At 40.7% G+C, this 144,179-nt stretch overlaps 1 protein-coding gene across 1 annotated transcript; it reads right to left on the reverse strand.

Annotated features, from left to right (window-relative positions):
- Positions 1 to 2,782: 2,782 nt before the first annotated feature.
- LOC138751786 (myosin-IIIa-like) lies at positions 2,783 to 104,732 on the reverse strand. Its single transcript, XM_069914573.1, has 6 exons — positions 104,565 to 104,732; positions 89,317 to 89,451; positions 47,869 to 47,973; positions 47,558 to 47,657; positions 8,573 to 8,649; positions 2,783 to 2,932 (listed from the first exon to the last, which is right to left on the reverse strand). Exons 1-6 carry the CDS (start codon positions 104,730 to 104,732, stop codon positions 2,783 to 2,785), a joined length of 735 nt encoding a protein of 244 aa, XP_069770674.1.
- Between the last annotated feature and the right edge of the window lie 39,447 nt (positions 104,733 to 144,179).

Raw genomic sequence — 144,179 nt, forward strand, 5'->3', positions numbered from 1 at the left:
TTCATTTATATTTATATAGAATGTATAGAACTATTAATTGAACTCACTTAGCAATAAAATCATTAAACCCTTCTGTCCAAAGCTCTGGCTGGTGTAGTTTTGGAGGTGGATTTCTGAAGAAAGAAGCATAAAAATATCTTTAGAGCTTGTGAATTTCAGGCACTGACAGTCACCATGACAATGTTAAAAGAAGTAACAAACGAACACGAATTAAATTGAAAGCCACGTTCCGCACCACCCTGATAGACACTTGTCAATAGTGGGAAACCTGGTTGATTGGAAGACTGGAATTTTAATTTACAATTGCGGACTGCATCCCACCACCCCTTTCCCCCCCCCCACCACCCTGCTGAATGAGTTCTCAAATGACAGTTTGTGCCATCCCCCTTCCCCCACACCCTAATGCTCCCCAATTAGATTACTTCTGATGCTGATTCAAAGGTCATGAGAGAGAAAGCAAAGGACATTTTAAACTTGTAAAATGCAAGTAAAGGCTGTGACTGCAACCTGAAACCAAAACAAGTATGCTGGAAATGTTCAGCAGATCAAGAGGCGTCTGAGGAAAGAGAAAAATAGAATATATATCGCAAGTGGATAACCTTATAGAAGATCTGATACAAACAAGAAAAGTGAGCTATCTGTGAATGGCATTCCATATTGAATCCAAATGATAAATGAGGTCCTGTCCCTCAAGCCAGCCTTGGGTTACATTGGAACAACCTAGAAAGCCATAAACCAGAGTAGGAATGGGATGGAGAATTAAAATACTGGGTAATGGGAACCAATCTTGTGTTTAGTTTCTCAGTGTAGAGGACACACATTGTGAACACTGAATGCTGTACACCACGTTGGAAGAAGTGCAAGTGAATCACTGTCTCACTTGGAAGGACCGTTTTGGTCATTGCCTGATGGGAAGATGAGAGGTAAAACACCTTTTGCGCTTCCAGGATTTACAAATTTTCAATATCTGTGGTGTCTGATGATTTTTAATTACTAAGAAGGAAGCTTTGAGACAAAGAAGAAAATCATTCAGATTAATAAGGGAGGTTGTACATTCCACTGTGTTTATCCATCTCAAAAAAGTTTATATCTTCAAATGCAGCATCTAATTGTTTCTCAAATGAGTCCAAACCTCTCAGCATCTGGTCTACCAGTCATCCTTTATCTGAAAGAGATCCACCCTAAATCTGTAACTGATTGCTTTAAACCATTGGCCTACTCAGATTTATTTTTCTATGCTCTATCCTTAAAATTGATCATCTTTCAAATTTTCTCTGCTTGTCTCATAATTCAGTCCTTTAATCTTGAAGGTCTGCTATTTCTACATAGGTGCCTTTACCCATTGAAACAGAACGACATTAGCACAGAATTGAACTCTCCCAGCCTGTTCCATTATTCAATTAGATCATGGCTGATCAGTACTTTCACCAGTACTACCAGCCTTAGGCCACAGCTCTTAATGCCTTTATTTAACAAAAATCTATCCTTGTTTGAATTTTTTAATTCTGTTACCTGGAAATAAAGAGTTTCACATTTCTATATTCTTTCTGACATTGTTTCAAAATGGACTAACATGGAACTGTCCAATTCAATCAGGAGTTCTTATATTTTTTTCTGTTACTTTGAGCATGTAACGTAATTTTCATTTAGCTTCCTTGATCAATGTTCCAGTGAATATATTGAGAATGAGATCTATTAAAGAATGTTAAGTCGATAACATTATTGAGGATCCTATTTACATTTACATTCTACGTAAAGGGTTTATTTCACAATTTTCCATTGAATCCTCTTCGTGATCAACCTTTCAACAGATCATTTTGTCATCCTGTGGTTGAAAGCGGTAACTAAATTTTATATTTGGATGGAGCTTTACACCAAAAGTGAGCAATATATTGCTTCAGAAACTTGTAAAATCATATGGCGATAATGTTAATATTTAATGATTCACTCTTCTAGCGCAACACAATTGTTAACAGTAGTAGAAGTAAAATGTTTTAAAAGATATTTATGGAACAATATTCATTGAGACTGCTGTTATCATGAATCATAAAAGCCAATTTTGAGCCATTGATTATATCTGAAAATAAGTTTTGCCAATGTAATTAATGACATTCAGACACATAACTTTTTATCTATTTCACTCCTTAAAATAATTTATTCAAATCTTTCCATGCATTTTCATTAAAAAAATTCTATAACAAGATTTGTCATTCTCAAAGCTTAATCTCCACTGTTATGCCACTACTTCTGTCAAGTATGGTCAGCTGCACAAATGGCATTTCCAGATTTGTCATGGTGCTGGAGATACCCGAGGAAATGGAACATGGTGGAATGTAAATTAATTCAGGCAGGGAGAGCAAAGGTCATCACATACAATGATGTTAAAATGAACAAGATAGCTGCAGCCTCACCGGAGAAAAAGACCCAAATTTCAGCTACACTTTGGACACTTGAGGACAGGAGTTTGCATCTGCTATGATTTCAATTCTACCAGGAGCTTCATTTATTACACAAGCAAAGCACAAGGACACAGGTTGTACTCCCTTTCTCAAGAATTGCACATTTCAAGCCAAATTGCATGCCATGTTAAACACCACTGATTTTAAGATTTCCATTTAAATAAAATGTCAAAGGTTTGCTCTGAAAATGAAGCAATGTTAGCAGGGAAAAACAATTCTTCCATATATTCAGAATCATGGTCAACATTTCTGAGCTTAGTCCCCACAAAATAGAACACTAATTTATTGAAGGTTTGGTTAGCACCAACACACACTAGACAAGATTACCTTGGAATTTTGAACAGAGCTCTCATTGGATGTAGATCAGTTAGTGGTGGGTTACCATCCCCAAGCTCAATTGCGGTGATACCCAGGGACCAGACATCACATCGTACATCGTAACTGGAATCCAACTGCTGTTCGCAAGCTATTACCTGATTAATAATAAATAAAATGCATATCTGTGCAACTAGTAAATATTGTTAGTACCAGTCATATTTTATATTTAGATAGGAAACTAAGACATTTATAATGTTTATAGGATCACAATTCATATTCAGAAAATACCAGCTTTATAACATGAACAATGTGCATGGTCAAAACCAGTAAGTGCAGATTGGTCAATGGTGTAGAAATTATTCTATACTTCTTTTAGTGTTAAAACAATATGGGACATATCGGGGCAGTTTTGGAAGCTGTATTATAAGTAGGAATTGAGATACACAGAAGAGCTTTGCCAGATTTTCAAGTGTAAGATGTGGTTGAACTGACATTGTCATTTTCAGCCCAATGTCCTCCAGGGATATGTCACGTGTTTTGTATTTCTAACAATGCTTCACAGCAGGTGCAAGCACTGCAGGCGGCTCTTAAAGAGATTTCATATGATACCAGCAACATTCTTCCTGTTACAGAGGGGTGTTGTCAATGAAGAAATAGATGGGGAACTGGGATAGGCAAATGAAATAGGCAAATGCCTTTGGAAGCATGCTCTTTGTGTCAAGGGGTCACATAATCCCTTTTTGGTGACAGTCAGATGTTATGGCAAGAAGCTGTCAGGAATATCAATAAAGAAATGAGTGCAATCTCTGAAGGTCTGTGCTTTGGGAGTGCCAGCATATATATGTATATGACAGCATTGGTGATTCCTGTGGTCTGTGACAGAATATTTGGGAATGTTTTTGGGAGATAAATTGGTAAAATTAGAGTAGGTTACATACACACACTTTAAAACAGATCTTATTTGAAATACTGAAGAAATGATATTCAGTGACTTTACAGAAACTATGGAGAATGCTATTCACATTTCGCAAGTAGGTGCTAATTGAAATGATGTCATGAAATGAATAGACCATTGTCTTGGACTGGAATCAGGTCATCTGTGTTGGACATTTCTGTCCTCTCTGCAACGTGCTCACTCAAAGGTCAATGAAAGGTTTGTTTACCTCAAACAACAGATGGGAGCAAAAGACATACTCCTATTGTTTGCTGGAGAAGGAGGAGATTTTGCAAGTGAGAGAGAGAGAGAGAGAGAGAGAGAGCGAGAAGGACATGTGGCTGGAGTTGAAATCTGAGATCGAGAGAGAGAGACAGAGAGCTGAAACAGTGTCAGCCAGGAGAAGCTTTTTGGAACTGAAACAGAAACTCCAGAGTGGCGGATGGCTGGAAGTGCTATCTGTCTGATATTTCTCTTGGAATAAGTAGAACAGAAAGGAATTCTGTGATAGCCTGAAAGAAAGAGGTTATCATCTGGAGAACCCTGATGGGGCAAGTTTCATCAGCAAGACATTGAGGTGACTAATGGTGGTACCTCAGCTGTGGAAATCCTGGAACAACACATATCTCTCTCGCCAAACCTACGAGAACCTTCTTGAGCGGTAAACATTTACCTTTCGAGCACCAAAGCCTGGTGAAGTTTATACATGTTAAATTCTGTGCATAGTACAAGAATTGCCTGCAACCAGTGAACTTGGAAGAATGAGAAGTGAGATTGGACTGTGAACCAAAGAACTTTTCTTAAATGTACACATACATTACATACACGTAGAAGGGGGTTAAGTTGGGTTAGTTAAGTTAATAGTGATAAGTTTAATTCTGTTTTCATGTTTAAAGATGATTGAAAATGACTTTTGTTTAAGTAACCATTTGTTGTGGTGAATATTTATTGCTGCTTGGTTTTGGGGTCCTTTGGGATCATAACAGGTCTGAAATTGAATTGAATGCTTGCCCAGTGCCATGGTACCAGAACACTAAAATTTAGTTGAGATCAGCAGCAATCCAGAACTTTCTTGAAGCTATGGAGTTTTCTCCCAGCCGTGTCTATTCCTTCCCTGTTTCCTTTCTCCCAGATATGATAAATTTTCACCTCTCCCTTTATCATATCCAATTAATGCCTTTTGTTGGTTTGGATTCCTCTCCAGAATTCATTGTCTGAATTCTGAGATTTCCTGCTTTTGGCTCATTCTTCATATTCCTTGATGAAGGGCACAGGCCCAAAATGGTGGCGATATATCTTTGTCTTTTATGGATGTTGAAAGACTGGCTGAGTTAGTCTAGCATTTTAGTGTGTTTTTGCTATGAAGCTGAGAATGATCATGGTCCTGACCTACGAGGTAAAACCTGAGCTTGCAGGAAATCCTAGATTTCATTGAGGACATTCTGACTTTTGGCCTTTAAATGGCATAATTTCAGGGGAAACTGGGTAAATAAGAAATTTTATTTTTCTGATTAGTATCCAGATTTTCACTGGGGGCAAATTTTGAATGTTGCACTATTGTAGATATCACTTCAAGGAAGTTTACACTGAAAGCTGGGTGAAAGAGAGAACAGAATCTCCATCAAACTCTATGGAGATGCATTTTCTAACAGATACCTAGATGTGTATGAAAAAGTTCTCAGAGATAACCAATTTTTTTATTTACATTGAACTATTGCTTTGGAGTTGTATGATACAAGTCAATGGTTTTAGTTTTGAGTTAATTGCAAGTCGTCAATGCTGCTTCAAATAAATTTCACTAAGAATTAATGCAGGAAGTGTCTGATTCCCTTATTTTCATCTTTCATTCAGCCTTGGGTTTACGAATGCAATTGGCAAATCTCTCTTGAGATAAGTTGCAGTTTAACATTTATAGCTGCTTTATAAACATGAGTTACATCCTAGATTTAGATTTGAATCTAAATAGACTATAAGACACAGGAGTAAATTTAGGCTATTTGGCCCATCTAATCCACCCTGCCATTCCACCATGGGTGATTTACTATCCCATTTTAAAATATTGGTTACTTTAAAACTGTTGTTGTAAAGTAACAACATTTAGCTGGAAGGTATTGTTTCTACATGTCATTTTGCATAGTTCCATAGTCCATTGATGAATCCCATAGGTAATATTACTGGAAATGTAAGAGATATTGATAGAGGAGTTCAGCAGGCTTAATGCAAATTCTGTTTGTTATTTAGGAATCCAGATTGGATCAGAAAAGAGAGATTTGAAAATGTTTGGGTAAACCTTGATTCTAAATGGAAATATGTTCCTGTTTTGTTAAATTAGCCAAGTGGAGTTGGTTGAAGAGAAAATAGGAGCTTCTGGAATGAGTAAAAATTAATAATATGGTGTGCTGTTGATACAAGAAAACAAATGAGTTTTTACCTCCATTGCATCAATTTTTTTTGTTGTAAACAGTTTTACTGCGAGGGCGATGAACATTCAAAGCTAGACCTGCACCTGAATCAAAAGTACTATTTCCCATCTCCAGTTTAACCCTGTGGGTTAAACTAAAGGACACAACCATGGAAAATACATTAAATTCTACATTATCATTTCAAGATAGAGCAATGTGGTGCTTAACATATCATCAAAGTTCATTGAATTTTCTAGCCAGTCTGCTTTATGAATGTTCTGATGTGCCCTCTTGATAGGCCTGAAGTCAAGGTTGAGAAACTGCATGCAAAAGGGAGGCAAGCTCAAGTGGTAGCAACCACTTTAATGTGGCTCCGTTGAGAAGGGTTAGTTTGGGGTCAAAGTGCAGAGCTTTTGATGTGAAAGGCTTTGAAAAGAGAGGCTGAACAGTGACGTCAAGTGAAGGAGTTTCCCCACAGCACAGAAACAGGGCTTTTAGCCCAACTCGTTCATGTTGACCAAAATGTCTTCCTGAATAACTCTTATTTGACTCTAAAATTTTCTATGCATGTGCTTGTCCAAATGTCTTTTTAATGATTCAATTCTACACATCTCTACAATTTCTTGGTTTAAGCTAACAGTAACTCGAGGCGTAGAAATGGCATTTATGGATGAGCGGGGTAGGGTGGAGGGGGGTAGTGTGCTACTCTAGTCAAAAGTGATAAAGAACAAAGCACTAATACTGTATATTCATTTTAATGAACAGGATATAATGGGGAAAGCAGATGACTTTAGAGCCTGGATTAGTTCATGGACTATGATTCTCTAGCTATTACTGAAATGGTTGAAAGAAGAGCAGGACTGGCAGCTTAATGTTTGAGGATAGATATGGATGTTTCAAATGACAAAGATAATATCTGAGGAAAGTATGTCCACTCAAGAACAAAGGACAGAATTTATGCATGGTGACAGAGGAAGTGGTCAAGATGGTAAATGAGAACTTCTCATTGTCATTGCAAAAGGACAAGAATGTGAATGATGGTGTGATCAGGAGAAGGATGTTGACATTTTAGAGCCTGTCAATATTAAGAAAGAAGAGATCCCCAGCGCATGATGGAATCCATCCCAGAATACTGACAGCAGCAAGGGAGAAGATGCTGTGGCCTTGACAGAGGACTTTTTATATATTTGCTAGGAAATAAGTGTAAGGTGTTGCATTTTGGCATGACCCCCAACAATATTGATGTACAGACAGATCTGGAGATTCTGGTACATAGATCCCTAAAAGTGCCATCCAAGTAAAGGGTGGTAAGGAAGGTATGTGGCATGCATGCCTTCAAAGTTTGGGTATTAGTGTAAGGCAGGAACCCGCTGTTGAAAGGATGTGGAAGATTTGGAAAGGGTACAGAGAGGAAAATTGAATTTTTTTCTCTGGGTTATCGAACGCTGAAGTGTGACCTGATAGAAGTTTATAATATTGTGAGAGGCATAGATAGGGAGACAGTCAGAATTTTTATCTCAGGGTAAAATGTCAAATAATAGAAGGTATGCATTTAAGGTGAGAAGGGGAAAATTTAAAGTGATGTGTGGGACATATTTTTTTACAGAAGGGGAACACAGAAGAAGAATGGTGGGTGCCTGGAAAGGGTTGCCAGTTATAGTGGTGGAAACAGGTGTAATTGTAGCATTTAGGAGGCTTCCAGATAAATGCATGAATATGCAGAGAATGGAGGGATATGGATCATGTGCAGGCAGAAGTGATATAGCATAATTTGGCATTGTGTCTGTGCAAACATTATGGGTTGAAGGGCCCTAACTGTGCTGTACTGTTCTATGTTATGCTTGGAGGGGTGTCAGGAAGTTGAAGTGAAAGAGATGCAGGCAATTAGAAAGCTTTTCAGAAGTCCATGGTTTAAAAACAAAATACAATGCACTTACATTTCTCCCCTCTGGCATGATGTTACAAGCCATAATTACAGGGCGAAGTCCCACAGAAATGAGAAATGTTTACTCACCCTCCTCCCTCAGCAAAGAGCGTGGGATGTGCTGAGAGAAACCTGACAAAAGATACTATTGGATTCCAACTTGCATTACAGTTACAAATAATCTAATATGTTAAGCCACTTTTGCTTGTCACAATTCTTCGAAATTATGAAAGGAGAATAGGTTCTGTCAAGTCTAAAGTTTGACTGTGTCATTCAAACTTGCTCTTGCCCCAAAGGACCAATTGGACTTTATTCACTTTATTGAGTGATGTAAATAAGGGAATTAATTATTCTCCCCATTTTGCATTGCTGATACAGTTTTATCATCACATAAGTGCATAAGACTTGTAATTACTATATTTATGAAACAAACATAACAATGGAGCATTGAAGAGAGCTATAATTGCAGAGATGCCAGTATTCAAGGATTAGGTAACATTGCTGATGGGGCTGCACTTTGAGTTTTCTTACCTACCTCTGGGGCCATCCAGAAAGGGGTTCCAACAGATGTGTTGCGCCGTAGGCGAATGCTAGTTAACTGAGCTGAAACACCTAATGTAGGAATTAGACCAATAACGTCATGAAATGAAGTTGACACATTGCCCAACAGCATTACAAACACTCCTCTGACTACCTGTGCTTCAATGTAAAAATATGAAATGCTGTAAGTACTGAGTAAGTATGTTTATCCCCTTGCAGATGCTGTCTGATTTGCTGAGTGTTTCTCGCATTATCTAACTTTATTTTGGACGTCCAGCTTTTGCAGTATTTTAGCTAATGTTTACTCTGGGTTCACTGTGTTTTAAAAAAAAACTATTAAGCAAGTATTGGAAAGAAAATTAATCGATTTAAAGAAAGAGAGGATGAATGTTGACATCTATTTTGCTTTCCACTTGGCCCTGAGAACATTACCAATGTTGGATTTCCCAGCCTCAATACCAGCAAAGACCTTCTCTGCTCTCTATTTTGGTAAGTCAGCAGAATAAAATGGTTACCGGTGAGGTAATATCTCCAGTGCCGTACTGCTTCAGTGATAGCCTGGGCCTCTTTCTTTATGGAGGACTGCCAAAACTCAGGTCCTTTTACGGTGCATGAAAAGAACGCCACAGGCCTGCTTGCCTGGTTAAGTGTGGTGGCCAGGGCAAAGTCTGAGGCGTCACTCTCCACCTGGAATGGAACAGACTCGTCCACTGTGTGTATCGTGGCCTTTGCAACGACCATACCCGCAGTATGGGGATAATGGATCATCACAAAAAAGAGATAAAGGTCTATTTTCTGCATCTTTTTTAGCCAGTAAATGGTTTGTACAAAATACATTAATGTACTTTCGCCTGTGTTGAGGATGCTTTCTTGACATCAGTTTAAAAAAAAAGGAAGTGTAAACTTGTGTCACTACTTCCTAAGGCCCAAGTTCTACAAACAGGTGCTTGAAAATACCAGATATATTGTGGTGAAACCATTATTGTATGTAAATCAAATGACCTTTTTTGTTTGACCCTGCTCTCACTGGCCAGCTCGTGAATCCTCCCCTTTCTCCACCATTAAGGCTGTCATGCCACAAGCCTGCTGCCAGTTTGAGTCTGAGTCAGTGTGAGCCAGCAACACAAGGGATGCTGTCCATCTCTTGCTAATAAAAGCTTTCAGTTTCCAATAACTTCAATCTTTGTGTAATTGATTGTGCATCAATTTTATTAGCAAGATTTTGTTTCCCTCAGAACATGGACAAATACTTGAAGCTGAATTGCTTAGAAATCGATCTAAGAGAACATGAAGCAGCCGAAAAATTCGGGCTCTGGTGCCACTGTTTCGAAAGGTTCCTCACAGCCTCTGCAGCTGTGATCCAGGATGACAAAGACAAGCTCCATCTGCTGTTTTCATACAATGGGCACCAAGTCTACCAGATGGTCAGGGACTGCCAGACATACGAAGACATCATGAACGTCCTGAAAGACCAGTACAAGGTACAGGTGAATGAAGTCTATGCATGGCACGTACTCCACTCATGCAAGCAGCAAACCTGGGGAAATTTTCAATGAATTTGCCAGGGCCCTGCAGAAGCTTGCAAGGGCCTGCAACTGCCAGGCTGTGAGTGCAGAACAGCACACACAGCTGCTGATCAGAGATGCCTGTGTAACTGGCATCTGGTCTAATTGCATTAGGCAAAGGCTACTCGAACAGTAACAACTGTGCTTACCTCTGACCATCAAACTGGAAGTGGCCATTCATAATGCTGAATCGTTCTCCAGAGAGCACACGGCTGCCTCATGGGGAACACAGGCACCGCCCCCTGAGGAGATGGGATCGCAAGCCCCCCCCATCATGAGCCTCCGCTGCCATTAGTGACCTCCCGACATGCTACTTTTATGGGCAAGGCAAGCATCCAAGGAAATGTTGCCCTGCCAAGGACACCGTCTGCTCCAACTGCAGGAAGAAGGAACATTTCACAAAAGTCTGAAAGTCTAAGCAAAGCCCCAGGCCTAGCAGCTCTGCGTGCAAGTAGGGGCCATCATCTTCAATGCAGTCACTTCCACCGTCACTTCTAGGGACCTGAGACACCTACGCACCCCAGAGATCACCAACTGTGATGACATCACTTCTGTCTTCTCTCTCTTCTCTTCCAGCCATCTCGACCACCATCTTACTGGACAGCTGGCAGCAAATGGAACTCCTCGGATGGCAAGCTGACGATGGCATCGGTAACCCTGAATCAATGCAGACCGCATCAACTCTCCAGGGCCATGATAGACATCCAGTAAATGGCTGCCCCACAGCTTGCCTATTTGACAGTGAAAGCTTCATTCACCCAAACACTCTACAGCACTATTTCCTTGGGGTGAAGCCCACAAAACATAGTGTCTCCTGAGCGTCCCATTGGCACTCTGCAAAAGTTTGTGCCAGTTGTACTGTGACACTGACTGTCCAAGGCACGATCTACCGTAACTTTAGGCTCCTAGTACTGCCACAGTTCTGTGCACCTATCCTACCAGGATTAGATTTTCAGTGCAACTTAAAGAGCATCACCATGGAGTATGATGGAGCAGATTTTAAACTGCCCACCCCACATCACCATGTGGCTGACCAGCAGCCCCAAACCCATAGGGCCAACCATCAGCCTCAAGCCCAATCACCCTTTCCATGCTCTGGATTTCCCCCCCCCTCCTCTGTTCGCTAATCTCACCCCTGACCACTAAAAGTTGGCGGTGTAGTGCTGGGGACAGGAGGGGTGATAGATCAGAGTACGAGCCCCTGGAGAGCCCAGGTAGTGTTAGTAAAAATGTGAAAAAAAAACACCAGATGATCATAGATTACTCCCAAACCATCAACAGGTTCACCCGGCTAGATGCAAACACTCTGGCCCACATAGCCGACATGGTAAACCAGATCACAGAGTACAGGGTGTTCTCAAGCATAGACCTTATGTCCGCTTATCACCTGCTCACCATCCACCCTGAAGACCACCACTACACCGCCTTCGAGGCAGATGGCCGACTGTACCATTTCCTCAGTCTCTTTTGGGGTCACATATGAGGAGTCTGTCTTTCAAAGGGAGATGGATTGGATGTTGGAAAAACATGGGTTGCAGGCCACTTTCCAATACCTCGACAACATCACCATCTGCAGCCATGATCAGCAGGACCATGATAGGAACCTCCAAAAATTCCTCCACACCACGAAATGCCTCAACCTCACGTATAACATAGGGAATTGTGCTTCTGCACACGTCGCCTGGCTATACTCGGCTGCGTTGTGGAGAATGGAGTCATCAGCCCTGACTCCAACCGCATGTGCCCACTGATAGAACTCCCTCTCCCTTACTGCATCAAAGCCCTGCAAAATGTGTCTGGGGTTTTTCTCTTATTATGCTCAGTGGGTTCCCAGCTACGCGGAGAAGGCGTGACTCCTCATTAGGGCCACCGTATTCTCCCTGTTGGCAGAATCCCACGAGGCATTCGACCGAATCAAAACCGACATTGCAAAGGCCACGATACACACAGTGGACGAGTCCGTTCCATTCCAGGTGGAGAGTGACGCCTCAGACTTTGCCCTGGCCACCACACTTAACCAGGCAGGCAGGCCTGTGGTGTTCTTTTCATGCACCGTAAAAGGACCTGAGTTTTGGCAGTCCTCCATAAAGAAAGAGGCCCAGGCTATCACTGAAGCAGTACGGCACTGGAGATATTACCTCACCGGTAACCATTTTATCCTGCTGACTTACCAACGGGTCGCCTTTATGTTCAACAACCAGCAGCGGGGTAAAACAAAAACAAATAAATCTTAAGGTGGAGAATTGAGTTCTCCACCTAAAATTACTACATACTATATTGGCCTAGAAAGCACAATGAGCCCTCGGATGCCTTGTCTCTGGGGGCTTGTGGCAGGGGGCAGATGGACCAATTGCAAGCACTGCAAGGGATCACTTCATTTACTTCATCAAGGCTCGTAATTTCTCCTACTCCATTGAGGACATCAAGACGCTGACCAAAAATTGCCGGGTGCTTCTACCAGCCTGACAAGACACATCTGATCAATCCACTCACCCCTTTGAATATCCAAATATGGCCTTCAAAGGACCCCTACCCTCCATGAACCGCAACGTGTACTTCATCAACATCATTGATGAGTACTCGTGGTTCCCCTTTGCCATTCCCTGCCCAGACATGACCGCCGCTACTGTCATAAAGGCTCTGAACAACCTGTTCAGCATTTTTGGATACCCCTGCTACGTCCACAGCGATAGGGGTTCATCCTTCATGAGCAACGAGCTGCATCAGTATTTGCTGTCCAAGGGCATTGTCTCTACCCAGACCACCAGCTATAACCCCAAAGGGAATGGCCAGGTGGAGTGGGAGAATAGCATGGTCTGGAAGACAGAACTACTGGCCTTAAAGTCAATGACCTCCATATTCCTCCACTGGCAAAAGGTCCTTCCAGAAAGCCTTCACATTATGCAGTCCTTCCTGTGTATGGCCACCAACGAAAAACCTCATGAAAGACTCTTTACCTTCCCTAGGAGATTGGCATTGGGAGCCACTCTACTGACCTGGCTGACTTTCCCCAGGCTGGTCCTACTTCGCAGGCCCGTGAGGACCCATGATCGACCCTCTGGTTGAGAGGGTCCAGCTGCTCCACACAAACTCAAAGTAATCCTATGTGGCACTCCCAGATGGGCGCGAAGACACAGTATCTATCTGATACTTGTCATGTGCAGGAGCATCTGCCTCACTCCCCCCACCCCCCCCAGCTCTTCAGGGCCTCAGTTCCCCACCCCCACCATCCTGGCCAACCTGGAAACTGACATACATGCCTGCATCCTCCCAACTCAACCAAGTACCCCAGTTGGGCCAATCAAGATAGATCAGCCAGAGCCAACGGAAACTGCCATGGATCCCCGGACAAAGGAGGCTGCTGGACAGACTGAACTTCTGAGAATGGCTGACGGCAACACATCCCCCTCTTCTCCTCCCATGACTTTCTTTTAAAAGAGAGGGTGAATGTGTTGAAACCACTATTGTTTATGTAATTAACATAACCTTTTATGTTTGACTCTGCTCTCACTGGCCGGCTCATGACTCCTTTCCTTTATCCGCCATAAGGGCTGTCATGCCACAATCCTGCCCCCAGTTTGAGTCTGGGTCAGTGTGAGCCAGCAACTCAAGGGATGCTGTCCATCCCTTCCTAATAAAAACCTTCAGTTCCATTAACTTCAGGCTTTGTGTAATTGATCATGCATCACATATTCTGACAAATTATCATAACCATGGCTTTGAAGATGGAGGTGAAAGGTTAAATAAGATGCTTCCATCTTGACATGTATCAGAGCAAATGTGTGTTCCACAAAAAGAATATATTTTTACTGAGTAGAAATCTGGAAAGCTGGAATCTGTGAATCCTAACTGTTCTTCACACAGCAAGTAGTTCAAGTAACAGTGGAACTCGATTTTAAATGCAATCCGTTCAAAAGGATGCGCCCTGGTTTGAAAAGATCAATGGTAAAACACAGTTCACATCCACAGTGTATGTGTGCAAACAGAAAACTGAAGATTTTGGATGGATTGTACTGGCTTTGCAGAGAGATATGTTGAGCACAGGCAGTTATTTTTGGTGGGATGTAAAAGTTAAATGTGACATTACAATGGGCTTATATGGCGAGTTCTCCACTGGCCACCATGACAGAGGTGCACCAAAGAAGAGGTACAAGGACTGCCTAAAGAAATCTCTTGGTGCCTGCCACATTGACCACCACCAGTGGGCTGATATCGCCTCAAACCGTGCATCTTGGCGCCTCACAGTTCGGTGGGCAGCAACCTCCTTTGAAGAAGACCGCAGAGCCCACCTCACTGACAAAAGACAAAGGAGGAAAAACCCAGCACTCAACCCAACCAACCAATTTTCCCCTGCAACCACTGCAACCGTGTCTGCCTGTCCCGCATCGGACTTGTCAGCCACAAACGAGCCTGCAGCTGACGTGGACATTTACCCCTCCATAAATCTTCGTCCGCGAAGCCAAGCCAAAGAAAAAGAAGAAGAGCACTGGCACAATTGAGAGAATATGTTAAAGGATAATGTCTCACACAGCAAACGGATAACTTCAAATTTCAAATTCAAGTTTCAAAGTATAAATTTATTTAAACAGAATTATTTTATTAGTTCATTGTAAAATCTGCACTGGTTCACAAAGTCCTTTGAAGAAGGCAACCAATCATCAGTACTCAGGATGATTACAGCATCAAGATTGAAGATTCCTTTCTTGTTGTGTAATAATAGCACAGAGCATCTCATATTACACAAAACTGTTTTCTGCTTACCACAAGGCAGACAAAGAGTTGACATTAGCATTGCCCGACGCCCCTTACATTAAGAAAGAAAAGCAAAGAGAGTTCCTTCAGAGTCACGGAGAGTCCGTGATTCATCTCCAGCACTCCCACAGTCACGCAGACTCTGATTCAGACCACTGACACAAACAGGAAGCCATCAACACCCAAGGCCCCTCAATAGACCTTCTCGCCTTCAGGAGCCTCTCCAAGCCCAGCTCTGTTACCAGTCCCCAGCAGTGGGTCCAAGTTGCCAACAGCCCCTCAGCCTTTGTGCGCCCCCCCCCGACCGCAAGTCACCCCCAGTCTGTGTGGGTCCCTCAGCCGTGGTCAACGAGCTTTTCAGTTAATTCATGGCAGACAATGATGGCAGACTCGTCAATGATGAGCTCATCCCAAACCTGATAAGAAAGAAAATAATTACTTCTCTCTCTAAAATTAGGAGTTTGTGCTTGTTTGCAACCATCCTGCTAGGTTATTATTGTGTGCTGAGTCAAGGATCCATTTTAAAAAAAAATTGAGCATCAAATTTCTTTTAGCTTTAATTAAAGCAGAAGAACAGCATTCCTCATCTACCCTTCTCCTCACAGCAATTGTATTGCTGGCTAAGAATTGGAGAGAAAGGGAGGAATGGGATAGGGAGGCCTTAATTACTAGTTGTGCCTTCTTCGTAAATGGGATTCAAGGTCAAGGTTTAAGTTTACTTCATTGTCGTATGCACTAAACCCATAAAATTTGCTTTCCTTTGTTTGTTCCACAGAGGCACCCACAGTAGTGCCTCCAGCCCAGCGCCACTATCAAAATAAGAAAGGGAAGCAAAAGTAAGTCCCCTCAGCCACAAAGAGTGTCTGTGAACCTCACCAACCCCCTCTTATCCTGCTGCCTCCTCCACCTCCATGACCCCCATAAATGTACAACCTCTTAACTGTTCCAATGGCAGACCTGAGCTGAAGGCACTCAAGTCACCCTCCTCGGTAACCAGTTTCAAATGCGATTAAGAAGCTAATAAGCTTCTTGAAGTTTAATTCACAAACATGACCTTAAATTCACATTTGTTCACAATGGAATTGAAGAGGCATCAGGGATTGAACTTCTATTTATGTCTTTTATTCAATTTTTTCACGAAAGTTGCCTCCACCAAAAGAAACATTCAACATTAGGTGAATAGGTTTTCCAAATGTACAATCAGGTAAATCCTGCCAAAAGTGAACATTGCATCTAATACGAAATATTAATAGATGGTGAAAATCAGGATGAATAAATAAGGATTTTCATGCCCCTCCCATTCTTCCATTCTCCAGAAAAATTTCCACACCGAGGGATTCGAGAGTAGAACAGTTTAAGCCTCCACTGCAACTGTGATGAAACACTGTTGGGCATCAATATCCTTTTCCTCATCTTGGATTTTATACATTTGCTTTAACATAAATAGTCTGTAACCTTGTTTTAAAATGGAGTTCTCTGCAATTATGAAACAAGGAAGAAGAGATCCATTATTTTCTTCCTACAGGGAAAGCTTTCTATTTGGATCATTCCATCCTACCTGCAAATAGTTCTTCAGTGGCCATCCATATCATGCTGTTGATTTCAGTAACGGAATAAACCATTGTTTGGTTTCAAGAGATTCCATTTTCTTCAGCGTCATCCAGAGCTGAGTAATGCAAAATGGTTTCCAATTCAGACTGGATGTGTCTCCCGGTGTACTGAGCATGTGTGTTGGTTGCCAAATAGTGTCTTGAAGAAGTAATGTGCTAGATTATGCCACAGTATGTTTCATATACCAGATAATCAGCTGACTGCTGTTAAGGTGCAGCTATGCTGATTTTCCAAAACAGGGAACAGGAAGTAGTTGAGCGTTCCCACTGGGGAAGCAGGTGGAGGGCATATTCCCAGCAGAGTTGGCTTTAGTACATGATGTGTGAAAACTGACTAAAATTAAAGTCAATCTCTGTAAAACCCATGTCCCATTGCAACAGTCAAAATATTCACAAAAAAAAAGATTTTGTAGCAACAAACTCAAAAACAATACTCAGCAGTCTCAAAAATTTTTCACAAATCATAATAACTGGATTTTTAAAAATATGCAGAAACGATGAATAAATAAAGCTAATCATGAAAATGTCCTACTCATCTTTGGAATTATCAATTATGTTGGTGGCTCAACCAGCAATATTACTACTTCAGCCATGTCCAGTTCAATTTCTTTATAATGGCAGGCCTTGAAGGCAGCAGAGTTCCTCAGGCCCTAGTAGTATCCTGGACCCTCTTGCCTTCAAACGATACATCAATCACCTTCTATCATAAATCAAAAGAGGGAATGTCCTGCTAATGATTGATCTTCAACAACTGAAACAGCGGAGTCACGTGATGGAGTAGTGGCCAATAGGAAAATACCAGCCCTCTCCAGAAAATAAGAAATAAAGAGAAAAAAATACAAAGTTCAAGAAACACAACAAATAGAAGATAAAGTTGTGGAGAAAAGAAAGAAAATGGCACCAAAGGAGGAAAAAGTAAAAACAACAGGAAAAAAAAATAAGAAAAGATGCCAGAAGAGAAAGGAGAAGGCCTTATCTGCATGAAGAAACAGGGAGCCATCATGGAGAAAAGAGCCCGCTCCCCAAGGTTGGTGATGACCCTGCAGAGTCGTGACCTCCTGACCGCTGAACTGCAAAAATGGCTCTCTGAGCCAAACAGAAGCGCACATGCACAATGCGCACACAAGGAAAAAGAAAACACCAATGGGAGGGGGACCCAACTGAGGAGCGAACTCACACAATGTGTCCAGCTAAGGGATGCCTGACATCAGGGCTCTCAGCTGGAAGAAGAGGAAAGCAACAAGAAAAGGAGTGATAGGAAAGAAGAACAGCAACAGGAGGCCCAACAGATGAGTAGCCCAGAAGAAGAGGACCAACAGCAAGAAGCCATGCCAGCAAAGTGAGGCAAGCAGCTCAATAAGAAAGTCAGAAGAGACACAGATACAAGGAAGAGAAGTAGAAGACACAAACACAGGTGCAGACACAGAAGAAGACCAAGGTCTGCACAGAGGAATAGAAGGTAAAATAGATGGACAGTATTTAGACTTTTTTAAAAAATTCAAGAACAAATGAGAGCATTAAAAGAATGGTTGACATTAGAATTTAGTGAAATGAAAAGAAAAATTAAAAGTACAGAAGAAAAAGTGAGTAGAATAGAGCTGGTCATTACATAAATAGGGAAAAGATTAGAAAATGTGGAAGAACGAGAAATGGCTGTAGAAATGGAAGTGAATGATGTAAGAAGAAAATTGGAAGAAAGTGACAAAACTATTAAAGAGTCACAAGAGTTGTTAGCTCAGAAGATGGATATGATGGAAAATTATAGTAGGCGAAACATCATAACAATAGTGGACCTAAAGGAAGATGAAGAAGGCACAAATATGAAAGAATTTATAAAAGAATGGATCCCAAAGGTCCTCGGAATGCCAGAAATACAGGAAGAAATGGAAATAGAAAGGGCACACAGAACACTAGCCCTGAAACCACAGACACAACAAAAACCAAGATCCATATAACATACTTGAGAGGGCAAGGAATAAAATTAGAGAAGACAAAAAAAACCATTGGAATACAAGGGTCAAAAAATATTTTTTTACCCAGACATAAGTTTTGAACTCCTAAAGAAAAATAAGGAATTTAATACAGCAAAATCGATCCCATGGAAAAAAGGCTATAAATTTATGATAAGATATCCAGATGTGCTTAAAATATTTATCACGGGGGAGCAAAACAGACTGTTCTCGGATCCGGAAAAAGCACGAGAATTTGCAGAACACTTGCAGGACAGAAGGAGAGATGAAGAGATGTAACAAGAACGAAGAACTCGAAGGGGTTGGGTGGGAGAGAATAACAGTCACTGTGAAATTTGTTGACACTTGCGAGCGGGTTCGGAATCCAAATGGAGAGGGGAGATATGGTTGCCCGGCAAGGGATAAGGGGCAACTCAGAGAGGGGGGGGGGACATTTGGGTTTAAGGGAAAGAGGAGATTTTAACCTTAATTTGGAACCAATGTTGGATAAAGCTGGACAAAAGATTAGCAAAAAGAATAAAGTGGCCAAATTTATGATTAAGTCAATGCAGGAAATGAAACTTATGGATATATGGAGGAGGCAACACCCAAGGGAGAAGGAATACTCATATTATTCGAATAGGCATAAAACATACTCAAGGAGTGATATGTTTTTGTTGTCGGTCCATATTCAAGGGAGAGTTAGGAAAACTGAATATAAAGCTAGATTGCTATCACACCTGTTATTAGCAATTGAACTGGAGGACATCCCACCAAGAACATAGATGGAGATTAAACTCCATGCTTCTTAAAAGACAGGAATTTAGAGAATTTATTGAACACCAAATTAAAATGTACTTTGAAATAAATACGGAATCAGTGAAAGACAAATTTATATTATGGGATGTAATGAAATCCTTCATTAAAGGGCAGTTAATAAGTTATGTAACTAAGATGAAAAAGGACTACAATCGGGAAATAGAACAGTTGGAAAGGGAAATAGTAAGTACAAAAAAAGAACTAGCAACAAGGGAAGATATAACAAAAAGAGAATTGGTGAACAAAAAAATAAAATACGAAACATTACAAACGTATAAGGTGGAGAAGAACATAATGACAATAAAGCAAAAGTATTATGAGCTAGGAGAAAAAACACACAAAATATTAACCTGGCAACTTAAAACAGAACAAGCTAAAAGAACTGTATTGGCATCAAGGAAAAAAGGACAAACATATTACATATAATCCAATGGAGATTAATGAGAACTTTAAGGAATTTTATTAACAATTATACCAAACTGAGAATGAGGGGAAAGAAGACAAAATAGAAGAGTTTTTAGCTAAAATTGAACTGCCGAAATTACAAGAGGTAATGCAAAACAAGCTGATAAAACCATTTGAAATAGAGAAAATACAGGATATATTAAAAAAAAGTTGCCAAACAATAAAACACCTGGAGAGGATGGATTCCCAATAGAATTCTATAAAACATTTAAAGAGTTATTAATTTCTCCTCTCCTGGAAGTAATGAACCAGATAGAAGAAACACAAAACTTGCCAGATTCATGTAAGACAGCAATAATTACAGTAATACCAAAGATGGGGAAGGATCCACTAACACCAGCATCATATAGACCAATATCTCTACTTAATTCAGATTATAAGATAATAGAAAAATTATTAGCAAACAGATTGGCCGACTGTGTACCAAAAATAGTAAAACAAGATCAAACTGGATTTATTAAAAGATGAACAGTGGATAATGTCTGTAAATTTATTAATTTAATTCATGCATTTCAAGGAAATAAGATGCCAACAGTGGCTGTTGCTTTAGATGCAGAAAAAGCCTTTGACAGGGTAGAATGGAATTATTTATTCAAAGTATTACCAGAAAAATATATTAATTGGATTAAAGCATTATATAATGAACCATTGGTGAAGGTGACAGTAAATGGATATGTATCAAAACAATTTAAATTAAGTAGGTCAACTAGGCAGGGATGTCCACTATCTCCTTCATTGTTCACTTTAGCAATAGAATCATCGGCAGAACTGATAAGAAGAGAAAATAAAATAAAATGGATAAAAATAAAGGAGAAGGAGTATAAAATCAGTTTATTTGCAGATGACATCATAATATACTTAACAAAACCAGAAATATCAATAAAAGATCTACATAAGAAATTGAAGGAATATGGAGAAATATCGGGGTACAAGATCAACACAAATAAAAGTGAAGTGATGCCAATGAGTAATGTGGATTAATACAGAATTTAAAAAATAATCACCATTTAAATGGCAAACACAAGCAATCCGATACCTAGATATTAGATTAGATAATAATTTAAGCCAACTGTACAAATTAAATTATCAGCCATTAATGAAGAAATTACAGGAAGATTTAGAACATTGGAAAGAATTACCACTAACATTGATAGGGAGGGTAAATTGCATTAAAATGAATGTATTCCCAAGGATACAATACTTATTTCAATCGTTAACAATTCCCTTAACAGATAAATTCTTCAATGAACTAAAGAGAATAATAAGGAAATTCTTATGGAAAGGGGGTAAACCGAGGATAGCGTTAGATAAATTAACAGAGTGGTGCAAACAAGGTGGTATGCAGTTACCAAACTTTAAGAATTATTATAGAGCAGCACAATTAAGGTATTTATCAGATTTTTATCAGACAAGGGAAAAACCGGATTGGACTAAGATAGATCTAGATAAAATAGGGGAGAAGGTACTGGAACATATATTTATAAGTGGGATGAAAAGCTGGTGCAATATAAAAGTTCACCAGTACTGCATCATTTGCTCAATATATGGAAGAAGATTCACTTAGAAAGGAAAAAAATAAATTACCAACTACCAAATTTATTTTATTGATGTAAAATCAATTAATCCCTTTTACAATAGATAACCTTTCCTTTAAAGAATGGGAGAGAAAAGGAATTAAAAGAATAGAAAATTGTTTTTTGGGAAATAATTTATTCTTCTTTCCTTTCTTTGGCTTGGCTTCGTGGACAAAGATTTATTGAGGGGTATGTCCACATCTGCTGCAGGTTCGTTGGTGACTGACAAGTCCGGTGCGGGACAGGCAGGCATGGTTGCAGCGGTTGCAAGGGAAAATTGGTTGGTTGGGGTTGGGTGTTGGGGTTTTCCTCATTTGTCTTTTGTCAGTGAGGTGGGCTCTGCGGTCTTCTTCAAAGGAGGTTGGTGGCCGTCGAACTGCGAGGCGCCAAGATGCACGGTTGAGAGGTGATATCAGCCCACTGGTGGTGGTCAATGTGGCAGGCACGAAGAGATTTCTTTAAGCAGTCCTTGTACCTCTTCTTTGGTGCACCTCTGTCTCGGTGGCCAGTGGAGAGCTCACCATAAAACACAATCTTGGGAAGGCGATGGTCCTCCATTCTGGAGACGTGACCCACCCAGCGCAGTTGGGTCTTCAGCAGTGTGGATTCGATGCTTGCGGACTCTGCCAGCTCGAGTACTTCGATGTTGGTGATGAAGTAATTCCAATGAATGTTGAGGATGGAGCGGAGAGAGCGCTGATGGAACCGTTCTAGGAGCCATAGGTGATGCAGGTAGAGGACCCATGATTCAGAGCCGAACAGGAGCGTGGGTATGACAACGGCTCTGTACACACTGATCTTTGTGTGTTTCTTCAGGTGGTTGTTTTCCAGACACTTTTGTGTAGTCTTTCAAAGGCGCTATTTGCCTTGGCGAGTCTGTTGTCTATCTCGTTGTTGATCCTTGCATCAGATGAGATGGTGCAGCTGAGGTAGCAAACTGGTTGACTGTTTTGAGTTCTGTGTGCCCGATGGAGATGTGGGGGGGCTGGTAGTCATGGTGGGGAGCTGGTTGATGGAGGACCTCAGTTTTCTTCAGGCTGACTTCCAGGCCAAACATTTTGGCAGTTTCCGCAAAACAGGACATCATGCGCTGGAGAGCTGGCTCTGAATTTGAACAAATGAAGTACAAATATGGAATAACTCATGGTACAATGTTTGCATACCATCAACTGAAAGCCTACTTAAAGGATAAATTGGGAAGCAGACTGAGATTACCAGAAGGAAGCAGCTTTGAATATGTGATTACAGAAACAATGATAATAAAAAGATTATGTACATCAAGCTGCAAGAGAAGGAAAATGATGAAATAAGCTATAAACCCAAACAAAAGTGGGAAAAAGATTTAAACAATGATAAAAAATGAAACATGGGAAAAGTTATGCTCTGGAGCTATGAAGAATATAATAAACACGAGTTTACGCATGATACAATATAATATTGTATTAATATATATCACGGCCCAAAATTTAAAAAAATGGGATCGAACATTATCAGATAGATGTTTTCGCTATAAGAAGGAAATGGGAACAACAGTACATGCAATTTGGGCATGTGAGAAAGTGAAAATGTTTTGGGAAGATCTAAATCAGGTATTAAATAAAATCACAAAAAGCAACATACCAAAAAATCCAGAGATCTTTCTTCTAAGTAATATAAGAAGTAAAGAATTAGGCCTCAAACTGGATGAAGCACAAAAAAAAAGATTTATTATGATAGCCTTAGCTGTAGCAAAAAAATGTATAATGTCAACTTGGAAATCAGAAGAGAGCCTGAGAGTACAGCAATGGTACATGGAAATGAATAAATGTATTCCATTGGAAAAAATAACATATCATTAAAAAAATAAAGTCACATTATTTGAACAAATTTGGGAACCGTACATGGAACACAACAGAGAGGGCCTACCACGGACCTCCACCCCCTAAAATTATAGAATGAGAAGAAGACAAAATGAACTGACCCAGTGTGTAAAAGTAGATGACACAATTTTCTTGTTTATTTTCATTGTGTGATGACATTGTTTAATGGTTTTATTGTATTGTATATGTTGAACGTTTAATGGGTTTGGAGGGGGTGGGAAGGGGGAAGGGGGGAGGGAAGGTAGGGGGAAAAAAAGGGAGAAAATGCCACCGTGTATATTTAAGAGGGAAATGTTTGTGTGTATTTTGATTGATCTGGTTCACAGTGTGAAAATTAAAAAAATTTAAAAAAAACAACTGAAACAGCTGATGCTTGCATGGAACAAGATCGAGTCAACATTCAGGTGGTGGTGAATGGGATGGTCATTAAGGTCTCACCATTAATCTTTCACATCCAATTAACACTGTGTGTCTCCCCTTTCCTCTTCCCAGCCTTTAATTAACATGCCTGCCTGCCTTTTGCTTATACAATGAAACCTTGTTAGAACGCAATTCATTAATCCGCGGAATCGCTTATAGCGCGGGTGTCTGTGGACACCAAACTGCTAAGGAGTGGCCTGATGACAACCCAACTCCCCACACCTGGCAGCCCCTGTCCCTGCTGCCCCTGCCCCCTGGTGCGAGCCAGCCGACCCTGCCCCGACGTCCCACACCGGCCTCCCCTGCCCCGATGTCCACGCCAGCCGCCCCTGCTCTGATGTCCTAAGCTGCTAGCCCCATCCTGATGTCCCGTGGAAGCTGCCCCTGTCTTGACATCCCATGCTGGTAGCTCCAGCCCTGACGTCCCACGCTGGTCGCCCCTGCATTTGTTCCGCGACTTGGCTGTAATGCGATATGAAATCTTGAATCCCAACTATACCGTTCTAACGAGGTTTTACTGTAACTGGAAGAAGGACTCAGGACTGAAACGTAGGTAATATATCTTTACCTGCGATGGACGCTGCAAGACTGGTTGAGTTCCTCCCGCATTTCTGTGTGTTTATACTTGAAGCTGTTCATTCCTTGGCACCATTAATGTCAGTTGGGGAGTGAACTCCATTCATCTTCCAGAACTCTACAAACAAATCTTTAGTCTTGCTGTTATCAAGATAGAATTTGTTCTCCTGACTCCAAGCCATAAATCCCTCTATCTTTCTTCTATATTCCACCTTGAAATTGAGAATTTATAGATGGAGTCAGAGTAGCATATGTCCATGAGTGAAGGGAGTCAGGGCTGGATTAAAGCCAACTGATGCCCTAAGCACATCCCAAAAATGGTTTCCCCCTTGACCCTTCCATTGTCTAACCGATGAGACATTAAGACTCAATAAGTGCTGAATGTGAAATAATAGATTAAAAATTCAGTTTTCTTCCAGGCCAGACCCCACAACTATATTCTTCTTTCTTTGGCTTGGCTTCGCGGATGAAGATTTATGGAGGGGTATGTCCACGTCTGCTGCAGGCTCGTTGGTGACTGACAAGTCCGATGTGGGACAGGCAGGCTCGGTTGCACCGGTTGCAAGGGGAAATTGGTTGGCTGGGGTTGGGTGTTGGGTTTTTCCTCCTTTGTCTTTTGTCAGTGAGGTGGGCTCTGCGGTCTTCTTCAAAGGAGGTTGCTGCCCGCTGAACTGTGAGGCTCCAAGATGCACAGTTGGAGGTGATATCAGCCCACTGGCGGTGGTCAATGTGGCAGGCACCAAGAGATTTTTTTAAGCAGTCGTTGTACCTCTTCTTTGGTGTACCTCTGTCTCGGTGGCCAGTGGAGAGCTCGCCATATAACACGATCTTGGGAAGGCGATGGTCCTCCATTCTGGAGACGTGACCCACCCAGCGCAGCTGTGTCTTCAGCAGCATGGATTCAATGCTTGTGGACTCTAATATATCTTGAATATATATATTTTTTTTTATTTATTGTGGGGGTCCCCTTTTTGTGGAGCCCTGGTTCAGCTGCCATGGTAAAACCAGCATTGGAAAAAACTCTATGGTGTCCCCTTCTCTTTGTGCCTTAAGCATGACCTTATTTTATTTAATGATTAATCCAGGCCTGAAAGGTGTATATTAGGAGTATACACATTTTGATTTCAGATTTCTTTATTGTCACCTACATAATACACAAAACATATTAACTTTTTCTTGCTGTGAAAGCACTCAAATGGGAGCTTCCCATCTTAAGCACAACCAACAAGAGAACGATCAGCAAAAGAGAATCCCTTCAGAGACACTGAACGTCTGCAGATTTTCCTCCTGTGCTCCTGCAACCTCTGTAGCCACAAGGCTTCCTGTTAGTTTCAGTGGTGAACCCAAGCTCATCGTTCCAAACCACTGCTTTGATAAGGATGCTCAGCCCTTCAGGAACCTTGCTCGCTCTTGGCACCCTCAGGATCCCGATCCCGATACTTTGTTTTCATGAACCTGACTCCAGCAACTTGTGTGCATTCTTCAGCCACCGAGCCCCTCAGTGGTCTGCTGCCATTAAGGTAATCTCCCAGGCTACTCTCACAGGGTGAGGTGCATTCTTCTTCTCTGTCAGCCACAGCATCTCATCTGTTAATCTTTCTGAAGACCAGGTTCAGGAACAGTTTTGTTTCCAACAGCTATCAGGCTCTTGAGCATCCCCTTGTTACATTATCAGAGAGACTGCTCCGACACCAGAAAAGGACTGTCTGCGCTATTGCTGTCACTTTATTTTTTTACAAACATAATTGCGAATATCTAAATTTAAATTTAATTTTTAATATTTAGACAATCATCATGGTAACGGGCCATTTTAAAGTAAGTATTGTTCAGCTGCTGCATGTAAGAATGTTGGTGTGTATGTACATTGTACAATGTATATGACAATAATCTCATTGTCATGCTATCATTATCATTCTAAGAACATTTTAAGGATCAATGACAGCTCCTCTTTGAACACCCATTCTGTGAGATTGTGCCAGCCTATTCAATCTCTTTGCATAAGACAAATCCTCACTTCAGGAATCAATTTAATGAATTAACAATCCCCCATTCCCAAAAGTACAATATAAAGATTCCTTTCTTGTAATAAAAACAGAGCAATATTCCACAAAATCGCCTGAAAGGCAGACAGATTAGGCATCAGCAGAAGGAGAAACAAAAGAGAGATCCCCCCCCCACGAGTCACAGAGTGTCCATAGATACATCTCCACCACTACCGCAGCCACAGACACTCTAGTTCAAACCATCAGCAACCGAAGATCCAGATCCCAACCTCCTACACGATTAGGAACACTTCAGAGGTCTTGGAACTGTCTTGCATCCCGATTCCAATACCTGGTACCCCATCAGCCAGTCCCAAGCAGTCCGTAGCCTGGCGTGAATCCTTTGACTGCATTTGCCAGCACCTCCTATCCTGCATGGGTTCCTCACCTCGAGCCACCTGTGCGATGCTCAGCCAAAGAGCCCCTCGCTGGCCCGCTGCCGTGGTCACTGTTTGCCGCGGGGTGAATCCTCTTCTTCTTTTCCAACAGAGGTGGCGGGTGGGGGTCAGTGTTCTCCCCAGTTACTGATGCTCTGCGCCAGTCCTCTGCTTCCCCGGAGTCTGCAACCCCTTGTAGCTGCTGCCAATCATAGCTGCTGCCATCTTGTGTCCAATCCCCACAGTCACAGGAATTGAAATAAAACCACTGCCGGTTCCTCGAACAGACTGCTTAAAGCCTGTACAGTGGTGACGGCAATCTGACTGGGCGGTTGGACCCTGTGGACACTCTGCTCTCCGCAGGTCCACAGCAGCACTGGAAGCATTGCCATTTTGTTCTTAAATATGGAGACCAAAACTACCCAATACTCCTAAGTCGGGTTTCACCAAACTCCAGAGCATGGCACCATGGCATCCTTTCTCTTGTGTTCCAATTGACATCAATAACATCTAACACATGATTTGGTTGCTCTGTAAATGCAGATTACTGATTGATGTTTTGTGAAGCAGCACATGAAAAACCTTCCATTTGTCCATTTTTAATATTGTAATCACCATTTAATCAGATCTTTCCCTTTCCAACTAAAACAAATATTATTGTTTCTCCTTTCAACTACCACCTTCTATCTCATACGATGAACTTATTTATACCCTTTTGTATATAAAGTGCATTTCATTCTGCTTCCAGTTCACTTTCTTACTTTTCTAGTTTAATATTATAAAATAAGATAATGTTTTACATGTCTACATCACAATGCCATAGGATCCTTTTCATGACAAAGTGGTGAAAAATCCACCAAACTTGACATTTGATAACTAGGTTTCTGAAATAGTTTGAGCAATTTTGAATTCATGTAATACGATGACATATTTGACGAAGTATAATTGTATATTTTAGAAATGTAATGCTAATGGACAACTACTCATGTCTTCTGTGCGTCATCAGGGGCCAAGTAGCTGAGATAAGCTCACATGACAAAGCAGGGAAAGTCAAAAGCAACGAAACCCAAAGACAGTTCTTATTCCAATAAAAGGAAAATCACATAAGATGTGATTGTTCCCATTTCATGGTTTTAAAAACAAATATAAATCAAGCATTTGCCTTCTTAGCTGAAATAGAGTGGCATTTAACGAACTCTGTGGAATCGTGCAGGAGTCTAAATGTGAGCAACTGTTTAAATAGTCTGTGATTACATATTATAAATTCTACAACATTAACTGGCATTTCCGTGGGCTTTGACTGAATTCCTGTCGTTCAGCAAAATGATGTCACTGAACATACGATGCGGAAACAGGGCCTTCAGGCATGTAATGCATTTGATCAGTCAGGCACGAACAAGCTTTTATCAAGTTCAGAGATTTTTTAACGTTGATTATCTTTTGTTGATTAGCATTTCATGTCTCGTTCTAACGTGTTTCCCCTTGGTAATGTACAGAAAAAGAAATTGTTGCAGTATTCTGAAACTAAAGTCAACCAACTGGGTGCATCTTATCCCTGGATGACAGTATTTGGAATATTGAAGCAATTTTTATAAAATTTAGATTTCAAGAATAGCTGCATGTTTTTGGTAGGATTCTAGTCTCTGTATTTTTTCTGTGCAATCTCAGGCAAGGATTAATTGTGACAATAAATCTCTCCACACACCAAAGAGATGGTCCTGCCAGATGGATTCTGAGTATATGATACATAACAGTTAAAAGGGAAAACTGTGGTTTTAATCCCAGCCTTAGCACAGGGCAATTATAGAGTTGTTAAGGCCTGATGAATCGGCTTGGATTAATTTATGAGCAAAACCGACATTTACATACCACCTTTCGTGATCTCCCAGTATCTCAGAAAGCCTTACAAACAATGAAGTGCATGTGATCCTAAAGAAATGAGCACCATCCAATTTTCAAACGTTTGCAGTAATGTGTTGCCGACCACATTGAGTACAGCATGGATAAGTCACATGGCTTGCAGAATCACTTCAGTTGGCCACAGATTTGAAATATCTGAGTCTTTACAACATTTTCCCTGTTTCTATTACCCTGTACATCCTGATTTACAGATATAAAGCAATCTTACACTGGCATAAGACTCCAAATGGCTGAAGCTTAGAATTTACTATCGGTAATATCAATGGACCAAGAAATAAAAAGGCATAGCCTTCTTGGCAAACATATGATTTTTAACATGGGCTCTTAAAAAGGCAATCACACAGAATTGCAGCTTTAATCCTGCAATTCCAGTGTATTTGAACACCTGTCTTAAGACAAGTTGAAAAGTAAACACTCAAATCATTTTGTGGTGATGAAAATAATGGACCTTTTAAGATAAAGGTTAACATTTGGATAAACTGGTCTGCTTCACCTTACTCCCCCTCCTGCCGATAAAACCCTGATGCTCATTTGTTGCAATGTTTTCCTCGGGGCATGTTCAATAAACCTTAACACACATTACAGTTTTAATTAAATGGAATATTGTCCCAGAAATTGGCAGCGTGTGATAGAAATGTGTTTTTAGTGATGAGTCAATGCAGGGGCTTTGTTATCTCTCTTGTACAGTGTTGGGAAATCGCTACATGTTGATGTCTTCGTGATTCAGATGATCGTGCACAGAAAGGCTGTCATTTAGTGCTTTCATCAACAGGGATGACGTGCTATTTTTAATCCATTGCTCCTAAGCACCAGCCGACAGCATCTTACAAAGTTTGCTTAAAACGCTGCACAGAATTACATTTCTAGGGGTAAGAAATAACACGTTTGATGGAAGTGAAAACGCAGACACTACGGAAAGTAAAAGAGCAGATTATTTCTGTTGGTGCTTTACTCTTCAATATCTAAAAAGGTCCTATTTGACTGAGTAGTGAATAAATAATCAGGTTCCAATGAACAAATTCAAGATTTTTTTTAAAACTAATATGGTAAGCAACATGTTACTTTGCTTCATTGAACTGGAAACAAATAAATGGACTTGAAATACAGGTTGCCATGGACAGGTGGAAATTCACATTACCTGATCATGGAGTTCTGACCACCACTATACATTGCAGAGAAATACCACCCTCTGTATGTTCAGCAGCTTCCAAACCACTTTGTGCAGTGGTGGAAATGAATGATAGAAATCAGGTAATGAATTTTAAAAAAAGCTGGAAACCTAAAAAAAAATAGAGAATGCTGGAAACACATGGCCGTGCAAGGCAGCATCTGCGGATGAAGAAATAGTTAATGTCTCAAGTCTAGGACATAAATGCACATGGCGGGCTGCTGGGAACTCAAGACGAGGAGATTCATGCCATGCTGTGGACTGCTGGAGACTGGCTCGAAACTGGCTGGAGGAGGTACCAGGGACCAGTACCAGAACCAAGGTGTGAGGATATGCCGAGGGCACCTGACTGTGTTGGAGATTCAGATCTGGAGCTCAGATTGCCAATGTTTGGACTGGACTCTGTGCGGCTGTGGGGGCTACAGAAGCACTGGAGGCGAATCTATGGACTCTCAGTAATTTTGGGGGGGAGGGGGGAACACTCTCTCTTGCTTCGCTCTCTCTGACAAAAAGTCTGACTGTAAGACTGAAAAAGGTGCTTGCTTGGGAAATTCCTGCCAGTGGTGAATCTGTCTGTCTTGCAGCAGGCAAAAAGAAATTTCATGTAATGTGACACCTTTATTACTATGATAAAAAAAATTGAATCTTGATCTTGATAAGGGTCTGAGAGCAAAAACGTTCACTGTTTCTCCTTCCACAGTTGCTGCCTGTCCTATTGAGTGTTAGCAGCATTTTTTTTTGGGGGGGAGTCGTAATATTTAAACAATTGTCATTGATGAAAATAACATTTTAAGAGAGAGGTTAATGAGATGCTGTCACCTACATTACAAAACCAAATTTGTATTTTACTCATAACAACATTGAACATAGAGGTGAGTCTTGCAGCAACACAGTTTACATTCAGTGATTTATTCTTCAAGTGTAGCACTGTGGCACAGAGAGAAACACACACCCAGTATGTGCCTGGTTAGTTCCCTGAAACAGCACTGAGACAATGGGTTAAACGATGGTCTTCATTGTACCATTTCACAGGGGTAAAACTGCCAAAAGGGAAATATTTTAGAAGTGGACCATTTCATTTAAATATAAAAATAAATCCTCATACAGATGTTGGAATTCTGAAATAAAAACAGAAACTGTTGAAACGTTGAGACACCACCCTATGGATGGAGAAAGAGAGTTAATATTTCAGTTCAAATTAACCATTAACTGCTCATAGTGTCACAGGTCTCCAGTCTGAGAAGAAGTTGTCCACTATCACTCTGTCTTCCCCATTCAGCCAATTTTGAATCCGGTTTACAACCTCTCCATGGATATCTAGTGTCTTAACCTTTGGAACTAACTTCCCATGTGGGACTTTGTCAAAGGTCCATAACCTTTCCTTCTTCTACTTTTTGGTAACTTCCTCAAAAAACTCTACAAGATTCATTAAACATAACCTACCACTCACAAAGCTATGTTGACTGTCCTTAATCAGCCCATGACTATCCAAATACTTAAACATCCTCTCTCTCAGAACAAATTCCAATAATTTACCTACTACTGATGTCAAGCTCACTGGCCTATAATTACCTGGTTTATTTTTGGAGCCTTTTTTAACATCAGGACAACATGAGCTACCCTCCAATCCTCTGGCACCTCACCCATGGCTAAGGACATTTTAAATACATCGGCAAGGGGCCCTGAAATTTCTACACTACTCTCCCTCAAGGTCCGAGCAAACATTATATCTGGCCCAGGGTATTTATCTACTTTTAATTGCTGTAAGGCAGCAAGCCCTGTGTCAACTTACTGTCTTAAAAATATTACCTAATAATTTCCACTCTAATTTGCTGTATGATGTTGGGAGACATGAATAGCATTCTAGCCATGAGGAAAATATCCTGCTATTTAAATGTACTAGTAAATGAAAATATGCTCATCTGCAGTTCCTTATCTGAAAGTCCTCACCACCACCAGTCCAGTGCTACCTCAAATCTGCATACAATCAGCTGTCAGAATTACATGAGAAGCCCCAAACTTGTGCCTCAGCAACATGAATGCCTCAAATAAGCTGCAATATACTTGATGGCAAAGTCAGCTGAAGTCAATAGTTCAGTCACTGGCTGATCATTTGCATCTCCGGGAGGACGACGGCACCGCAGCTGAACAGCTTTTGGATGCCCAAGTACACAGCTGATGGCTTACCCCAGCCAACAAGGACACAGAAGTCAGAAGGAGCCTCTGGCTTATTTGCCAAGAGAGATATGCTGCATTTTGTGTTACAGGATCTCTTTTTGAGGTTGTTGTCCAGTTGCACTCCTGGAGAACCTTTTCCCTTTCTGCTATCATATGGTAGCTGTGATGGCTAATCTATTTCCTCTACATTGTTGCCTTGCACGGTAGTCAAAGTAGCAGTCAGAAATTTGTTTTGCTATTCTGAATAGGTGTCAGGTGCATAGTAATTGATAAAATTGGAGCTTGTGTTTAAACCATTTATCACGATGAAACGCACTGCATCTATTGCTAATATTCTCTGTTTAATGTCTGCATGAGAGATGCAAAACTGGAAACATATGTGGAGAAAATTAAATTTGTCTATATGCAAATAAAAAGTGACAAACCTTATTTTTTCCCTTTTGACTGAATGTTGTAATAAAGAGTAAGTGCCACTACTGAGGTAACATTTCATACTCTGTGATCCTTCACGATATATTAGAACTGACTTGGTGACATTTAAATGCTTCAGAAGACTGGTTTGAGTGACAACCAGTCCTTGATGGTTTCCTTCCTATGTTTGAGATGTGAATTTACATCCTGCATGATGTAAATTTGCAACATCAATAGTAAAGGAAAAATTATTTCAATGGTAAAAGAACTTTAAATAGAGGCTGTTATGTGATTTATCTTTATAAAATACAGAGGCGACCATCATTACTCCACTTGATAAGCTGTTATGCTCAAAGATGAGCAGATTATCTGGCAAGTGGGAAAATTTTAACAGAGAAATTGGAGTTTGGGAACAGTGTGTTCTTGTTAGATTGAAGGAATCAGGGACCAGAGATAAGTAGACTGTGGTCAAGAAAAAGAAGGAAAATTGTGTCATAGAGTTATAAAATGTTCCACAACAAAGAAATAGGCCCTTTAGTCCAACTTATCCATGCTGATCAAGCTAGTGCCATTTGAGTTCAGTCCATATCACTCTAAATGTTGTCTAGTCAAAGTTTCCAATCAATCTCCATTATAGATAGTTTAGATCAAATGAATGATTGGAGGCATATACAGAATATATTCAGCTGAGAACATACTGGAGATTTGATGTGTTATTGAGTCAAATGTCTGCAGGTGTTCTGTAGAAAGTACACTGACTGCAACACAGCCTATTTTGGTAATTATAGTGGCAGGAATGCAGAAGGCTGTAGAACGTATCAAACAGAGACAAGTCCATCACAGGTTCCAATCGCTCGCCCATTGAAGACCTCCATGTGAGGTGCTACCTCAAGAACGCAGCCTACATCATAAAGGACCCCATCACACAAGTCTCAATCTTTTAGCACTGCTACCTCCAGGAAGGAGACAGAAATCCAGCACCAAGAACCATTTTAACTGACATTTACTGCCCAAACCATAAATTATTCCCACACCACAGAAGATCCTGTCTGTGCAATTGAAACACCACTTTTTTTCTTGCATTAACTGTAACTGTGAACATTTATTTATTATTTATATTTATTATCTACTTCCATGCTGGGTAATTTAATACATACTATTGTTGTTGGAGTATCTTACAAATCTATTTCGCTGTAGCAAGTAAGAATTCTGGTGAATATATGCATTGTACTTATGTGTATGACAATAAACTCATTCTACAGTGCATATGTCAAAGGTTTCTTCAGAGAGCTAATGGATGGAGGTTCTTTTAAAATTTCAATGTGGGAAGGAAGAACATCTATGTCTGGGATACCATGTGACATGAAGGAGATGCCGAAGCGCGTGCAGAGCTGCTATTGTCCTTTTAGGTGACATCAGTCATGTGGTAGTGAGATGCCTTGATAAATTAGGAAGTTATGTATTCCCCAGACAAATGGAAAGTATTCCATCATGTTCCTGATGTGTACTTTGCAGATGACAAAAAGATTTTGTGAAATAAGAAAGTCAGTTTTGAAGGGCCTAATGTTACTCCTATTTTCTTGCCTTTGGTCTTGTATATGAGTCACATTGGAGGATAATCAGCCTCTAACCTTTACTTGTACCACACAATTTATGTGATTGGTCCAGTAAAGAAGGGGGAAAACAGAATTCTGTGGACCCGGTGGATGAAGTAAAAACACAATGCTGGAGTGACTCAGCAGGGCAAAGAGTGTCCTTTATGTAGCAAAGGCAGAGATGCAGTTAAGCATCTGATTAATAATGACTAATAGGTTGTTGATGTTCTTTTATACTTATTCATTTTGGGGCTAATTTATGGACTGTGTGGCTGATCATGAAAATCACCTTATATTTTTCCTATCTCCTACAGTTTTTAAGATGTAACCTATTTTTGTGATTTCCTGTCATATTTTAAGTCTACTTCAAGTCTACAAAACCACGAAGTGCAACTTGTCATTGTCATTTTCTGCATCGCACTTGGACGTCTTCCCTGCTGATCTTGGTGCACTCAGTAACGAATATGGTGAAAGATTTCACCAGGTCATTGTGACCAAAGTGGTATCAGGGCCACTGGAACCCATTAGTGCTGGCCGACTATTGTTGAAGCACTGACATGAGAGGCATCAGATGCTATGTGCAAATGAATGTCAGCGGCAAAACATTTTTAGGTCAGTTGAACTAAAGCGATGTGTCAGCATCATTATCTGATTAAACATGCTCAATTCAATAAAAGTTCATTTAACATTTCTCCAACTTCCTACTTGATACAGCAAATCTGAAATTATCTTTGTGTTCAGCTTGAAGTTGTCTATCATAATCCCAATTTTTTTTCCTCAGGAAGCAAATCTTTTGAAAAAAAATAGTCCAGTGTTATTTTGTTGATGATTGAGAGAGGACTGATTGGTGATAATTGACTGGAGTGGATCGTTCCTCTTTTTTACATGCAGTTGGGTAGATGCCAGCTTTCTAAGTGAGAGCCAGTTAATTCTGGAGCATAGATCTTCAGTGCTGTCTGCTCCCATGGTCTTTGCTGTATTCTGTGTTTTAGCTGCTTCTTGAATTCACATGGAACAATTCAAATTATTTGGACACTGATTTCTATGATGGTGAAGATCTCAGGAAGAATTGGAGATGGATCAATGAGAGGTTATTTGGCACTTCTGGCCAAATGTGATTGTGGGTGCTTTGACCTTGCTGACAGCATTCACATATTGTAGGACCAGAAAGGTAATACTAAGTGGCAACTGGAGTTTGTTAAATTGGTGGATGTGGTCAATGCCTGGCACTTGTGTAACATGCATATTGTTTCATCCCTTTTCATCCATGTCTGAATTACATCCAATCTTAGCTTCATGTGTACATGAGGCGTCTTTTTCCAGTGTAGTTGCTGGAGGGGGAGAACATGGGGAACAATTTCAATTTTGACCAATTCACAAAAGATAAATCATCAATAATAGTGGTCGAAAAGTGGGTCCCCATGATTGGTGGGTGGAACATGAAGGCATTTTCAACCTTCTTTTCTATAAGAAGTTCTGTAACAGACACTAGTATTGTGTAATTTGTAGATTTTGTAAAACTTTGGGAATCGAGAGTGATAACGGTGTAGTGGGAGAATGATTTTTAAATGTAAGAAATATTCCACCTCTCCAATACAGGACAGTGAAGCACTCCAAAAATGCACACACAGAATGTGTAATCTTGTGAGTTCCAGTTAATAACATGCTTCCCAGTTTTAAAGAAAATCCATTTTCTGTAAATATGATGGGATAGGCAAGGGCCTAGGGAACTGTAACCTTCGAGCAAACCATTATTAATCAAATGTCTATTTCTTCATTGATTTACTTTTATTTTATCTATTAGCATTTTATTTTAATCAGGCAATGCTGGGGCCAAATGCCAAATTAATCTATTGAAAAATATACCCTCAGCTATTGGATTTTTCTCTAGCTTACTCTTTTCCTCTTTACATACTCAGAGTTTATTCTCATACCAATTGTGCGAATGAAGCAAAATTCTTACTTGCTTGCTGCAGCCAAACAGTAAATTTGTAAAGAGAAATGAGAGTATTAAACTAAGTGAATTAATTGTGGACATCCATACATTCAGCATGGTAACAGGCCCTTTCAGGCCATGAGCCCGTGCCACTTACAACACCTGTTGTGTTTGAATGGTGGGTGGAAACTGAAGCACCTGAAGGAAGCCCATGCAGACATGTCTAGAAGGTACAAACTCCCTACAAATAACATAGGATTTGAACCTCAGTCCTGATCGCTGCCGCTGTAACAGTGTTGGGCTAACCATGCCTCCCCATTAAATGAGACAATAAATGCATCGATAGATAGAACCATAGAATACTATAGCATGGAAAACAGGCCATTCACCCCTTCTAGTCTTCTATTCTACTGGTCCCATTGACCTGCTCCCATTCCATAACCCTCCTGTCCTCTCCCATTCATGTTCTGCTCCCATTCCATAACCCTCCAGTCCTCTCTCATTCATGTATCTATCCAATTTATTCTTAAAACTTATCGAGCCTGCATTCACCACATCAGATGGCAGCTCATTCCACACTCCCACCACTCTTCCCCCTATTCGTCTTTGCCTCAAGGAATAAAGTCCTAACCTGTTTAATCTTTCCCTGTAACTCAACTCCTGAAGACCTGGCAACATCCTAGTGAACCTTTTCTGCACTCTTTCATTCTTAGCGATATCCTTCCTGTAGCTATGTGATCAGAACTGCTCACAATATTCTAAATTTGACCTCACCAATGTCTTAAACTACTTCAACATAGCATCCCAACTCCTATACTCAATACTTTGATTTATAAAGGCTAAGATGCCAAAAGCTTTCTTTACAACCTTGTCCACCTGCAATGCCACCTTCACAGAATAATCCATCTGTATTCCCAGTTCTCTTTGCTTCTCCACACTCCTCAGTGCCCTACTATTTGCTGCGTATGTCCTACTTTGGTTTATCCTTCCAAAATGCATCACCTCACTCTTGTCTGCATTAGTTTCCATCTGCCATTTTTTTTGGCCCATTCTCCCAGTTAGTCCAGATCCCTCTGCAAGCTTTGAAAATCTTCCTCCCTGTCCACAATGCCTCCTATCTTTGTGTCATCAGCAAACTTGCTCATCCAACTTACCACATTATTATCCAGATCATTGATATGTACAACAAACAACAACACAGATCCATGAGGCACACCATTAGTCCCAGGCCTCCATTCTGAGAAGAAACCACCCACTACCCCTCTCTGTCTTCCCCCATTCAGCCAATTTCAAATCCAGTTTACAACCTTCCCATGGATACCTAGTGTCTGAACTTTCTGAATTAACCTCCCACGTGGGATCTTGTCAAAGGCTTTACTAAAGTCCATGTGGACAACATCCACAGCCTTTCCTTCATCTACCTTCTTGGTAACTTCCTCAAAAAACTCTACAAGGTTTGCTAAACATGACTTACCACGTACAAAGCCATGCTGACCGTCCTTAATCAGCTCATGACTGTCCAAATACCTAAATATCCTATCTCCTAGAACTCCTTCCAATAATTTACCTACTACTGATGTCAGGCTCACTGGCCAATAATTTCCTAATAAATATTCACAGAAATCCTAGTGGAAAAATGTAACTTGCAATAGCACAGGTCATCCTTTTACATTAGATTAGATTCAACTTTATTGTCATTGTTTTGGCAAAATACAAAGCCAATGAAATACAATTAGCATCCAGGCAGAAGTTAAAAAATAGTGCTATATACAAATAACTACGTGCAAATAAAAACAAGCGCATTCAGCAAGCAAACAATTATAAAAGTACTGACAGTACAATGCGAGTGGAGTACCATTCAGCACTGTGATTTAAGGTTCAGCAGGAACCTTGGGAAATAAAAATTCTTCTTGAGCTTGCTGGTTTGAGAGCGAACGCTCCTGCAGTATCAACTGGATGGGAGAAGAGTAAAATGTCCATAGTTTGTGTGTGATGCCTCCTTGATGATGCTCTTCGCCCTGCCCAGACAGGGTTCCTGATAGATGTTCTCAATGGTGGGCAATTGAATGCCGATAATCTGTTGGGCAGTTTTCATTACCTGCTGAAGTACTTTACGGTCTGATACGAGACTATTGCCATACCACACTGAGATGTCATAGGTAAGTATGCTCTCAATGGTACATTGGCAACAATCCAACAATCCTGGGACAGAGGTGTACTCTCTTCATGCTCTTCAGAAAATAAAAGAGCTGTGGCACCTTTTTGATCAGAATGGAAGAATCCAGGGTCCAGGTGAGATCATCGGAAATGTGGACACCAAGGAATTTGAAGCTTTATACACGTTCCACCACAACTCCACTGATGTAAATAGGGTAATGAGTGTGGCTTCCAGCACGCCTGAAGTCCACAACGTTCTCTTGGTCTTCTGAGTGTTAAGTGCCAAGTTGTTGATGGCACATCATGCAGCCAAATGGTGGACCTCATCCCTATAGGCTATCTCGTCATCCCTGCTGATCAGGCCAACCACCGTGGTGTCATCTGCAAACTTGATTATGGAATTAGAACCATATACAGGAATGCAGTCAGAGTTGAAAAGAGAATAAAAGGTGAGAATGGAAGAGAAGAGATTGCCTAACTTAATAGATTGGGGTCTGTTAGTCAGAAAGTCCAAGGTCTAATTGCAGAAGGATGACATGATGCCAAGATGACAAAGTTTGGTGATTAGTTTGGAGGGAATCATAGTGTTGAATGCCGAACTAAAATCAATGAACAGCATTCTAATATAAGAGTTAGAGGTGTCCAAGTGGGTCAAGGCAGAATGATATGCTATGGAGATGGCATCCTCAGTCAACCTGTTGATACAATAGGCAAATTGATGAGAGTCCCGGGTGACGATCAAACAGGATTTCAAATGTGTTAAAACCAGTCTCTCAAAGCACTTTGCAATGATGGGTGTGAGTGCAACTGGACGGAAGTCATTCAAACTCGTGGTGGTGGAATGCTTTGGCACCGGCACAATGGTGGCAACCTTGGAACTCATGGGAACAATTGCCTGGACCATGGACAGACTGAAAATATCCGTAAAGACCCCAGCCAAATGTTCTGCATAGACTCTAAGCACACAGCCATGTATACTGCCCAGACCAGCTGCCTTTCGTACATTCACCCTACTCAGGGTGGCCCAAACATCAGAGATAGAAAGTGAGAGAGGCAGTTCATCAGGTGACCTCCCTGTCCTCTTGTTCATAGTGAGCAAAGAAATAATGAAGCTCCTCAGAGAGGGAAGACCGGCTGGAAGGGGACACAGTGCTAGGTGGTTTATAGTCTGTAATGATCTGTATGCCATGCCACATGTGCCAGGGATCTGAGGAATTGAAATACTCTTTGATCTTTTGTTTGTATGTATGTTTAGCCTGAGAGATTACCCTCCTTAGGTTGGCCCTGGCTGAGCCATAAGTCTCCCAGTCTCCAGATCTGAAGGCTAAATCTCTGTCTTTGAACAAACAGCAAACCTCACTGTTCATTCATGGTTTTTGATTAGCAAATATTTTTATTTGGTTTTGTAATGTCACTCCATCCACACACTTGCCGATGTACTCGAGGACAGAGTTGGCATATAAATCAATAACCTGAGAATCTGTGGCAGCATGGGCAGCTAACACACTCCAATCTGTATGTTGAAAATGTAGTCGAAGAACAAAGTCACCACCCTCAAGCCAGATCTTAATCAATCATATCAACAGGTCATTTAATGACTGGGCTACACTTGGGAAACAGAAACAGTGAAAGATGGTCAGACTGTCCCAGGTGATGGAGGGTAGTGGTTTTGAAAGCATCAGCCACATTTGTATAAACCTGATCAAAATATTTATTTCCCGTTGTGGTACGTGATACATGTTGATGAAATCTTGGAAGCACAGTGATTTTGTGTCTCTGATTAGTGTACCAAGGGGAAGTTCAAGAGATTTAGATTGGGAAATAGTTCATTGAAATTATAGCCAAAGAAAAGAGTAGCACAGGGGCTACTTAGCATATCAGATCTACTCAGGATGAAAATTTTAAAATTAATCCCACTTTACAGCTCGCCATCTGCAGCCCTGTCGATTTTTACCCTTCAAGTCCTCTTTAAGTGTAGATAGATTTTTTTTGCCTCCACTGCCCTCTCTAGAATCCTGCCTGAGAATGTTTAGTAAAATTATTTATTTTTAGCTTGCCATTAATTAACTTAAATCTCAGCACCTTTGTTATTGAACTCTAACTGGGAAAAATAGGTCATTGCTTTTCACCCTGTCAGGCTCTTTCATTATACCTCTCTCCACAAATTCTCACTTGTCAATCTTATTTTGGATTACTGGTGTTTGCATGTTCTTTTTGTGTCACATTAGAAATGTTAGTATCGATAGGCAGATCCAAAGTTCAAGGGTTTTGTATACACAAGCATGTCGTTGACATTTAATCAATAATCAATTGGCCTCTGTTTGTGATTCTATCTGCAATGTGATCCTCAGAATCCTTGATTACAGTAATGAGATCATGGACATCGAATGCACAGCAAAAGGCTAGGCAGTCTTTATTTTACTCCCTCTGTGTCCTAGCTCCAGTTCATAGGTTTCTGGATATGATATTTCAAATGTTGATCCAGGCAATCTTTAAATATGTTTTGAGTTTCCGCCTCTACAACTCTTTTAGAGATATACCCCTCCAGATTCCAACCCAGCCAATATATTTTTTTTAACTGATCAAGTTTTATTTACAACACATAGAAGCTGATTCCAGCCATTTAAACCTGTGTGCCCAATTACACCCAAATTGACCTACAACCCAATATGTTTTGTATGGTGGGGGGAAACTGGAGCACTCAGAGGAAACCCAAACAGATACAGGCAGAACGTTCAAGCGCCTTTCAGACAGCGTCAGATTCAAGCCTGAGTTGCTAGTGCTGTAATAGCTTTGTGCTGACTGCTCCGCTAACTGTACCACCTTTTTAGGTGTTCATAAAACAAAAGCGGACTGCTAATCATGGTACTTGGAACAACAAACAGCACTGGAAGAACTGAATGGGTCAGGCAGCAGCTATTGAGGCAAGCAGTGAAAGTCGATGTTTCAGGTTGAGATTCTGCATCAGGACTAGTTATTTAAGGTTCTTCAGACATCAGATTGACATTAGACTTGCTTCAGAGTTTCAGGTTGCATCTGTGCCATTTTGGGGTCATTGAGAACCCAAAGGGATCTTTGTGAACAGAAAATTCAGAAGTGCATTGTGACCATCCTTTGAAAAAAAACCTCATTAAAGGCCTGCATCTGTTGGCCATTGCACTGCATCTTGTTTGCAGTGTCACACTTTATGAAATATGCAAATTCTTTAAAGAGGATAGAGATTTACTACTGTGATTCTGGGAATGCGTAGCTTTAGTCAAAGAGGCAGATTGGAGAATCTGGGATTGTTCTCTTTGGAACATAGCAAAGGGACCTGACTGTGGTAATTTAAATTTTGAAGTTACAGACAGAGTAGATAAAGCAAAACTATTTCCAATGGTCCAGAACTAGGGGACACAAAATAAGAGGGATTTCCAAAGTAATCAAACCTCAAAGAGAGATTTGTTTAGGTCTGTAAAGCACAATCAGCGTTAATATTGAGAACAGTGTTCAGAAGGGAATTAGATATGTATCTGAATTGGAAAGAATTGGCAAGGACTTGGAGGGAGGGAGCATTAGATATTGCTCTTGCAAACAACCAGCTCAGAATGGGCCAAATGTCCTCACTAGATACACCAGAGTGTTCTCCTTTTGTTAAGACCCTGTTCCCCCAGACTGAAGATAATCACTTGCAAGTACTGGTGATTTCCCTTGTGCCCCAGTTGTTTGCAAGAGCGACATCTCTTTTTTCCCACACCTCTTTCCGAGAACACCAAAGAGACACTGTCGTCTGCTCAGAATTCTGAATCAAAGTGACACATTTCTGCCTTTCCCTTTTCAGCTTTTAATATGCTGCTCTGCCACTTTTAATTCCTTTACCCTAAGCTGCTTGATACTTAAAAAAAATGTTACTTTTATTATTCCAGGAAAATAACCCATGCACAAATCTATTAAAAATAGTGCTTTCCCAAGAGATGAATCTACACATTAACAGATGGATATGTTGGATCAAATTTTCCCTCTTCACAAATTATTCTCAATTTTTCAGATGTGAGCAAAACATTTATTTTAATAATGTCACACTTCATTTCAATTATATTCATAGAGGAACATTAATGAACTTCTCACATACATAATAGAGTAGTTTTTAAACATCTCATTAATTAGCCCTGGGAAGAAGTACCTGAGCAACTTTATGTTCAGGATAAAGATCATTAGGAGACAAATGAATAAAGGTCTTTGAATGTGTCAAAGAAAATGATTATGAGAGCAATGAGGAATTTCTAAAATGCTCATTGCAAATATGAAAAAAATAAAATGTTAAGGATCAGTAAGAATAAATGTTTGCATTTATCTTTCTAGAAACGGTATGCCTTATACTTATTATGTTGATTTAGGATCCAAGACAGCTTGTAACAACTAAATTAAGCAACAAGTCAGAAAGTAACAGTAGAGAAGTTCTTCTTCTTCAAGGGGATTAATAGCAGTGACAGCATAGCTTCTCTGGCTTGCCATGGCTTCACAAGCATTGACAGCTCTCCTGGAACTACATATTTTCCTCACTTCCTTTTCTGAAAGGACCCATTTCTAAAACAAAGGCTGGCTGAAGGCTCACCTCACTGGAAGTCAAAGATACCATTAAACAAAGAAGTTAGTGATTAAATTTGGAGTGAAGCACAAAAGTCTGCCGACGCTGTAATTGTAAAAACACAAAAATGCTGGAGGAACTCAGCAGGTCACGCAACATCCATAGGAGGTAAACCACTGTTTCAGGCCTGAGCCCTTCTTCCCTTCTTCAAGGAATGAGCAAAAATAGATGTTCTCAATGGTGGGCAATTGAATGCTGATAATCTGCTAGGCAGTTTTCACTACCTGCTGAAGTACTTTACGGTCTGATACGAGACTATTGCCGTACCACACTGAGATGTCATAGGTAAGTATGCTCTCAATGGTACATTGGCAACAATCCATCAATATCCTGGGACAGAGGTGTACTCTCTTCATTCTCTGCAGGAAATATAGGAGCTGTGGCACCTTTTTAATCAGAATGGAAGAGTCCAGGGACCAGGTGAGATCATCTCCTCCCCTCCCCTCCACCCCCCCCCCCCCACATGTGTAGAATGGCAACATGATGGTGGAGCTTTGAGGTTCAAGTGACCCAGGTTCAGATCAGATCTTCAGTGCTGCCTCTTTGGAATTTACATGTTTTTCTCTGTGACTGCATGGGTTCTTCCAGGTTCTTTAGTTCCCTAGTACTTTCCTAAATGGGCTGATGACCATGGGAAATGCCCAAAGTGTGCAGGGAAATAGAAACTCAGGAGGGGGATGGGTGGAGGAGGGAATAGGAATTCCTGGGAATGTGGGGGTGAATAAAATGTGTTAGCTGTGAGATTAATATAAATGATGTTCGATGTTACATATTTGCACATTGGTCTATGTGGCATGATTGGATGGCACTGACAAAATGCTGGGTCAGGCAAGATCAGTGAGACAAGTTGTCAATGTGATGTGAAAGTGACATCAAGAAACTGCAGGGGCCACTGGCTACAAGTGGGTCCAGACATCATGGTAAAAATATAGAACTATCTGAAATTGAAGAGAGCCATTAATCCCTTTGAGCCTACACCACCATCCCATACAATCATAGTTACTCCTGCTTTCTCTCCATGGCCCTAGATCCAACTTCCTTTTAAATATATCTATTGAAAATGTTGTTTAAACATGATGCTGTTACTGATAATCTGTAATCCAGAACTTACTGTGTCTACTTTGAACCTGTTCTCATACACTTATGACAGTAACATCTGCCCACCAATATTAAGATTGCCTGGTTTGAACTGTCCTCGAAGAGCCAGACAAACTTAATCGAATTAATTATTGCCCAATCAATCGATTCTCAGTCATGAGTATTATAATGGAACTGGACAATTTTGTCAGCTGCCGGTGATTCTTCATTAACCATCGTACTGATGCCAGTTGGCATTTTAGAGGACTATGCAGTTCCAGACTTCATCAAAATCTTGTTCCAAATATGAACCAATTAGATGAACTCCAGAAATAAGATGCGAGTGGAAGACATTAGGCCTTTTCACAATGCAAAATCTAGGCCACCCTCGAATTCCCCAGCAAGGCAGCACCTTCTGGGTCTTTCACAGTGTGACCTTGCTTACCTGGAAATTTGGCCACTAGGTATTTTAAGGAAGTCCTGTCCCCAGCAATGACATCTCAAGTGATGGGTTATACACTGATAGGAAGTACCACCGGAGAGGGCAGAGGTAAATATTCTGATTGTCGTTGAATTTCTATCTGTCCGAGCCTCTGCCTTACTGCCTGCAGTTTGATCAACAATACCGAAAAAAGCTATTTAAGAGACTGTTCCCTGTGTCATCTTCTATTTCCCCAGCTCAGATCCCCACTAGCATTATTCAACCTAATTTGCTTTAAAAGTACTTCCTATCATTAGTCCTGTACTAATTAAGAATATCAGTGCTTTTCAGTAAGGGACAGTTCTTTTCTCGGTTGTTAGAAGTCCAATTCACAGCCATCAGTGCTGCTGGAGCTCATTGTAGCAGTGCTCTAGCACCTTGAGATGCTGCTCCAGCATCTTGAGATGGCGGCTTAATATGGGATAAACGGCCAACTTTGTCACCCATAATCCCCCATACAGCTACATTTCCCTGGCGCTAGCACTGGAAGAGCAGTTGCCGTTGCATGGGGGATTATGGGTAACGAGGACGGCCATTGATCCTGCACTGAGCCACTGCTGAAGGGTACCGGAGTAGCGCCGAAGCGGCCCGATGAAATGCCGGATCAGTGGTCTGGTGAGCTGAGGACATTGGTGTATAAATGGCTCTGATGATTATAGACACGCTGCTGTCAGGATGTAAAACTGGATGATAGAACCAAAGATACGGAGACGGACAAGATGACAGATGGGAGCAGTAGGGTGGGAAAGGCAGCACTATTTATCTTGGTTCCCTATATCTAGTTTAGACAGACACTTGTTCCAAGAGCATGGTAGGATAGTAACTATGTCACCATCCTTACCCCATCTCTTGGTGTATTTGCGTGTTGTGGTCTCTCACAGTGACATGTTGGTTAATGTTCTCAAATTCTCGTCAGCTGTTTTACTTGAAGTTCGAACTTTATCTAAACAAAAGGAGGCTGAACTGCCTTCCCATGTGTGAAAAGGCCATTTGAACTTGTTTTCGCTATATCAGACACTGTTGGCACATTGCATGCATATCTGTGGTATAATTCTTTATTTTAATCGCCTACGTGATGCAGATGCTGACGTTATGAAGCCTTTCCGGTAATTCATTTGTTGATTCATACTGCCATAAGGTGACTGGCAGGTGAACTCAGCCAGGTTCCAAGAATACCCAGTCCTGCCCAGTCCAACTTTTTCACATCATGGATTCCCAGGGAGGTATTGTGTTAAATTTCCAAGTTCACCCACTTGATCACTGCAGTGTGTAAAGGCCTTTAGATATCAAGGCAGTATTTGACGGATTGCAGCATTAAGGTCTCCAGATATATCTGAAGTCAATGGGCATTGAAACACTCCAGTAATTGGAGTCATTCTCACAACAAGGTGGTGTTTTTTTTTTGGAGTCCAAATATTCCACGCTACAACATCAATGGCTCACTCAATATCCTCAGCACAAATGCCTTCAACTGCTTCGACAATCACCTTCTTCCCATCACAAGGTCAGAAAAGGGCACATGACTGAAGAATTCAGAATGTTCTATATCATTCACAATCCAGCACAATAAGGAAACCTGGGCATGCAGATAGTAAGATCAGACATAGACTGATAAATGCCATATTGAGCCATTGCCCTTGGGGAATGGACCAAAAAGATTTAAAGTAATTGGTGAATTAAAAAGATTAAGAAAAGTATTTTCACCCAGAAGGTGGTAGGTGTTGGAAAACATTACCAGCAAATATGATAGAAGCAGAAACCTGCATTATATTTTAAAGTTATTTGAATCTGCAGTTAAAGAGGCTTGATATGCAGGACTAATGTGCTAGATTATAGGATTAGATTGTGTAACACTTTCTTCACTGACAGATGCAATACCTAGCATCTTTCAGTTGCTCCCATTGGGAAAGAGATACAGGAGTACTAGAGCCAGCACCACCAGGCTGAGAATCAGCTTCTTTCCACAGGTAGTGAAAATGCTGAATCACCAAAGGAGCTGCTCATGCTAACCATCCAAGACTCTCATGTTCATGAAAATTATATTTATATATTTATTTATTTGTATTGATGAATACTTTTCCTACGTACGTATTATTTGCTTGCATATTATGTCTAGCTGCGTGTCTGCATGTTTTACACCAAGGACTGGAGAACGCTGTTTCATCAGGTTGTACTTGTACAATCAGATGACTATAAATTTGACTTGACTTGACAATAGTGGCCATATGTGTCAGGAAACTTCAGTTACAGACATCATTCTATGACAAATCCATTTTAATTTATTTCTGGCCCCATCTCTTCTCATTGGTGAGAAAGAAATAACCCTTCTTTCACAAGAGAAAACAACAATTGCAGAAGGAAACAAAATGTGAAAGCCTGAAGAAATCAGAAAACTGAAAAAAAAATGGAAAGTGCTAGAAATACTTAGCAGACCAGGCAGCATTTTAACAGCGTTGAACAGAATTAATGCTTCCGGCTGATGTTCTTTCATTAGAAACGTTCGACAGAAAGAGATCTATTTTATCCATTTCAACTAAAAAATAGCTCTTTAGTCTACACCTGTTCCAGGTTATATTTTCAGGTTAGGCCACACAAAGTCCTCATTCGGACATTTTTGAAAGACAAGGTGCTTTTCTGCTTCTATCCTTTCAGTTTATGAGTTCTGGACTTGGACTATTCTTTCCATGAGAAATTATTTTCTTGTCTCCCAACTATTTTATCAATGTACATCTTCAAATTATTAGATACTCATCCAAGGTAATGCTTCCCATTCACTCCATTTTGGCCCATCACGTTTTATCTGTTCCTGATTAAAATTTGCTCCAGATGTTTCTGTTCCAGTGCAAACAATCCCTGTCTAATTTACTCTTTCCTTGTGAGGAGATTTCTTCAATCTGAAAATCCTGATAACTCTCCTCAGTATCATATCTTTGGATAGCTCGTCTTTCCTGAAACATGGGTCCTCTGATTACTTGCTGAATGTCCTTAACTGCTTGGACGTTAAAACAATCGCTTGGGGATCTATGCAGCAAAGTACTGATGATGGTTACAGCTGGTTGTCCAGTGTTCATATGACCCCATTTATCTCAATGATGAATACTCCTTCTCTTCCCATTTAAATGATGCTACAACCCCAAACTCCTAATGTCCATCTCTTCATCCTCTGTGCAGACGCCTGCAAATCAACTGTGTGATAGTAACATGGTACCATGGAGTGATAACCATGAAAACGAGACCTTTAGCCTGACTCATTCTACCAACCAGGTTGCTGATTTGTGCTAGTTCCCCTTGCTAGTATATGGCCAATATCCTTCTCTAACCCTTTCCAATCCACATTCCTGTCCAAATGTCTTTCAAGTGATGAAATATAAACATAACGGAAAATGACTGCATCCTTTGGCTGCATATGCATCTCTACTTACCAAAGTCCACAAGTTTGATGCCTCCCTCTGTTGTTAATAGGATGTTATTGCCCTTGATGTCACGATGAATTGTCCTGTTGTTGTGCAAGTGTTTCAGGCCCTGTAGAAAAATTAATGGTGACAGCTATAATGTGCTTGCAGCAAATAAATTCTTCCTGCCTAATGGGGATGATGAGCGAGCCATTTTAATTTTTAGCAGCTCACCTTTATGGCATTTACATTTATTCTGCAAAGAGGGTCATACAATATGTGGAATGCTTCATTCTGAGGTCAGCAAAACTTGTCTGTTAAAATACTGCCATAAATCTTACCATAAGAGCTTCATGCAGAATATAGGCAATGATCGGTTCACTCATTCTCTCTCCTCGCTTCAATAAGCCTTTGGCAAGATCAGTCACAGAACCTCCACTGCACAGCTGAAATAACAGAAAATGATTGGTGACAACAAAAATCTAATCAACTTACATTTATACACAGTGCCTCGAACAGAGGCGAACTTTCTGAAGTCCTAAACGAGCACTTGTTAACATGATCGGTCTAATCAAAGAGATGTGTACAAATAACAAAATTTTCACTTAATACAGTAGAAGATACAATACTCCAAGGTACAGCAAGGGAGTAATTATCAAAGAACATGTTACATCACTCCGTAAAATATTCTAGTAGTCGTTGCAGTAGATGAGCAAAGCTTGCCCAAAGAGATTCTTCAAAGAGGGATTGAAGGGGGAAGAAATGAACAAGGGTTTGGGATGCCAACTCCTCTATTGCAGCAGCTGTTGGCATAGATGCCAATGACTGAGCAATAGAAATGTGAAATGTTGGACAAGAGGACAGGTTTAGAAGAGGACAAAGATGCTGGAGAGTTTGATGAAGGGTTCAGACCTGAAACATCAACTTACTGATGCTGCTCAAGACCCTGCAGCAAGTTGATTTTTGCTGCAGCTTCCAGCAACTGCAGTCCTTCACGTGCCTCCTGGATGGTTTATGTGTTGAAGCGATTTCAAGACAAGGAGGGTTGAGGTCTTGAATGAATTCGAAAGGAGCACATTAAAGATGATGAAGGAGGCACAGTTGCCAAGACAAATCAGAGAGATGCTGTGTTGAATTGAATTGTTGTCACATCAAAGACCATAGATGCTGGAATCAGGAAAAAACAACCTGAGCTTATAGGTTGAGCACCATCTGTGAGAGAAAAGAAATTGTCAACATTTCAGACTTAAAACCTTCATCGGGACTGAGAGAGCAGAGATAGCTAGTACAGGTCGAGTCTCATCCGATAATCTGAAATGCTTCAGAAATCCCAAACTTTTTAAGCACTGACATGATGCCACAAGTGCAAAATTCCACACCTGACCTTAGTTGCCCATGTGGGGCTCTGACGCTCTGTGGCACCAGTTTGTAACCAACCATCGTCACCGCCAGAACTACATGCGTTACTTACTGTGAAGACTCTGTAGGAGATGTTTAAAAAAGCCAACCAGCAGAATTTCTAGTATTTGGTGCTGTGTTTATCTTCCTTTATAAGCAGAGATCAAGTTTTTTTGGTAAGTACAAAACATTATTTTTATGTGAAATCTGAAATTTATCTCCACCTAAACTGCCATGTTTGAGTGTAACATGACCAGCAACATTATTCTAATGAAAAAAATAGAATGCAGTGTAACATTTTGATCAAAGCACACGGCATTGTACGTGGAGACGGAAAGCCTGCCGCTGTTTGTTGCTGTTGTTTAACAGCCAATGCAGACATTCTGCTGATGCTACTGGGCTACTTAATTACCCTAAATATAGACTTCTGCTTCTATGCATTTTGGACAATGGGCACTCAACCTGTAATAATGTGAACGAGGGCTTGAACAGGGGACAGTGTGAGATTGGTGGAGAAGGGAGGTTTGAAGGATGGCGGATAGAGGCAGTATTTGACAGGTACCAGACAAAGGGAGAGTAAGGCAAGAGGAAATAAAAGAGAAAGAAGATGTGACTTACAGGTTGGAGTTGTGCGATATATGGTAATGGAGGCTAGCAAATCCTGGAATCTGGTAAGAGAAGGTGATGACAGCAGTATAATGAGAACTATTAGGAAAGAGAAGTTCGAGAAGAAGGACTGATGGGAACAGATGGACTCAAAATAGGGAGCAGGGTGCTAGAGGGGGAAGAACCCTTGGAAACTGTAGGTGGAAGAGAATACAACCAAAGAGAAAAAGGGATGAGAGTCATTGTGGAGCGAGGGAATTGGGTGAGGGTAGATGGGGGAAAGAACAAAAATGGCCAGGAAAAAATGGAAAGAATAGAATTAGCTGGGAAGAAATTGGAAAATTCAATGTTCACATCATTGGGCTGCAGATTGGCTAGCGAGAGTATCAGGTGTTCCTCCTCTAACTTACAGCAGGCTTCAATCTGACAGTGGCCAAGGATGGACAGGTTGGTGGTGGAATGGGCAGGAATGCTGAAATGACCAAGAGCTCAGGATGGCCAACTGCAGACAGAGCACAGATGCAGTGCACTTGGTCTCACTGATGTAGAGGAAGCTAAACCAGATGTACCAAATGCAGTAGATAAAATAGTTCATAGCCACATGTATCAAGATGCCCATGCTACATTTTTCTGCTATCCAGGTAATTCAACTCATACAGCATGTAGTGCAATAACAAATAAATAGATACATAAACAACATTGTAGGGAGTAGTGTGATAAGAAGTCAGATAATGCAGGGCATAGAGTAATTATAGAGAGTGAAAGAAGATCATCTTTTTTCCATTCAGACTTCCATGTAAAAATCTGATGTGGGAAAGAAATTGTCCATGAACCTGAAGGTTCATGTTTTCAAGCTCAGATATTATTTAGCTGGTGGAAGAGAGGAGAAGAGAGATGGACTAGAATAGCATGTGTCCTTTGATATGTTAGCAGCTTATCAGAGAAAGCAGGGGGTATAGATGGATTCAAGGGAGCTTGTCTGATGGATTGAGCTGCATTCACAACTCGCTGCAGTTTCTGATGGTTCTGCAGAGCAGAGCCAGTCGAAAGCTGTGGTGCATCTGGACTGGATACTTTCTGTGACGCATCTGTAAAAATTAGTCAGAGACATTGGGGCCAAATTCCTGAAGGCTTCTGGTGGTAACATCAACCAGGACAGGTTGATGGTTATATTTATTCCAAGGAACTTGAAGTATCATTGATACATAGAGGGATGTGAGCTCCTCCATTTCATGGGGTCAATAACCAGCTGACTTTGACCATGAAGCCACAAGATCATTAGATATAGGATCATAAATAGGCCATTGAAAGCCCATCAGGTTATTGAGGGAGAGGTGGCTATCCTGACAACATGCCACCAGATCCTTTATTGCCTTCCTATACTGCATCTCATTATTGATTATGATGTGCAAGGAAACAGGAGTGCCAAGAGGAAATCCTTCTGGTCACAATGAGAATAAGAAAACTCCACAGAGATTGCACCACAGGTCAGGATTAAACCAACTGGAGCTCTTCTTGCTGTTCCACTGTGTCATCAGTATTAAATATTAATAAGACCATGTCTTCGACACAGAATTAGGCCATTCAATCCATCAAGTCTGCTCTGCCATTCACATCATGGGTAATTTGTATTTCCTTTCAACTCTATTCTCTTGCCTGCTTCCCATAATCTTTGATACCCTTGCCAATCAAGAACCCATCAATCTCTGCTTTAAATATACCCAATCACTTGGCCTCTACGACCATCTTGGCAATGGTTGGGGCAACACCTTTACAGCACCATCAATCAGGACCAGACCTGGGTTCAAATCCGTAAGGAGTTTGTATGTTCTCCCCATGTCTATGTGGGTTTTCTCTGGGGGAACTGGTTTCCTCCCACCTTCAAAAACATACTGGGGTGTAGGTTAATGGGGTGTAAATTGGGCGGCACAGACACGTAGGGCTGAATTGGCCTGTTACCGTGCTGTATGCCTAAATTTAAAATTCCACAGATTCACCAACCTCTAGTTGAAGAAACTTTTCTATTCTGTTCAAAAGAGTGTCCTTTTATTTGGAGGCTGTGCACTCTGGTTCTAGACTCTCTCACCAACGGAAATATCCTTTTCATGTCAACTCTATTTTGGCCTTACAATAGTTAGTACATTATGAGAAGATCCTTGACTCATCTTTCTAAACTCCATCAAGTACACCCCCAGTGTCACTAAATACTCCTCAAACATGCATCTTTTCATTCCTGGGATCAGTCTAATGAACCTCCTCTGGATCCTCTCCAAAGCCAGCACATCATTAGATATGGAGTCCAAAACTGTTCATAATGTGGGCCGATTAGCACTTCATAAAGCCTCAACATCACATCTAAGCCAATGGTTCACAGCCTTTTTTCTTTCCACTCACATACCATTTTTAGTATTCTCTATATCATAGATGCTCTGCGATTAGTAAGGGTGGAAAGAAAAAGGTTGAGAACCACAGATCTAATCTTTATATTCAAGTGTTTGGCAATGATTGCCAACATTGCATTTGACTTTATTATGACTGACTCAGCCTGCAAACTCACCTTCAGTGAAACCTGCACTAGGATTCCAAAGTCCATTTGAACCTCTGCTTTCAGAAATCTCTTCCCATTTAGAAAATAGTCTACTTCTTTATTCCTTCTACCAGTGTGTATTGGCATACATCAATTCTGTCTTCTAAATCAATTACATACAGCATGAAAAGGAACAGACTTGCAGAACACCAATATATAGATGTACCAACTATTGAGAGTGCAATACTGGATCTGTACACCTGTACAGGTGACAGAAGTATGTGTAGGGGAACATTTTGGGCCCAGTGATCATAATGCCATTAGTTTCAAGTTCATTATGGAGAAGGGATAGGTCTGGGCCTTGGGTTGAGATTCTAAATTGGAGAAAGGCTCATTTTGAGGAATTGAGAAAGGATCTATAGTGCGTGGATTCGGGGACGTATAAGGTAAATGGAGGATGTTTAAAGGTGACATTTTGAGAGTACAAAGTTTGTATATTTCTGTCAGGAATAAAGGTAACCTTAGGGAACCTTAATTTTCAAGGGAAATTGGGGATCTCGTTCAGAAGAAGAGAGAGGTGTATAGAAGGTATAGGTCACATGGAGCAAATGAGGTACCTGAGGAGTTTAAAAAATGCAAGAGAAACTTCAAGAAAGAAATCAGAAGGCTAAAATAAGATACAAGGTTACTTTGGCAGACAATGTGAAGGAAAATCCTAAGGGTTTATACAACTATATTAAGAGGAAAAGAATAATAAGGGACAAAATGGCTCCCCTTCAAGATCAGAGTTATTGGCTTTGTATGGAGCCAAAAAGAGATTGGGAGATCTTGAATGATTTTTTTTCCATCAGTATTCACTCAGGAAATGGGCACAGTCATGGGAAGGGAAACAAGCAGTGAGGTCATGGATCCTATAAGATTTAAAGAGGAGGAAATGTTTGCTGTCTTAAAACAAATAAGGGTGGATAAATCCCCAGGACCTGACAAGATATTCCCTCAAATTTTGGGGAAGGCTGGTGTAGAAATTGCAGGGGGTCTGGTAAAAATATTTAAAATATCCTGAGCCACTTGTGTGGAGCCGGAGGATAGCTTGCATTGTTCTGTTGTTTAAAAAAGGCTCTAAAATTAACCCTGGAAATTATGGGCCAGAGAGCCTGAGGTAGGTAATCTATTGGAAGGTATTCCAAGAGATTGGATATACAATTATCCAAATAGCCAGAAACTGCTAAGTGATAGTCAACATGGCTTTGTGCCTGATAGGTTATGTTTAACCAATCTTAGAGAGGGGGGAACATTTTCACTCAGGGAGTGGTGGAAGTGTGGAACAAGCTACCAGCTGAAGTGGTGAATGCATGCTCACTTTTAACATACAATAATTTGGACAGGTACATGGATGGGAGAGGCATAGAGGGCTATAGACTGAATACAGGTCAGTGGGACTATGCAAAAATAAAAGTTTAGCACAGACTAGAAGGGCCTATTTCTGTGTTATAATGTTCTATGATATCTATACTTTCCAACACCACTAATCACCAGCAGTTAACCAGAAAAACTCCCTTTTATTCCCACTCTCAGCTTTCTGCCAGACATGCAATCATGTATCCATGCTAGTATCTTTCCTTTACCAGCCTTCTTGTGAAGCCCCTTTTCAAGGGTCTTCTGAAAATCTAGGAAAACAACATTTCGCCTACTCTCCTTTGTCCGTCCTGATAATTTCTTCCAAAACTTATCCTTTTAAGAGATTATTACAAAACTGAGAAAAATAGAGGGTTATGCAATAAGGAAATTCTGAGCAGTTGTTAAATTAGGTCATCGTGTTATATGGCGAGCTCTCCACTGGCCACCGTGACAGAGGTGCACCAAAGAAGAGGTACAAGGACTGCCTAAAGAAATCTCTTGGTGCCTGCCACATTGACCACCGCCAGTGGGCTGATATCGCCTCACACCGTGCATCTCGGCGCCTCACAGTTCGGTGGGCAGCAACCTCTTTGAAGAAGACCGCAGAGCCCACCTCACTGACAAAAGACAAAGGAGGAAAAACCCAACCCCAACCAACCAATTTTCCCCTGCAACCGCTGCAACCATGTCTGCCTGTCCCGCATCGGACTTGTCAGCCACAAACGAGCCTGCAGCTGACGTGGACATTTACCCCTCCATAAATCTTCATCTGCGAAGCCAAGCCAAAGAGAAAGAGATCTGTACAATCTAAGGGCCAAACCATATATACTGCCTTGTATATTTTAAAGTTAGCAATGCACTTTAGATTCCTAAACTTAGGCTAACCAGCCTACAATTTTTTTTTTGCCTCTTTTCCTTTTGAAAATGGAGAGCAATTTACAATTTTCCAGTGCCTCTGGAATCATTCCCACCTCTAGCAGTTCCTGAATGCATTCATAATCTCTTTAACTGCAGTTTTTGGGGCACAATTAATCTTTCTAGGTATTTATCCACCTTCAGCATCCCAATTTCCTTCTCTTTCATGACAGCAACATTACTAATTTCTGTCCCTATCAAATTATCTACCACAGTGAAAATTGATGCAAACTACCTGCTCAGTTTATCCCCATTTCTTTATTACCACGACTCCAACATTATTTTCAAACAATTCAATCTTGCATCTTTCACTCATTATATATGTAATACAAGTATCACCTTCCCCTTTTTCCCTACCCCAATCAAAATAAAACCTGTCCTAAAAGTAAGCCTCCTTCTGATAGGTTATCTTCTGACCTGAAATCATGTGACTCAATACCTCAGACCAAGCCACCTTCTGATTGGTCATCCTCTTCACCTGAAGTCACAAGACTCAAACTGGGGCCAGCCATTAAACCCCAGGAGTATAAAATGCAACACAAGTGTGTTTTTCTTTTAATTTGTCACCCTAAGCCCACTTATGACTGTAATCTCTGGGTATTGCCAGTACACAAGTTTGTCAGGTGTGTGCACTAAGAGGTGGAACTAAATTGTGGTATTCATGTGGGGTACTAATGTGGTTCATCTGGTTTAGCTTGTGTGTTTGAATCTGCAATTAAATAGCTTTATTTTGTGTGCATTGTCTTTCTATTGTTTGGGGGGTTGGGGTGTGGTGGTGTGCGGGGGTGTGCCTTCAGTGAACTTGCATATTACTGAAGAATGTTTGCAAGTGGGCATGGTGTCCTTGGTTTCTGGTCACTCTCGGTTTTTAAGTAAAATTCCTATTTTGTTGCTAATGCATATCCAGAGTTGTAACTCCTGAACCTTTTGAATTTGTTATCCCAACTCACCACAATGTATATTTGATAAAACTTTAGGTGTCCTCTTTGGCTGACTGTCATTTTTTTTCTCACCTTTTTGCTTTTTTTTTATGTTTCAAAAGCTTCTCAATCCTCTACCTTCTAATTTTTGAAGACCGGTATGCCCTCTCCTTTGCATTCATGCTGTCTCTGACTTCCCTTGTCAGCCGTGGTTGCCTCACCTGCCCCTTAAAATGATCCTGCATCTTTTGAATTACTCCCAGAAATTCCTGCCACTGATCCTCTACCATTGTTCACCATGGCCTCAGCACAGTTCAGGTGGAGCCCATCCCATCCGCATAGCTTCCACTTTTGCCAATACTGCTGGCATTGTCCCTCTTCTCCCACACCAATCTTTCAGCTACATATTTAACTCCTTAATCTAATGTGTGTGTAGCTCAGATAGCAATCCAGAGATTGAGGTTTTTTTTGGTTCTGATTTTTATTTTAGTCCCCAGTGGTTTAAGTTGCTTCAGCAGAACCTCTTTCCTAGATCTACCTACATTGCTGGTGCCTTCAAGGACCACAACTAGATCTTTCCCCTCCAACTCCAAATTCCTTTGCTGGTCCAAATAAGCATCCTAAACCCAAGCCCAGGGGAGGTAGCTCTGCCTTTGGGATTCTCGATCCTCCTTGTAGAGAATAGTGTCTATACCCCTGACTATCCCCAATTACCACTACTCCATACCCCTCCCCCGCCACCTCTTGAATCACTCCCTGAACCACCGTGTCATGGTCAGGTCACGGATCCCTCCTACAGCCCCCACCCTTGGCCGCACAGGGAGTAAGTATCTTTGGCTTATTGGACAAGCTCAAGGCATGAGGCTCCTCCAGCATGACTTCAGAGATCCTTCTCTATCTCTCACAAGTGGTCCCTGACCACTGACCAAATTTGATGCAGTTGATCAAATTGGTATGACATCCCTCTGAAACACCATGTTCAGGTAACTCTTCCCCCTCCTTGATGTGCTGCAATGTTTGAAGTTCAGTTTCTAGGTTACGACCTTGAGATTCTTGAAAACAAAATGCAGTCAACATGAACCACCTCCCAAGTGGGACAGCTATAGCACATCACCTGCCCCTGCATCTTATTTTATTTAATTAGTTTATTCTGTAAGTATTTATTTACCTTTTGAACACTATTGTAATGTATTACAATAAATCCCATTCATATACAGAGGAATTAACTTTGTGAAGTTTAAATAATTGAATCACTTAAAGAGAAGGAAATATATATATATTGACAGAAGCAATTATGTATATAAAGGTGCCATATGGCAAAGTTATAACAATGATGAGGTATTTTCGGATTCCTAAGATTAAAAATGAAAATGTCAGAAATACAAACCCAGTTGTCAATATCTACATGGGAATTACATTGATGTTATGGATGGATCTATCATTAAGGGTCATGGAAACAGACCCTTAGGCGCAATTCACCCATGCTACGCTAGCTGCCTATCTAAGCTAGGCCTATTTAACTGTCTTGGGGAGAACACCAGTTTGAAGTCGAGAGTATAAAAATTCTAACCACTCCAAAGATGTTGGTGTTAACATGTACAATAAGACAGAACTTAGATTGTGGAAAAACAATCCAAAATAATCACCACTACCTTCTCAAGATCTTCCAAATCAGGCACATAAATAGGGAGCTGTGGAATTAGCACTGTACTTGTGTGGAAAATGAGTTATGGTTCAGCAACTGCTAGAGGTTTAACAAAGTCAAGTTTATTGTCATCTGATTGCACAAGTACAACCTGACGAAACTGTTCTGCAGTCCTCGGTGCAAAACATGCAGACACACAACCAGACATAACAAAACATACAGACAAAAAGTATATATGCAGGACAAGTATTTAATCTATACGAATAAATAAATAGTTTTGTACAGATCGTCGTATGATTAGTGTGAACAGTTCCTTTGTTCATTCAGCAATCTCACTCCCTGTGAGAAGACGCTGTTCCTCAGCCTAGTGGTGCTGGCTCTTATACTCCTGTATACTTCTGGAAGGTGGGTTCATCTTGTACGCAAGAAATGGTTTAGAATGTTCCCTGATGCTATTACAGGAAAAAAAAATTGTATTCTAATTATGTCTTAAATAAATATTTGACTACTTGAATTTGAGAGTTCACAGCTGGCACCACGAGGAGGTATCCACGGGCATTGCACCCTAAATGTGTTATTGCACCCCAAATTTGTTATTGCGCCCTCTACCCTCAGCACTAGGGTCACTAGCATCTAGCATCACCGGTCTCGACACGATACAAGCAGTGTTACATCATGGGGAGGGAGAAGTGTGACGGCAGCGCAGGGAGGAGGTTCGTGGCAGGTAGGCACCATCACCACCACCCCCAGCTGACTGAGTTTTCGAATGGCAGATCGTGCCCCCCCCACCCCCCCAACAGTTACCCTAATGCCACCTGGATGATATTTTTTCTGACACTGACTCTGTGAGAGGAGTAGCCATTACAGAAAATATATAGTGATGAAGGGATATTCACTATGATTTCCTCTCTTTGAACGCTAATATTCACTTCAAATATATTTTTAAATTTAATTCTGTACTAGTTTATGTTCACTTTGATATTTGGACAAATACCGCTGACATGGTTTACTTACCAATAAACCCTTTTAGTTCTCCCACATTTCTCTGTTCATGGCCTGAAGCTGATATGCTTCTGCAGGGATCAATGCACATCGATGCACTCTAGAAGGTAACCTGTCCAGATGCATCACAGTTTGGTACACGGACTGCTCTGCCCATGGTTCAGCTCATGCAGTCATGAAAACCAACTTCCCTTTGATTCATAGGAACATAGGAAGTAGGAACAGGAGTAGGCCAAAAATGGCCCATCGAGCCTGCTCCGCCATTCAATACGATCATGGCTGATCTAATTTATGACCTAACTCCACCTACCTGCCTTCTCCCCATATTCCCTAATTCCTCTATCATGTAAAAATTTATCTAACCGCATTTTAAAAATGTTTAATGAGGCAGCCTCAACCACTTCCCTGGTTAGAGAATTTCAAACATTCACTACTCTCTGGGAAAAACTATTTTTCCTCATCTCTGTCCTAAATCTACTCCCCCGAATCTTGAGACTGTGTCCTCTCATTTTAGTTTCCCTGGCCAGCTCAAAAAACCTTCCTACATCTATCCTATCCATACCCTTCATAATCCTATATGTTTCTATAAGATCTCTCATTCTTCTGAACTCGAGCGAATACAATCCTATTGTATCTTATTAATCTTTCATCATAAGTCAACCCCTTCATCCCAGGGATCAACCTAGTAAACCTCCTCTGGACCGTCTCCAAAGACAGTATATCCTTCCTCAAATATGGAGACCAGAACTGGACACAGTACTCCAGGTGCGGTCTCACCAGTACCTTATACAGTTGCAACATTACCTCCCTACTCCTGAATTCAATTCCTCTAGCGATGAAGGCGAACATTCAATTTTCCTTCTTAATAACCTGCTGCACCTGCAACCTAACTTTATGCGATTCAAGCACAAGCACTCCCAAGTCCCTCTGCACAACAGCATGCTGTAGTTTTTCACCCTTTAAATAATATTCAGCTCTTTTATTTTTCTTGCCAAAGTGGATAACCTCACACTTACTAACATTGTACTCCATCTACCAGACCTCTGCCCACTCATCCAGCTTAACTATATCCCTCTGCAGACTCTCCACATCCTCATTACAATTTACTTTTCCACTCAATTTGGTGTCATCCGCAAACTTGGCTACACCACATTTTGTCCCCTCCTCCAAGTCATCAATGTAAATGATGAACAGTGGGCCTAACAGTGACCCCTGCGGCACCCCACTTACCACTCACTGCCAACCTGAAAAACTCCCATTTATCCCGACTCTCTGCCTCCTGTCAGACAACCAATTTTCAATCCAGGCCAATATACTTCCCCAGACTCCACTTTCCTGTAACTTACTGAAAAGTCTCTTGTGCGGCACCTTATCAAACACTTTTTGGAAATCCATTTCCTCTTCCTGCTACCAGTGTCTACCCCCATCTCCTTGAGGGGAGAAGACATATGCATTTGAAAATGTGTCCTTTGAGATGCAAAGACAGCTTCTAAACTTCCTGTTTGTATGAGATGATGCCCTGCACTGATTAACTATTTATTTTCTCTTTAACACTACAACGTGCCGTTTTGTCCAAATAACTTTTGATTTATTTTATCTCCAAGTTTTTTCTTTACTCTTGAACCAGCTGCTGTACCACGTAGAAGTTGACTTGCCTCTACAGCATGCAATACGGTTTTTCACTGTATCTCAGAACACAGGACAGTAAGCAATTCAAATTCAATTTGTTTCAAAGTATGTCAAGGGTTACATGTTCCTGATATGCCTGAGAAATCAAGCTGTTAGGTAATTATCTCTTGTAACTCCAAAATAGTGTCTCTCCATCATCTGCATCAGGTAAACACATCGGGTGAAGGGAATTGTGCATAGGACTATTTTATCCCCATGTTCTATGAAAATGTTGTTGAATCCTGTCTCTGAATAAATTTTCTATTTTCCTGTTTATCTCAGCTGTCATCATCCTTCATTTCAAATGTATTCATCCATTGTTTTCCATTACTAATCAGGGATTGCCAACACAGTCACAGCAATTTAAAACGCCGCAGCATATTCAAGTGTATATTCGTCTGTCGTGCTGAGGGATGCTGAAATTGAGCCATCTCGAGGTAAAAGGCCACTGTCTGCAGATTGAGAATGCAGCCAGTGTCTTTATAGAAAAGATGAAGTAAAGTTGACCCTTTGACACCTGGTATATGAAGGAAGTGTGTAGTGATTCCAGCATGACTTTCAACAAAACCTCATCTTACTCATGGAGGCTAAATACCAGATGTTAAACCTGATGATTAAAGCTTTCCATGTGGATAGGAAATAGAGATATAGATATCTTTATCTCTCTCACTCTCCACCTCTATCTCCCTCTGTTTGTCTGTCTCTCTTTGTTGCTCTGTCTGTCACTCTGTCGCTCACTCTGTCTGACTGCATGCATCTGTTGCTGGAGCTACCTCTCCCACATACCCTCAAAGCACTGAAGAGATGCCTCGGTTTCTTCCCATATTGCACTCAATGGATTCCCAACTAGATGGACAAGATTCGCCCATTGGTCAAAGCCACATTTCCCCTGCAGCAGAGGGACAAGCTGCATTTGACCGTATCAAAGATGACATCACCAAGGGAACCATATATGCCATGCCCTTCCAATTGGAGATTGATGCATCTGACTTTGCCCTTCAATTAATTGGGCAGACATGTTGCCATCTTCTCATGCACCCTCAAAGTCCCTGAAATTTGCCATTCCTCTGTCGAGAAGGATGCCCAGGACATCATGGAGGCAGAACGCCACTGGAGGCACTACCTCACGGATCAGGGAGCAGTCGCATTTATGTTTAACAATAAGCGATAAGATTCTCAGGTGGAGAATTGAACAGTCCACTTACAATTATGACATCCTCTACCAGCCTGGCAAACTTAATAAGCCCCTGGATGCTCTATCCTGTGGGCCTGTGTCAGTGTTTAAATGGAAAGACTGCAGACTCTCCATAATAACCTTTGTCACTCTGTGATAAATTCTGGTTTTCTCTGGTATCCAAGACTGAGAGGAAATCTTATAGAAATGTAAAGTAAGAGCCATTCATAGAGAAGATGATCAAAAATTTTCCCCAGGGTAAAAAAAAAAATCACACACTAAGAGGACATCCATTTAAGGTGAAGGGAAAAAAAATATAGAATGTGGAATAGTACAGCATGGTCCAGCCCTTTTGGCCTATGATGTTATGCCAACTAAGATAAATCTAATCCACATTTAAAGGAGATATGTGGGGCAAATATTTTTAATAGAGTATGGAAAGGAGATGCCAGGAGTTGTGGTGGAAGCAGATAGGCTCACCAATATGCAGGGAATATAGGGAAATGTACCATAAAGGCAGAGTATCACTTTAACTTTGGCATCATTATTGCTGATATGTGGCTGAAGGGCCTATTCCTGCTTTGTACTGGTCTATGTTCTATGCACCTCTAGGCCCAACAAGGCTTCCTGTTAATCTTCCACCCCTTCCCATGATCTCACCCACGATTCCAGTCTGCTCCCTTGTCCATCATCAGGTTTCTCTTGCGCAACCTCAGCCCCTGAGCTTGAAAGTATTATTCCTATCTGTCAGTCACTTTAGTTAAGAAAGCTTGGCATTAAAATTTGCAAGCCTTGGAAATATAGATTTTCCAATTTTCTAATAGCCCACCAACCTATGAAACCCAACTTCAGGCTAACACTCTGCTCTGGTACAGTCTGATTCCATGCATTTACTTGATTTTCAGTTGTTACTTTGGATTACCATCATTTGTCCTGTGAGGTTCCAAATCAAAAATATCAAGTTGGGTCCTTGAACATAACCAATTTATTCCAATATCAAATCCAAACGTTGCCAACAATTTATTTGCCATTGATTTTCTATCCTTATAAAATTGATCAGCTGAAATGAAAAAAATAATAAATAGAAACTAATGTATGGGTGGCCTGGGTTTGTCATTACAGTGGATTTAATGGGTTCAAATTAATCTGTAATTCAATGTCACTCAAATACATCAGTCTCTATACTTGGCTGCTAAATTTTAGACACCTCCAATCTATACTCCTATTCTGTTATTTTTATGATCTAGAATCAATTGGGCATTGTCATTTGATACCTGGAATATAATGGGGATGGGGAGGGGGTGAGGGAGAAGGGGTGGACGGAGGGAAGGGAAAACTCTAAAATGTCACAATTAAGTATGTCTGTTATTTTTATGATCTAGAATCAATTGGGCATTGTCATTTGATACCTGGAATACAATGGGGAAGGGGAGGGGGTGAGGGAGAAGGGGTGGACGGAGGGAGGGGAAAACTCTAAAATGTCACAATTAAGTATGTCTGTTATTTTTATGATCTAGAATCAATTGGGCATTGTCATTTGATACCTGGAATATAATGGGGAAGGGGAGGGGGTGAGGGAGAAGGGGTGGACGGAGGGAGGGGAAATCTCTAAAATGTCACAATTAAGTATGTCTGTTATTTTTATGATCTAGAATCAATTGGGCATTGTCATTTGATACCTGGAATATAATGGGGAAGGGGAGGGGGTGAGGGAGAAGGGGTGGACGGAGGGAGGGGAAAACTCTAAAATGTCACAATTAAGTATGTCTGTTATTTTTATGATCTAGAATCAATTGGGCATTGTCATTTGATACCTGGAATATAATGGGGAAGGGGAGGGGGTGAGGGAGAAGGGGTGGACGGAGGGAGGGGAAATCTCTAAAATGTCACAATTAAGTATGTCTGTTATTTTTATGATCTAGAATCAATTGGGCATTGTCATTTGATACCTGGAATATAATGGGGAAGGGGAGGGGGTGAGGGAGAAGGGGTGGACGGAGGGAGGGGAAAACTCTAAAATGTCACAATTAAGTATGTCTGTTATTTTTATGATCTAGAATCAATTGGGCATTGTAATTTGATACCTGGAATATAATGGGGAAGGGGAGGGGGTAGGGGTGAGGGACATGAGGTGGACGGTGGGAGGGGAATGTCACAATTTAACCTTTAGCCTCTGCAGATGATGTTTTCTGCTTTATGATGCCCTGTTGATTTAATCACAGAGACAGAATGTCACTAACATAGCAACAGGTGGAATGGAGACTTCTGAGACATTACACAATGACGTACTGAAATCCCATGAGAGCTATGAACACTGTTAGGAGAAAACAGGTATTTCCAGGAGCAGGCCAGTTTGGGGGTTTTGGTCCAGGGAAGGCCTTGCAAAAATATTGAAGCAGGGAAATAATAACCAACTAACCCTAAATTACAAATCATCTACCCAAGTCATTTGGGTTCTCGCAAAATATGTGACAAATCTCAAGCTCTAAAATACCAATCAAACAATAATGAGAGTCAGAAAAACAAATGTCTGAAACCCAAAGTATAAGGGAATGCTTGCAATGAAAGAGCAGGGCCTCGGCCTCCACCTTTCTATAATGTGAATGCAGCCTAGTAATTAAAAAAAGGGATATAATTTAATTTTTACGTGAGGTTACTGAGCCAGGAGGGACATGTCTCCTGGAGGTCCCTTTCAGAGACAGAAGGATACAGGGAAGTGCAGGGAAAATAACCTAATAAAACTGCAGATAAATGTTTTTTTAAAAATACTCAACAGGTCAGGCAGCATCCGTGGAAAGAGAAATTGTGTTTCGGTTCCAATAATCTTCATCAGAACTGGGAAAGAGTGTAGGCCAGTTGACCATCTGGCCTGAATGTCCTGTTTCAGACTTTGAGTTTCATGCAGTTTAAAATTGTAAATAAATTCTTATCGAATTTATCGAATCAGTGACCTTCAAGACTTAAAATAGCCTTGAAGTGGTGTAATCTTTACAGCAGAGAAACAAGTTATTTAGTGCATCAATTCAGTGCTTGTTTTCCTGTCTGTGTTCTATCTGACCCACCTTCCCCCCCCCCCACCCCCCAAATGTGCCCAAGCTCCTCCTTACTATAGTTTGGCTGTGAGCTCCTCAATATCAGTAGAAAACGTCACAACATTATTATTTCAAATTGCAGTCCAGAAGTATAAATTTCAGAATGTTGCCCGTTAAAGGTGCCATTCTTAAAATTGAAGTCTCTTATATGGTCAAAAATGTTTCTATGACCCCACAAGGATCTCTGGTATTCTGCACAATCCTAATATTCATCTTCTAACCAACCAACAAAAAGCATATTGTAGGGTGGTTATCTCACTACTGTTTCTGGGACTTTACTAGGTGCAAGTTGACTACAGTAAAAGTCCTAAAATCGAGACTTCTCGGGGATTGGGTTGATCCGGATTTTCCAGATTTTTGGGCAGTATATCAGTGGCACTTATGCAATGCACATACGTATACAATGCATGCACACAAAAGCTGAGAGGTTTTGAAAAGTCTAGATTCTCGGGTGATCTGGATTTCTGGCATCTGGGTTTTCAGAGTTTTACTGTTCTGTATTCAGGAATATTGCGATTGTGTGAATATTTTGCATGTACTCCATAAAAAAAAACATGGGAGGGGATTTGACTGATATGAGGTGAGGACTGTTAGATGGTGATTGGAGGATCAGACAATGTTTAATTGTTGGGTATGGAGATGATCATGAACTTGATTTTGTATCCCAAGATTTTACCATAATCCTCCAGTGCAGACTGTAACCTGGTCAATGACCCTACTGGATCTGTCAAATATATTAACACATCAGCAAATAAGTTGATTTTGTGCTCTTCCTGGCCCACTCTAAATCCCCTTAATGCCTGATCCTGGCAAATGGCCTCCGCTAATATTTCAATACCTAATTTGAATAGAGCCGCTCATTGGAAGATATTTGCCCATTGGAAACAATCTTGGCATTAGGTTTATGGTATAATGCCTTAACCCAATTTATGAATGATTGTCCAAACCTGAATTTTTCCAACACTTAAATCAAGAAATTCCATTCCAGTCTATCAAAAGCTTTTTCTTCATCTAGTGTCATAGTTATACTTGGGTCTGCCCTTGACTGTGCCAGATGTTTTATATTAAGTAGCCTACTGTCTTTTCTGCATGAACTACACCTGATCTGGATTTATTAACTTTGGCAAACACCGAGCTGATTTGTTTGCTAGAGCCTTGGCTATTATTTCAAAATTCATGTTCAGAAGTGAGATTGGTCTATAGGAAGACAGCTTTAGTGGGTCCTTATCCTTTTTGGGAATTACTGTAATTATTGGCATTGAAAAGGTTTCCAGAAGAGTATGGCTCTTGGCTGCCTGTTCCATGATGTCCTTAAATTCTGGGGGGAACCTATGCTTTACTGGAGACTGTAGCAAGCTCAATACTTTTTTACTATTTCTTCCATGGAGAAGGGAGTACCTAATCCTTCCTGCTTCTTGGGCTCTAAATTTAATCATTCCAAATGAGACAGAAATTCCTCCATTTTATCGAAATCACCTGTTGATCAGATTTATATAATTGCATATAGCACTGCCTAAATGCTTCATTTATTTCTTTCAATTTATAAGAGATTCTGTCTGCCTCTTTTTGAATTGCATTAATTGTCCTCATGGTTTCCTCCACCCTGAACTGCCAAGACAGTACCTTATGGGCTCTTTCCCCCAGCTCGCAGTACCTTCGATTGGATCTTTTTCCATCATCTATGTTTGTATAGTGTTATACTTGAGGTTTTTACTTATTCATGTTCTGTATTCTTCCTCTGTGTCTGATTTTTGTTAATCCTTTTCCAATTGAGTTATCTCTTGTTCCAGTACATTGACCTCCCTCATATACTCTTTTTTAATGCCTTTAGTGAATCCAATTATTTGTCCTCTCAGACAAGCTTTTAATGTATTCTATAACAGATATTTGTTGACAGTAGAGGTACAATTTGTTTCGCAACATATTTGTATTTGAGCTCTAATAAAACTACAAAATTCCATATCAATAGACTAAGGTGCCACATGTACACCATGGCTTGTTTGTCTGGCACATCAATGGTTAAAGTCAAAGGTTAGTGATCTGATTATAGCCTTGCTGTGTACTCTGTTTCTATAATTCTGCCCTCAAGTTGGGATAAGGCTAGAAACAAGTCAATCCTGGTGTAAGCATCACATTGTTTTGAGTAGAAGGAGTAATCCCTCTCCCTTGGATGCCATTATCTCTAAGCGTCCACAGATTTAACTCTTTCATGAGAGCTAGAATTGTTTTTGCTGCCCTGGCTCTTGTTGCTTTTTTCACAGATTTATCCAATGCCAGATCCAGGCAAAAATTAAAATTCTTTCCAATTAAGATATTTTCACGCCCTTCTGCCAAGTGTTAAAAGACATTTTGGATAAATTTTTCATCATCAAATTTGGGGGCATATATTTTCATTAGTGTTCAGGGATCCGAATATATTTGACAGTGTACCATTATGAATCTTCCTGCTGGGTCTATGACCATATCTTCCACCTTTATTGGAACATTTTTTCCTATTAAAATGGCTACTCCCCTAGCCTTAGAGTTAAAGGAGGACACTATCACATGTCCCACCAAACCGCTTTTTAATTTTTGCTGCTCGTTACTTGTAAGATGGGTCTCTTGTAAAAAGGCCACATCCACCTGCATTTTTTTAAAACATGTGCCAAGACACTCTTCCTCCTCCTCCCATTTAAGCCATTGACATTGAAGCTCTTGCCAGTGTCCTGGCAATCTTTCTCCATGTTCCCTCCCTTTTTCTCTCTCTCAAAACATTTGCCCATCACCCAGTCCATGATGTTCGTCCTTTTAGCACTGTCGATCAAATTAAAAATAAATTCTGCAGAAGGTAAAAAAAAGCAAACAAATAATATTATCTTTACATCTTTTCCCCAACAATTCATAAAAAGGCAAAAAATACCCCCAAATAGCCCTCCCGGTACTAACTCACAAAACCTTGGCACTATCTCCCTCTGAATCCTGGAACATGCTACCCATTTCACAGCCTCCCTAACTGCTCTCAACATTCTTATCTAGTTTTTATATTAATGACCAGCAAAGTACAATAATCATGTTTTTTGTTATATCTACAGTATTTACAACCAGATCCTGGCTTCCTTCAGGGATTGTCTTGGAGGCTGCCTCTCCTGGTCATTGCCTCGCTGACCTCTTTTAAAAAAAATTACATCCCTCCCCCCACCCCCCCCCCCCCCCTCCCCAACCCTACTCCCAGGCAACATCACTTTCAGGGACACCAGATGGAGCAATGTAAAATTAATTCTCTTTTGCTTTAGGAGTTACTTGACCAAGTCAAATTCTTTGTGCCTTTGAGGTAGCATTGTTCTGATTTTCATGTAAAAAATAATTTTATCGCCTTCAAACTCCACCAGACCTCGTCTTTCCCTTGCACCCACAGCTGCCGCTTAAAGAATCCACACCCTATCTTTATACCTCAGGAGTCTAATCAGGACAGAGTGAGGTCTCTAACCCGGACCTGGTTGTGGAAAGAGGGATCAGTGGGCCCTTCTATTTGGAGGCCCCCCACTTTTTCTTTCCCTGAAGAAAGCCACTAGATCCTTTCCCTCAACTTCCTCTTTAACCCCTACCATCTTTACATTATTACTGCAACTAATATTTTCCAGCCTGTCCAACATTTCCCACATCTCTTTTCTTTCTTTTACCCAGGCACCTCTATCATTTTCTATTCTCCCTACCTTATTTTCTACCTCCTTGACCCTCTCCTCCACTTCAGCTACCCTCCCAGACAAATCCCCAATAACCCTCCCTATCACTGCCATCCCCATTGACAGTTCTTTTAATATTTTTTTAAATTCTGTTTTCTGAGTCCTCCATCCAGTCTCTTATGGAAGGCTCTGCGCCCTTGCTCTTCCCACATCTTCTTTCTCCTGCCTGCCTGAAAAGTCAGGCCTCTGTGCCTTTCCACTTCCTGCTCGCCATCTGTGCCATTCCCCGACCTCTGACATGAAGTCTGACTCACCCCGCGCTACCCTGCTCCCACCACCCATAGGCTCAACCTGCTCTGCTGGTGGCGTTTCTCCCATGCCTCTGTCTGCACTGCTCCTTGAAGCCTTCAACAAGCAACCGGGCTCACCTTTCCTGCTGACGTGCCGTCCCTGCTGCTTGAAGGTCTCCCGCAATGCAGGCAGCATTGCTCTCATGGCGCTGCCTGTACTTTTCACCCAGCCCTCCAATGCGGGACTGGAATTGCCTACACCCTTGCCAGTGCTTTGCTCTCACTGCTCACAGGCCTCCTCCATTGCAGGCAGTGTCACTCTTCCGGTACTGCCTGTATTTTATCCCCAGCCCTCCGATGTGGGGCAGAGATTGCTAGTGCCTCTGCTGGCACTCTGCTTCTGCCACTCGTGGGGCTCTCCTCGCAATGCAGGCAGTGTCTGCCTGTATACTTCTCTGGACCTACCAATGGGCAGGCCCCACCACCAGCAATATTTCCATCCCTCACTGATCTTGGTGAGACACCTTTCCTGGAGGCTGCCTCTCCTGGTCATTGCGGGACATCGGGGCCACCAAGGTAGATTTTCATTCTTTCCTCCCCATTTCTTTCTCACCTATTGCCCTTTCTGTTTGTTTTTGTCAGTTTCTTAGCTTTCCTGACTGTATTTATCTGCTTTTACTGCTACTTTTTCTGGAGCTCTGGTTTTTATGTCTACTCTCTCCTCTGCATCACGTGACTCCTTCGCAAGTACTTTTCAACTCCCCCGGATTCTACCACTTGCATACACTTTGGGGATAATATAGTGGCCAATTCACCTACTGACTATGCTATAATGGTATTTACCTTGCAGAATCGTGGATAGAATTAGCAGGTCTTAGGAATTTAGGCAGAACCCACATTTCATTGTGATAACATGAAAACTCTACACAGCCAACACTGGAAGTCAGGACTGAACACAAGTCACTGGAATTGTCTGGCAGTAGTTCTACCAGCTGCACTGCTCTGCTACCCTCACCCCTCCTCACTTGGTTTCCGCTGCTGGTTTTCATGAGACCTCCAGCCAACTGTGGTTTTAAAAAAAACTACGAAATCAAGGCAAGCCTCATTATAACATGAGAAGACCAAATTGCGTCATGACTGGCTGCTTGAATGTTATTCCAACTCTGACAAAGTTCGGTTGGTTTACATGGAGCACCTTATAACATTGTTACATTTTAATCGCTCCTATCAACTAAATGATCCCCTTTGAAAATAAGATATGGCCCATTGTATTGGTAAATGCACAGAATATTTCTAACAGCTTCCAAATTGTCATAACATTCATTTATGCAAAATTGAGTGATTACATGTAAAGACATTTCCTGATGGATCCATTAGGGAGTGTTTGTGATAATTATTTTAATTATCATGAAGTGTTGAAAATATTCTTCATTATGAAACTGCAGTGTGCAGCACCAACCATCGCAGCAAAACACTCTAAAAATAGATATTTACAGAACAGTTCCATTGCGTTGTTTTCTGCAATTTTTCCAGTTGAAGGCCAGGGCTAATGCATGTAGCTAAAACAAATTTTACTCTTGTCTAAGGACTTGTTTTAAATGTCCTAAAACCAAACATTGTCATGAAAGAAAAACATTTTCTTTGTGTACACGATCAACTGCTCTGTTCTCCAGCCCAAAGGCCAAGTGGTGTATTCTTTAGAGACGATACCATGGGCTATTGCCTCTCCCTTTGGCAAATGTCTGCTTCATATGAAATTCCATTTCTCAGAATCAAGCCTTTTAAAACACAGTATCTTACGATGCCGATAGAATTGTTGACCCTTAGCTGCTTGTTAATAGTTCAATTAGATCAATTATAATATATCCCATTCAATAGTGTTTTGAACAAATGTTTGGGGTAGACTGCTTGCTTACAGCAACACCAAATTGGGAAGTTTACTGATTAACTTAACTGGGAAAGAAAGGAGATTGTGACAGGTTATCTTGGGAGAGAGAGACACACACACAGAGTAAATAAATGTCAGTTTCCTCAGAATGGCCAACACACAAATACTGCTGAAAATCAGGAACAATGAAAGATGTGCTGGTGAAAGAGTGCCAAGTGTATTCCATTAAAAACAGCTAAACTAGTCTTCTGCCTCCAACAACATTATTGAGGAATGTTGAAACATGGTCCAGTGCACCTTACGAATTATTTATTTTGAGCAAGTCAAGTTTGCCTATGCCCTTCACAGGGTGTTTTTTTTCTCATTATTTTGATAAACCTTGTTATCCTTAGCAAAGTGGTGAGAGAATGAACTTAGTTTTCTTTTGGGTCCATAGCAATTAGCTCCAAAGTAAATGATGCAGATGTTCTGCACATCAACATGCTTCTCCTTCAGTACTATTCTTTAATTTCCCATGTAAGCCAAATAGACAGTTTGGCAGAGATGTAAGCAGGCTTTGTCTGGTAATGTCATAACCAGCAAGTATTACCTATATACTTCATCAAGGAAGAAATACATTCCTTCAGTAATAGCATAACATGCATTGATTGCATATCTCAGAATTACATCTTTAAGTGTATGGGGGGGAGGGGGGGATTTTCAACTTGATATAATCTTTTATTCTTCCTAATTCTTTTTGCAAGAACATGGAATGATATTCTCAAATTTCTTTTTTGATCCATAAAACCATGAAATTGTTTGCTAAATGGACACTGTGTATCAATTTGCATTGGCCACGGTGGAATTATGCGTACTGAGACGATTTCTCTGCGATCACTGCACACTGCTTTACATAGAGTTACCTGATTTCCAATGAGGTGAGTGACGATTATTTGTTTTCAGCACATGTTCGGGGAAGAAAGCAATCAAAAATATTGAAAAATGGTTAATCTTCATGGCTTGGTAGCAGAGACAGTAATGAGGCCATACCTCAAGAGAAACACGTCGACACACAACCTATCTTTTGAAGCATTTGATGTGGAAATAGAAGTACAAGGATGATTAAGGAGAGAAGCTTTCATAATGAGGGTGTGACAGTATCAGGAACACAGGCCTTTTATGTCAGTGAGGATATCTGTGTAAGATGTAGTGTTTTCAAGTTCATTGTCACATGTATCAAGATGCAGTGACAGGTTGTTTTGTGAGCATAACACTAGACGTCACATACATAAGACACAATATTAAAAAAATTGTCCTTGAATCTGGTAGTGTGTGATCTCCTGCATCTATTTTGTAAAGTAAATCAAATGAATTATTTTCTGCAGTCAATGGGTTGATATCTGGTCCAAAAGAAGTATTACCAAAAGTACAAGGAAGATCAATGGCATTTCAATTAACTGTAAATGGCCATCAAATGGATCATTAGGATATGGAAACTTTACTAGAGATAATGGTAGAAATGCAGTTCAAAAGAATATTTGAAAAGAAGTGGATACACATTTGAAAAAGCCACGCAGGAGCTCAATAAAGTCATCTTAGTATAGGAAATCTAATAGTGAAATTGCATCTTATCTAATTACAGCTGATGGTGAAGAGTGAAGAAGGCAATGAGTCTAGATTAATGATAACTAGGCGGCTGCCTTGCAGATCACTTGTTCTCTGTCATCGTTCACCAGATGGAGCTCCTGGTTGTCAGCCATTCCCCCAATGACTGTTGGTCCTCAACCCCCTCCATTGCCAGGGGGAGGTCAAATCTGAATTTATAGAACTGCATCTCATATTCTTCCTGGGTAGTTTACAACCTAGCACATAAACATTGGATTATCCAGTTTCAGTTAACTCATTCCCCTCAGTCCTTTTTTCTCCTTCTCATCCACCTAGTTTCTCTATGTTCCTCTCATCTTTCTGACCCCATCTAGTGCCCTGCCACCCAGTTCCTTTCCCCTTCCCCACCTATTCACCATTCAAACTCTCATCCTACCAAATTCCTTCTTCCACTGTCACATGCCTACCATCTCTTTGTTATCTGTTCTTACCAATCTCCTTCCTTCGGCAGCTGTCTCCATTGTCCCCATTCCTGGCTCCATCTGTCCCACCTCTTCCATTTTCCTTTGCCTGCTTCCAACTATCAATGTCTCCCAAGCCCATTCCAGCTGGCACCATCAGATGTCCATTGTCTATCACTCCTATTTGGTCTACCAATCACTGATCAGAATTTATTGTCAAGAACAAGTCATGAAATTCAGCGTTTCGCAGCAAACGTACATATTTTAACCAGCTTACAACATTACTATTTAAAAAAAAACTGCAGGAAATGCAAGGCTGTATCTTTGGTTCATTGATTATTCAGGAATCTGATGGTGGCGGGGAAGAAACTGTATTTGTGCTTTTGTGTGCTCATCTTTAGGCTCCTCTACCTTTTCCCCAATGGTAACAGAGTGAAGAGGGTATGGCCTGAGTGCTGGGGTCTTTGAGGATAGAAGCTGATTTTTTAAGGCACCGCCTCAATGTCCTCGATGGAGTGAAGTCTGGTGCCTGTGATGTCACTGGTTGCGTTAACAACCCTCTGCAGTTTATTCTTGTCCTGAGAGTTGCTGCCTCCATGCCAGGCAGTGATGGAACCAGTCTGAATGCTCTCCATGGTACACCTGTAGTTTATGAGAATCTTCAGTGACATACCAAACCTCCTCAGACACCTCATAAAGTATAGCTGTTGGTGACCCTTCCTTGTGATTGCATCAATGTGGAGGCTCCAGGACAGATCCATGGAGATGTTGACACCCAGGAATTTGGAGTTATTGATCCTTTCCACTACTGAGCCCTTGATAAGGACTGGGTCGTGTTCCCCTGACTTCCTCCTGAAATCCACAATCATCTCCTTGGTTTTTCTGACATTGAGTGAAAGGTTGTTATCATTACATCATTCAATGAGCTGATCTATCTCCCTCCGGTTCGCTTCCTCATTGCCATTTTTGATTCTTCTGACAACTGTGGGGTCATCGGCAAACTTGTAGATAGCATTGGAATTGTGCCTGGCCAAGGGTGTATAATGAATGGAGCATGGGCTAAACACGCATCCTTGGAGGTGTTGATCATCAGTGAGGAGGAGATGTTTCCAAATCATACTGACTATGGCCTTCTGATGAGATAGTCAAGGATCCAAGTTGTTGAGGTGGGTCAAGTCCTGATTGACTTGACCCTCTTTTGAATAATGTATGTTTACCCTCCCATTTCTCAGATCTGAGCTAGGGCTTCATCATAGAATGTTGACTGCCATTTCTCTCCAAGGATATCGACTGGTCCACTGAGTTCCTCCAGCAGTTTTATGCTCCATATTTCATAATGATAAACTACAATTAAAACAGAATGTGCTGAGAATATTCAGTAGCAGACAGTACAGAGAGAGAGAGCAACAACCATGAATTGAATAGCAGAGTAGACTCAATGGGTTCAATCACCTAATTCTTCTCCTATATATTATACCCTTAACAGAAGAAACATTTAAAATGGCAGAGAAACTCAGCTGGTCAAACAGTGTTCTTTGTATAGCAAAGGTAAAAATACATAACCGACATTTCAGGCTTGAGCCCTTCATCAAGTTATGGAAGAATGTCAGCAGGTGTCCCTTTCTCTCAATTTCTCTGTCTCTGCCGCATCTGTCCCAAGATGAGGTCTTGCAGTCCAGATCTTCTGAAATGTCTGCCTTTTTCCACAAACATGGCTTTCCTTCCACCACCATCAACTTGGCCCTCACCCGCATCACCTCCATTTCCTGCTCATCTGCCCTGGCATCCTCTTCCCCCAGATGCAACAAACATAGAATGCCCCTCATCCTCACCTACTGCCCCACCAGCCTCTGCATCTATCACATTATCCACTGGAATTTCTGGCATTTACTGCAGGATTCTGCAACCAGACACATTTTCTCTTCTCTTCCCCTCTCTGTTTCTGTAGAGACAGCTCCCTCCAATATTCCTTTGTGGACTCCTCCCTTCCTACCTATCACCTCCCTACCTATCATCCCTCCCTACCTATCACCTGTGGCTGGAGGTGAAACACTTACCCCCACACCTCCTCGCTCACCATAGTCCGGGGCTCCAAACAGACTTTTCAAGTGAAGGCAACACTTCACTTGTACATTCACAGGAGTGATTTACTGCATTCGGTGCTCCCTTTGTGGCCTTCTCTACATCGGCAAGACCAGTCGCAAAATGGGAGTTGAGCACCTCCATTCCCTCTGCTACAATAGAGACCTCCCAGCAGCCAACCATTTCAATTCTGAGTCACATTCCCATACTCTCATGTCTACCCATGGCTATATGTACTATTCCACTCTGGCCACCATCTGATTGGAGAAACCTTGTTTTCTGTCTGGGCACTCTCCAGCCAGATGCCATTTACACCGATCTCTTTGCTTCCTGCTAACCTCCTCATCCTTTTACCCCTCCCCTTTCCTATTTTTCCAGTTCTCCCCCCTCCACCTACCCAGCCATCCTTCCTCCCCCTGATCGCTGCTGTCACCTCCCTCCCTCTTCCACCTATCATCTCCTGCCTTTGCCCCCCACTTTCTACCCACCATCGTTTTGTTCGGATGTCAGCCAACATTCTTCGATACCTCGATGAAGGGTTCAAGCCCAAAACGTCAGCTATGTAATTTTACCTTTGCTACATAAAGGAACTGTTTGACCAGCTGATTTTCTCCAGCAGTTTATGCTCAAACATTTCAAATTAATGTCAGAATTGATGAAAGGTCATTGACTAAAACTTTAATTATGTTTCTCTCTCCACCTGTCAAATATTTCCAGCATTAAAACAGAAAAGTTTGCAGACACCTTGGTTGAAGAAAAATACAATACTGGATAAACTCAGCAGGTCAAAGATAGCAAAGATAAAGAGACATAACAAACGAATATCAGCCTGCCTATATTTTGCTCCTACTTGATGGAAGGCTTAAGCCTGAAACATTGGTTACGTCTCTTTGTCTTTGCTATATAAAGTACACTGTTTGACCAATAGTTTTACCAGCATTTTGGGTTTTTTTTCGGAAATATTTCCAGCACATTTTTTTAAATTTCAAATTTCCAACACCTGTACTTTTAGATGAGTGCTCAATTTAGTTTCTTAAGTGTGGATTTTGGAGAAATATTGTACAAAGTTACAGAAGAATTGCCACTCTCTCTTGAACAGAGGTGGAGAGGCTGAGGGAGAGAATCTGAACCTGCCAAGTGAAAGGACCTGCAAGGCCTGTGCCAATGCACCCACAAGCTGAATTGCAGAGATAAACACCTTCAAAAAAAAAACACCTGAATTGTTTGTTGTTGTGTGTATTTTGATTGTAGTAAAAGGCATATTTTTTCATACACTTTGGGTTGAAGCTCTTCATCAAGACCCTTCATCATGTAATAGGTAAGTTAGGTTTAACTTAACCACTTGAAATTTTTATTGATCTCACTAATGTAATTGGTAAGCTCATGCACATGTACTTTTGATGTAGAATTTCAGAATATATATGGCAAAATTTCATACGATAGTGTTTCCAAAAGAGCAGGTACCTAGAATTGGAATGGATAAGCAATGTATGAAGTTAAATGGTAGGATTGGTGTCAAGTTAATGTTCCATATTGATTGGGATCTGCTCCAAATACATCTACAGTACGTACAAAATCAAGCATTACATGTTAAGTAGCATAACTCACAAGAAATGTATTTTTGATTCACCTGGAAAACAAAAATAAATTGTATTTATAACAATGAATACAATGGAGCCATCTGGCTCCATTCAAGATCTGATATTGCAACTTTTTGTTCAAACAACTTTGCTCTTGACTTCGAGATGTGGAAGGTTTTGTTAATGTGTGTCACTTATGCATTTCAAAGATAGTAAATGTTAAAGGGTATAAGGATTTCAAGCACTGAAATGGGGCCATTTGAATAGATTGATTGAACATTAATGTTAAATCCTCAGGGATTAATTGGCAATACATAGTCTCTGCAAGCACAAGAGGACTTCTATTTGGAATACATAATTACATCATAATAATTCACCCTGCAATAAATGGGGTAGGAGAGATCTCAGAGGATAATTTCTTCCATTTAGATTTCTATAGTGGGTGAGAGCATTTTCAATGAAGGTAACCACTGCATTACTTAATTTGAATATGTTAAATGTTCAGATTGTTACTGTGAAACGCCATTCTCAGCATCAGGATAAGAATGAAATTGCTGATTTGGTCTTCCTTGCTCTTCTCAAATTAAATATTTTACCCAGGTTGTATCTATAGAGAAGAAACTGAGGAAAATATCAATTTACCCTCTAAATTCCCTTATTTATTAACAAACTCATTTAATTTTATACTTCATTAATATCCACATACTGAACGAGTGTAAAGTTAGTATTGGGAATATTCTCCACAGTTATCTGCTATCTGAATGAATATTAACCAAATTTCTAAAGTTTTCTGTTGATAAATCTAATCTCAACTACTGAACAGTAAAAATACTGTGAACCGGCCATGAGCCTGTTGCTTCATGATAATAAGCACAGCTGAACAACTTGAAGCAACAATTTTAAGCACGGCAAAGCAGCTCAGGGTGTTCAAGGACTTTCTGAGGCATTCAAGGGCAGCATAAGCACACATGGTTCTAATGACAGGCTCATTGATGGCTTTCACTTGTAGTGACGTAGTTCCACCCCAACTGTGAGGCATGTTGCACAGAACATCAGCCGTAGGTCATTAACGACGTGAAATTTTCCACGGCCAGTCTCTTGCCTCAGTGAGCACCATCCTAGTTTATATTCTGGTAATGCTAAAGCTCACTGAATCCAAAGAGCTGACACTCTATGCTGACAAACTAAAGTTCAGCCCAGGCACAGAATAAAGGGAGGCTGACTGCTTGTCGACATAAACCTGACAGGCAATCTGGGATGATATGGTTCACCACAAAAATTAAATGTTATTTTCAGATGGGGGCAGATAACATGATCCTTCCTTCCAGTTGGAAGTGGAGGGGGCTGGGTGTGATAACTCCCAAACAACATTGTAAATTTAAATTGCACTAACAGAGCAGCAGGCCTGTAATAAACATCAGGGTTAATATGATCAGGGTATAATTGAAATCTATGACAGTCAAGCAACAGACAATGGCCTTTCCCACTTCCCAGCTCTTGGCCATAACCCTGTAGGCCATATAGGCATCTTTCAGATATGCTGAGGATTTTTGCTGTCACCATCCACCCAGGCAATGTGATATGTGGAGTGAAATAATGTGTTCCCAACTCCCCCCAAATTCTTTTGCCAATTAACTCCAATCTATGCCTCTAATTTACTGGCCTCTCTATGAAGGACAATAGATTTTTCCTGCTTACCCTGTCCAAGCCTCTCATAATTTTGTACACCTCAATTGCCCAGTGTCCTTTGATTTAAATAAAATAACTCAGCTGACAAAGTCTCTCCTCACCACTAATTCCTCAGGCCTAGCACCTTCTTCATAAACCATCTTTGCAGGGCTTTGGTGTGAATAATGCCATTGGGCCTTCCAAAGTATTTCAGTGTCTCCCAGTGAGTATTGTTGGGGAAGAAGAAGAAAATCGACCAGGTAAATCACAAACTATCCTCACTGTGGCCTGGAGCTGCGTGGGTACATCTCATGATCCAGCCTTAGGCTCTCTATTTGTAGGATTACCCAGCCTTTCTCATACCCAATATATCCCAAATTCCCTACTGGTCATGCCTCAGTGTGGAGGAGGCTTCCAAATTTTACAGTCACGACTTGTTGTTTGGCCAATTATAGCAAATGGGCAATAGGCTGGTGTGTGATAAGCGAGACACGAATAGTTGAAAACACCAACTTGTCACTTCAGCATGTCTGTGGGAGAAATGATAAAAAGCTTAAACAATTTCAGTGGTTACAATTAGCTACAATACCTAGTGCCTTTAAAAAAGAGTGGAGTGTGGGACTCGAGACACAGACATCTTGGGACTTTTACAAGTGGTGTGGGACTCTAGAGAGTTGGGGCTGTTGGAAGCCAGCTGGAGGTGTCTTTAAAAAACAAATTAAGTGTTAAGTAGAACACTGATTGGTGGGAGGAGTAATTAAGATAAAGGGTTGGAAGGTAAAAAAGAGGGTTAGCTCAAGAGAAGTGGCCAGTGAGTGAGTGGCTCAGGATAGGAGTGGAACAGAGGATATGGCTCACAAGGCTCAGGGAAGGAGTGGGTCAGAGGATTTGGGTCATGAGGCTTCAGCGAATGGAGACTGAGGACGAGCTTGATTCCAATAAGATCTTTGAATTTAATTAGGAATAATTAATTGAATTAGCAGCTCCATTTGAAGGCAGTCAAATGCTTGGATTGCAGGATGTGGGATCTGGGACAGCACAATTGCAAGAGGTGCATCCAGCTGCAGCTCCTGTGAGAGTAAATTGGAAACAAATGTTCAAGGGTGAAAGCACAGATGTAATGTGGAGGAAGTTTAGGGACCATGTGTTTGGTTCAGGATAGCTTTGTCCCACTGGGACAAGGAAAATATGCTGGGAGAATTTTGGGAATTATAGACTGATGAGTCTTCCATCAGTGGTGTTCACACTATTGGAGAGGATTCTATGAGCATTTGGAAAAGTACAGTCTTCTCAAAGATAGTCAGCATATCTTTGTGAATGGAAGGTCATGCCTCACCAGCCTAATTGAGTTTTTTGAGGAGGTAACAAAAGAAATTGATGATGGTAGGGTGGTAATTGTGGCCTTCATCGATTTTAGCAAGGCATATGACAAGGTCCCCCATGAGAGACTCATCCAAAAAGTAATGAGGCATGGGATTATTGGAACCTTGGCTGTGTGGATTTAAAAAAAATTGGCTTGCAGGAAGAAAGCAGAGAATAGTAGTAGAAGGGAAATATTCTGTCTGGAGGTTGGTGATGAATGAAGGAACCTGTTCTGGGACCCCTGCACTTGGTGACTTTTTATAAATGCCCTGGGTAAAGAGGTGGACGGATAGATCAATAAGTTTGGAGATGGCACGAAGGGTGGAGGAAAAGTAGAAAGAGCTGACGGTTATTGACAGTTATAAGAGGATATAGATAGGATGCCGAGTTGTGCAGAAAAATAGCAGATGGATTTCAATCTGGATAAGTGTGAGGTGATGCATTTTGGAAGGACTAACCAGAAGGCTGAGTATAGGGTTAATGGTTGGTTACTTAAGTATGTGGATGAACAGAGGGACCTTCGGGCTGAAATCCATACATCCCTCAAGGTCGCTGCATAGGTTGATCGTATAGTTAAGAAGGCCTATGAGATTCTGGGCTTCATTAATAGGCGGATTAAGTTCAGGAGTAGAGCGGTTAAGTTGCAACTCTCCAAATCTCTGGTAAGACCACACTTTGAGTATTGTGTTAAGTTCTGGTCACCTCATTATAGGAAGGATATGAAAGCTATGGAGAGACTGCAGAGAAGATTTACTAGGATGTTGTCTGGATTGGAAAACAAGTCTTGTGAGGCAAAGTTAGCAGAACTGGAACTTTTTTCTTTGGAGTGTAGAAGGATGGGATGAGATGACATTTGATAGAGATCTACTAGATAATGAGAGGCAATACCTGTTTCCCAGAGCAGGAATAGCAAACACCAGAAGACATACCATATGTTTTGGCATATAAGATGACCTTCAGATAAGATGGGTCGCCATTTTCAGTTTGAATTTTATGGTTTTATCATATATCGGGTGTAAAGGATGACCCATCAATTTTCTACTCTTTGCCTCAGAGTGGCTGCAAGAAATGTGCTGGAAGCTGGTGTCCTCACCTCCCAACAACAACCCAAACTCCAATCACCAAGTATCAAAACTGTAATTTAAGCAAGTGATTACGATAACGGTTTAAACAAAAACCCTTTATTTCTTGCCGGGTGAATGCCAAACAGTTCTGGTTCCAGGTTTTCAGCATTGCCTGTACCCAGAATCAGTGACTCCTTTCTCAACATTGGGTGTGGTGTCATCCACATTGAAGATGTCGCCTTACTGCCCAAGTGTGGTCAGTGCAGGAATCATGGCTAAGTGTCAGCTTGAGGGGTGGGGGCATTGTTTCCTGGCAGGACTTCGGGCTCCCAGGCAGAGGTGGGGACCTTGGGCTCCTGGGCAGGAGTAGGGACCTCAGGTTCTACAGTTGTAAAATGTCTGGATGGGTTATTATGATGGTGGGGAGGTGTTGGGACCAGTCTTCTTTTCTTGCATGTTGTTTGGGTGCTTCATTGATCGTTTTGTATGCTGAATATATGTTGGGGTTTTTTTAGTAGCATTTAATATCTAATTTTTGTATCTGACATATAAGACAACCCCTGTTTTTTACATGTATTTTGGGTGTTTCATTGAATGTCTTATATGCCAAAATATATGGTATATACAAAGTAGATGGAGGGAAGTTTAGGTGAGACATCTGGGGCAATGTTTTTATGGAGAAAGTTGTGGGTGCCTGGAATGCCTTGCCAGGGTGGATGGTGGTTGAGGGTGAAACATTATGGGCATTTAAGAGACTCTTAGACAGGCTCATGGATGAAAGAAAAATAAAGGGTTACAGGGTAAGGTTGGTTTAGTACTTTTTTAAGGAATATATGGGTTGGCACAACATTGAGGGCCGAAGGGCCTGTACTGTGCTGGAGAGTTCTATATTCTAGAGCAGGGGTGGGCAACATTTTTTAAAATGCACATTGCACCTTAAGTATTCCTTATGCCATAAGTGCTCTCTGATTAGTAATGGATTGCTTAAGATGGTATGTGAGTGGAAAGAAAAGGGTTTGAAAAACTTTTGTTTTAATTGTATCTAGTTGACTCATTATGTGCACAGTTTAATAACTCCAAAGGAAATGGAACAATGACAATTTTTCTCAAGCAAAATATTTCACTGACAATTGGGTCAAGAGCATGTGGTTCTCAACCTTTCACACATACCACCTTAAGTAATCTCTTACCAATCACAGATAAGGAATACTTAAGGTGGAATGCGAGATTTTAAAAAAAGGTTGCCCATTCATGTTCTAGAAGCTAAAACATCTTGGCAATGGCACTGAAGGCATGTGTTCTAGAACTAACTGACACTAGCAAACTATACCAGTCCAGATACCACACTGGTGCTTTCAGTTCAATTGCAACACAGGTGTCTCGTACCTTGATGAAGGTCTCAAGCCCAAAACGATGGTTATGTATCTTTATCTTTGCTACATAAAGAACACTGTTTGACCAGCTGAGTTTATCCAGAATTGTTTTTACTTCAACCACTGTGCTGTAGACTTGTGTGTTTTATTTTAGATGAAGACATTGACTGTGCCATAAAGTAGAATCTACTCTCCAAAGGACCCCTCTGGTGAAGTTAAAAGTTAATGGGCATCAAATGAAAATGTTCCATGGCTGGCTTCAAAATTTACAAAGCGAGTGAGATTGTTGGAGGTCAATCCTTCTAATTCCCAGCAGGAGTTCCTTGGGTTAGTGTCCTAAGCCCTAACATCTTCAGCTTCTTCCACAATTACCTTCCTTAGATCAGAAAGTCTGAAGTGTGGATGTCTTCAGATGATTGCACAATAAAGTTCCATATGCACTCAATAAATGGCACAGCTCATACCAACCTGCAGCAAGATCCAAACAACATTCAGTCATGGACTGGACAGTGGTAAGCAACAATCAAGCCAAACAAGTGCCAGGCAGAGACCATCTCTAAATAAGAACGATTTAATAGTGAAGTTCAATTGTATGACCATTGGTAAGTCATTCATTCATGAATATCCTGTTGGTTAACACTGACTAGAAATTAAACTGTACCAACCACATAAACACTGTGGTACAAGAATAGGCTAGATGTTGGTGCTCCTGTGGTGAATGACTCAACTCCTGGAACCCTAAAGTCCTCCCCCCCCACCCCCCCACCCCCCACCATCTGCAGTGGATAAAGCTAATGGGTGACCTGATAGAGATATACAACATTTTGAGGGAGGTAGGTGGCAAGAATAATTTTTCCCATACAGTGTGTGTATAAAACAAGAGGACCCCAAATTAAAGTGAGAAGTAGGAGGTATCGGGTGTATCTGAATGGGAGTTTTTGATGCAGAGAATGGATGGAATCTTCAAGGTAGCGTCTGAGGAGATAGTGGACACAGGTTATCTCATAATATTTAAGAAGCATCTAGACACAACCACCAAGGTAGAGGCAAGAAACCAAATTGAGTCAATGGGATTAGTATTGATAAATACAATGCTCAACATGGACGTGGTAGGTTGAGGGGCCAGTTTCAGTGCTATATGTCAATTACAAAACAAAAGGCAAAGGTGTTATAAAATGCTATTCACTTGCCTGAATGACTGTAGGACCAATAACACACAAGAAGCTCCACACGATTTAGAACAAATCAATCAGTTTGATTAACATTCCATCAACTACCATAAACGTCATTTCTTCTACCACCAGTACACTGTTGCTCGATGTAACATCTCCTAACACAAACTGGTGGCTGGCTAATGTTGTCCATGTAAGAGCACCTCCCAAATTCACAATCTTCTATTCCTAAGGAAAGTGGCAGTCAAAATAGTAAATGCTATCGCCTGCAGGTTACTCATCAAGTTACTTACCATCCTCATGTGTAAATTTGTCACTGATTTCAATGCTGGGTCATAATGATGGACCTCCCTCCCAACAACACTATGAAATTATTGTCTCAAGAAGCCAGCTGAGGTTCAAGACGGCAGCTTACAACTGCCTACTCAATGGGACGGGCAACAAATTTTGGATGATTCAGTGATGTCCTTGATAAATGGATAAATAATAAATCAAGTGGCTGTAGAGAAGGTCTAAGTTGTGGATTCACAATCCTATCAGTGCCAATGAGGTAATACATTACTGAATAATGAAATCTGGATTATTTCATCCGCTAAATTTAGCAAATACTCCATTCCAGAGAGTTATTGGACTGACAGATCCAGGTTGGCAGCTGTTGACCTTTACTGGAACAGTATTAAAGTACGGCTCTCAAAAACTGCAAAAATCATTCTTGTCAAAAAAAAGTCCTTCACAATTATGACAGTGAATGCCAGATGCTGGTAAAATGATTTTTTGTGAAGTAAATTGCATCCAAACACTTCCACAATGACACTTGTGGAAGTTCTCCTCATGAGAAGAGGTGTAAAAATCATAACTGACTTCCTGACCTAATTATTAGACTGGGAAAGGGTGCAATACAGCTGGCAAAGAGTGTTTTTTTAACTAGCCAGATGACTCTTACTCCAAAAGGCCATTGATACCATAATATCTTTCGTGGATTAATGAACCTTCTATTTTGTGACTGCCATTCCTATCAGAGATAGAAATTGATGTGCTCAATCCCTGCTCTAGCCTGGCCTCTGAAGTCTGGGAGGTTGCTAATGTCAAAGGTAAACCTGAACCATTTGTATCCATGTTTGGCTGTTGTAATGTTGGTTAAGCACTTTCATTCACTCAACAATTTGAAAAATTATCCTGATATGTCCTTTTCAAAGAAGCAGAATAATACATTGCTTTTAATCATCAGGAAATGAAGGACGGTGATATTGTTAATGCTGTCAAGTGGAACTTGTTCTCTAAAAACCTTGATGATGCACAATTTGTATTTCATCAATATCACTCACCTCCAGACAGCATCACAGTCTTGGTCCAAACAAACCAAAGATATGATTTTGAGAGGTGAGAATAGAGTGTCATTAGCCTTGTCATCAAGGTATCATTTGATGAATGTAACATTAAGGAGTTCTAGTGGAACTGAAATAAACAGACATCAGGTAGAAAGCACTCCAAGGCATTCCTTGTACAAAGGAGGATGGTTGAGTCATTTGACGTTGGTCAAGCCAGGCCAAGAATATTATCATATTCAATGCAATCAACTATCTTCAGCATTGTTCGCCAGCTTCCTTTCAATGTGAAGTAAGAAATGGGAATGCTCTTTGACTTTTGCACTACTTTTAAATTAGTAAATGAAGTTGTCCGTGCAGAGGACAAGTGATGAGGTGAAGAGGACTGTAACCATGTGAAAATGTTAACTGCGTTTTCATATGATTATCATTAAGAAGTAGTTTAAAGAGTTAAGTTTAAATGTAACGGATCATATACGTATGTGAAGAGTAGCTATTCCGGATAGATAAGAATGGAAAGTGTAATCCCACATTGCTTGAAAATAGTCAGGCTGTGAATGAAAATGATGAACTAGGAGGACTGAGGGATAGATTATCATGGCCACAAAACGTAAGATGTAATTAGTGACCAGTAAAAATATATTCAGAGTTTTTGAAGGGGTTTAGCTGGATAGCACATTTCCTCTTCCTCCTCCATACTCATTCATCAGTTTCTAGATACAGTACATCTCTAAGTTTATAATTTACAATTATCAAGCATCTAACCCCCCTTTTCTTTGACAGGCTCCATCATCATTTGCTCCAAAATCTCTCTTGGTCTCAGTCCTAACAGACATATTTTATGTTCTCTACATCTCTTCCCCCTTTTCCATCACTTTAAAATACATTTTCTAACGTAACCTCATTCTGATGAAAGATTCAGAGTTCAAATTTCAGAGTTTACATTTATTGTCAGAGTATATTTGTATATGACATCACATAAAACCCTGAGATTGTTTCTCCTGTGGGCCAGACAAAATCTCAACTTATCAGTCCAAATTGTACTCAAGACAAAGAGATAAATGCAAACAACTGTGCAAATACTGAAAAAAAACTATTCAGTATATATATATTCAGTGCAAACTAAGAGTCTTTAAATAAGTCTCTAATTGAGTTTGTTGTTTTGAAGTCTGATGATGGAGGGGTAGCAACTGTTCCTCAACCTGGTGGCATGAGTCTTGTGGCACATACAGGGTACCTCTTTCCTGGTGGCAACCGGGAGAACAGAGCATGTCCCTGGGTGGTGTGGACCCTTGATAATTGCTGCTGCTCTCTGATGGCAGTGTTCCATGCAGATTTTCTCGGGAAGAGATCTGCATGTAATGCACTGCGCCATGTCAACCATCAGGAGCAGGGTTCTCTGCTCAAAGGTATTGGTTTACCATTACCAGGCCATGATGCAGCTGGTCAGCACACTTTCCACTGCACATCTGCAGAAGATTGCCAAGGTTTCTGATGTCATGGCGAATCTCTGCAAATTCCTACAGATGTAGAGGCGCTGCCGTGCTTTCTTCACAATGACATTGGTATCCTCAGTCCAGGAAAAGGTCCTTCGAGATAATGATCCCAAAGAATTTATATGTGTTCACCTCTGATCCTCCAATTATCATCAGATCAGACAACTTTGGTTTCCCCTTCCTAAAGTCTACAATCAGCTCCTTGGTTTTGATGGCATTGAGTAAAAGGTTCAGCCAAGGGTCCAATCTCCCTCCTGTATTCTAACTTGTCACCCCTTTTTAAACATTCCTGTAATATCATCAGCGCTTTCTATATCATGTTATTCTTGTCCTAAGCCATAGTTGTAGGTGTAAATTGAGTAGAAAATGGGACTATATATGCAGCCCACAGAAATTGTGGAGATGTTCTCCCAATCCACACTAGAAGTGAGGAAATTCATGAGCCATGGTATTGAGGCCCAGGTTTGCTGATCAATTTTGAGGGGATAATGGTGTTGAATGCAATCTGTAGTCGATAAAGAGCATCCTGATATATGTGTCTATGCTGTCTGAATTTTGTGTAGAGTTTTGTGTAGAGCCAGTGAGATGGCATCTGCTGTAGACCCATTGTTGCGGAAGGCAAACTTGAATGAATCCACAGTGGCTGTTCAGACAGGAACTGATATACTTCAACACCATCCTCTCAAAACACTTCATCACTGGGGATATGAGTGCTACTAATCATTAGTCATTTAAGTAGGTTACCACACTCTTTTTGGGAACCGGTACAATTGAGGTCTGCTTGAAACAGGAGGCCACCATGCCCTGTCAGAGTGAGATGTTGAAGATATCCATGAAAACATTGGCCAGTTAGTCAGCATATTGGCCAGTTTTAAATACTCAGCTGGAGCTCCATCCCATCCAGAAGCTTTTCTTGGATTCACTCTTAATTCCGCATGTTATCTTCGGAAATGCCAAGTTTGCATCTTTTGCCAAAGATGCTGCCAGCTCTGTTGAGAATTTCCCAAAGTTCCTTTTATAATTTCAAATTTTTATAAGCTGCAGTTTTGTGGTTTTTCAGTTCCTCGTTTTATATTTATATAATTTACTGTAACCAAAATAAAGCTTTGTGAGGAACAGTATCTGATGCTTTGTTTTTCTGCAAATGCTCCACACAACATGCTACGATTATGGAAACAGTTTACATTAAATACAGTTAGCTTATATGTGAAAAAATATAAAGGAAGAACAAATTATAAATTACTAATAGCCTTTGAATAGTGATAATTGCATTTAATATACTACAGTCATGGACATAGAGTCATAATATACTAGAACATAGAAACAGACCTTAGTCATCCATGTACCCAAGTTATCTATCTAAGCTTGTGCCATTTCCCTGAATTTGGCTCATTCTCTAAACCTATCCTATCTATGAACCTGTTTTAATATCCAAATGTCTTAAATGCTTGGAAATCTTTTGTTTTTTTTTCAAGCGAAGGAGTTAGGAACATTTAAAAGTTGTGAAGGTATTTTAAAATTAAGTACAAAGCAGTCTTCTGATGAGACAATTTAACAAAGGAGCTGTTCAAAATCTATAAAAAATGCAAAGATCAGTCACCACTATCACACAAACAATTGTTAATAATTTCAACAATTATATGAGAATAATTTGCACCAGTGCACTTGTTTATAAGACCTTTTAAAGACTGTATATGAAATAAAGAAATAATTTAAATGGGTTGAAGGAATACAAGAACCATTAATTAAAAAAATGGACTTCAATATAGTGAAAGTTAGAAATTGATTCAATTTAGAACAATGGGTATCAAGAATTAAAATACAATTGCCAAAATTGTATGAATTGACAGACACATTTTGTTGAATGACTTGGATATATTTCGATGAATAATATGACCACATTCTTTGAATGACAAATGCATTTTTTTGTGGACAAAATGAATAAATTCTAGTGAATGACATTTGTAACAAATACTAGCAATTTAATAACCTATCCTCAATGCAGCAATGTTTCTTTCTTTTGAATATTTCTTTGTTTCTTTTTATATGAATTATGAGAAAATCTGTTGACCATGGTGGTAGTCTCTCCAATGTCCAACTTTGGCAAAATCTTTACCCAGAGAGTGGTAGGTGCCTGAAACAGTATGCCTGAGGTTGTGCCAGAAGCAGATAAATAGTAACATGTAAGACGCTTCTAGATAGACATAGGAGTATGCAGGGAACTGAGCAATATGTGTCATTTGCAAGCAGCAGTGTTTTAGTTTAATTTGGACATTGTGTTTAGCATAGGATATGTGAGTAGATGGGTCTGTTCCATGTTGTATTGCTTTATGTTCTCCCATTTACATTTTCATCCAAATCATTTACTCACTCAAACAGCAGGGGTCCAAAAACCAATCCCAAACCCTAACCCTACAGAACACCACTGGTCACAGACCTCCAACCACCAGAAATCCCTGTCTACTATGGGCAAGCCAATTCTGAATCCTTTGCCAAGGATCCCATGCAGCTTCATCTTCTGGATCAGCCTATCATGAGGGATCTTGTTAAATGCCTTACTAAAATCTATGTAAGCAACATCCACTAGCTTTCCTTCATCAATTTTGTCACTTTCTCAAAACACACACACACACACACACACACACACACACACACACACACACACACACAACAAACTTGTAAGACGTGATTTGTCCCACATAAAGCCATGCTGACTATTATTAATCTGAACCTGACTTTCCAAGTATGAATAAGTCATAACCCTAAGTATTTTCTCCAACAGCTTCAGTACTGGCCTATGATTTATTGGATTTTCTCTTTCACTTCTTGAACAAAGGCACACTATTGGCTAATCTCCGGTCCTCTGGCAGTGAGGATATAAAGAGCTTTATCCAGACCCCAGCAATCTCCTCCTTTGGCTTTTATCAATAACCTGAGATACATTCTGTCAGGTGCTGGGGATTTGTCCAACTTCAATGTTCTTCAAAATATCTCACACCACCATTAGCTTTCCCTACACTGCCCTCACTATCCTCTTCTCCTTGGTGAATCTTGGTGCAAAGTACTCATTAGTACTTCACACTTATCCACCAAGCATAAATTCCCTCTGTTATTCTTGAGTGGTCCTCTCCTCCCCTTAGATATCCCTCGTAGTTTAAGTAATAAATTAATAGATAATCTATAAGTTAACTGCTGTGTTCTAAATCTTTGGAAAAGTATAGTGATGCGGTCGATATTACTTACAGAATGGAATAAATGCAAACAATATTGAACTCCCAAAGAAAAAACATGGACACTTATTCTGGCATTTTATTTTATGATAAATATATCAAATATAGATGATTGATTTACATCTTTCCAATAGCATATTTTCATGAAATAGATGTGAGATAGAAAAACTACTCAAACTTCAATAAAACATGGAGAAAATTGATAGGGCTTTATTAATAGGGCTAGGTAGGTCCTCTACCGGCACCACCTACGGCTCCTAGAACGCTTCCACCAGCGTTGTCTCCGCTCCATCCTCAACATCCATTGGAGCGCTTACATCCCTAACGTCGAAGTACTCGAGATGGCAGAGGTCGACAGCATCGAGTCCACGCTGCTGAAGATCCAGCTGCGCTGGATGGGTCACGTCTCCAGAATGGAGGACCATCGCCTTCCCAAGATCGTGTTATATGGCGAGCTCTCCACTGGCCACCGTGACAGAGGTGCACCAAAGAAAAGGTACAAGGACTGCCTAAAGAAATCTCTTGGTGCCTGCCACATTGACCACCGCCAGTGGGCTGATAACGCCTCAAACCGTGCATCTTGGCGCCTCACAGTTTGGCGGGCAGCAACCTCCTTTGAAGAAGACCGCAGAGCCCACCTCACTGACAAAAGGCAAAGGAGGAAAAACCCAACACCCAACCCCAACCAACCAATTTTCCCCTGCAACCGCTGCAATCGTGTCTGCCTGTCCCGCATCGGACTTGTCAGCCACAAACGAGCCTGCAGCTGACGTGGACTTTTTACCCCCTCCATAAATCTTCGTCCGCGAAGCCAAGCCAAAGAAAAGAAAAAGAGGTAGGGAATATTCCTATACCCTCTCCATTTATAATACTGTTTATTAAACAAAAGAATAATAAAAATTCTGTGCAAGGCTTGTAGTTTTCAATATAATCTAATCTAATACAATCTATAATATAATTTAACAGAATTTTATGTCAGAAAAACCTGTTTATGAATTGAAAATTCCTGTGTATTATAACCCAGTGTACATTTATTTAACTCTTTCTTTAATACAATGAATGATGTTCTTCATTACAATTCAATAACTAATTAAGAAACAATACTATTGTGTAATTGCTTGGAAGTAAGATCTGTCACTCTAAAAATTGCAAATGCAAACAGAAAAGAAAATCAGAAGATTTCTTTTCTGTTATCAGGAATTCCTACCTCTAGTACAAGCCAAAGCTGATGTTTATTCCTTGCATCCTTCTTATAGAACATTCCATAGAACTTGACAACATTTTCATGATCCGAGAGGGCTTGGAGGATGTTGTACTCAACCTCGATTTCTTCATCAATGTCCTAAGATTAAAAAAGAACAATTGAAACATTTATTATATTCTATATTAAGCTTTCCAATTATGACACCATCTTTCAGAGCACCAAATTACAAACCAAGGCACTTAATACAGTAAAATACCCAGCATCTAGCACCAATGGGGATTGGTAGATGCTGGATGAGTGAATTTTCTGGTTGCTTGAAATTGCATGTTCCGTGATTGTCAAACTGATTACTAGGGAGCACCTATTTAAAACTTGCATATATATTTTCCACAATTTTGTTTTGTCAGTTGCCTGAGGCTCACAATTGCTTGAATCCCAGATAATGGGGATTTTACTGTATAAGATTAATGTATGTTATTGTACTACCAAGATAGCAATCTTAACATAATAAATGAAATGGCATTAAAAAATCTGGAGGTTTCTCATCAATTTGAAAAGCTCATCCTCAGTCCCTCTGATTGCCTTTGAATCCTAGTTGACTAATTTTAATTTTACAAACATTAAAAGGTCAGGCCTCACTTTCAATGTTTACAGTAGTACCCTTCTCTCTGTTTGCACATGTTCCTGTTGACTTTTAATTACTCTCATTATTCCCAGCAATCTAAATTTGATCCATTTACAAGAGTGAATATGTATCACAAGTTATATCAGGGGAATTTATGACATTGGATTATTGCCCTTCATTCTCTTTCTGACCCTTCCACTGACTCTCACTTCATTTAACTACTCTCTGTAATTGGATCCTGGACTTCTTAACGGAAATACTACCGTCTGCCTGGGTCGGTAGCAGAATATTGAGCAGTGTCACACTGAGGACTGGTACACCTTAGGGCTGTATGCTCAGCCTGCTCTTGTTCATGCTACTGACCCATGACCGCATCGCCAGATCCAGCTCCGACAGTGTCATCAAGTTTGCAGATGACACAACAGTAGTTGGGCCTTATCAGCAACAAAAAAGAACCAGAGAACACTACAACACAGAATCAGGCCTCCTTGGCCCTTCTAGTCTGTGCCGAACCATTTTTGTACCTAATCCCACTGATTTGCACTCAGTCCATAGCCCTCCATCCTCTCCCATCCATGTACCGGTCCAAATTCTTCTTAAATGTTAAAATGTACCCTGCATTCACCACTTCAGCTGGCAGCTTGTTCCACACTCCCATTAATCTTTCTGTGAAACATTTACGTTTTCACTCTGAGACCATGACCTTGTTTGTATCTCACCTACCTTCAGTGGAAAAAGCCTATCTATATTAACTCTGTCTATCCCCGTCATAATTTTAAATACCACTTTTTTTTCATCTATATGTAGTTTCTATTTTTTTTCTGAAGCCATACGTGTTAATTATAAAAGAGAATGATCTGACATATTCTACTTTTATATTCAATGGATACTACATGTCCTTGCAAATGAGCTGATAATAAAAAAAATCTATTCTAGAATAAGAATCATATCGGGATGAATAAAATGAAAAATCTTTTTCCTTAGGATTCAACCTTCTCCAAATATCAACTAAATTCATTTCTTTCATTAATACTAACATTTGTTTTGCCATTTTGGATCTAGTTACTAATTTTGGAGATTTATCTTTTAATGGATCCAGACAGCAATTAAAATCCCCTCCCATCATTACCTTATCATATCTCTACACCAAATTAAAAAAAGGAATCCTGAATAAATTTCTTGTCATCAACATTTGGCATATAAATATTCATAAGTGTCCAGAATTCCAAATAGATTGGACAATTAAGCACTAAAAGTCTTCCCACTGAGTCACAAACAATTGATTCTAATTTGAAAGGCAATTTCTTATTAATTAAAATAGCCACACCTCTCGCTTTTGAATTGAAAGAAGAAGCTGTAACTTGACCAACCCAAATCGTTTTCAATTTCTGATGTTCTTTTTCAGTCAAATGAGTTTCTTGCAAGAAAGCATACCTACTTTCAACATTTTTAATATAACCCAAAACTCTCTTTCTCTTAATTGTATTATTGAGCCCATTAACATTAAATATCACAAAATTTAATTTACTCGCCATCATATTTAATATCGTGAATGCCAAACTTCTGCTGCCTGCTGTTATGGGACCCCCATCTGTGGTTAAACTGCAAAACAAAATACATCTCCTCGATAGAAAAGAAAGAAACCCTTAAAAAGAGAAAAAATATATAAACCCATCCGAAAGAAAAAATACTGACAAGCAGTACTACCTCACTCTATTATACAGGAAGTGATCGACGTCACCAAGTGGCCAATGACTTTGGAAGGAGAAGCAAACAAAACCCCCCCCCCCCCCGACAGAACAATTAAGTAAAACTAACAATACTTAAAAAAAAAACATTTAAAGTATCATACACTGCTTGTAAATCTCTTAACTTGGTCGTCATCAATATCAATTTCAGTTAGTTCGTGGCATTCCATCTCCTGTGAACCATCTTTCCCTCCTTGAGCTGTCTTCAATTGTTGAGAAAGTTGATCTTGTCTTTTTTTCCTGCTTATTTTCAGGCAATGAATTCGCAAATAGATCATCAGTAAAATGGGTTTGATATTCACCATAAAAAACCTTGGGAGTAGCAGGGTATCTAAATGCAAATTTATATCCTTTCTTCCATAATACAGATTTAGCAGGGTTAAATTCTTTATGCTTATTAATAATAGTTTGGCTCAGGTCTGCATAAAAAAAACCCACTATGTTATTCTTGACCAAAAAAAGGGTCCGGTGCCTTCTTGCATTTTGAACTGCGACTCTTAAAATCATTTCTTTGTCTTGATAACCTAGAGATCTCATTAAAACAGAGTGTGGCGGTTGGCCAGTTAAAGGTTTCTTCCTAATAGCTCTGTGTGCTCTGCCTAATTCCAAACCATTTGGAAAATAATCTCTTCTCAAAACTTCAGGAATCCAATTCTGAAAAAACTGTACTGGATCTGAGCCTTCAAATTCTCCCAGTCAATCGACAATCTTAACCTTATTTCTACGACTGATTTTCCAAAACATCAACTTTTTAAAATAAATCATTTCTTTGTACTTCCCAAGCAGTAAAATAATCCTCCATCTTAATAACCATATCTTTACATTCTACCACATCTTCACGACAATCCTAAAACTCCTCTTCAATTTTCCAAAATTTAATTTGCATTTTATCCACCAGCTTTGCACGTTTTGCCACATCATTCTTAGTAGTTAACATTTTATCCTTCAAACTACTAAATTGTTCCTCCATAGATGAAAAACCTTGACTCCTTTAAGTTTGCATTTGTTTAGTTAAAATATTAAACTGACCTGATGGGGTTGCATGAGTTTCAGGCCCAGTTTTATTCTCAGTATATTGAACAGTCTTATCTAAGGACCTGCCCTGATAAATGACTGATCCCTCTTCTTCAGTCGTTGGAAAAATTTCCTCTTCTTCAGCCACCCCAATGATGTCTTCCTCCTCCTCCTCCTCCTCCGTTGACACAAACAGCAGCTTCATCTATTGGCGGGGTCTTGGCTTCTCCCTCAACAGCCCAGCACTGCTGGACTCTGAGGAGTCGGCCCCTCCTGCAGCGAGAATCAGACCCTGTGCAGTGCACATGTGGAGAGTTGCGCGCACGCGGAGCTGCTCCTAAGAGTCAGGAGGAGGACGTCTCCGAGCTCCAGCATCATCAGCGCTGGAGTTAGCTGAACACTAGGCGGTGGGTGTCACATCGACTTTGGTGGATGAGAAAACAAATCTGCAGGCTCCGTTTGCCAGGCCCAAGCTCTTCAGTAGTTGCTGTTTGTTTCAGTCATTTTTTTTCCCCAATCTGTTGTTTCTTCTTCCTCATGATCGCTTCCAGTAATGTTTATAATAATTCCAAAAAAAACGTACTATTGTTATTTTATGCTAAAAACACCATTTTTTGTTCGGGTTTTGGAAAATTCTGCTGGGAGAGATGTCTTCCCATGTCTCCCACCTATGCCATCATGCCAAGCCCCCAATTTTAAATACCTCTATCAAATTTCCCCTCATTCTCGCTACAGGGAATAAAGTCCTAATCTGTTTAACCTTCCCTTTGTTATTCAGCTCCTGAATTCTGGGCAACATCCTAATAAATCTGCTCTGCACTCTTTCAATCTTATTACTATCTTTCCTGTAGTCAGGTGACCAAAACTTCATACCATACTCCAAATTTGGCCTCACCAATGCCTTATACAACTTTAACATAAAGTTCTCCCAACTCCTGTAACTCAATACTTTGATTTATCAAGGCCGACATGCCATAAGCTCTCTTTACAACCCTATCCAGCTGGGATGCCGTTTTCAGGAAATATGCACGGTATCAGTTGTTACATACTAGACAACAGCAATAGAAATGAGCCCAGATGATGGTATATTTAAAATAATATTTTTAAGTATTAATTAACAATAACATAACACCTTATCTAACTTCTTTACACTTATCTGAACTTACCTACCTCAACCCCCAACTATGTGCTAACATACTGGTGTGTGTGTAGAATAACTTAAGCCACTACAGCTTAAGCCCCAATTCTCAAAAGGTTCAAAGTTCAGTTTCGGAAATTCAGGTTGCCACGTAGGCTTGAAATTAATGCGACATACAAGCTTTAGATGAAATTAGCAGTTCCTTAAGTGGGTGAGAGAGTCCAGGGTTGACAGCATGTTTAAAAACTCACAAAACCATTGTCGAAGTGCTTCCAGCGAAATGTCCATTTTTAGACAAGTGATAACCAAAACTCCTCCTTTCTTTGGCATAGGGGACACAAAGCTTCCAAAACCCTTTTTCTTGTCAACCAAACTTAAGACACACTCTCAAGCTCACATGTCTATTCATGGCCTTTCACACTATCCACCCTGACCACCGGCAGATTGGAGGAACAACACCTCATTTTTCATCTGGTCACCCTCTAGCCTCAGGGAATGAACATTGAATTCACTGCATTCCAGTAATCAGCTTGTCTTTTCCCCCCTCCTCCCTTTAACTAGATATTCCAATTCTTACTTCCTTTCTCTCTCCACCTAGCCTAGACTCCTTCTACCCCCTTCCTGCAGTCCTTCCCCCCACCCTAAACCTACCATCTCCACCCTCAGCATCTCCTCTCCCCCCTTCCCCCTTTTGTTCGGACATCTCTCGTGTACCCCCACACCTTGATGAAGGGTCAAGCCTGAAATGTTGGTGATGTATTTTTCCCTTTGGTACATAAAGGCACTGTTTGATGCGTTGAGTTCCTACAGCATTTGTGTGCTTTTTCAAGTGACACTCACACTGGGTCACCATCCAAATACATTATTTCTTCTGCTTTCAGAACTTTTTCCCTGGGTAGCTGAACAAAGTGACTTTCACTTTTGATCATCGAATGGTATTCTCATTTCCCTACAATCTGGAGAAATCAGACAGTTTGTCTATAACCACACACGCAGCAACAATCAGCAAAGTATCCCTTCTAAAGGATAATTCTCCAAGTACTGACTTCTCAAAATGGCCACACTCATTCTCCTCTAACAGGAGGAAATCAGACAGGTTGACTTTAACCACACAGGAGGCCAATCCAGTACAATATTTCTTCCAAGAGCTCTTTGCTCCTGTGCTGTCTCCTTAAAAATTGCACCTGAGCAAAAATGTGCACTCGATCTTGAATCAGTTGTTCATTTGGTCTCTGCCCTTGGGTTTCCTCTCTTTTCAAGAGGTATCCAATTTAGGAACATGATGTCTTCAACCTGCTGTTGGTTCACAGTTACTCCAAAACATTCAGGATTTTATTAAAACTCTTCTCTTAAAGTGACAGTCCCACACAAATGAAAATAGAATGTTACGAACACCGAGGACCCATAAACCCAGCAGCAATATATATTCACAAAGACAAATGGTTACTTAAACAAAAGCTGCTTATAATTATCTTTAAACATGAAAATAGGATCAAATTTTAACTTATCACTATTGACTTACTTAACCTAACTTAATCCCCTTCTAATTCTAAATGCAAGTGTATGTAATGTGTGTGTAAGTTCAGAAAAGTTATTTGGTTCACAGTCTAATCTCACTTCTCATTCCTCCAAGTTCACTGGTTGCAGGCACCAATTCTTATACTGTGCACAGAATTTAACATTTATAAAGTTCACCAGGCTTTGGTGCTTGAAAGGTAAATGGTTACCACTCAGGAAGGTTCTTGTTAGTTTTCAGAGATAGATTTGTTGTTCCAGGGCATCCACAACTGATGGGCTTCCATCAGTCACCTCAGTGTCTTGCTGACGAAACTTGCACCATTAGGGATCTCCAGATGATAACCTCTTTCTTTCTGGTCACCACAGAGTTCTTTTTTTGTTTCCCTTATTCCAAGTGAAACAATAGACAGCCAGTCCTCTCTTCTTGCATGAACCACAAGGACTGTGACAAGGCTGTCTTCCAAATAGAGTTTTCCACAAGCTTGCCATTTTCTCCTGTTCCAGTCCCAGCTGCCTCTGCTGGCTGTTACACTGTAGACTGATCTCTATCTCTCTCTCTGAGAGAAAGACTCTTTGACTCTCTTTGCTTGCAAAACAAAATGGCCCTCTTACAACAACAAGCTCTACTCCAGACAGAAGGCGGCTTAAATAAGATCTTTCATCTGTTGTCTTTTGTAAACAACAATTCATTAGTGAAGTCTTCTGGACACTCTTGAAAGCTCTTGCAAAAGCTGTGGAGCCGATATGTCTAGCATGGGGCAGAGCTCCAATATTTTAAATAAGATCTGTTTTAGAGTGTTTGTATGTAACCTACTCTAACAAACCTTTCCCAATTTATCTCCCAAAAACATATCAATCTACTCTGTCACAGGACTGAAAAATGGGAGCACGTAATAGAGTATTCTCAGATCCCTCTGTTCTACTGCACTCCTCAGTCCTTATCATTTACCATGTAAATCCTTTCTTGGTTTGTCCTTCCAAAATGTAATGCCTCATACTTGTTTATATTAAATGCCATCTGCCATTTTTCATCCGATTTTTCCAGCTGGTCCAGATCCCTCTGCAAGCTATGAAAACTCTCTTCACTGTCCACAACACCTCCAAACTTAGTGTCATCTGCAAACTTTCTGATCCAATTTAACACATTATCAACCAAATCATTGATATAGATAGCAAACATCAATGATCCCAGCACTGATCTCTGAAGCACACCTTTCATCTCAAGCCTCCAATATGAGAAGCAATCATCCACTACTACTGTCTGGCTTCCCCCATTCAGCCATTGTCAAATCCAGTTCACTATGTCATCTAGTGTCTAAACCTTCCTGACCAACCTCCCATGTGAGATCTTATCAAAGCCTTACTAAAGCCCGTGTAGACAACGTCCACAGCATTTTCTTTGTCAACTTTCTTGCTAACCTCCTTGAAAAACTCTACAAAATTGGTTAAATATGACATACCATGCACAAAGAGTGGAAAATCTTGTGAAGTAGTGTGAGAGTAAGAACCTAAGTCTCAAGGTGGACAAGATGAAGGAGATAATAATGGAATTCAGAAGGACCAGGAATGACCACCCCTCCACTACACATCAACAGTTTAATGGGTGTTTATTGGACAGCATGGACTCATAGGGCTGAATTGCCTTGTTAAAGTACTGTAGGTCTAAGTTTAAATTTAAATTTTAAAAAGAACTCTCTAATAGAGAGAGTGGAAAGCACCAAGTTCCTTCGAGTTAACTTAATTAGTGACCTATCATGGACATTCAACATCTCCTCACTTGTCAGGAAGGCACAACAGTGACTGGACTTCCTGAGAAGTGGGCAAGTTTACCAGCCACCATTATATCAACCTTCTTTAGGAGCTATCGAGAGTGTCCTGGCCAGCTGCATCACAGCGTGGAATGGTTGTTGCAGAGAAATGTGTTGGTCAATCCACAGAATCAGAAGAGTGGCAGAGAGAATGACTGGACTGCCCCTCCTCCACATCGATGTGATCTATTGGGATCATTGTCTGAAGAAGGCGCTCACAATCATTGAAGACCCCTTCCATCCGACACACAGCATCTTTCAGCTGCCTCTGTCTGGAAAGAGATACAGGAGGATCAGAGCCAGCACCACCAGGCTGAGGAACAAATTCTTCCCATGGACAGTGAGAATGCTGAACGACTAAAGGAACTGCTCACACTAGCCATCCGAGACTTTCATTTGTACAAAACAAAACAATATTTATTTATTATAGTATAGTACTTTTCCTGCATATGTATTATTTGCCTGTATGTGTGTCTGGATATTTTTGCACCGAGGACAGAAGAATGCTTTTTCGTTGGGTTGTACTTGTACAATTAGATGACAATAATTTTGACTTGACTTGAAAATGCTATCTTTCGATTTTCCTCTGATATGTGTCAGAGATTGTTCACTTCTACAGCTCTGCTCACTCGACATTTAGTGGTATAATTCCTCTGCCCATACAGATGTTATTAATGCAACATAAAACTGCATTATTGACTAATTCTTATCGTTGATGTGCTCTTTTTGCGATATTGTCTTGAAGTGTAGGAGTAGCCTCTACCAATGGAATCTGTGTTTACCTTTTTCTTCCATTATTCTCCAGATATACTCTCCATAGAGAGTACGAACAGAGAAAACCAACTTCAGTGGCAATCAAGTGATTGTCATTGGGATCAGATATAAGAGTCGATGTCATTCCAAATATAAGAGTGCATTGCATCAGGTTAATAACCAAATTAATCAAGTGATTGTCTTTGGGATCAGATATGAGTCGATGTCATTCCAAATATAAGAGTGCTTTGCATCAGGTTAATAACCAAATTAATACACTGGTAAAAAGATGTCCCATATCCAGTTTTGGTTTAATTCCTGCAATGAAAATAAACTTGTAATATATGCGTAATCCCTGACACACTCAATTTTGAATTTTTAGCAATATAAATGGCAAAGATTGATAATGCTTATTGCTATAATTTGTCTACCTCATTTTGGATTAATTCTTATCCCATTTTTCTTATGTAAACTATTTTTTTCCTCATTGGCAGAATGCAAATGAGATCTTCCAAACAGTCCCCAAATGCATCCTTTGCAATTTCTGCAAGGAAATAAGCTGGAAGTATTTAGTTACTGGGAATGACCTGCTGTTTCCTAGGTTTACTGGTTTGTCAGTTAGATTGAAGTTCTGTTTATTGATATATGCATTTGATTTTTTTCGTAACCTCTATCCTCCTGATAGAAAAGTAATAAGTAATAAAGTCAGAATCAGAATTTATTGACATGAACAAGGCACAAAATTTGTTGATTTGCGGCAGCGTCACAGTGCAAACGTTAATATAAACCACCTTACAACAATAAATAAAAAGAGTGCACAAAAAGCCAGAATAAGGCCGTGTCTTTGGTTCTTTGATCATTGAGGAATCTGACGGCAGTGGGGAATAAGCTGTCCTTGGGCTGCTGAGTGCTCGTCTTTAGGCTCCCTGTACCTTTTACTCAATGGTAGCAGAGTAAAGATGGCATAGAACATTGAACACTACAACACAGTACAGGCTCTTCAGCCCTCGATGCTGTGCTGACTCAAACATTTCTTCATAAAAAGTACTAAACCCACCCTACCCTGTAACCCTCTATTTTTCTTTCATCCGTGAGCCTGTCTCTCTCTTTGGCTTGGCTTCGCGGACGAAGATTTATGGAGGGGGTAAATGTCCACGTCAGCTGCAGGCTCGTTGGTGGCTGACAAGTCCGATGCGGGACAGGCAGACATGGTTGCAGCGGTTGCAGGGGAAAATTGGTGGGTTGGGGTTGGGTGTTGGGTTTTTCCTCCTTTGACTTTTGTCAGTGAGGTTGTCTAAGAATCTCTTAAATGTCCTTAATGTTTCACCCTCCACCACCATCCCTGGCAAGGCATTCCAAGCACCCACAACTCTCTGCATAAAAAAAAACTTATCCCTGATGTCTCCCCTAAATTTCCCTCCCTTATCTTTGTACACATGACCTCTGGTGCTTGCTGTTCCTGCCCTGGGAAAGAGGTGTTGGCTGTCCACCCTATCTATGCTCTCATAATTTTGTAGACCTCTATCAAGTCTCTTCTCAACCTTTTATGCTTTAAAGAGAAAAGTCACAATTCTATGAACCTTGCCTCATAAGACTTGCTTTCCAATCCTGGTAATTCTCCTCTGCACCCTATCAATAGCTTCCATATCCTTCCTATAATGAGGTGACCAGAACTGACACAAGTGTGGTCTTACCAGACATTTGGAGAGTTGCAACATGACCTCTACTCCTGAGCCTAATCCCCCTATTAATGAAGCCCAGCATCCCATAGGCCTTCTAAATAATACTATCAACCTGTGCATTGACCTTGAGTGATGTATGGCATTGAACTCCAAGGACCCTCTGTTCACCCACACTCTTTAGTAACTGACCATTAACCCTGTACTAATCCTTCTGGTTTGTCCTTCTAAAATGCACCCCCTCAAACTTATCTGGATTGAACTCCATCTGCCACTTTTCTGCCCAACTTTGCATCCTGTCTATAACCTCTTGTAAACTTCGACAACCTTCAACTCCATTCACAACTCACAACTCCTCCAACCTTCGTGCATGTCCAACCTTCTTCCTCTTCATCCAGGTCATTTATATAAATCACAGAGACCAGGGATCCCAGAACAGACCCCTGTAACATTCTACTAGTCACTGACCTCCAAGTAGAATATTGTCCTTTCACTACTACTAAATTTTTTTTAAATCATAGCCAAGGTTCCACTGATTCCATGCCTCATGATATTCTGGATGCCTTACTAAAATCCACGTAGACTACATCTACCACCCTACCCTCAATAATTATCTCCTCAAAAACTCAATTAGGCTTGTTAGGTATGATCTTCCCTTCACAAAGCCATGCTGACTATCCTTGAGTAGACTGTACTTCTCCAAATGCCTATAGATCCTATTCTTAAGAATCCTCTCCAATAGTTTGCACACCACTAACATAAGACTCAGCAGTCTATATTTTCCAGGATTTTCCCTATTACCTTTTTTAAACAAGGGGATTAAATTTGTCATTTTCCAATCCTCCGGCACCTCCCCTACGGCCAAAAGGGATTCAAAGATCATATCTATTGCACCAGCCATCTCTCACTTTCCGCAGCAACCTGGGGTATATCGTGTCCAGCCTGTGGACTTATTAATCTTGATGTTTTTAAGAAGATCCAGCATTACTTGTTCCTTAATCTCCACATTGTCCATCACACAGGCCTGTTCTATTTTGACCTCACCCTGTTCAAGGTTGTTTTCTCTTGTGAATACTGAAATGAAGTATTCATTTAGGAAATCCCCAACCTCTTCTGCCTTTAGGCACATGTTGCCTCCTATATCCTTTAGCAGCCCTACCTTCATTCACATCATCCTTCTGTTCTTCACATAAGCATAGAATGCCTTGGATTCTCCTTAATCCTACATGCCAAGGCCTTCTCATGGCCTCTTCCAGCTCTCTTAAGCTCCTTTCTTGTTACCATATATTTCTCATGAGCCCTTCCTGTTTCCTGCTTCCTATATCTAACATGTTTCCTTCTTCCTCTTGACTAGTTGCCTCACATGTTTTGTCAGCCATGGTTCTCTTTTCCTCCCATACTTCCCTTGTCCCAGTGGGGCAAACCTATCCTGAACCCGGCACTAGTGGTCCCTAAACTTCCTCCACATTACTTCTGTGCTTTCACCCTTGAACAACTTTCCAATTTACTCTCACTATTTCCTGCCTCATCCCTTCATAATTATCCCTTCCCTAGTTAAGAACTTCCCAATTTTGTCTGTTTTTATCCTTTTCTATAGCTATGTTGAAGCTCAGGGAATTGTTTCACTCTCACCAAAATGCTCCCTCATTTTGGGGTCTGCCAACAGATCAGGTTCATTACCCAGAACTAGATCCAGTATGGCCTGTCCTCTAGTTGGTAGGACCACATACTGTGTCAGGAATCCTTCCTGAACACACCTGACAAACTCAGCCCTATCCATCCCTCTTGCAGTCGGGAGGTGCCAGTCAATATTAGGGAAGTTGAAGTCATCCATAATTACCACACTGTATTTCCTGCACCATTCCAAAATCTGCCTGCCTATCTGCTCCTTGGTGTCTCGAGGTCTATTTGGGGGCCAAAAGGCTACACCCAGCACAGTGATAACTCCCTTCCTATTCTGATTTCCATGCACACTGATTCAGTGAACACTCCCTTTGCATAGCCTGGGTGGTGGGTGCCCTTGAGGCTGCTTCCTTAAAACACCATCTCTTGTAGGTATCCTCTATGGACTGATGTCTGGTACCCATTATATCATAGGCCAACTTAACAACCCGCTGAAGTTTTTTTTGTCCTGACAATTGGCGCCTCTGTACCAGACAGTGTTGCAACCAGCTAAGATGTTCTCCATGGTACACCCATTGGCATTTTATAAAGTCTTTTGTGAAATATTGAATCTCCTCAAAAACTTCCTCTTGAGCCTCTCCACTACTGAGCCCTTGATGAGGTCTGGGTCATGTTCTCCTGACTTCCTCTTGAAGTCCACAATTAGCTCTATGGTTTTGCTATTGTTAAGCACAAGGTTGTTGTCGTTATACCATTCTACAAGTTGATCTATCTCCCTCTTGTACACTTCCTCATTGCTATTTGTGATTCTGTTGATAACTGTGATGTCATTGGTAATATAACCATAGTCTAAATGTGTGTTTAACAGAGGCATGCTCAATTATCTCTCAGCTGTGGTAAATTGACACATATAGCACACAGACTGTACAAAAGGCACCCGGTCAAGGCATTTATTTGCAGGGTAGTTGAACTGACAGAGGATAAAAAGATTAAAAGCAAAAAAAAAAAAAAAAATTCTAGAGGGACTCAGCAGGTCACTCAGCATCTTTGGAGGGAAAGAGATTGTTTGTATTTCGGGTCAAACCCTTGCATCAGGACCGAGAGTCCAGCAGGGAGATGGCCAATGTAAAAAATGTGAGGGATTGAGGAGGGGAAGAAGCAGGAATTGGATGGATGGAGAGAGGAGGGGAGATGGGCAATGGAGGGAGGATGGAGGTAGTGACAGGCCGATGATAAATGGAGACCGTAAAGGCCTTAGAATGCATCTGGCCTACATCATTAAAATTGAATTATGTATTGACTGATGAGGCCAGTGTAGGAACAATAGATTGTTCCATATACCTGTATGGTGCAGAATGTGATTGGCAGAGTAGATGGGTGGACAAGTGGTGTAGAGTGGTGTTCTCCTTCTGCTCTTTATGCATATGCTTCGCTCAGCCCTCAATGTTTCTAATCAAGTTTTTCAATGACATTCTGAATGCTCCTTACCCTCTTTGAGTAACTGTGGGCCGGAGGTTCCCAAGAGGGCGAGGTAATGTTGCAATTGTTAAGCACATTTTTGTTTTGACATTGATCTCCTGAACAATAACCCACTTTTCTCCCATCTGCCTGGCAATCTCTCTCTGTGACCGTTATATAGTCAGGATAACGTGAACTATATTGTAATGGCAAAGAATACACCCTTCTCACTGTAGTAACTGTGGTGCACCACTGTGGTGCATATGTATATGAGTGTGTGTTAACAGCTTTCTGAGATGGTGGAAGGCATCAGTAAGTAAAGTCTCTTCTGTTATCTGAATCTTGCGTCTCTACGTTATTTAAGAAGCCTCCCAAGTAACTCCAGAGACATAACAGTTACAGACCTAAAAGATGGTCTTTTACAGGAGACGAGTGTCCAATATGCCAGTGAGCTGGTGTGCTCCAACAGAACTGAGTGAGTATGACTAAGGCCTCATACTGGGCATGTTGGCCTGGGGGTAGGGTGTGGGTTCGGGATTGGTGGAGACAATGATATTGATTCCCGTATGGATTTGGAAGTAAGCATTGATGATATTTTTCCAAACTCTGCTGTTGTTCTTGCAGGTCTCAGAAGTATATAGAAAGGCAGGGATTACCATTGCCCAATAGACCATACATTTTTCACCATACTTAATACTGGAGAAACAGTATTTGCTTGAAAAACTTAGCAGGTCAAACAGCATATCTTATATAGCAAAGTTAAAGATACATAACCAATATTTTGAGCTTGAACCCTTCATCAAGGTATGAGCAAAATGTAAGCAGGCACTTGAAAGTCTGGTGAAATAAAATGGTTGGGGGAGAGGCAGGGGTAAGGAACACAGGCCCACAGGGAAGTGGGAATAGGACAATGAGGAAGGTAGGGCAGTCCTGATCTCTGAATACAAGTTCAGTTAAATTTAATTTAGATATGCAGCATGGTACATGTTGCTCTGGCCCATGTGCTTGTGCTGCTGTGGTGAACTGCTGAACTGTATTGTATTCCTGATTTTCTGATTACCTGGCTCTGCTCCATCCTGTGATTGTATCTGTGGCCCCTCCCTCTTTTAAACCCTGCATAAACCCTTCATCACCCTGATCCTTCCCCAGAAAGCCACAGGTTGAGGTCATTGTCCATTGTGAAAAAAAACCCGTAGATCAGTGACTCGTCCTCTCAAGTTATTTACTGTGCATCAGCCACCCAAATAACCTACTACCCCCATACATTTTGAAGGAAACCAGAGCACTTGTAGGAAACCCATGTCTACATGGGTAGAACGGACAAATTCCTTACAGACCACAGTGACAACTCAAATGTTTCTCTGTTTAAATTCAGAGCTGCCTTCGTTATATTCCTGATTCTGTTCTTTCACTTTATCACCGTCTTGTCATTGACAATGTGCTGCACTGTTGGCATTGCCTTTTCACACAGACTTCCCAAAAAAATAAAAACTCTCATCAATTTCAACATGAATCACCTTTGCATTGCACATTTACTTTATTACTATTTTTTAGTCAGTTCTGTCTATACATCACTGTCAAGGGATTTTGCCAGGGAATGACTGAAACAAATGAAGATAAATGTTGAAATGGCTTCTGTTACTGCAAACCTCAGAGAAGTAGAATCAGTAGTAATAATATGATATCTAGCTCTGAACAGGTTTTGTTCTTTTGTTCAGACCTCGGCTGTAAATCCAGAAGACAATCAGCAATCTTTATGGCAACTTTGAACCGCCATTACGCATGAAGGGAGAATATTATGGATAATGCTTTGTCCAATTACATTTGAAAGGCTTGGGTAAATTGTAAAGAACGTAACACTCTGCAAACATCAGCGCATTTACTCACGTGGATTGGATCCAGAATCTTAACTGCAGCTTTGCTGTCATTTTTCTTGTTTAATACTTTGAAGACTTTCCCGTAAGTTCCTTTGCCAATAGTTTCAATAAGCTCCCAAGTATCCGAGGGATCAGGGAAATTGTCAAAGTTGATCGTTTTTCCAGTTCGTGGGAACATTCCTAGCAGTGACTTCCTGATCAAAAGAAAGAACAAAGTACATTTGATGCGTACTAATATTTTACCCAACAAATGAAATTGTATTTTTATCTCAAATCAATGACTGACGACAGAAAATCGAAAGGTAATCTGACTGTAATGAACATTGGACACTGCAGTCATTTTGCACATCATATATATATCGAATTGATTGCTATACTCAGAACTTCCTCCAACCTGCTTTGCACACATTACAGAAAGGTGCATTGAATAAGCCAGATTCCTCTGATGCTATTGGTCATCTTATCCATGTTAAAGCTGGACAGCATGAAAGAGAGACAGCTAAGTCTCTTTTGGCTATGAAATACACTTAGGGCTTTGGGCACCACATGAGCTGAAAAGTGAAAATAAAAACACAATTTCCAAATAGTTGTTTAAAGTGGACTATAAAGATAAAGTCAGAGTCCAATTGAAGATGTAGTGCAGGGGTTTTCCAACTGCCCTCTAAACTTCATATACCACCTTAAGCAATCACTTACTAATCCCAGAGCACTTATGGCATAGGGATTACATAAGGTGGAATGTGAGTTTGGGGGCAGGGGGGGGGAGTTTGAAAACCACTGGCGTAGTTGGTAGGTGCAACAAAATTTCATTCAGACATATTGGTACTCCTGTAAAAGGTAGCTTAATGGCAGCAACACTTCATGGTTGGACAACCAGGAAATAGAGTGGCTTCAGCCTATGAGCTGGTGTCAAAAACGTGAATGGAGTTAAACTCAAAGACTTGTGCTTCATCATCTATGGATCAAGCTCTTTAGCCCACGATGTGCTGACCTTTATAAACGTGCTCCTCAACAATCTAATCCTTCCCTACCTTGCACAATACCCCAGGTAATAAAGGTAACCACCCTATCAAATTGCATGACATCCTTGAAGGATCTAGGCACCTGAAACCCAAGATCCCACTGTTCCTCACGCTACTAAGAAACCTGCCATTAACAACACACTCTGTCTTCAAGATTGACCTTCCAAAGTACATCACTTCACACATATCCATCTTCCACTTCACTGCCCAATTCTGCATCCTGTCTATATCCAGTTGTAATCTATAATTATTCTGGGGTATCTGGGGAACGATTGGTACATGAGTTGCCCCAAATCAGAAGAAATTATAGAGGGTGGTGAATGGATCTCAGACCATCACACAAACCTTCCTCACCTCCATCAACCATCTGTACCTTCCTAGATAAGTCAGTCCACGCAGTGAAGTACCCGTCCTAACCTGGATGCACGCTCTTCAACATCTTCCCATCATGGAGAAAGTTGAAGAGTGTGAAGTAGCTCATGTACAGGCTTAAAGGCAGTTTCTTCCCCACAACCATCAAGCTACTGAACAAATTTCACAATATTGTTCTAGACAGCCCTTGCTATGTACAATAAAATCACCATTATCTGGAATTCAAGCACCCAACAGCCTCAAGAAACCAGCAAAGAAATCTCAGAAAATAAGTAGGTAAACAATACAAAAATTTAAAATTGTGCCCCCTCCCACCCACCTAGAGGTTAGTTTGCCATAATACGCAACACACAATCTCAAGCAACCAGAACATTCACTTATCTGGCATCTACCTATCCCCATAGGTGCTGGATACCAGGGGTTTACTGTACTAAATAATCTTTCTCTTTGTAATCCAATGGTCTCCAACTGTGTTCATGCCCTTCTCCTTTGAATGACTGTATGAGTATTTGAGTTGACCTACTGGACAGCTTATGATAGAACACTTCTCACTGAATCAGGTTGTGATAGTACAGATTCTATCACCAATGCGTCTATGTACAGATGGTAGTGTAGGATGACTGTGATTGGCTGAGAGTGTAGCCACGCCTACTGGCAGGTCTCAAATGATTGCTCCTAGCCAGACCAGGTCATTCTGGACTGGTCGACCTACTTGTGATATACTTCAATCTTTTAGTTAATAGATCAACTAAGTCTTTGGTTTTTTCGACGAGCTCTACACAGGTATAATGTGAAAACAGACTTGAAAGAGCCTGAGTAAGATTAACTTGTCAGTCTTTCAGAAGTGCCAGCATACTCTTGATGGGATGAATGGACTCCTCCTGTGCAGTATTATTCAGTGATTATAAAACCCTTCATGCTCTTTCGGAGATTAGATAGCAGGCTCATCTCTGCAGTAAATCACAGAGTAGAAGAAAGGTGCACATAGGTTCAAGCTATCTTTTTGATTCATATTTCTTTGGTTTGTAATTTTTCAGTTGAAATATTCTTTTAAGCAACTTTTTAATAGAATCTTTTATGAGATCGACATGTTTCCTTGTTGTTCAAATCTCTTAGGAATGAAGACAAAGCCATATTCCCAATGATTAATGGCATGGGTATTTTTTCATGATACGAGAAAATGAAAATCAAAATGGACCACATTGCTGAAATAACACTGACTTGAATAATACTTTGTCCATTCTCTTAGATTATAAATCTACAGTTGTGTACGAAACCTAAAATTTTATGTTTGAGATCTAACATCCTACATCAAAATGAAGTGAAATTGTGCAGGAAAACAGTGTGCCTCCAGATTACTCTTCAAATGAAGAGTCGATTTTTTTGCAGCGAGCAGTCATCAGAAAATTCAAATCCCTCTCCCTTCAGTCCCCATGTAATTTATTGCACTGAACTAAATGTATATTGATCTTTATCTCATTTCCTTATGGGTGAGCACAGCACCTGCATTAACCACAGTAATGTTTTTAATATTTCAGCAATTTCACTGAGTTTTCAGACTTTGGAATGTCCTGCTTAACTTCTAAAACCTATTAATCAGGAAAGAAACCGTATTAATTCAGAGAGGTTGCCCTGGAATACAAAGTATTGCTGCTTCCATTGAATCTCAACTTTACATAGGATTAAACAAATGAATGGAGTTTACCTCCATTTCATAAACTTTTCAAGAATGAATTGTGGAAGACCCAGAGACACAGGTTTTACTGCAGGCCTCATGGCTAAACTTGGTTTCTGCAGCAGATGGCCAGAAAGTATTTTTGCTTCTAGTCAAAAGCAGGCGACTATAGATGCTGGAAATAAGAAATGAACAGAAACTGCGGACAATATTCAGCAAGTCAGTGAGGAACTCTGGAGAGAGAATGATTTTTATCTTTATCTTTGTTTCTATCTGTGCAAAGGGATTGAGGAGGGGAAAGATGAGGGGGGAATCTTACTGCAACGCATAAAATTAAGAAAGAAATAGATAAGATTGAAGCAGAGAGCAAGGTTGATAAGGAACCTACCTCCATGCATTATTTGGTTAGGTAGCACTGGAGAAGAAATCCATTTGGATTCATCACAATGCTTTCAACAAAGACTTGATTACCGGTCATCCTTCAGTTAAAAAAAAAGACACATTGTCATGCGGTTCATCTGTGTTCACGAAGGTGACTTTGCAGTCCCAGTCCAAAGTCCCAAATCTAGCACAATGGGACCCTGGGTCCATTTTTGTATTAACTATGGCTGCTGCTTTGTGACACCATTCTCAGTTTTCCATCAGTTTTCAGCAGTGCCTGTCTTCAAAACTGGTCTAGGCTTCATAGCAAAGGGCTCACCAATGGGATCTGTCAGCTGTCCCAGCTTCTGGATCTCTTGGCTGGATGTCACAGTAGCGTAGGGTTTCCTTCACAGCATCTTTATAGCACTTGCATGGACGACCTTGAGATCTCCTTCTGGTCTTCAGATCACTATAGAGCAGCTGGTGAGGTATAAGGTGGTCGCTCATTCTGATGCCATGTCCCTTCCACCATATCTGGACTCTGATGATCAGGGACTCAATGCTGGTGGACTTTGCACGACCCAAGACCACCAGGTTGGAAATATGATTTTGTCAATGGATGCCAAAGATTATCAAGTGATCTGTTCTGGTCATTAACCTGAGACGACACCCAGCTGACAAATGTAAACAGCTTCAAATAGTTAGGGAGCATCATCTCGAGTGATGGGAGCGTATAATGCACATGTGGAATTTCTCCAGTTATTTGATGTGACGTTGATACAGGTATCGCATGTAGGAGAGAAGGGACCAAAGCTCAGTAGACCTTCAGGTTTGTGGAGATGCCGATGTTGTGTTGATTGAGCACTCTGGTATGCAGCCTCCCCAGAGCCTGATTGGCCTTGCTGATCCTGGAGTCAATTTCTTTGTCCAAAGTCCCATCACTCGAGATGATGCTCCCTAACTATTTGAAGCTGTTTACATTTGTCAGCTGGGTGTCGTCTCAGGTTAATGACCAGAACAGATCACTTGATAATCTTTGGAGAAGGGAAACAGTGGAAGGGGCAGAATTAGACTACGGCCACAGGTTATGGGTAAATGTAGGGGGAAGCAACTGAAAACTGAACCAGCTAGGTGACATGGTGACACAACTAACAGAGTTGCTGTCTCACAGTAACAGAAACTTGGGTTCAATCCTGACCTAAAATGCTGTCTCTGTGGAATTTAAACATTCTCCTTGTGACCATGTGGTTTTTTTTCCAGGTTCTCCAGTTTCCTCCAACATCCTGCAGCTGTAGGGGTTAGCAGGGCCAATTGATCGAGATGAAGGGCCCCAAGTGTGTTGGTGAATGGTAGAAATTGGGAGGGAGTTTATGATATGTGGGGAGAAGGGGGATTCACGTGGGATTAGTGTAAATTGATGGTTGATGGTCAGTGCAGACTCAATGTGACAAAGGGCCTAAATTTAGTCATACAGCATGGTAACAGGCCTTTTTGACCCACGAGTCAATGTCACCCTATTTACACCCAATTTACCTACACCCCTGATATGTTTTAAATGGTGTGGGGAAACTGGAACCCCCCCAAAGAGAAAACTTACGCCGACACGGGGAGAACATACAAACTCCTTTCAGACAGCATGGGATTTGAACCCCAGTCCGGATCGCTGGTGCTGTAAAGACATTGCACTAACCGTAACGCCATCTGTTCCACCCTAAAATCAGTCTATGAATCTATAACTCGAAGCAAAATTCAAAGCACAAAATCAAGGAAATTTCCTTTGTGGGTCTAAAATCCAATCAACCAAATACTAAGGGGTAAAGGAGATACTGGAACACACAGATATTCCAGGTGTGCATCACCTTTTTGGACTGAGATGAGATAAGATGAGAGCATATTGTACACAACACATAGATTCAAGATTCTTACTTGCTGCAGCTAAATAGGTTATGCAATACATTAACTTCAACAGTCAAAATTAAATTACCATTATATGCCAAGTCAGAAAAAAATAAGTACAAAATTATAGATAAATAAATATGCATAGTTGCAGTTGGTGCAAGAAAGAAAATGACACTTTAGTAAATGCAGACAGATCTTTTGGTTGTCCCAGAGTAGTTTATGGTTCAGTTTAGAATAGTACAGGGGGATTCAAGAGCATGATAGCAGATAGATTTAAAAAAAACTGTTCTTTAATCTAAAGGTGTTGGCCTTCCGCCTAAAGATTGCAGTGAGAAGAGGCTGCGACCAGGGTGATGAGGTCCTTTATGATATTCACTGCCTTCTCAAGGAAGGGTCTCAGTTCCCATTATGGACTTGCCATTTTTTTTTGTAGGAAAGATCAATAAGATTGAAAGAATGTAGAGATAAACAAGGACATTGCAGAAACAGAGTAAAGTAAATTAGGTTTGGACATTATTTCCTAAAGCATTGGAGATGAACAAAGATATGATTGAAGTATACAAAATTACGAGTGGTACAGGTAGAGTAAAAGCAAGCAGGCTTTTGCCACTGAGGTTAGGTGAGACAGAACTAGAGGACTAGAGGTTAAAGGTGAAATGTTCAAAGGGATCATTAGGGGGAACTTCTAAACACAGAGGGTGAGGAGAGTGTGGAATGTGCAGTCAGCTGAAGTAGAGAATGCGAGGTGGATTATGACCTTTAAAAAAAATGGATAGGTGCATGGATGGACTGATACTATGGAGGGCTATGGTCCAGATGCACAATGCCCTGTTTCTCCACTCTAGTGTTTTATGGTTCCATGGCTCATTTGTGATCTTGTGCATTTGAGTTTCCAAATCAGGCTGTGATGCAATCGTTCAGTATACTTTCCACAGTACACCTGCAATGAGTATATCAATTATTTGAGCATGTTCTCAGTCATCTGAGTTACATGTGTAGCCAGACAGCTTGTCAAGAGGTCTGTGGAATGATGATGTTGGGAACTCGGGAAAGCAAATGAACAAACCAAAGAGATGGCAATGGTAGAGTCCGTCTTGTGATATATTGTTGATAAGCCGACACTACACAGAGGCATCACAGTGATCTTGTTGAAAGGTCAAGCAATGGCATTTATGTTCCCCAATTCCAAATTTTAAGTTGTGGTCCATCTTGTCCTTTCCATAATCACATTAAGCTTCAAAACACAAAAATCCCCAAAGACTCATCCACAAACACCTCATCTACTTGGCCTTCCCAATTTCTCAAGGTTAGATCATGTGCCTGGATTTTAAGTTTCAGATGCTTGTGGTGTGAGGCTGAGTATGAGTGGTTGTGGAGGACTAATAGCACAGGAGAAATCAGGGGCAATAAAGTGTTGCAGCAGTTAGAGTTGGTGCCTCACAGCTCCAGTGGCCCAGGAATGATTCTGATCTTGGATGCTGTCTGTGTGTAGCTTTCAGCATGCTATTCTCCATCATCACATAGATTTCGTCTCATAGCCCAAAAAATGTTGTAATGGCATCATTTACTTCTGTAAAGGACCTTGACAAAAGAATCAAAGCTGGCTGGGCATAGGGACAAGAATAAATTTCAAGGTACCGGAAAATAAGGAGCGAGGGAATGGAGTAAAAACACAATGATGGAGAAATTCAGCAGGCAAACAGGAACTGCTGGGACTAGTCCCTTCAGAGCTGGCATTAAACAGGGCTGAATGACTCATGGGAAATTTGATGAATGCCAATGTTCTACCACAGGATCGGTCAATAAACTAGATGCTTCTACAACAACAGCAAAGATCATAGTTTGCTTTTTAAATGTTTTAAAATTTAGACAAACAGCATGGTAACAGGCCATTTCGGCCCATGAGTCCACACCAGCCAACTTACATCCAATTGACCTACATCCCCGGTACATTTTGTATGGTGGGTGAAAACCGGAGCCCCTAGGTAAAAACCCATGCAGACATGGAGAGAGTATACTGACTCCTTACAGACAGTGCAGGATTTAAACCCCAGTCCCAATCCTTGCCGCTTGTAAAGGCATTGCACAAACCACCTCACCAACTGTGCCACCCGTGTTGGAAAATCCAATCCCCAAATTAATTGTGCGTTTCCTACATTATAATTGTACTTCAATAAATGGGTATTGAAAGCAATTGAGATCGCATGATAATGGAAATATATCTTAATGTTTGCATACATAACCCATGATATAGAAATATAATCCTATGTTTGCACTCAGAACGCAATTTAAAATCATAAGTATTAATCATTCAAAATGATGACATGGAAATTTGATTCAAATTAGCTAGACCTTTTCCAACATTGCAACCATGTCTTCGCCTAAGAGAATTTCATTGCCTGCGGAATGAGACTTGAGTCATCCTAATGCTGATATTTTATAATGTGTCTTAGCTATCGATCGTCTGTTTTTCTTCGGTCCCTGAATATGAGACAATAACTAACAAATCAAGTAAAGAGGATTTTCAGAACAGAGAATCAGAGAAAGTTAAGAACTTAAGCTGGTTGAAGAACACTCGCAAATGACGGGATGAGGGACTTGACACATGAATGAGGTAAGGAAAATAGTGGAAGTTTTGATGGATCGTCCTCTACTGTAACCAGAAGGTTCTGTGTGGAATCCTAGCAGCATCAAAGATCAGCTGAACTGTCCGCCTGTTTCGGTCCTGTAGATTCACAGACCTGGCCATCACTAACCAAAATAATCAGTGCTATTTAATTTAAAAATACTGAAACATGTGTTCGCTATGGCAAAATAAATCAATGCACTTTTGCTCATTAAGAAGACTTCATAAAAAAAGCATTCTAAAATGATTCACAATTAAATGTATTATTATCCTTTGTCCACTAAACAATTTGCTTCCTTGTCAATGTGTAAATTTATTTTGGCAAGCTGTTGATAAAGACCAGTAAATCAGACTTTCATAAATTAAGGTAATTACTTACATGGTTTAAATCCTAAACTTGTTTCCTGAATAATTACTAAAACAAAACAAAAGAAATTGTCCAGTTATATCTTGTCCATCTGCTACACAAGAATCATAATGGGCTCTTGAAAGGAGGAGCTAAGAACTAATCCTTAAAATCCCAAACAGGCAGATTACAGCATGAACCTGAACACTATGAAGCTGTGTCAAGTATTAGTGGGGTATTAATAAAGACTTCAAACAGAAATTTCCCTATATGGTTTGATCTCTAATGACACAAACCATTCTATCCATATAAAATAACATTAACAATAACAATTACAGCACGGAAACAGGCCATTAGGCCCTTCTAGTCCGCACCGAACCAAACACCCCTTTCTAGTCCCACCTCCCTGCACAATGCCCATAACCCTCCATCTTCTTCTCATCCATAGACCTGTCCAACCTTTTCTTAAATAATACAATTGACTCCGCTGCCACTATTTCTCCCGGAAGATCATTCCACGCGGCTACCACTCTTTGAGTAAAGAAGTTCCCCCTCATGTTACCTCTAAACCTCTGCCCCTTAATTCTTAACTATGTTCAAATTCATTGTTGTGCATCGCACTTGAACACGATTATCAGAAGATCTGAATTGAGTGGCTTGAATTGTAATGCTGATGGTAAACTGACCAGGTTATAACTGGCATTGGAATAGGAGAATCAAGTCTGTACGGTCATGTATTTACTGTCAAACAAGAAGGGAAGGTGATCTGACATCTACAACAAATATAGTTTGAACAAGAGGGACAATGTAGAGAGTGAAAAGGGATGAAGAGCTCTCAGGTCCCCATGTCTTAGCTGCTCATTTTAACAACTCTCTGCCAACCCTGTAAGCTAAATTTGGAACTAATCAGGAAAGTTTAAAAAAAGATCCGTTCTAAATTCCATCTTCATTTCCAGCATGATCCCAATATCAGTAATTCTGAGTGATCAGGATTACTCAGAATCTCAGCACATTGCTGTCTTGTCGGGGATAACAGCCATCAAAATTACTTTTATTCATTCAATGGAGGTGAGTGTCACAGGCAGAAGTGCTATTTAAATGCCAAGCCTCAACTTCCCTCAAGAAGGTGGCAATGAGCTGCTTTCTTGAGTCGTTCCAGTCCTTAAGGTGCAGCTGTATCCACAATGCTGTTTGAGAGGGATTTCCATCAATGGCGAAGGACCAGTGATAAGATTTCACAGTCAGCATGGTGCAACTTCCAGGTAGTGGCATGCCAATACTTTTCCTTCCTGGTCCTTCAAGCTGGTTGAGGTTGCAAGTGGGAACATGCTTCCTAATTGGGAAGATTGGGAAGAAATCTTGGTGATTTGCTGCCATGCATCCTGTCCATGGGACAAATTGCTTCTGTGAAGGAGTGGTTGTAGATTTGGTCACTAACTATGTTCTGTATGGAATTGACCTTCTTGGGTATTGTTGAAACTGCACACATCCAGGTGTGACAGTGTATATAGATATGTTTTGGAAAGATAACTTTGGAAAGGTTTGTTAGAGTAGGTCACATATAAACACTTTAAAACAAATCTTGTATGAAATACTAGTCATATCGGGGCCTCACAGCTTTTGCAAAAGATTTGAAGAGTGCTCACGAGCATTCACTAATGGATTGTTGATTACAAAATGCAACAGATGAAAGAGCATGTTGGAGACGCTTCTGTCTGGAAGAGAGCTTGCTGTTCTAAAAGGGCCATGTGGTTTTGCAAGCAAAGAGAGTCAAACAGGTTTTTCTGTGTGTGTGTGTGTGTGTGTGTGTGTGTGTGTGTGTGTGTGTGTGTGTGTGTGTGTGTGTGTGTGTGTGAGAGAGAGAGAGAGAGAGAGAGAGAGAGAGAGAGAGAGAGAGAGACACACACAGATCACTTGTACAGTGTCACAGCCGGCAGAAGTAGCTGGGACTGGAACAGGACAAGCTGGCAAGCTTGTGGAAAGCCTTTTGGAAGATGGTCTGGTCAAAGCCATTGTGGTTCATGCAAGAGGAGAGGTCTGGCTGTCTAATGTTTCACTTGGAATAAGGGAAACAAAAATAAACTCTGTGGTGATCTGAAAGAAAGAGGTTATCATCTGGAGAACCCTGAGTGGAAGTAAATATACACAAATTTCTCTCTGAAAACCAACAAGAACCTTCCTGAGTGGTAACAATTTACCTTTCAAGCACCAAAGTCTGGTGAACTTTATAAATGTTAAATTCTGTGCACAGTATAAGAATTGCCTGCAACCAGTGAACTTGGAGGAATGAGAAGTGAGATTGGACTGTGAACCAAAGAACTTTTCTGAACTTACAGTAAGGACGGGTTACACTTAAATCCCAGGGGGACCAGAATCCTGGCAGAGGTATTTGCTAGGGCTACTCAGGATCCTTTAAACTAGAATGGTTGGGGGGAAGGAACAAAATAGTACAGAGCAGTAAGGAGAAGGTTAGAATGCAAACAAAGAAAGTTTGTAGTAAGTATTTGAATATGGATGGGCAGGTGATAGAGAAGGGAAATGCTCCGGAAGAAGATGAAGGGCAATTGGCAGGAAAAGTAAATAATGTTGTTATTAAAGATGAGGGAAAACAGGGATTAAAAATTGGGAAATCTCTGTAATTCATATATTTTAATGCCAGGAGTATTGTAAAAAAGGTGGATGAGCTGAAGGTGTGGATTGATACTTGGAAGTATGATGTGGTAGCGATTAGTGAGACATGGTTGCAGGAGGGATGTGATTGGCAACTGAATATCCCTGGGTTTCGTTGTTTTAGGTGTGATAGAGTCGGAGGGGCAAGAGGAGGTGGGGTTGCATTGCTTGTCAGGGAAAATATTACAGCGGTGCCTAGGAAGGATAGATTAGAGGGCACATCCATGGAGGCTATTTGGGTGGAACTGAGGAGTAGGAAAGGAGAGGTTACACTTGTAGGGGTGTATTATAGACCACCCGGAGGGGACCGAGACCTAGAGGAGCAAATCTGTAGGAAGATAGCAGATATTTGTGATAAGCACAGGGTTGTAATTATGGGAGATTTTAATTTTCCACATATAGATTGGGAAACACATTCTGTGAAAGGACTGGATGGGTTAGAGTTTGTGAAATGTGTGCAAGATAGTTTTTTACAACAATATGTAGAGGTGCCGACCAGAGAAGGAGCAGTGTTAGATCTACTGTTGGCAAATGGGATGGGTCAAGTGATGGAGGTTAGTGTTGGCGAGCACTTCGGGTCCAGTGATCATAATGCCATCAGCTTCAATGTCATTATGGAAAGAGAGAAATCAGGGCCAAGGATTGAGGTTTTTGATTGGGGAAAAGCTAGATTTGAGGAGATGCGAAAGGACTTGCAGGGTGTGCATTGGGACAATTTGTTTTATGGGCAGGATGTAGTAGAGAGATGGAAGTCTTTTAAAGATCAGATTTTGAGTGTGCAAAAGCTTTATGTTCCTGTTAGGTTAAAAGGAGGGGCAAAAGGTTTGAGAGAGCCGTGGTTTTCAAGGAATATTGGAAACTTGGTTCGAAGAAAAAGGGAGGCGTACATTAGATATAAGAAGCATGGAGTTAAGGAGATGTTTGAAAGATACATTGAATGTAAGAGGAATCTTAAGAGAGGAATTAGGAAAGCTAAAAGAAGGTACGAGAAAACTATGGCAAGCAGGGTGAAAACTAATCCAAAAGAGTTCTACAAATATGTTAATGGTAAGAGGAAAGCTAGAGACAAAATTTGTCCCTTAGAAAATCAGAGCGGAAAACTGTGTGTGGAGCCTAGAGAAATGGGGGAGATATTGAACAGTTTCTTTTCTTCGGTATTCACTAAGGAGAAGGATATTGGGAGATGTGAGATAAAAAAAGCAAATTGGGTAAATATGGGGAATATAGAGATTACAAAAGGTGTAGTTTTAAGGCTTTTGAAGAATATAAAGGTGGATAAGTCTCCGGGACCAGACGGGATCTTCCCCAGGACATTGAGAGAAGTGAAGGAGGAAATAGCAGAGGCTCTGGCGGTAATTTTCCAAATGTCATTAGATATGGGGATAGTGCCGGAGGATTGGCGCATTGCGCATGTGGTTCCGTTATTTAAAAAGGGTTCAAGGAGGAAGCCTGGCAACTATCGGCCTGTAAGTTTGACGTCTGTGGTAGGTAAATTAATGGAGAAAATTCTTAGAGATAGTACTTATAAACATCTGGATAGACAGGGTCTGATCAGGAGCACTCAACATGGATTTGTGGGAGGAAGGTCATGTTTGACCAATCTGATTGAATTTTTTGAAGAGGTGACTAGGAATGTGGATGAGGGTAGCGCTGTGGATGTTGTCTATATGGACTTCAGTAAGGCCTTCGATAAGGTGCCACATGGAAGGTTAGTTAGGAAGGTGCAGTCTTTAGGTATAAATTTTAAGATAGTCAAATGGATTGAACATTGGCTGAAAGGGAGAGGCCAGAGAGTGGTAGTGGATAATTGTCTGTCAGGTTGGAGGCCGGTGACCAGTGGTGTGCCTCAAGGATCTGTATTGGGCCCATTGTTGTTCGTTATATACATTAATGATCTAGATGATGGGGTGGTGAATTGGATTAGTAAATATGCAGACGATACTAAGATAGGTGGAATAGTGGATAATGAAGAAGGTTTTCAAGGATTGCAGAGGGATTTGGGCTGCTTAGAAAAGTGGGCTGAAAAATGGCAGATGGAAATTAATGCTGATAAGTGTGAGGTGCTTCATTTTGGTAAGAAGAATCAGAACAGGACATACGTGGTAAATGGGAGAGCATTGAGGAATACAGAAGAGCAGAAAGATTTAGGAGTAACGGTACATCGTTCCCTGAAGGTAGAAACTCACGTGAATAGGGTGGTGAAGAAGGCTTTTAGTATGCTGGCCTTTATCAATCATTGCATGGAATATAGGAGTTGGGAGGTGATGTTGAGATTGTATAAGACGTTGGTGCGGCCTAATTTGGAGTTCTGTGTGCAGTTCTGGTCGCCTAATTATAGGAAGGATATAAACAGAGTGGAGAGAGTGCAGAGAAGGTTTATCAGAATGTTACCTGGGTTTAAGCATCTAAAGTATAGGGAGAGATTGGACAGATTAGGTCTTTATTCTTTGGAGCGTAGAAGGTTGAGAGGGGATTTGATAGAAGTATTTAAGATTATGAAAGGGATAGACAGAGTGGATGTGGATAGACTATTTCCGTTAAGAGGAGGAAAGATTAAAACAAGAGGACATGAGTTAAGAATTAAGGGGCAGAGGTTTAGAGGTAACATGAGGGGGAACTTCTTTACTCAGAGAGTGGTAGCCGTGTGGAATGATCTTCCAGGAGAAATAGTGGCGGCGGAGTCAATTGTATTATTTAAGAAAAGGTTGGACAGGTATATGGATGAGAAGAAGATGGAGGGTTATGGGCATTGTGCAGGGAGGTGGAACTAAAAAGGGGTGTTTGGTTCGGTGCGGACTAGAAGGGCCTAATGGCCTGTTTCCATGCTGTAATTGTTATGTTATATGTTTATGTTATGTTTATGTTTATGTTACATTATATACACTTGCGCTTAGAACTAGAAGGGTTTAAGTTAGGTTAAGTAAGTCAATAGTGATAAGTTAAAGTTTGATTCTGTTTTCATGTTTAATGATAATTAAAAGCAACTTTTGTTTAAGTAACCATTTGTCTTGGTGAATATCTATTGCTGCTGGGTTTATGGGTTCCCTGGGTTCATAACACAGGCAAGTGGAGAGAATATTTATTACACCCCCAACAAGAATCTTGGAAATGGTGGACAGGCTTTGGGTAGATAGAAGGTAAGTTACTTACCACTGCACTCCCAGCCTCTGTCCTGCTTTTACAGTCGCTACTCCATCTCAGTATCTGTTCATTTCTAAACCTCAGGGTATTGATCATGGGGAAGTGATGATGATCGTGGGTTATAGCTAGATTTTCTTTTGTTGGATATCGTCAGTGCCTGATATGTGTTCACATAGTTGTTCATGCAATGCCATAGTTCAACAGGAGATGACCTGTGGGAAAGTGCTTTGCTTGTTCAATAGTAAGCAAGGGAAGGAAATTGAGAATCTGCAAAGTAATATTATGGAGGGAGGAAACATTTGAGCCTAATGTTCACAGATATGAGACTGAATATTGCAGAAGAACCAGGCAAGAGACACAGAGACCCTAACAATCTCCATGATGGGACCTCACTTTCATCTTGTAATACCACCTCCCACTGATATTTAGTCAAATGAATATGCTGAGGGGAACTTGAGGATGGACACCAAGAAGACCACAGGAAGCTGCAGAGAACTGTGAACATAGCTCAGATAATCATATAAACCCTCCATCAATAGGTCAAGAACCCAGTGAGCAGTTGTTATCTATTGAGTGCAACTTAAACAAATTGACTGACCATGTTAAAGAATTAGATGATACATGCTCCAGTTTAACTAACACTAATTAGAAGTTAATGACAAGGGTTATGAATCTTGAAAGCAGGAGAAGAAGGCAAAATGTACATATTTTGGGCCTGTCTAAGTCTACTGAAAGGGGGCAGCTTACAATTTTTTTCAGAATTGCTCTCGGAGGTGTTTAGGAGAGATCTGTTCACAACAGATCAGTGTTTCTTAGCAACCAAGCCGACCGAGGGTCAGAAACCACGATCTGTCAATTTCAGATTACATTGTTACCAAACTAAGGATTTTTTGATCCATGAAGCCTGACCAAAAGGGAAGCTAGAGTATCAGGATCGTCAGTGATTATTGCCCTGAAATAATGTATCAACTTGAAAGGTTATGTCGGAACTCTATCATCGGGGTTTTAAACCTTTATTGATATACTCTGCTCAACTTTGCATTACACTTTCTAATGGTCTTACAAAGGGGTTGAGTTCGGTGGATGAGGCTCAGAAGTATATTGATGATCTTCCTTCTACTTTGCGCCCTGTCTAAACTGTTATTTCAAGACTGAGACTGATAAATTGCTACTATGTTTAAAGTTTCTATCACTTACTATACGAGGTCCATTGGATGAAGTTTGTTTGGTTGTTTCTAATTTGCTTTAATAATATTATACGGAGTGATTAATCCATTTGGATTGCAGTTTTGTTAGGGTGTCTTTTGGTATTCAATTAATTGATTTATTTATTTTTCATGATAAGAATATTGTGAAGTATACTTTCATTTTATATATATATATATATATATATAATTTAGTAATAGTTAAGATGGAAAACAATTAATGTTGCTACTTTTTAAAAAAATTTTAAAATTTCATGAGAAACTTTGTAAATTACTATTAGTAAATATGCAGACGATACTAAGATAGGTGGAATAGTGGATAATGAAGAAGGTTTTCAAGGATTGCAGAGGGATTTGCTTAGAATAGTGGGCTGAAAAATGGCAGATGGAATTTAATGCTGATAAGTGTGAGGTGCTTCATTTTGGTAAGAAGAATCAGAATAGGACATACGTGGTAAATGGGAGATCATTGATGAATACAGAAGAGCAGAAAGATTTAGGAGTAACGGTACATCGTTCCCTGAAGGTAGAAACTCACGTGAATAGGGTGGTGAAGAAGGCTTTTAGTATACTGGCCTTTATCAATCATTGCATGGAATATAGGAGTTGGGAGGTGATGTTGGGACTGTATAAGACGTTGGTGGGGCCTAATTTGGAGTTCTGTGTGCAGTTCTGGTCGCCTAATTATAGGAAGGATATAAACAGAGTGGAGAGAGTGCAGAGAAGGTTTACCAGAATGTTACCTGGGTTTAAGCATCTAAAGTATAGGGAGAGATTGGACAGATTAGGTCTTTATTCTTTGGAACGTAGAAGGTTGAGAGGGGATTTGATAAAAGTATTTAAGATTATGAAAGGGATAGACAGAGTGGATGTGGATAGACTATTTCCGTTAAGAGGAGGAAAGATTAAAACAAGAGGACATGAGTTAAGAATTAAAGGGCAGAGGTTTAGAGGTAACATGAGGGGGAACTTCTTTACTCAGAGAGTGGTAGACGTGTGGAATGAGCTTCCGGGAGAAATAGTGGCGGCGGAGTCAATTGTATTATTTAAGAAAAGGTTGGACAGGTATATGGATGAGAAGAAGATGGAGGGTTATGGGCATTGTGCAGGGAGGTGGGACTAGAGAGGAGTGTTTGGTTCAGTGCGGACTAGAAGGGCCTAATGGCCTGTTTCCATGCTGTAAATTGTTATGTTATGTTATGTTATGTTTGTTTGAAGACTAAACATAATCCTGTTCTAATTAGAAGTGCAGAGAATATTTACTTTTGAGGCCAAGTAGTGTGAGATAAAATGCTTAGCAGAAAGATATTTGGGTATATTTTGTTTACGGGCAGAGTGTTGTTGATTTTTTTTCAGCATCTTTCAGGATCTAGGGAATAAAGACTAGGGTGTGGGAGGTAGGGGAATGCTTTTTCTAATGTTTCATGTTACTGGGAACTTTTATAAACAGTGGCTTTCTACAGATTACCTTCAATGTTATTTTGGTTTCATGTTCTTTCTACAAGGCTGACATCTGGGACTTGAATAACCTATGTTTTAATCAATTGAAAATAATAATTTTTAATAATGGTTAATCAATTCAATTTTATTAGTTGGAACATGAATGGATTGCACCATTCAATCAAAATAAAAAAGTGTTCTTTACATGTCTAGCAGCTTAAAACTGCAGTCACTTTCTTACAAGAATCATACATTCATGGATGTGATAATTTTTGTCTTATGTTCCAGTGGAGGGGACAATATTTTCATTCTACTTTTCAAGCTAAAACTAAGGGGGTTACAATACTTATCAATCAAAAAATTCCCTTTGTTCAGCATAGTGTTGTTTCAGATACAAATGGTTGTTATGTTATTGTCTCGGGGAAATTTTACAATATGATGGTTGTATTACCTAATATCTATGTTCCTAATGAAGTAGGTTTTTTTGAGCACTTTTATTTCATGCCTACCTGAGCTTATATTCTCTGGTATTTGCCAGGGATTTTAATTGCTGGTTTGATCTTGTTTTGGATTGTTTTTCTCTTAAAATTGCTATAATGAGGAAGACTACATTAGCAAATCTTTTTTTTAAATCAGGCTATGATATTTCTGATGTCTGGCACTTTTTTCATCTTAATAGAAGAGAGTATTCTTTTTTCACACATTCACCATATTTTTTCAAGGATTGACTATTTTCCTTTTAATAACTATTTGATTTCACAGACCCTGTTTTTGTGAGTATCAAAGCATTGTAATATCAGACCATGCCCATGTCATTTTATCTTTGTTCTTTCCTGACTTCCCTCAAGTTATAGACATTGGTGATTTAACTCCAAATTGCTCTCAGATAATCATTATTTGAAATTTATGGAGGAATAGTTAACTTTTTTTCTTTGAAACTGATATTAATCAAGAACATCTCATTTGATTATATGGGACACCCTGAAAGCTTATCTTAGAGGGCAAATTATTTCCTATACTGTGAACAAAAAAGGAAGGCTAATAAAGAAAAAAATATTAATTACTCAAGTCAAACAGTTAGATCAACAATACTCTCAGGTTAAAACAATGAATTATATAAAAATGAATCGAACTTCAAACTAAATTTGATCTCCTCTCAACACATCCAATCCAACTTCTGAAGTGTAAATCTCAGTTTTATATTCATGGAGAGAAATCAGGTAAACTTTTAGCTAATCTGTTGAGGGGATTTGAAACTAATTGTCAAATTACAAAGATTTGAATGGAAAAAAGCAGTATAACTACAGGTCATTCTGAGATAAAAGATACTTATAGGAAATTTACTCGGGACTCACACACTTCTGAATTTACAAATGATAACAATACAATGGAGGATTTTCTGGATTGATTAAGTATTCCCACATTATCCTTGGATAATAGAATGAGTTTAGATAGTTGCTGCTATCTCTTTATTGCAAACAGGAAAATCTGCAGGACCTGATGGGTTCCCTGTACAGTTTTGTAAATAGTTCTCTAAATTGCTTGCATCTCATTTAAGTTCTGTACTATCTGACTCATTTGACTGTTGTCATTCAATGAGGCATGTATTTCACTCATACCAAAGAAAGATAAAGATCCAGTGGCATGCACTTCCTACATGCCAATTTCTTTATTAAATGTAGATGTTAAAATTCTGGCCAAGGTTTTGGCCTGTCGAGTGGAGAACATTTTGCCTTCAATTGTTTTGGAAGATCAGACCAGTTTTATAAAAAAAAACATTACTCTTATTTTAATATTCATTGCTTAATGGATATTTTATATTTACCTTCTAATGCAGTCCCTAAATGTGTTATTTCTTTAGATGCTCAGAAAGCTTTCAATCAGGTGGAGAGGGGGTATCTATTTATGATTTTAGGAAAATTTAATTTACATGAATTAAATTACTGTATTCTTGCCTTACCACTTCAATTTTTGCTAACCCTCAATTGTCTCAGCCTTTCAATTTGTAATGAGGTGCCCACCAAATAGAGCCATTAGCAATTGTGCTTTGGGAGTGTCAAGATATTTCTGGGATTTGGAGGAAGGGGATTGAACATAAAGTCCCTCTTTATGTGGATGATCTTTTACTTTACATACCAGACCCTTATACCTTAATTCCCCATATATTATCGCTACTCCCTCAGTTTAGTCGGTTTTTCAGGATGTAACTTAAATTTACATAAAAGTGAACTTCTTCCTTTCAATGCATTTGCTTCAGCGTCCACTAGTTCTTATTTTAAGATTGTGAGGAAACAATTAATTTATCTTGGTATCATAATTATTAAAAATCAGAAACACCTTTCCAAAGAAAATTTTCTTAACTTATTAAAGAATGTGAAACCATCTTTCATGCATTAGTCTCCCCTCTCTGCAAGTTAGGATGGCCATATTAATTTTATTAAGATAAGTATTCTATCTATATTTTTATACCTTTTTCAAACTATGCCAAATTTTATTCCTAAATCGTATTTTGACTCGCTCGGCTATATCTTTTTTTTATTTGGAAGGGTAAGCGTCCTTGTCTAAATAAGGCTCATTTACAAAAATCAAAAAGGAATGGAGCCAACTAACTTTAGGTTTTATTATTGGACTGTCAATATACATAATTTCATGTTTTGGTAATACTTTCTTAAATGAGATGACTGTCCAGCATGGGTTACAATGAAGCTTAACTTTGCTTAAAAAGAACCAATTCCATTCCAGTGCTTCTTGGACCCTCAATCCTATTTCTTTAGGTAATCCAGTTGTCGGATATTCGGTGAGAATACGGGTTCAGTTCGGGAAGCACTTTTGATGTTATGATTTTTTTTTTCTTTCATCCAATTTTATTCAATATCCTTTTCCAAACAGCTTTGCAAGATCCTGCTTTTCAAATTTGGCACAGAAAGGGAATTGAGCGTTTCAGAGATTTTTTTTAATAACAGTTTTGCATCATTTCAACCACTCTCTGAGAAGTACAATTTATCAGATGCTTTTTTTTTAGATATTTGCAAATCAGGCATTTTCTTCTATCTCAAATGCTTGGTTTTCCTATGGCACCAGATGCAAAAGTAATGGATATATTTTTTTTAGTTTACAGCTTTCACAAAGAGGATAGTATCCTTTAATTATAATGAAATAGTTGACCTAAGGCATAACCCATTACTTAAAATTAAAAATGCTTGGGAACAGGATTTAAATTTGTCCATTTCGGATGGAGAATTAATAACAAATATTTATAATAATTTAATGGATTTAAGAATATCCTGAATGGCCAGGATTAAAAATGATTGGGAGCCTGATTTGAATAGAGCATTCTTGGCTGATGATTGGGACACAACTCTTAATTTGATTAATGAGTCTTCATTTTGGGCACAACATTGTTCATTGCAATTTAAGGTGGTGCACAGAATGTCTAAGATTAAATGATTATTTTTCTGCTGATATTGTGATGCGCTATTGAACAGAAAAGCAGACACAATACATAAAGACTGTTCAACAGGCTTTATTCCACACAAACTTCTGCAGGCTTTGAGACTGACCTCGAGGGACCTGGATGTAGCTTATATCCTGGAGGGTGATTTGCAGCTGACCGGGTGGGGCTTGGTCCATTCAGGTCAGCTGATTAACAGCTGGCCAGGTGTTGCCTTGTCCTCCAGTGCTCTTCCTGCAGGTACACAAATTTTCTCCCTGCAGTAGGCTAGTGGTGTATCACCACAGGTATAGATCAATTATGTGATTCGTGAAAAATATTTGAAGCTTTATTGATACATATGTTTCGGGATGTACAAACTTAGAACCTTTCTGGAAAGATATTTTCTAAACTTTATCAATGATTCTTATGACTAAATTAGAGTCATGCCCTGTGATTGCTTTATTTGTTTTTTCTCTAGAAGAGGATATATCTCTGTCCTCAACCCAGACGAGAATCCTAGCTTTTGCTTTGTTGATAGCTAGACAAGCAATTTTGCCGATGGAAAGATAATGTTGCACCCACTCACATTCAATGGTTACATAGAAACATAGAAACTTGATATCATGTCTTATTTAAGTTTGGAAAAGAAATTGATATAATATTAAAGATGCAAAGTCTGAATTTGACAAGATGTGGGGCCATTTCATGGATTATTATCATAATCTGGAATTCACTGTCTGGGGGCCATTATTCGATTCATATTTACAATATACACAGAAAATTTTGTTTAGAGGGAGGGGGTATATTAGTATGGATTTTTTTTAAAAAAGGGGATTTAAAAAAAGAGATTTAACTACAGATTACGGATCATATCACAGAACAACATGATCACATCAGAGAAGTATAAAATGTCTTATATAAGGGAATGTTACATATATTATTTGTATAATTTTTGTATTCAATATTATTTTTGGACATAGAATGAGTTATGATTTAACTGTTTAATTATTATAATTATAGAATTTGATGTCCTGAATGAAATAAGTTATGTAATAATTATAGTCCTGCTTCTATTTTACATTTGATATGTTATATGTACATGATATTTGATTTATGTTATCATTAGTATACCTTGTGTAAAGGGTTTTTGTTAAACTCAATAAAAATATTTTAAAAAGAAAGGAAGATATCTGGGATTCTATTTTTATGTTAGCCAATACCATGCCATTATGTGCCTGTCATTGTTCATTACAATTTAAAGTTGTACATAGGGCCCATATTTCCAAAGCCTAATTATCTCATATCTCTCCAGAGGTAAACTCATATTGTTATAAATGCAAGAGAGATGAGGTCCTGTCCTAGTCTTGAAAAGTGCTGGAAGGAACTTTTCCAAACTTTATCTTTAACCTTGGATATAAAATTAGAACTGAATCCTTTGGTAGCTCTTTTTGGTACCACAGGAGAAGATGATATTTTGTTGACCCCAAATAAATATCACCTCTTGTCTTTTACATCTCTTTTGGCTAGACGTGCTTGACTACTCAGGTAGTGGGACACCGCCTTGCCTAAACATGCTCAGTGGCTGAAAGATATTATGTTTTGTTTAAGTTTAGAAAAGATTTGATATTCAATTAACAATTCTAGCATAAGATTCCAAATGTTGTGTGGACCATTTTTGAATGATTATCACAACAATCTTTAGATATCTTTTATAATCTGTGTTTTATTGGCTTTTTCATTTCATTTTTTGAAATGAAGTTTATTGTTTCTTTCTGCCATGCAACATTGTTAGGGAGATGGGGTTTTAATAAATATTTGATTTTTGATTTTTGTTTTTGTTTCTTTCTTTTGTTTTTTTTTGTCTTCATATATTAAAGTTACTTTTGCTTGTTATTATTGATGTATGTAATATGTTGATTTGTGTAATTTCTTGCTTACATTTTGCATTTCATATAAACTATGAACTGTCTTGTGTTTTTTTATGACTAAAATCAATACAAATATTTTAAAAAGAAAAGTCTTATCCCACCCAGCCACATTCTCTTTTCCAGATCAAAGATAGTTTTCTAAATGAACTTCACACAGGTAAAATAACATTGCCTTTGCTCTGTTCTAAATGATCTCTGACCGAAACTGCTCTCTGCACTGTTCTTTTAGTGCTGTTGTATGCATAGGTTGACTAGTTGGACTGGTTGCCACACAAACTTTTTCACTGTACCTTGGAATTTGAGCTTGAGACGTACAGGAGGATTTCAAATATTGGGTGGGTTATTGGCTAGGTAAGGTAAGTGATGGTTCGTAGGATGGGATGCCGATGATTGTAGATTTTCCAAGGCTTACCGAGGAGCCAACACATCCATTTCACATTTTGATCTCCTGCTACAGGTAACTTATACCACAAAATAGACTTTGGAAATTTACTTCAAAAATTGGATGCCCAAATATTTCCTTTGAGGTCATGTGAGCAACATTTGGTGGCTGTACTTGGTATATTTCACTCTTTAATCTCCCTGTCCCTCTTTCATTGACTTACTCTACCCATTACAAAATACTTCTTGTGGGAACAATGGTTTTAAAATACACCTGTTTCCTGATGTCTTTTTATCACCACTGTTTTTTTTTAAATTAGTAGGCAGGTGGCAAAAGAACACAACTACTAGAGCTGCTAGTGACCTGGGTTCAATCCTCATCTCTGATTTCCGCCTGTAATGCCTGCTTTTACCCTGCATGCTATAATAATCTTCTGCCACACCAAAGAGGTGCAAGTTGGAAGGTTAATTGGCTATTGTAAGTTACCTCCAGTGTGTGGATGTGTGGAGGGAGTCGGTGGGAATGGGAGGAGAATAAAATGGGCTAAGTGTAGAATTTGTGGGAATAGGTTCTTGACGGTTGCCAAAGATTCAATGGGGAGAAAGGGAAGCTTTAATGTTGTAAGACTTCATGATTTGCCAGTTATTGCCAAAATTCAATTTGCAAGCAATTCTGTTACTTGGGAACTTCCATAACGTGTTAGGAACCTTACTCTGTTACAGGATTAAAATCACTGAGGAGTACGAAGGAAAGTTGCTCTGACTTCTTTATGTTCAATTGCCAAAATATTGCCACGATAAACTGAAACTAACAGTTGAACAGCAAAAGTACTGTTTGAATAATTGTCATCAGACTGGCAACAGTGCTTTCCTTGTTGCATTGATTTCAGAAACATGCAGTCATATAAATGTGGTTCACAGATCGTCAAGCTATGCTAATAAGCTTATTGTGCAGTCTACTTCCCTGGATTTCATCCCCTTGGTTATTTAGCAGTGTTTCAGATCCTTTTTATCCTTGGAAAGGTTTACCCAAGTTCAGATACATGGCAATGATTGCCACTGTCAAGAAGTGGGATGCGAAGAAAGAATATTCAGAAAAGGGTAAATTATAGAGAGTTGAAAGGATAATAACACAGGCAAAGGCATTAAAGATAGGAAGGGCAAAACAATCAGAATGCAGAATGGAAGGGCGGTACTGAGCAGCTAGTGTTTTGCAATCTTAAAAATAAAAAAAAAATACATTATTTGTAAATTCTCTTCAAATATTCACCCATCTATTTAAGGGAATCCTTCTCAAGAATGGGGAAGCAGTTTTCGTGAAGGTGCTGAGCCCTTCAATTCTCTATGACAAAAATGCACGGAGCGTGTTATGATAGTATGAAAAATACAATAAATGTTAGATATAGAATGGTACAATATAATTTTCTGCATTAGTTATATATTATGCCGCAAAAGCTTAATAAATTGAAATTGGACTTGTCAGACAAATGTTTCCGATCGATATAAGCAAGACTCTAGTACTTTTATTCACTCTACGTGGACATGTCCTAAATTGAATTCCTTCTGGACTCATTCAATTGATTTTTTACAACAGATAATAGGGATTGCACTTCCACGGAATCCTGTGTTATTTTTGTTAGGAGATATATCAAAGATTAACTTGGGGTCCAATTTGGGATAGTCTCAGAAGGAAGTTTTTAAAAATTGCTTTGGCAGCTGCTAGAAAATGTATAGGAGTTTCATGGAAATTGGAAACAGATCTAGTATTAGAAAGCTGGCATAATGAAAATCGAAGCTGTATACCTTTGGAAAAAATGACTTATCGTTTAAGGAATAAATAGGGAGATTTTTTGAAAATTTGGTTCCCATTATATGCAGAAGATTGGTGTTGTTATTATATAATGAATTATATTAAGATTATTGGCTAAATTTGGGGTAATATGGCACTCCCTGGCCTCATCCTAATAATGAAATATGTTCATATCATATTTTATTTAATATTAGGTATAACTGCATTTATTATAATTTTTGAAATTTTCTATATACTATACTTTTACTGTTATATTGTTACTAACATTATATATATAGTTGTTTAATGATATTCAGTAATATTGTTAAATTAGTTTAGCTCTTTTTTCTTCTCTTTTCTTTTTTTTCTTTGGGGCTATTTCTGTGGGAGGGAGTGGGGGTTGGAGAAAAATGAAAAAAAAATGCATGTATCTTTTTGACTAGATTAAGTTTTGACTGTATGCATTTTGAATACGTGTCAATAAAATGTGAAATAAAAGAATACATGGAGGGCATGCTTGAAACTTGGAAGAGGTTCACAACATCCAAAACATCTCAGCTGCCATCTCTCCGGCATATTCCACGGGTCCCAACAAAGCCTCAGCAACCATCTCAGACCCACAAAAGTGGAGTAGAAGCCAAGCTTAGTTTTACCATTCATGCTTTTATGTTGGAATTGTATTTTGAAGCAAGGTTGAGGGAGGGAGCGCTTTTCTCTTTGGCATGACAACAGATGAGAGGTGACTTAATAGAGGTGTATAAAATTATGAGGGCTTAGAGCGAGTGGACACTCGACACCTGGTGTAACAATAGCAAATGCCAGAGGACATTGATTTCAGGGTGAGTGGAAGAAGGTTTAAGGGAGGAGCCAGAGGTAAATGTTTTACACAGAGTAGTGTGTGCCTGGAATGCATTGCTGGAGGGGTCAGTGGTAGAAGCTAGCACATGGAGGTAAGAAAAATAGAGGGTTATGGACATGAGGTAGGGAAACACTAGATTGTTGGGGCATAGTTAACATCGTGTTTTATGTGAGGTATTGAAACAAATAAAATAAAGTTACTTTGGATTGATTTTACCAATTCCAGCTGCAAGCAGGAATCAATCAAAAAGGAAGATATGCATTTCTATTTTACTTTCCATTGTCCTCCGAGGATATTGCAAATTACAGTCAATTACGTACTTTGTTGTCATGTAATAAATGTGGTGTCAGTCTGTGGGCAGTTATCACTCATTGATAATAATTTGATACAAACAAATTAATGCGGTTTTTCGTGAGGAATAAATCTTAGTGCATCTAAAAGGCCTCACCTCTCTGACAGTGTAAAGCCTTTTTCAGGTGGCCAGAATACCCTGAGGTAAAGCTGCTTATTCTAACCGAATGTGCCTGTCGAGAGGCCACCTCAAAGAGGCTGATGCGGCTCGAAGGAGTACTCACCAACCCTCCTCCAGGACGTATAATCTCTGCATCTGAGCAGACCCCTGAGGCACCTGAATGCAGCTGCCTGAAAGCAGCAGCTAGGGGCTGGGCTGATGACAATCAGCTGGCAGCCCAACTTCCCACACCTGACAGTCCCCCTCCCCATGCCTGACAGCCCCCCTCCCCGCACCTGACAGCCTGCCCTCCCCGTGCCTGACAGCCCCCTCTGCACCTGACAGCCCCTGTCCCCACACCTGACATAACCCCTCCCCGTCGCCCATGCCCCGACGTCCCACATCGGCCGCCCCTGCCCTGATGTCCCACGCTGACAAGATCCGGAGTGCGCTCTGAGGCACCTCTTCTGCAGCTGTCCCTTTCAGGTGGCTAGCACAGCACTTTCATGGCTACCACCTGAAAGACCATTCCACAGGGCTGTATCCACTTCTGCAAGTGTATTTTTAGTGCAGAATGAACCTGAAAGCAGCTTCTGATTCCTTCAGGACTGCACAGCAGTGTGTCATTCAAGATATTTACCCTGAAGTCTCTGGTGTGGGACTTGGAAAAGAAGGTCCAGACTCTGAGATAACAGTGCTACTAAATGTCAGGTAGCATCCATGGAAGGCAAAAGATAGTCGACAGTTCAGGCCGAAACCCTTTATTAGGATTAGCAGCAAATAGGCAGACACCTGATAACAAGTGTGTGGTGAGAGGGAGGTGGAGGAGCACAGATTGGCAGGTGATAGGTGAATTTTACCTCCTACCTCCTTCATTATTTTCCAATCCTTCCCCCTTCTGTCTGTATTCATCTATCACATACCGAACTTATGCTCCTTCCTCCCACCCATCCTTTTAGTCAAGCATCTGCCTATCTCTTGCTGTTCTTGACAAAGGTTTTCAGCCCAAAATGTCAACTGTCTATTGCTTTCCATGGCTGTTATCAAACCCGCAGTGTTCCTCCAGCACTTGGTGCATTTCACCAGCTGACACTGAGGCGTGCTATTTGTCAGCCAGTCCTCTCACAGAAACAGGTGAGAAAATTTGTGGATGACCAGATTAAAGCCGGCATTCGGGAAAGAAGAGAAAAGGCAAGTTCCAACATTTCGATTGGATACTAGAAAATCTCCAACCATTCCCTCCCCCCCTCCCCACAATTCCCTATCCCTACTCCGGACCAATCCCCACTCCAGATCAATCCGGTCACCTAACTGTGACACTTCCAAAGACACAATATTTCCAAAAGCAAAAGAATTTCCCAACTCCAGCGATCCAGGTTTCGAATCTGGTGCCGTCTGTAAGGAGTTTGTACGTTCTCCTCGTGTCTGCGTGGGCTTCCTCCAGATGCTTACATTTCCTTCCATTTTCCAAAGATGCACAAGGTTATTAGGTTAATTAATTACATGGATGCATTTGGGCGGCATGGGCAGAAGGGTCAGAAGGGCTTGTTCCCCTACTATATTTCTAAACATTAAAAAACCATTTTCACCCTTACACCCTGTTGCACATCATTTTCCATCCTGCGATGATATAGATCCATCCCTGTACGTAAGCTCAGCAGAAAGCATGCAGATTCCTTGGCAATATTGGGACAATATTGTTCTAAATGCTCTATTAATGGCACTCAGAGGCATTTAGCAGTGTTTCTACATATACCTTATTTTGATGTCCTCCTACACATGCCCCCAACAGTAGTTCACAGTGAACTGGGCCACATTCACATTGTGCAGGCAAGGCCTTCAGAAAAACATTTCCAAAAAAATGTCTCTGCCATGTGCATAGAATATTAAGGGTATTTTTCTCACATCAACAGAGTAATTCTCACTTATATTTGTATCCTGACATTGGGAATTAAAATAATTATTTTTCTTCCACTTTAATAATGCACCTTTAGGGATTATTGAAGCCACATTAAAGAAGAGCAGATTCAAACAGAGAGAGCAGCTACAACAGAGTATAATAAACAACGTACAAAATAATTTACACCAGTCAGGGAGCAGTTGCACAGGCATTTGGAGTGTTACTCTGGTAAACAGACTGCTTCATGCAGTGTTCAAAAATAGACACGTCACAAGCATGGAATTAATGAGCCTGAATTCCCCAGAGAGACTCAGAAAGGGACTAGGGAACAACAGTGCTCTGCAAAAACACAAAATGCTGGAGAAACTCAGCTGGTCAAAGATTGAGTCCCTTATGCGGCAAAGGTAGAAGTATATAACTGACATTTTGGACTTGAGCCCTTCATCAAGAATGAAAGAATGTCGGCAGCCGGCCAACATTTCTCCAGCATTTTGTGTTTTTACTTCAACCACGGTGTCTACAGATTTCCATGATTTACTTCTAAAGTGCTCTCTTCATTTTCAGAATTAAGTTGTGTGCCAAAGCAATGAGGGCTCATGAAATTCTGAACTACGTATCCTAAAAAGCCAAGCTCGAGGTGAGAATCTCCTCCACTGAACTGCCAAAAGTAAAGAATGAAAGAAAAAAAAATCTTGAGCAGCACGGTTAGTGCAGTGGTTAGCACCACGCCATTACACCGCCAGTGACGCGGTTTCGAATCCAGCACTGTGTCTGTAAGGAGATTGTATGTTCTCCCCGTGTCTGTGTGGGTTTCCCCCAGGTGCTCCGGTTTCCTCCCACCCTTCAGAATATACAGGGGTTGTAGGCCAATTGGGGTATTTGGGACGGTGGGCCGCAAGGGCCTGTTACCGGGCTGAAACCTAAAGAGTTCTTTGTCCATCTCCCTGTGTTTCCCCATGCCTTTGCCCACTGTGTGAACTCCTGTCTCTCCTTCTGTGAATTTTATTGGTAAATGGCTGGGGGAAAGGTGGCAGGGCAGAGCTTGGGACACCTGAGATTTCCATTCAGTCTTCCTGGAGGTCACTTCCTGCAGCTGTAGTGAGGAATTCAGAGGTTGTCTCATTACGGGGGAGTAGCCCTGGTAGCAACCTCCCTTAATTCCAGTCTGGCCTCAAAGATTTACCAACTAAAAGCCCTTGGTCAATGCCTTCAATTCTTCTTTCAACTTCCCTCATCAGCTCCGCACTAATGCCATTAAGATTCTCCTTGTTCCCATCAGCAGGTCTCAGAATGAATTTCATTCCAAGGGAATATCATATGCCTGAGTTGAATTCAGAGGTGAAAAATACAGCTGGAATTTTTAATCATTGAATTTTAATTTCCATTATTTTCTTACTTATATTGTTAATTTAATTTAATTTTTAAACATTTTTTTAATATAGTTGAAGACAGTATTACCTCTCTGTCCCAAAATTTCTGTCATTTTCAGCCAAAATTCAACCTGATTTCAAGTGAGTGATAAAGAAAATTGATACCCTCAAAGACCCAGACTAATATCAGACATCAAACTCTGAAGTCTTTAGATCCTTCTCTTTCCTTCCCCTCACCACAACACATCAGCCAAATATTGCAATAACCCCCATTTACAAATTTTCAGATGACCCAAATCTGAAACGATTATATGAAGGAGATAGAATGTTTGGGAAGCACAGTGTCAGGATAACTGCCTCTCCCTTAACACCAGGAAAACAACAGAAGCTGGCCATTTTTTCTGGAAACAGGGGGAAGCACACATCCCTGACTATATCAACAGCACAGAGGTGTAGATGGTGGAGAGCTTCAAGAATGATACCAACGACCTGCTGTGGCCCAACCACATTGACCAAAAAAGTACACCATTGACTACTCTCTCTGAAGCTGAAGGAAAGTTGGCAGGTTCCCAAGGTCAGTTACCAAGTTTTACAGATGCACCACATCCTATATGGATGGATCACAACTTAGTACAGGAACTGAGGTCTCACCAATATTTTGAGTGGAACATGAAAGTCTATAATCTACAGATTGTAGTAAAATTGCACCAAAATGCTGGAAGATCAGCGTGTCTTTTCAGCATCTATAGAAGGCAAAGGAGGAAAAACCCAACACCCAACCCCAACCAACCAATTTTCCCTTGCAACCGCTGCAATCGTGTCTGCCTGTCCCGCATCGGACTGGTCAGCCACAAACGAGCCTGCAGCTGACGTGGACTTTTTTACCCCCTCCATAAATCTTCGTCCGCGAAGCCAAGCCAAAGAAAGAAGGAGACAAAGAAATATGGCCTACGTTTTGGGCCTGAGCCCTTCTTCAAGGAATAAGCAGAATAAATCAGAAGCAGAAATGTCAGAAAGTCAGAAAGTCTCAGAATTAACCTCCACCTGGCCTTTACCATCCCTTCTGACCTTCCCCTCTCAGAGACTGAATGCTCAGAAAAGGCCTCACTTTCGTCCTACTTTGGCCCATACCTTAACAGGTTCCGCACATGCCACAATGCTGAATTCTTATTCTGTCCACTGTATCAATTTCACTATTCCCCTCACTCATTCCAATCTCACCCACTCAGAATACCAGGCCCTCCATCCGAACCTCACCATCAAACCTGCAGACAAAGGTGGCACTGTCATGGTCTGGTGCACTGACCTCTATCTGGCCAAAACCAGATGACAATTCTCAGACATCTCCTCTTACTTATCCCTCCAACCGGACCCCACCAAAACTCATCAAACCACTGTATCTCGCACCATTTCTGAACTCGTCACTTCCAGTCACCTCTCTGGCACAGCCTCCAACCTTATTGTTTCCCTGTTTCTTCCTCCTACCCAAGATCTACAAACCCAATATTCCCGGAAGACTCATCGTGTCCATGTGCTCCTGCCCCACCGAATTGGTCTTCGCTTACCTTAACTCTGTTTTATTCCCCCTTCCCACCTATGTCTTGGACACTTCACATGTCCTCCACCATTTCAACCACTTCCAGTTCCCTGAACTCGATCACCTCATCTTTACCTTGGACATCCAATCCCCATACATCTCCATTTCCCCTTAATGAAGGCCTCAAAACTCTTTGTTTCTTTCTAGACAATAGAACCAACTAGTCCCCCTCCACCACCATGCTTCTCCAACTAGCAGAACTTGTCCTCACCCTCAATAATTTCTCCTTTGACTCATCCCACTTTCTCCAGGTTAAAGGGGTACTCACATGGTCCCAGCTATTCTCGCCTTTTTGTTGGCTACATGGAGCAACCCAAGCTACAAACCTACACGGACAAGGCCCTTTAACTCCTCCTCGCTACATCGATGAGTACTTTGGTGCTGCGTAATATATCTATGATGAGCTCTTTGACTTCATCCACAGCCTCAAATTCACTTGGCCCATCTCTAGCAACCATTTCCCTTTCCTTGATCTCTCTGTCTCCATCTCAAGAGACAAAATCTCAATAGACATCTTCTAGAAACCACCAGCTCCCACAGCATCCTTGATAACACCTGTTCCCACCCTGTCCCCTGTAGGGATTCCATTCTATTCTCTCAATTGCTCTGTCTCTATTGTATCTGCACCCAGGTCGAGGACTTCCATGGCAAGCTCCATTACCCACACATTTGCCCTGGCCCCCTCCACCCTCACACACAACAAGGGCAAGATTCCTCTTGTCCTCACCTACCACCCCATCAACCTCTACATCCAATGCATCCTCCTCCAACATTTCCACCACCTACTATATGATCCCACAACTAGACACATATTCCCATCTACTCCCCTCTCTGCCTTCCAGAGGGGCCGCTCCCTTCGTGACTCCTTTGTCCACTCCACCCTCCCCATCAGTCATCCTCTTGCACCCACACCTCTCCTCAGCACCTTTCAGGGCCCCAAGTAGTCCTAAGTGAAGCCACATTTCACTTTTTTTTTGTGAATCTTCAGGGGTCATTTACTGCATCTGATGCTGGTGTTGTGATCTCCTCTACATCAAAGAGACTGGATGCAGACTGGGAGACCACTTTTTTGAGCATCTTGGCTCTGTCCACTGCAATAGCGTGGATCTCCCAGTCACCACGCATTTCAATTCTGCATTCCATTCCCTTACTTATATGTCTGTCCATGTTCTCATGCACTGGCAGACTGAAACCACTCATAAATTGGAGGGACACTCCCTCATCCTCTGAATGGGTGCCCTCCAACAAGATGGCTTTAATATTGACTTCTCTGGCTTTCGTTAAACACCCCAACCCACCCCCTCCCCACTTTCTCTCCCCATCACTGTTCTCTATCTCTGCCTCTCATTCTGTCTCCTTTTGCACAAACATGATACATTCTTACCTTGTTCCTTATCATAGCCAATTAATATCTTTTGTTGGTCTGGATTCCTCCCCCATTGCTTGAATTCTGAGACTTTCTGATATATCCTGCTTCTGGCTTATTCTGCTTATTCCTTGAAGAAGGGCTCAGTCCTGAAAGGTCGGCAGTATATCTCTGTCTCCGATAGATGCTGAAAGGACCAGCTGAGTTCCTCCAGCAATTTGATGTATTTTTACTAACCATATCTTGTACAGTTGAAATATGACATCACTACTCCTGAACCCACTGCCCTGACTGATGAAATGCTTTGTCCACCACCCTGTCTACCTGCATTTTGTTTTATTACTGCGCTACCTTCTGTATCAAAGTATGAGATGACTGGTCTGGATAGTGCACGACAATGATTTTCACTGTATCTCAGCACATGTGACAATGAGAAACAGTTCATTACTATTGACTGAAGGCCTATTTATAGTAGAATTTCCTGAGCACCAGCTGGGGAAAGGATAGAAGGTGTCCCAGGTCCCTGTAGGACGAGGGTACACATATATTCTGCTGCAGAGGCCTCTCTTTTGATGGCTGATGGATGAAAATTTCTAAATGTACACAACAAAATACTTTGTGCATTGGCATACCCATTTGAAAACATGAGTGAAATCAAGTCACGTTTATTGTTATCTGATTACTCAAGCACATCTGTATCTGTGCTGTACCTTTCTACAAAGCTTCATGGTTTAAAAGTGCAATGGAACAATTAAATCAATTGATTACATTTAATTTGATTCATCTCTAGCCTCTCCTCTCCCTAGCCTCTCCTCTCCTGCACTGCCTGACTTGGAAATATTTCCCTGTTCCTTCACTATAGATGGATCTAGCTCCTGGAACTTACCAAAAGAAAAGGTAGCGCTGATAGAGTTTCTGTCATGGCAGCGCTGCCATTTGTGTGAATGCAAGAGAATGGGGAGCAGAGACACAGTGCTGCTCTGCAGGGTCCTGCTGCTCTGCAGGGTCCTACTGCTCGGTTCTGATGCTGACGGCTCTGTGCAGGTTTTAAACGGCCTGTTAAAGGGACTTATGGTGCTTTAAAAAAAAAATCCTGCAACCACGAAGTATGTTCATAAAATGGCAGCACCTGATTTGGGCAATGTATGATATGGGGTTGCAGACTCTGGGCAAGTAGCAGGACCAGTGCAGGGCATCATTGAGAAGGAAAAGCATGGGAGAAGACCCAAAATGGAAGGTGACCATAGCAATTGACCAGTAAATGGCTCAGTAGCTGAAAGACCCACACAGGTTTTGGGTGGTTGGCAACGTGGTCGAAGGATTCAGACAGGGTGTGGGTTGCTGGCAATTTGTGGTCAAAGGACCCAAAAAGGCTGCAGACTGGCTCATGTGAACCAGGTATCAGAACCAGAATTCAAGCAGTCACTGAAGACAAGAAGAGTTCTTGAAGGGTATCAGATGCTGAAACCCTCCTGATCATATTGGAAGTTTGGATCTGGAGCTCAGGTTGCCAAAGGTTTGACAGGAGACTGTGTGACTGCAGAGACTGAGGGAGCCTTGGAAGTGAATCCATGGACACACAATGTTTCTGGATGGACTTTCTTTTGCTTGAATATGGAACCAGTAGAACTCTAGCACTGCCTTCACCAGAAGGACTGCAACTGTTCAATGATGTAGCTCACTAGTACCTTCTCAAGTGATAGGTCATGAAATTTGCTCTCGTCAATGAAAACCCATCCCCAAATATTAATAAATTAAAAAAAATAATTGAAGTGAAAGAGCTTGCTTGACGCAGCAGGTTGAATCAGCAAATAGAAGTTCCAGCATCAGGGTAAAGACATTTACAGAAGTTTACATTCTTTCAAAGGTTTCCAACCATTATCTCAAGATTAGCAATTCACAACAGGGATCTGTTTCTATTTATGCAGATGCTGCCTCACCTAGTGATAGTTTCCAGCATTTTCTGTCTTACTTACTGTCTATGTATTTGCGTTTTGGATTTTCTTCACGTTTTGGACATTTATCTATGAATGCTTGATGGCTCTTGGACTGTTCTTGGAGTTCAGAAGAATGAGGGGGGTCCTCTTAGAAGCATTTTGAATGTTGAAAGGCCTGGACAGAGTGAATGTTGCAAAGTTGTTTCCCAAGAGGGCACAACTTCAGGATTGAGACTTCAGGATTGAAGGACACCCACTGAAAAACAGAGACAAATTTCTTTAGCCAGAGAGTGGTGAACCTCTGGAATTTGGTTCAATGGACTGCTGTGTGGGGCAAGTCATTTGGTGTATTTAGGGTAGAGATTAAAAGGTATCTGAATAGTCAAGGTATCAAAGGTTATGGGGAGAAGGCAGAGGAATGGGCTTGAGTGGGAGAATGGATCAGCTCATGATAGAATAGCAGAGCTGACTTAATGGGCCAAATGGCCTACTTCTGCTCATGTATCTATGGTCTATCTTCATTTGGTATTTACAAATTTTGACTGCTTAAGTTGATAAAAGTTAGTTAGGAGTAGATTTCATCCTTGATCACTTGGGGGATGTGCTGTCCATTCCGAGCTGCCAAGTTCTCCTTCCTCAATGCCATGCAAACCACCCCCCCCCTCTGTTGTTTCCTCCATTCTTTCCTTTCCTACCCATCCTAAATATCTTGCAACCTGTCCTGTCGCTTTTTCAAGCAGGTCTCCCTTTTCGCCACAATATTATATTCCCATGTGGGATTATATCTGCCAGAGTTCATAAAAGATGCAGTGCCATCCAGTGCCATTTAATGGTACTGCAACAATTCCAAACCGAGCATTTTTCAAGGTCAGTACGTGTTGGTAAAATGGAAGATAATCATATTTCAGACTAGTGAGATTCAATAAGAAACCACAGAATGAGATAAGGAGCATGTTACCAAAAAAAAAGCAAATAAACTAACATCTCATTTTACCAATCATATTTATGCATTTATTCATAAGTTTGTTTTTCACTGTACCCCTGTATATGTGACAATAAACTTGAACTTAAACACAATCTACCGGAGGAAGTTCATGGGTTCAACAGTAGCAGTATGAGAAAAAGAAAGTTTGGCATCTCAAGCCAAAACACTTTATTAAAACTGGTTAAATGTAGAAAAGAAGCCCGTGTATAGAGGGCAGGGTATTGGGGGGTGGGGGGGTTTTGTGATAAAGGCCCCATGTGGTGAATCAAGTAGAGTTGAAACAAGATGGTCAGAGGTGGAGTGGTGGCAGGTGCCATTCAAAGGGCAAGAGAGGCAAGAGAAACAAAGTGGTCAGGCAGAGAAAGAATGGAGCAGCGAGTGATTAGAAGACAAATGCTGCCAATGGTAGAATCTGATAAGTAGAGAGGTGATATACAGAGACAGCAGATGGCACAAAAATGTAAATGGGGGGGGGAGAAGAGGGAATGGACAGAGGAAGAATTCAGTGGGGAGATGAGGATAGAAGGCATTGGAATCAAAGGAGAGAGGGAGGGATAAACATGGGTAGAGACTCCCTGGGGGGTGGATGGGAAAGAGGGCTAAAATGGGGGGGGGGGGGTGGGAAAGAGAAGAGCAGAAGGGGTGCAGAAATAAACAAAATTCTATGTTCATAGCATTGGGCCGCTGACAGGTGGAATATGAGGTGTTGTTCCTTCATTTTAGGCCTCACTCTGGCAGTGGAGAAGTCCCTAGGCAGACAGGACGATGTGGGAATTGGAAGGGGAGCTCAGGATGGCCATTGTGGGCAGAGTCTACATTTGGTCTGACTGATGTAGAGGAGGCCTCATCAGGAGCCTGTGCAGTAGATGAGATGAGAGGAGGTGCCTCATATAGAAGGCTTCAGAAGCAGAGTCATCGCTAACGGTGTTACTGTCACATTTCAGAGATGTTTTGGACCCTGGATGCTGGTGAGGGAGGAGGTGTTACTGATAGGTGTTCCAGCGGTAATGGAGAGGTTGGCGAGGAGGGCTGAAAAGACAAGGGAATCACAGAGAGAGCAATCCCTATGGATGACGGAAAGGGGTGAGGAGGAGTAGATGAGTCTGGTGGTGGGGTTGAGTTGCAGCTGGTGGAAATGATAGAGGATGATGTGTTGAATGTGGAGATGAGTGGGATAAAGGAGGAACCAGATCCTTCGTCTGTTTGGAGGGGTAATTGGCTAAGAGCGGAATTCCAAGATGGAGGAAATGTGGGAGATTTCTCCCATTCCCCCTGATGGTGCTTAACTTGCTGAGTTCCTGCAACAGATTGTGTTTAGCTTCAGATTCCAGTATCTGCAGTCCTGTGTGTCTCCTTTGAACGTGAATTTGATTACTCACATGCACTGTAAAACCATCTCAGGTCAGGCCACGGGGGTAGTGCCAAAGAATTGGAGAGTGGCGCATGTGGTTCCACTGTTTAAGAAGGGGTCCAAATGTAAACCTGGGAATTATAGGCCTGTGAGTCTGAAGTCTGTGGTGGAAAAGTTGATGGAAAGTGTTCTGAGGGATGGTATTTACAAATATTTGGAGGTACAGGGATTGATAGGGAGTAATCAGCATGGTTCTGTCAGGGGTAGATCATGGTTGACAAACCTGATTGAGTTTTTCGAGGGGGTTACAAAAAATGTTGATGAAGGGAAAGCTGTGGATGTTGCCTATTTAGACTTTAGTAAAGCTTTTGACAAAGTTCCCCACAGGAGGTTAGGAAAAAAGGTGGAGGCATTAGGTATAAATAAAGAGGTAATGAAATGGATTCAGCAATGGTTGGATGGGAGGTGTCAGAGAGTAGTGGTAGAAAATTGTTTGTCCAATTGGATGCCGGTGACTAGTGGAGTTCCTCAGGGATCGGTCCTGGGTCCACTATTGTTTGTTATATATTATTAATGATCTGGAATTAGGGGTGGAGAATTGGATAAGCAAGTTTGCGGATGATACAAAGATTGGCGGTGTTGTGGACAGTGAGAAAGATTACCGTAGATTAAAAGGTGATTTATACAGAGCCGTTGTCATACCCACACTCCTGTTCGGCTCCGAATCATGGGTCCTCTACCGGCATCACCTACGGCTCCTAGAACGCTTCCACCAGCGTTGTCTCTGCTCCATCCTCAACATCCATGGGAGCGCTTTCATCCCTAACGTCGAAGTACTCGAGATGGCAGAGGTCGACAGCATCGAGTCCACGCTGCTGAAGATCCAGCTGCGCTGGATGGGTCACGTCTCTAGAATGGAGGACCATTGCCTTCCCAAGATCGTGTTATATGGCGAGCTCTTCACTGGCCACTGTGACATAGGTGCACCAAAGAAAAGGTACAAGGACTGCCTAAAGAAATCTCTTGGTGCCTGCCACATTGATCACCGCCAGTGGGCTGATATCGCCTCAAACCATGCATCTTGGCGCCTCACAGTTTGGCGGGCAGCAACCTCCTTTGAAGAAGACCGCAGAGCCCACCTCACTGACAAAAGGCAAAGGAGGAAAAATCCAACACCCAACCCCAACCAACCAATTTTCCCCTGTAGCCGCTGGAACCGTGTCTGCCTGTCCCGCATCGGACTCGTCATCCACAAACGAGCCTGCAGCTGACGTGGACTTTTACCCCCTCCATAAATCTTCGTCCGCGAAGCCAAGCCAAAGAAGAAGGAAGGCTGGAGGTGTGGGCTGAGAAATGGCTGATGGAATTTAATACAGATAAGTGTGAGGTGTTACATTTTGGAAAGGCAAATCTAAATAAGTTATATGCATTAAATGGTAGGCTATTGAGATGTGCAGAACAACAAAGGGATTTAGGAGTGATGGTAAATAGTACCCTCAAGGCTGATACTTAGGTAGATGGTGTGGTGAAGAAGGCATTTGGAATGTTGGCCTTCATAAATATTGAATTCAAGAGTAGGGAGGTTATGATGAAATTGTACAAGGCATTGGTGAGGCCAAATTTGGAGTACTGTGTACAGTTTTGGTCACCAAATTATATGAAAGATATAAACAAAATAGAGAGAGTGCAGAGAAGGTTCACGAGAATGTTGACTGGATTTCAAGGTTTGAGTTACAGGGAAAGGTTGTGCAGACTAGGGCTTTTTTCTCTGGAGTGTAGAAGATTGAGAGGGGACTTGATAGAGGTGTTTTCGATTTTAAAAGGGACAGACAGAGTAAATGTGGATAGGCTTTTTCAATTAAGAGTGGGGGAGATTCAAACTAGAGGGCATAGTTTAAGATTGAAGGGGGAAAATTATAAGGGGAATGTGAGGGGAAATTTCTTTACGCAAAGGGTGGTAGGGATGTGGAATGAGTTTCCGGCAGACATGGTTGAGGCGGGATCATTGGTTACAATTAAGGAAAGACTGGATAGTTACATGGAGAGGAGAGGACTGGAGGGGTATGGACTGGGTGCTGGTCAGTGGGACTAGGAAGGTGGGGATTTGTTACGGCATGGACTAGTAGCGCCGAACTGGCCTGTTCTGTGCTGTAAGTGGTTATATGGTTATATGGTCTCTACATCTCTGGGACTAATCCTATTAATGTTGCATTTTTTTTTACTCATTTGCACTCTATGTCTCCCAGTTCCCATTTCTCAATTTTATTATGTCCAACCGCTTGACAAATTAGGCACACCATGTCTCAAATCAATGCCTCTAGCTCTTTTGTAGTAAGTCCATTTAAATTGACTCATCTCCTAGTGGACTCCTATCTGAAGCCTTACGCACCTGTAACATCACTTCAACCAAGTATTCATTTCTCCACTATAGAAAATGGCACTGGGTGTCATCTTAAGATTTGCTTTCTTTGTGGTTCTGGTTTTTAACCTCCTCCCTTGATCCCTAACAAATGTCCCAAATAATCCTCAGTCTTCTTTCTACCTATGTCATTGGTGCCAATCAGGGCCACAGTTTCCGCGAGGTCGAACTTCCTTAGAGCATCTGAAGCCGCAATGTAGCATCCTGCACTCTGAACCTCAAATCATGCCTATGGCTGCAGAATGACCCAATAGCTCACTCTGTCTTTACCCAGAGTCCTCCTGATATGCATAATATTTCCAACATTCTCTTGTTGTTTTCTATATATATCAAATTCAGATTTCCAGAATCTGCGGGTGTTTTTATTTTCACAGTCATAGATTTGGTTCAGGATTATCTCTCCTGAGAATCCGTAACAGACATCAGTAGGTCATAATCTGAGAGTACAGTGTGGACTCCTTGTATCTGTCTATTTGGTGTTCATCCATTCTTTCTCTGCAGGCACCAGATCCTGAATCATGATATTCACATTTCACTTCAAGGAAACATAACAATACCATCAGCTGCGACTCCACTTCTGCAACCTTCTCCAGCTCTTCCAGCTGTTAACACTTCCTGCATGCAGAGCACAATATTGGCCTGCAGTTCTTAGGTGGCATATGATGGCCATCCAATGTGTGACTCTCATAGCTGTTGAAGGCATCAGCCATGTTCATGCATTATCAGGGAGGGTGGACAAAACTATTTTGGCATTTGAATTGTCCCAAATGAAACCTATGGCACCTTCCAAATTTGCATCATTTAATGTTACACCATGTTGCCTCTCACCACACAGCTACCTGTTATACTCGAGTTTTATTAGAAGTTCACAACACACATGCAAGGTTCCATTCCACAGTTTGGCACAATTCCACAGATGGATTTGTGTCAGCCTTCTCCATTAATGTTCCGAATTCACAGTAACACAATCTCGCATATGCTTCCCAATATAGCCGTCTTCTGTTGAGGCTCTCCTTCTGGTGTTCAGGACAACCTCAATTAATATTTATTAAGTAATCAGACTACGTACTTCAAAACACTGACCTGAATCCAGTTTAGAA

Source organism: Narcine bancroftii, chromosome 1 (genome assembly GCF_036971445.1).
Source record: "Narcine bancroftii isolate sNarBan1 chromosome 1, sNarBan1.hap1, whole genome shotgun sequence".
Lineage (NCBI taxonomy): Eukaryota > Metazoa > Chordata > Chondrichthyes > Torpediniformes > Narcinidae > Narcine > Narcine bancroftii.

Excerpts from the sequence above, each read along its gene's own strand:
- LOC138751786 (XM_069914573.1), bottom strand. The coding sequence starts at position 104,732 with ATGTTCCCACGAACTGGAAAAACGATCAACTTTGACAATTTCCCTGAT. Across the intron at positions 47,658-47,868 it reads TTCTGCATGAAGCTCTTATG|GGCCTGAAACACTTGCACAA; the intron begins GTAAGATTTATG and ends ATTTTTCTACAG. Across the intron at positions 8,650-47,557 it reads CATCAAACTTGTGGACTTTG|GTGTTTCAGCTCAGTTAACT; the intron begins GTAAGTAGAGAT and ends TTCCTACATTAG.